Source organism: Drosophila guanche, unplaced genomic scaffold (genome assembly GCF_900245975.1).
Source record: "Drosophila guanche unplaced genomic scaffold, DGUA_6, whole genome shotgun sequence".
Taxonomy (NCBI): domain Eukaryota; kingdom Metazoa; phylum Arthropoda; class Insecta; order Diptera; family Drosophilidae; genus Drosophila; species Drosophila guanche.
In genome coordinates, this window is record NW_022995751.1 from 4,310,622 (window position 1) to 4,443,038 (window position 132,417).

Genomic DNA, 132,417 nt, shown 5'->3' on the forward strand with positions numbered 1-132,417 from the left:
GGAGGCAGCACTCGCCAAGAACGCCGCCGCTGCCAAGTGACTGGCCGAACCAGAGCTGAAGGCCTCGCACCTCTAAAAAAAACCACTCAGCGTCGCCTCGTTGCCCCTACTCTAAACACTTATCTACTATACATATACACAAATGTGCATGTCTTAGGCTTACTTTGCTGTGTCCTCGATGCACATTTCAATGTTCATTGTCTCTGCGAGACCTCATCCGCATTCAATATTCCCCCTTAACGTCTAACGAAAAAAGGAAATTTCAAATAAATGTATTTTTATACCGCTACAAGAGGCGCCCCCCGAGAGAGGTCTTTAACCCGGCCGCTAGACCCACCCACATAGGGCAGAGCATGGCACGTTATGTGTTGGTCCACTTGTTAGGCTTCACCCAAACCTTATTGGATTTGGCAGCACACTGGACCAGCACAGTCTTGTGTCGGCACTTGGCCAGTCATCATTGATACAGACGAGGAGCAGCAGCGCGCGATGGTGGCACAAACTGTCGCCTATGGCTACTTGCTGGCCTATGTGCTGACATTGATCTGCTACCCAGGCGACGCCTATCCAGCCAGCGCCAGCTACCGAGATTTGGATATTTGCAATCACTGGGATGGCAGGCGGCACTTCCTGGAGCTGGGCAGCCCTGCGGGGGAGCTGCATGCCCGCAATGTGACCAACACGGCGTATAGAGTGAGTGCCAAAGGCTAGCTCCAAGATCCATTCAGTTCAACATCCACTTCGTAGAGCTCTCCGCTGGGCTTCAAGAGCGATGCTGTGGCAGGGGATGTGTGGTACCAGTGCAACCTGGAGCTGGTCACCTGCGCCGAGTGCGTCATTCGCGTGACCTTTACCCACGCGAACTTCTCCAAGAGCTGCGGCAACACGGGCGGCAAGTCCAGCATGTGTCCCTGCGAGCATATTCAGTTCTCGGAGCCTCCCTACGATTCCACCATCTCCGGGCAGGAGTTCTGTGGCGATGGGAAGGTATTTCGCAGCAAGACACGAACCTTGCAGCTGAAGTTCTTCTACAGAGCCACCAATGCCCATGTCTTCTCACTGCAATACTTTTCCGAGCGTAAGTGGAGGATGGGAATTCCATATACTGGGAGTTGATTCACTCTTGGACTTTCCCTAGGCAACGTGAGAATTGTGAGTGGTTCGCCCAGGCAGTCGATCGTGGGCAATGGGAATTCGAAGTACCAGCCGCAAGTCATATCCACACCGTACTTTCCCATGCCGTATCCCAGGGATTATGGCATCGAGCATATACTCACCTGCGAGGCGGACAACTGTCAGGTGCGGCTGGACTTTACCGACTTTCAGCTGGGTCTCTCCTCCACCCTGGAGATCTTTGACTCCAATGGCCAGATGCTGGACTCGTACACGGGCGAACACTTTCGTCCGCCCATCACCATCAGCATTGGCAAGTCCCTGCTGCTGCAGTTTCGTGGCAATGCTGCCACTGGCGTGGGCTTTCGTGCCGAAGTGAGCTTCGTTTCATCCAAGCAGATCAAAGAGGAGCGCCTAGTGCCCTACACAGGTGAGTGTGGGATAATTGCTGGATTAGTTGTGCACTTGAAGGTCTGCAGGCAATTGTCATATTGATTTTCGGTCACACGGAATGGGGTTGGGTTTTTGTGTTCTATTTGTGGGGGGACGAATATCAATGTCAATGCAAAGCGTTTAAGTGGAAACTAGGTGAGACTCTCGCTTGTTGGGTAACACAATCGATTCTAGGTCTTTGTGTTGGGTGGTTCTCCCCCCCTCTAAGAACTGTTACCTAAATAGTTTTATAACCCGTTCCACAGATTGTGGTGGCATGGTCACGGGACCTGGTGGCGCCATCACCATGATGAACATGATTGAGAATGCCACAGATGTGCGGCTATTCGATTGCATTTGGATCATCAGGCCGGGCAACAATTACATGATGATGAAGACTCACATCTCGCTGCGCGTGGACGACTTCTATGGCATGGCAGCGCGCTCTGAGCTCACCATACGCCAGGGCACCACCTCCGACGGTGTGGAGATTGAGACTGTCATGTGGCCCAACAATGGACTGAGCAAGGAGAATCACATTGCACCCATACTCACGGGCTACTACATACGCCTGCGTGGGGTCTTTGGGATGCCCTCCAAGCTGGCCATTGTCTACAGCGTTTTCAACTATTTGAGTGAGTGCCGCAAGGGATCCTTTCACATCTACTATCTTCAATGTTTCCTGTGTCTTAGATTGCTATATTGGTTCGGAATTTCTGTGCGGGAATAACCATTGCATCTCCATACGTCTGCACTGCGATGGATTCGATCATTGCGGCGATGGCAGCGATGAGCCGGACACCTGTGAGGAGGATTGGGCCCATCTGCATCACGATCGTCGCTGGTACTCCCACAAGCCAAACTATTACTTCCCCAAGATGGATCAGTATCCGGATCTGAAGACAGCCACTGGCATCTTCATCGTCAGCACTTTGGGCATCTTTGGCGTACTCTCCGGCTGGATGGTGATCCTGTATCGAATGGGTGTGAGAGCGCGGCATCAGCGGGAGCTTCAGAGCCACTTGCAGACCATCAGCGAACTGCTGGATCGCCAGGATGAGGATCGTACACCGGATGAGCCGCCCAGCTACGAGGCACCGCCCGACTATGAGGAGGTGATCAAGATTGGAATGCAGCAGGAGCTGCGGGAGCCACGGCGCCAGCGTCGTGCCCGTCGCCAGCCAAGGGATCGCAGCTGCACTCGCGCTCCCAGCAACTGCACCGTGCAGTCCATGCTGCCGTTGCAGCACAGCTGCAGCCTGGACAGGGATCAGGATCAGCCGAGCACCTCAGCGGCAGCCATGACCCATGCTGTGGCCGCCACGGACACCACGCAGGATGCAGAACAGAGCCAGCAAATGGCCCAGCGGATGCTTTTGGCCACGGCCATCTGTGGTAGGTGAAACCCAGACGATTCCCAGATGATTCCCTCCCATTGCGGTGGCTAATTTACCCACAGAATCCAAATTGCAGGCACTGCAGGCACGTCTGGCCAGGCAGCAGCAGCGAACCAATCAGCCACGCGCCAATCCGTGGGGGTTTCAACGAGCCCGCCACCGTTATCCGCTGGGCGTGAACTACCCACAGCCGGTGGGTGCGGAGCGGAGGCGCAGCCAACGACGCCCAACAGTGCGGCGGACGATGGCACCGACGGTGCTTTCCGAGATGGAGGTGACTCTCTCAACATATCACTCACTCTAGGCTTGCCCTCCACCACGCTGGGCAGTCCACTCACCTCTGCCCAGCAGCAGCATAATCCCAATCCGCAGCAGGAACAGTCCCAGTCCCAGAGCAACTGCACGGAGCACACGTACCTGAAGCGCTCCTGGCTGCTGGTGCATCAGCCGCCGCATGGTCCGAGCTATCGGGTGCAGCGACTGCGGCACACCTTCTCCTCCCCGGAGGCGTTCACGCCGGCCCACGAGCTGCATCTGCCGTATCCGGACTTTCTCAGCTACGGCACCAATATGCCTCACGAGCGCAGCAGCAGCAACTTTGGCTCCGAACTCTCCCGTGATCCCTCCAGCTACAGCATTGGGAAGCGGGCACGACTTGGCGCCGCTGGAGATCAAAGCGAATCACAGACGGTGACGCCCGAAGTGGATTGCTCCAATGAAACGCTGCAGTCACCCATGACGGAGGAAACGTTGCCCCACATGCAGAGCGAGAGCGAGAGTGAGGCGGAGCAGCAAGTGTCCTGCTTTGGAACTGTTTCCCAGCGACCCAAGCGTCGACGTGGACATGTGAGAAGTCGATCTTTTAGCAATACTCGTGGTGCCGGCAGACGTCGCCTCATACAGCGCAGCTCCTCGGCCGATTTGCTGATGAATTATGCCACCATGGCGGTGTCCACACCGCAGAAACGAGGGGAAGGCTTGCAGCGTTTATTTTTCATATAAAAGAGGTTTGGAAAGGGAGTGGAAGTGGGATGGGAACGTTAGTATTATATAAGATCTGGGTGGGTCCTACTGGAGTGGGGAAGTCTCTATATTATATAATCCACTTGTGGAATAAAGCAAAACCCCCATTTAGTTAGCATTTTAGTTGATATTTTATTTATTTTATATATTTAGCGTTAGACGTGTAGCTTCAGCCAGTGCTTGTCAAACTGTGAGTTTGATATTCTCTGGGCTTAGTCGTGGGTATTGGGTGTGGGCGGGCTGCCTTAAAGGTGCAAAACAATCATACAAATCGTAGTAGAAACTAACAAAAATTCACACTTTCTATGCATTGTATATGTGGAGTACTATTTATGGTATGTTATGTACTATATATTATGCACTATATAGACGTAGTATATGATAAATAATACCAAAGCGTGCAGTCAATGCTGTGGGAGGCGCCTGCTAGCCAGGTTGCACGTTCCACGTTCCGATTTCTTCTACTGCTGCAGCTGTTGCTTGAGATTCTCGGCCAGCGATTTGCCCGTCTCCAGCGGCGCCACAATATTCCTCAGGCTGTCGATGCTGTTGCGCAACTTGGTGGCCTGAAATTTGCTGGGCAACTTGGGCGAGCCACCCACGGAGGCAAATGCAAAAGTTTTGTACTCCTGAACGCAGCCAGAATCATAAGAATTAATCGATTAAATATACATACAATATAGTGGGAGGGTTTTATTTGCAGCAGCAAAAATATCAATACTATTAATAAGAACAAAACAAAAGGTTTATAAACTGAAACAGCAGGCAGGTAGATGGGGGGTCAATGCTTCGATATAGTCAACAAATGGATTACCATATGGCTAGGATACAAAATAAGATTCTTCAAGGGGTATGCGTGTGGTGTGCGTGTCATGGGATGTGTGCCATAAATTAAACATGAAATAATTCCTCTGAGAGATAAATACCCAGTGGAAAAACTTAAATATACAAAATTATACATTTGAAAACTGGTGGACGCTCCAGCGTTAGTCCTGTCATGGATGGATGGGGATATCCCTATGTTACCTGATTGCCGCTGGGCGAACTGGCCTCGCTGAGAGTCGTTGGTGGCTGGCCCATGTATGACTGGAATGTGGGCGTGGGTCCGCCACTGCCATTGTCACGATTTCCGCTCCGTGTTGTCACCTTCTCCTGCAGCGTATTAAAGGTCTTGGAGAGCCACGGCTGCCAGCTGTTGCGATTGGTCTGCAGCTCGCTGAGTGTGTTATTGAGCTGATGGTTTAGATCTTGGTTCTTGCACTCGGCCTCCACCTGCGCCAGCTTGGCCTGGGCCAGCTCCAGCTCGAGTTCGCGTATGCGCTGCGAGGCGGCATTCAGTGGATCCAATGGCCCTAGTGGCGCCTCATTTGCATTTCGCATGGCATCCGTTTGTTGGATGGAGCGCCCTTCGCCGGACCGTGAGTTATCGTTGCCAAATTCATTGACTTGCCGCAGGCAATGCTGGCACTGGCAAACCGTTTTCTGGATGGAAAGGGAAACCATTAATCAGGTCTGATATCAGTCAGATGTCTGGAGACTCACCATCACTTGGCTCAACGTCTCACTGAGCGTGTTCATGTCCTGCTCCTGTCGCTGAATGATCTGCTTGTATTCCTGTATGATGCCGGTGTGCTTCTTCTCCTTATCCACAGCCCGCTCATTGGCCACGGCCAGCTGTTGTGTCACCGATTCGATCTCCGCCTGCAGCTTGCGTCGCTCTTCGCCGAAACGATTCTCATATATCTGCGCCTCCTTCTCCAGGCGCTCCTTGTGCTGCTTCTTCAGCAGGAACTCCTCCTCGTACTGCTTCAGTTTCTTTATCTTCCGCTCGCACGCCTGCTTCATCACTTTGCGCGCCTGGCTGGAGCTGCGGCACTTCTTGGGCAGCGTTACCCTGAAGTACTTCAGAATGCCCTCGAAATCGAGCTGCCGCAGGTCAGACTCACAGATTGACAGCAGTGTCACAGCCACCTGGAAGAGCACAGGCAAACCGTCCAGTAGGAATACGTCCAGCACGTGGAACACAAAGCAGAGCGGAAAGCGGGCCGTGTAGAGAGTGAGGAACCATTGGGAGGCGTACATGTGAGTCTCAATGCCGCAGGCCGTGAAATGTTCATGCAGCTTCGGCAGCTGATCCTTGATGAGCCGCTCCAGTTGATACAGCCGCAGATACAGCACTTCAAAGCCTGCCTTGTAGAGATCGCGTAGCCCGTAGTCATACATGAGGGCCACCAAGACACAGAAGGCATCTTCCTCGGGCATCTGGAGGTGACATTTATTATCGATTGCCATTCCAGAAATACTCAGAAATTACTCACATGCAGCAGCAGACTGGCTGCTATGAAGCTGAGGCCCTGGCAATAGCCAACCTCGCTGTCATGCACCGCATACGCCTTGGACACCTTGAAGAGCGCATCCTGGCCGGAGCCACCCGTCTCCTTGAAGCATTTGTGCGCCGGAAAAGTGCGATGGATGTCCCGCTGGATGACTGTCTCGCATTTGGTTTCCTGCAAAAGTTTCACAATGGAATTTACAGCGCAAAAAATTTAGAGAGCAACTCACTTTGGTGATGAGAATCTTGTACATGTCGTTCATCTCCACTTTGCCCTCGACGCTAGCCAGCTTCTGCCAGATCTTCTCACGCAATGCCTCTGGTACACCGAGCCGCACGAGCGGAGCCAGATTCTTGGGCCTCTTCTCGCTGTCCCACTCGCGCAGTATGGGATCCCATTCATCGAGCGTATCCTGCGAGCAGTCCTTAGATACCTCGCCAGTGCCGCTAAGGAGCGGCTCATCGCCATCACTGCTGTAGTCTGTGGGGCAATCATCCTCAATGGAGGCAATGGACGTGCTGCGCACAATGCGCGAAAGATTATTCATGCCCATCTTCAGCAGGGACGAGGAGGCTGCATGTGGGCCCGGATGATCCGTGATCTCCTCGGAGGGATCTATGCTGTTCACCTTCCAATTGAGCTCATCGGTGCGCTTGAGATGCAAGTAGAAGCGCAGCGTCATTGGGCGCTTGGACATGAAGTGATCCATGATGCGCATCTCGCTGGCCGACTGTATGGTCACTGGGGTTTCAATCACGAACCGAACGGGCTCCTGGATGCCACGCATCACAATGTCCACGGCCACGGTGAGATTGGTTTTGGACGTCTCTAGATTCAACTGCTCGAAGGCCTTCTCCTGTGCCTTCCACTCGGCTCGGATGGCATACGGCAGGCAAGCATTTAGCGCCAGATTATTCTCGGACTCTGCCGTTGCTCCACCACCACCAGCGGATGCTGCTGCTGCTCCTGCTCCTCCAGCTGCTGGTGCTCCTGGCGCTGTCACATAGCCCATGTTGAGCAGATCAATCAGATGCATATCCTTCTGGACAACCAGTTTGCCTGGGGCTACGAGCACCCCAAAACAGCGTTCAATGTACAGCGGCTGGAGCACATTCGAAGGCGTTTGCTTCACGGTAATGCACACTTCCTTATCCGTATTTGCGCGCAGCTTGAAGCAGCCCCGATCCCGGGGTACGGCTGCATACGAGTTCTTGGCCACCTTCTCGCGTATCTCCAGCGAGACGATGAACTCGTAGCCAGCCGTGTTGAGTGGATTTCCGCTCACATCCGATGTCACAGAGTTGGCCATGTCCACGGCCGAAGTGAGGCTGCAGCTCATGCTGGGCGGATACGTTTGGAATGCTTTCTGGAAGCAGGCTAAACAAAGGAATGCAAAACACAGCGAATGAGATCATGCTAGACCCCGCAAGATGCTGCTGACTCACCGCTCACTTGGTTAACCGCTTCGGGTATATGGCACCGAAACACATGGCACTGGAACAGAGCATCTCCGTGCAGCCATGTGAAGGCAAAGCAACCGTTCTCCGCCGTATCCACAGGACCGCGATAGTATAAAATAATGCTGGAAATCTCGTAGGTCGCTATAATCGTATTGCTCTCCGCGTCATGCAGCCTGCAAAGGGGATGCTTACATAAGTTGCCTGGATGAATCACACAAGAACCAATGGCGGGAGGGATAGCGAATTATCTACTCACACGACCAGACCATCAGAGCAGATGGGAATGCTGACTGTAATCTTAAGTCCCACAGACTTTGAGCCACTGTTCAGCTCGGTCATAATGCGATAGACATCTGTCTCCGATTTGGGTGCATTGATGTTTGCGGCACCCAGGTAGGTGACGCCCGAGAAAATGGTACAGCCCTGATCGATCTCTGAAACTGAAACAAAGGATTATTATTACGCAGACTAAAGCATTGTTTACTACCCACCCTCCTCGTCGGTCGTATCGCCTTTCTCTGGCTTCATGGCATCCTGCTTCTCCTCCACACAGGCAGGACTCGCATCAATGCAGTCATAGAACACCGAATGGCCCACGCGATTGTGTGCATCCGAGTGGGAGGCATCGTCCACAGCCTCCTCGCTCTTGGGCGTAAATATGTTGCAAGGAAAACGCATCTCGGCGTCTGTTCCTGTGCCAGTTAATGGCAGGGTCAGAGACTTTTGCTGTTGATTCGTTACACGCTGTGTCGCCTTATCGCCGGCAGCTGCAAAATTCACAAATTCAAAATGTTAATTGACAATTACGAGGAAAGTGCGCAACTCGAATAATAATAATTGAACTGAATTTATTGAAAGTTCTGTCTGCTGCCTGCCGCACGGGTGGGGGTTTACTCAACGTTTGTTTGTTATTTGTTGCCATGACACCGACTGCCATAGGGGGAGACCGCAGCTTTGCTAGATAAGATTGCAGCTGGATGGCTTTACTTACTATCGACGACTCGCTTACATTTCCAATTATTTGGAGCGCGCTCAGCTGGCGAGTGTACACAGTTGGCGCAGCGCACAGTGTCTGGCAGACGACTGAGCGCCCCAAATTGTAGGTACGTGGAATTTCTTTGCTTTCAGTTCTTGCTGTACTCACCTACACCACGCTCCAGCTCCAAGTCCCGCAGGGCGTCCGTCATCTCGTGCTGAATGTCGCTCAAGTTGCGATTGTGTGCCATGTCCAGCGTCGGGGATCGATCACCGCCTCCCTCGGGCGAGGACAGCGCCAGGGCACTCAGCGAAGTGGGCGGCTTGCTGGCGCCTATTGCCTTCGGCTCCTGGGCCAAAGCTCGCTTTGACTGATCCGTGGGACTGGCGACATTGCTGTCGGTGACTATTTCGTACTCCCCGCTGGTCGTTATCGAGGACTCCGATGACTTTGTGCTGAGATTATCATCCATTGTGGTCGCTCAAGTTTGCCTTAGGGCCGAGAGGGTTTACTTCGCTTTCCTTTTTCTCTCTCCCTCGCTGGGTGTTTGTGTGTGTGCGTGTGTGTGTGGAGTCTTCGTTTCGCTTTTTTGCAGTTCTGCAGCTCAACTTATGAAATGCGCATTTTCGAGCAGGTACACAAATCAATTTCTATTTCTGCATCAAGGGCAACATTCCAATCACTTTCGTTCGGTATCAATTAGGTTTGTTTTATTTTCAGCGGAGTAACGTCCAATCCATTGTGTCGCTTGTGCCACCGCGTAAATCGATGACGAATCGGGACGGTTTGGGGGCGTTGATTGCGTTGCATATATATGCGCATGTATGTGCCACAAGACCTACTTCTCTGTGTGTTCGTGGGGTGGCGCCTGGCGGGGTCAACAGTTTGCTACCGTCGCGCGGATGTGATCGGATAGGCACCCTTTGCAAATAGATTTTTCGTTAGCCGACACCAGACTCCTCTACACTCCACTAAACAGACAACTTTCGGTAGTTTCACCTGTGCGAAAGACACTGCAGCTTCAGTGTATCCCTCACACCCTCAGTTAATAGTTTTTTGGGTGGATTTTAATGATTTTTCTGCAATTTTCCCCAACTGTTTTGTTTACATATTTCCCACCTAGTGCTGTAAAACTTGCACATAATCAGAGGTGCATGTCGATACGCATCAGCTGTTGCGCGTTTCACAGTACTGCTCGTCAATTTGTGAATCGCTAGCCAGCACTAACAGCCTAACAACACTACCGCGCGTGGAGGAAAAAACGTGCGTGATTTAGATTACATTACACTAAGATTTTCCAAATTATTAATAAGTTCCCCTGTGTTTGTCTGACTTAAATAACTAAAACGCGATGTGGCCACGATTCGGCATCAAGATTGGCAACAGCACCCTCTGCATTGCTTACGTAAAGGCCGATGGCAAGGCTGAAGTCATCGCGAACAAGCAGGGCGATCGTGTCTCGCAAGCGTGTTTGCTGTGGGATGGCGACTCCGAGATCGAGTGCGGTCTGACGGCCAAACAGAAGATGGCCACACGGCCCAAGCAGGCGGTGGCACACAGCTTTCAGCTGCTACAGCCCAAAGAGCACTTGACCGAGCAGATTTTTGGCAATGCCCTAAAAGATATTCCCTGCGAATTTGACAAGGAGGAGCTCGTGTTCCGCATGGAGCACGCGGTGCCCTCCGATAAGGAGGACCAAGATGACAAAATTGTGACCAAAGAGCTGAGTGCCTACCAGGTCACGATGGAGCTGCTGCGCGCCGAACTGGAGCTGGCCCATCAATATCATACCGATGCGGATCAGGCTCCCATTGCCGTGCTCTCCATACCCAGCTACTATCCCGCCGAGGCCTTCAAGCTGCTTTCAGACGCTGCCGAAACTGCCGGCTTCCACGTGGCTCAGATCATAGCCGAGCCCACGGCGGCCGTTCTGGGCTATAACATTGGCGAGGATGAGCTGGCGACGCGCCAGCATGTGCTGACCATTAAGTGCGGTGGCCTGTATAGCGATTTCGCGCTGTATGCCGTGCAGAATGGTTTCTTCATTGAGCTGGCCACTTTCGGTCCGTTCGCCATCGGTGGCCGCCAGTTCACCGAGGCCTTGGTGCAGTTCATCTGTGACGAGTTCAAAAGGAAGTACAAACTGGATCCGCACGAGTCGCGTCGCTCGCTGGCCAAAATCCGCACAGCAGCTGCCAACTGCAAGCACACCCTGACGACGATGCCCTCCACCCAGCTGTACATCGACTCCCTGATGGATGGCGTGGACTTCAATGCCCAGATGTCGCGTGCTCGCTTCGAGAGCCTCATCCAGCCGGTGATCAACAGCCTGATGCAGCAGCTGGGCGAATGCATCGAACAGGCGCAGCAGCAGCGCCCGGAGCTGAAGCGCGTCGACCACATTGTTCTGCTCGGGGCCACCATGCAGATTCCCAAGCTTCAGGCGGCAGTGGCTTCGCGCTTCCCCGATGCCAAGCTGCACAACAGCCACTCGGCGGACGAGGTGGTGGCCATTGGTTGTGCCCGTCAGGCTGTCTGCCTACTCGATCCCCTTGAGCAGCAGCTGCAGAAGGCCGACGACTGTGTGCTCGTCGAGGATGATTTGTACATTTGGCACGGCGACGATGAGGCAAATGCCACACTGGTCCTGGGCAAAGGCAGCGTATTGCCACAGAAAATCAGAATAACACTTCCACAGTCGGGCGAGGCTGGCGGCGATGGTCCGAATGAGTCATCCCTGTTTAAGATACGAGCTGGCGATAAGGAGATACTCGCCAGCCTGCCTGGCACAGCGGCCGCAGAGAATGGACTGTTTCAACTGGAGGTTGAGGTCAACTGTAACGACAAGGACGGCAATGTGGTGCCGCAGGTGCGGCTGAGTTGTATGTGAGAGTCGGAGAGTGAGCTCACGGGCAATCGTTTAGTCTATTTATTGTTGGTAGCCTAATCATAATAATACATAAATAAAAGTAACATCAAAAGCCGCAATTCCTTCCGATCTATCTCTTTAGAACTGCAAGGCGTTGGTGCGTTCCTTGTTGCTGCGTTCCAGCTTGCGCAGGAACTCCTCAAACACGACGACGCCCTTGAACATGCTCGTCTTCTTGTGATCCTTAATGCGACTCTTGTCCTCGGCGGCCTCCATGTAGCTCTTGGTCTTGTCATCAAAAGCATTGATTTCGTGCAGCAGCTGCGTGATGGTGGGCACCGTGGTGGGATCGAATTTGGCAACAGCGTTGACGCTGAATGGCACACAGACCTTGCCCGTGGCTGGATGTATGCAGAATGGAGATTTGAGCAAGTGATTGAATCCCCTGGTCACGTTGATGTCCAGACGGGGATAGAGCAGGCACAGCTGCACCTCCTGGACAATGTTTTTCAGCTTGCGACTCCACACATTGGCCGCCGATGTGCGCATAGAATTGGAATACTTAACGAAGCTCTCCCAAATCAATCTGGAATGAGCACCATCTTCGTGGCTCTTCTGCAGATAGCCCTCGAACTCTGTGCGTGCTCCGTCATCGTGGATCATGTGCAGCAGCTTATTGACACCCTTGGGCGTGCCAAAGAGATTCTGATCTTCCAGTATGATCTCTTCGAACATGGGTTCGATGATTTTCGAGGCACGCCTCAAGCTGTGATGTGGACGTTCTCCCATCTGACATCGCGGCGAGTTGCTGCCCATAAAGTTGATGTAGCTTATAATATTCAAGTACTCGGCCACGGCATAGCGTCCGCGGCCATCCAAGTGACGCGCCTGATGGTCACACACCCAGCAATGGATGCCACGACGCCCGGAGAACACCCAGAGTATGTGCTCGAAGCCAAAGTCCTCGCGCAATGCGGGATCCAAGACACGTGCAGCTAGTACCATGAATTTCCAGCACTTGAGGCACACTTCGGCACCCGAGCAACAGGTTCGCACCTCGTCATAGTCCGTCATATCAATATCGAAGACCAGTTCACGTTGCACCGGGGACAGACCGCCGGGGACAATGCGAAAGTTCTTGGGCCTGGTGTGCATCACGGGTCCAATGTCGATTTTGAACGGATTACGCGAGCAAATCTCCTTCTCCAGCTCCGCCTGTGTGTCAAAGCAGAGGTAGCGAATGTAGATGTCATCGTGCAAGGTGAAGGATATCTCGCGGTTGCAAAAGACGCCATCCTCATCTATAGAAAAGAGAGGATTAGGGTATAGGTTTACGTAGAGGAAGAAGTGTATCCACTTACATAGTCCGTAGGAGAGCCAGCGGTAGAAGGGCTGATGCGGAAATAAACGCCTGTAGTAAACGGGCAGCATGTCCGGCAGAATCTTGGGATCATATTCAGGCACTACCTTCTGCTGTGGCACAGCTACTGTTTCCTGTTCTGTGGCTTGTTCTGGCATGCTAAACGACTGCTGGAATTAAGAGCCGATCGGGGATTATAATAGTAGAAAAAGAAAAGGCCATCAGATGTCTTGTCGAAACCTTATAATAATTATATATATTATGTATATTTTTTTGTCGATTTTTGTTTGTTTCTTTTTTAAAGAGAAATACATGGGTTTGAGCTTAAAAGTATTGAAATATTTATAACGACATGCAATTTGTTAAAAGTACGAGGCTACTTAATTGTCAGTTAATGCGTCGCGTCGCGTCCCGTCTCGTCCGAATTGAAACGATTAAACACAATGGAATACCGCAGAATGAACGTAGTCAGAGATGATGAGTCGTCTGATGAGTTTCGCTTAGCCTACAATAGAAATTCTATATATAATATTTATATATATATATATATATGCATGTATCTACGTTATGCCTAGGGTTAGATCATTGTTGTAGCTTATAGATTAAAACACAAGACACGATAAGACGATCATTCCTTCCTTCACATTCACACAAAAGCATCATAGAGCCCGCATCCACATAGCAGCTACAGACCTGTACTGGGGCCCATCTGTACTATACTCTAGGCCACTGTCAGGCGAATGTCCTGCATTTTGTGCTGCTGCCAGGTGTGGGCGGGCTGCCGGGGCGGCGCTGTGTTGTAGAGCGTCACAGAGGCAATATGATTGTTGGGCATCACTTCGAAGATAAGATCCTGATAGCCATAGCAGAAGGTGGATCCAAAGGGATTTGCGGTGTTCGTTGAGCTGGCACGATGCAACACCACTGGCCGCTCCGACGTGGAGAGGGAGCCGCTGATCTCGTCCCATTTGGTGTAGGCAGATATATTCACATAGTCTTGCTTTGAGGGCGTCATCAGATCGAGGTTATCACTGTGCTGGTGGTCCGTCAGCAGCTGGAACTGGAACTCGCAGCGATGGTACATGTTGAAATTGAAGTGGCCCGGATAGTTGGTGTGCAGAATGAACTTCTTGCAGGTCTGTGTGCGAGCGTCGAAGAGAACATCGATGCCCAACGTGAAGTAGTTGAAGAATATGTCGCTGCGCTTGCTCTGCGCCTGCCTATTCACGCTCGAGCTGTGTATCTTCATCTTGTCCTCGCTCTTGAAGAATATGCGATTGGGCGCACCCAGATTGGTGGCCACATCCTCGCAGCTGTCGCCAAAGAGCAGCTCGCGCGTGAAGCACTGCCGACGTGGCTCCAGGGCACGACCCGAACCCTCCGTAAAGAGATTAAGCTTCAGGCCCTTGGTGTGGCCATAGGAGGAGCGCAGAACTGTGGCCGATTCGAGATACATTTGTCTGTGGTAGCAGCCCAGGGGCAGTGCAGGAGCTCGATTCTCCGCGACATTGCTGCCAGCGTAGAGCGACATCTTGGACACGACCGGCGAGGCACCGTTCAGAAAGACCAAGGAGCCAAGACCGTGGCCGTAGCCAGAGTGCAGTTTGCTATCGACGGGGAAGTAGAAGCTGAGGCCTCTGAAGTGCAGGGCAAAGAGTTGCTTGGCCGCATCGTACACGCCCGGATGGGTGGCACCGAACGAGTGCTCGATCTGTTCTATGCTGGGCAACACCTCGGGCGAGTTGAAGTAGACGCCGCCGTATTTCAGCTTCACCAGCTTCATGTTGAACACCTCTATTGTCTTCAGACGCTGCACAACGGGGTCGAAGATCAGGCGCACACCATCCTGTGGCAGATTGATAATTATGTCCACGCCCAGTGGATTTGTGTCCGAATATAGCACCTGGACACCTTTGATGATCCCCACCTGCGACTGTATGATGGAGATGGCCTGCGAGAAGTGCATGCCCAGGACAAACTCCCAGGCATCGCAGCTCATCGAGTTCTCGGGCACAATCTCAAGTTCGAGCATTCTGCTAGAGACAAATTGGACGAACGAATTGTTCAATATTACGCATTGTTTTTGTTTGCGAATCGCCACCTTACTGACCTTGATATGTGAAATCAGCTGCTGTTGCTGCTGCCCCACGAATATATATGCAATTTGTTGCTGGCTGGGGTCCGCGTCGCAAAGTATTTTGTGATGTTTGCCCACTGTCTCGGTTTCGTTTTGGATTTTCAATTTAATTGTTTGCTCTTGAAATTTGCTTGTTTTCGGGGGTGACGCCTTGGAATTCTTGCCCGCAATTACGCAATGTGTACCGAAATTAATAGTTTTTAGATACTTGGGTTTGGCTGACCAACTTAAGTGTATGTTTAGGCGTAATGTTTTCTTCTAAAAACGGACAAAGGCGAAGTGCGCAGCAGAAAAAATGAGATAATAACAAAGTGCTGGCGTTGCCGGATCGCCATGGGCAGCTGTTTTTGACCAATCGCAAAACAACATATTGCGACTCCAATTAATTTTAAGCTTATGAATAACTAACAACTTGCTAATCTTAAAAGCTAACTTTCAAGTGGATTCAATGGGTGAAATAATTTAAGACAATTATTTGCAGTCGTGTTTTTTGTTTGGTGGCAACGCAAGCCCCGAACGCAACAGCTGTTTAGTTTTTTCGCGCGCTTTTTACGTAGTCCGCAACGCGCTAGTTCTTACCTTTTTATTAAGTTTTGATGAAAGTTTTGTATTGACAAGCAGATTTCCCTGGTTCAGTACACTCCCGGGTTTCGTTTAAAACTATTCGAATGTTTATAGAAGTTCTTAATTGGATGAAATTCGGTGTTTAGTTTCCGCAACTCGGTACTCGTGCGCAACAATATAAATTTTTTTGTGTAACTACCAACACTGTTTGTCTGAAATTTACCAATACTGTCTAAATATTTGGCGGAATGGTAAATATATTTTGTATTTGTTGTTTACAGCCCATTATTCGCTTAATTACTAGTATAAAATCTTTACAAAACCATTGCATGCAAATTATACTCAACATTTACACACTTTGCACACCATCCTTGGGACATGTAACACCACAAATGGTGCAGCAGAAGCTGGCATCAGTTAAAACATTCGCGCTTAAACAATAATAACAATAAATATGACCACAGCCCATGTGATGGGGAAGGGTGGGACGTTCACCGCAATAGGTGCACGTTGTGCCCACCATCATCTTTGGTGCTAAAATCTCCTTGGTGTCCATCTCCCGTCGCTTGCCGCTAAAATGCTGGCCCGAAGTCCAAGATTTCAGCAGCCTTTGAAGTTTACGGAAGTTAATGATGGGTAGAACGAGCCCCAGGATTTCCTAAAAGAACATTTCCAAGTTACGTTACCATATTTCTTGAAAGGGCAGAAATACTCACCATAAATCCACCCCAGAGCAGCTCGCGAGTCAGGTACTTGTATCCAATATCGCGTCGCTGATTATTGCGCAGACTGATGTAGTCCAGTCCCAGAAAGTAGTCGATTAACGTGGGCTTCCGTCCGGTCTTTAGGAAGCGAAAGTAGTTCAGAATGTTCAGCACCAGGGCGCTGTTCTCAGCCCATGTTATGGCCTGGCTAAACCACTCGACGCGCCGTGAAAGTCTTCGCTCCTCCCAGCTCTTCACATAGCCGGGCAGCACGGTCAGGGCAAAGTGGAGGACCAGCCTGGAAACAGTAAGCTTCTCTGCATCGTAGGCTAGGACAAGTAGTTGCTGGCCAAAGGTTGAGCATCGCTTGCCAACGGATCCGAACCAAATCGCAGATTGTATGAGCAAATCGAGTTCTGGTTGGAATTTGATGAATAGCACGGGCTAGGGGAGATTGAGAGTTTTGAATTTGTTGCACGGATTATGTTTACATTTGTTTGCACCCACCGATATGGCCTGAAGGTTCTCCAGCAGATTATCTCGAATCAGTCGGGCAATATCTTTGTTGAGTGAAATTGCGTCTATCTGAAAGGGAATGGTGTTGGTTTGTTGGCTCCTTAAGCTGTTTGTATGATTTACCTGGTTGACCCGCGGCACGTACTTATTTTTCTCCAGCATTTTGTTTATTTTGCGGTGTTTTGGCTACGTTTTCATTGATATATTTTCTTTTTGGCCCCGTACTCTGCCCTTTTCTTATCACATTAACGCGAACTGGCTTATCGATATAAACACCAGTTGGGGAAAACGAATCGGAGCGCGCAATTTGAATAAATATATCGAAAAATACTTTCTCGTTTTTAAAATATACTGTAAAACATAAATAGTTGTCCTTGATTTTGATGTTCTATTTAATATTAATAGCAAGCGAAGACTTTAGGAACTGAAACTATAGTTGTATCCAATTGATAAGGTTAAATTCCCTACGTATAGGAGAGAATATCCCCCAAAGAGAAACGTGGAACTGAAGTCAGTTCTTTATTGATATATATTTAGTAGTGCTGGGTAATGAATATGAGCGCCAAATTTGAAAACATTTTGGTTGAAATGATCATTTCCATGTAAACCAGCTAATTAATTGTTCAATTTCGAGTTTATGTATTGTTGCCAGTCATAAATATCGCCAACTCCTGGTTTTTGGACATTTAGGAAGCATTTTAATACCACTCTTCAATTGCAGCTTATATAATTTTAATCAAAACAAAACGCACAACTCGTTTTGCGATCCGGAAAATATGTCTAACGATGTCTGGTAATAGTTTTTATTGCTGCAAACGCATAAACCAGTTGGCCAAGATGCAGACATTTGGTCATTCAATCCAAGACTGGCGTGGCTATTCCGACAAGACCCCAAGTTCAATGATTGCCCCCGGCGCTTAAAGTTATGGCCAGTAGTCGGGTGGGTTTGTTTTTTTGTTTGATTTTATAAAAAGTACATAATTCACACTTTATTACACAATTTACAATACATTCATTTGATCTCTGTAACAGATTTAACAAGAAGACATACAAATAGATTATAGATACAGATTGATAAATTCGTCTGAGCAGGAGTGACTAAGGATCAGTTGAAAGCGGAAGATATACGTAGAAATTATTATTCGCTATCACAGAATAAAATACAAATATATATGAGTACAAATGATTATGAAGTAGGGGGGCGGAGGCATGACCACAAGGGAAGAGATTGGGCATCCCCTTTTGCCATTTGGGGCTTGTGGCATGTGGCATGTGGCATGTGGCATGTGTGTGTGCGCTGATGTTTCCTAATTACGAGATATGAAGCTGATTTCACGTTCGATCGTTCTGGATGTCTGTTCTGTTCTGTTTGGCTGATGAGGCTGAATTTGGCTAACTCTAGTGCAAAGTTAAACGTAGTCTACGGGCCTGTCCTTTGCGGGTCTCGTCGCGTCTCGTCTAGTAGTGATGCTGCTCGTGCAGCTCCTCATGATGGTGCACGGGTGCAGTCTTGTGGACGACGGCATTGAAGCCATTGTGCTTGTCGGCAGTGTAGTCCACGGTGCGAATGGAACCATCGGGCTCCACCAGCGAGTACTGGCCCTTGACGGTGTCGCCATCGCGCGTCTCATGCTGTGACTTGACATCGCCAGTGTGGAAGTCATTGACACCATACTTGAAGGCATACTTGGGAGGTGCCTATAAAACATGCAAGAGACAACCATTAGCTACCCAGTGTATCCTCGTCCACTCACATAATAATCCACATGCTCGTCCTCGTGCTCATGCTCGTGGGTCTCATAGTGGGCCTGCTCGTGGTGTCCATGCTCCTCGCCCAGCGAGATGCGCTCAATCTGATGATGCTGTCCATACTCATGTATCGGCTCTGGCTCGTGGTGGGCCAAGTGCTCGTAGCCGTGGCTCTCGTCGTAGTACTGATGCTGATGCTCCAGCGGATAGGCCAGGCTCAGGCACAGCGCCGAGGCAAAGATCAGGTACTGCAATGCAAGCGCATAATTAACAACTAAACGAAGATCTTGGCTAATTGTTTTCGTTCACAACCCAACATTAGCATCAGCATTTGCAGCTGTTGCAATTAGTGGGGGGCGGTCTGTTGCCTGTCACTGGCCTGTCCATGTAATGGCTGCATTTACCAGTAATGCACATAATTGAGCTCTTTTTTTATTACTTTTTTGTCTTGTGGTTAGTGCCTTAATGAAGTGTTTGCTGTGGCCTGACTTGAGCTATTGTTTGACTACGTATTTACTGTGGCTCTTTTCTTTGTGGTTTCGTTGGGGTCTTTGCTGTCTACAATGCTGTACAAACTCTTGAGACGTGTGGCAGTTTCGGGGGAGTGGGTCTAAGTGTGATACGTTATAAAATCTAAAAGAATTCCCTCACAGCAGGAGATTACTATTCCCTGTAAAGTCTGTTATATTCTCTTTAAAAATGTGTTTAAGAAACAGTCTTGATTGGTACGAATTAATTATATATTCCCTTCCAAGGACTGCTTTAATACAGTTTATTTGAGAGATTCTTCCCAAATTGTATACCCAATGAATCTTTAATTTTTCACACCACCACTTCATATAAATGTTGAACCCAATATCCTTTCTTTATATAGCCACATGCACTGCTTCTGTTCACTTCTTTCACTTGATCGTTGCGATCTCTTTTTGGCACATAGTATATCCTTTATCAGTTCTTTGTGCACACTTTGAATATCCTTAATCCTTTGGCTGCCGCTGCTCACCTTGAATGCCATTTTAATTTGGGGTTTTTGTCGAGTTCGCTTATCGTTCGAGATCACAAAGGAACACACAAAATGTAACTGGAGACTTTGGGGGACTTTGTTGAGATGCCACGAGCTGCACGCAACGACTTTCCACAACTGAATAATGTGCTTGCAACGAAAATTCGCCGCTTTTATATGGTTACGAAGAAAGTGAATCGACAGCAGCAGCAGCAATGGTAGTGGCAGTGGCAGCAGCGGCAGCAGCAGCAGCAGCAGCAGCGACTTAGGCCGCAGCGCCAGGTGAGCGAGCAGCGGTGGGGCGCCTCAAATGTAAAACAGTTCAGTTTTTTCCTTATTTTTTCTTCTCTTTCGCTTTGTTTGCCATTGTTTGGAATTGCAAGTTGTGTGTTTGTTGGACTGTTGCACTGTGGTGCAGGACTCTTTGTGTGTCATTAGTGACGCATTCGCTGGCAGTGGCAGCACTTCGATGGCGTTGATAAGTCGTCACTGTATACGGGATATGGATTGGGGGGGGGAGGAACTTGCAACATCGCTGACAGCCAGCCAGGCTGACGTTTGAAATGGTTTGTTAATAATATTTTTTGGTTAACTCTCCGCTTATTTGCATTGCTGGCAACCCGCCGAATGATTTTTCGAACGCAGTTTGACCCAAATAATCGGTTAGATGATTTTTCGTGGCTGCTGCTGGGCAACTTTTATCGGGCATTTGGTTGGCGGGGGGAGCTGCGGGGGCAACCTTCTATTACGTACAGCCTCCGGTTGATCATTCACTTTTAAACGTAATTCGTAAGTGGTAAACTGAATTGAATTGGCTCTGCAGGCGCTTCAGCTTGGCCTGCCCCAATTTTGTAACATTTAATTGTCGGACATAAAAAGAAGTGTTTTTCTCTCAGCTCTTTTCTGGGTCTTACATTGCACGCCACGGACTGTACTACGGATCAAAGTTAAGTGCCACAATTGCAGTGGGAAATTAACCAATTGGTTGGCTCTTTCGTCAATCTTCTACTTCGCTCAAAGCTAATTATGCATCGAAGCGTGCATTTTGTGTCGCTTTTTGGGTCTCCGATTTCAAGGCCTCCAGTTCGAGTGTTGTTCAGACATTTGTTGTCGTTTTGTTGAATGAAATAATTATTTGTAGAGCCAACAGCAGCAGTTTTTCCTACCCACCTAAACCAATTCCCATCAACCCTCTCTTTGAGCAACTTGTTGGCCAATATGTTAAGGAAATATTTGGGTTTCATGTCTTGGACTTTAACTAACCACTTTGCATAGCATCCATCCATCCGTCCTGCATCTGCACTTCGATACGTATCGATGCACAGCAAGCGAAATGAATCGCAACGAGTGACATTAGGTTGATGTACTCTTGAAGACAGACACAGTTTTAATTGCTATATTATGGTCGGACAACGTTGGACAACGTTGCGAGAGACATGAGAAGCGAAAACTGAAAACGTGAAGCGACGCCGCGGGACGGGACGGGACGGGGATGGGTATGGATAAAAAGAAACATTTTTCATGATGATTACCAATCCGCTTCCAATCCGCCAGTACGTGTAAATCCCGAAAGCAGCACAAGAAATATGGCAAATAAAATAAATGCTTAATTATGGCCCACGATTTGGGGTCTACGTCTCCTGTTTTTTCTGTGTATTTGTGTGTTTAGTTTACTTGTTGGTTTTTTTGTGTACAGCGTTGCCGTTGCAGCAGGTGGAAAATATAACGCAAGTCAACATGCCACACTCGAGTCGACTCGCAGCAGAGTTGAAGTCGTCGTCGTCGTCGTCGTCGTCATGGCATACCAAAGGCGCACAAGGAGGCATTTGGCAATTCGTCGAAGCGCAATGCTGATACAATTTTAAGGCTGCTTCAGCTGGAGGATTTTAGATTTTTACCATACACTTTTTGGCAGCGGGGTATATGGGTTGAAGGTATGTGGCTTTAAGCACTAAAAATGGATAGTTAAATTTTTCTATGTTGAAATTTATTTTGCAGTGCATCAAAAATTCGTTTATCCTCTTTTTTGGTTCACTTTTTCGCTGTCAGTTATCGCCTCAAAAATTTCTAATATTTGTTGTGCTTAGTTTTTGCTTTTTTTCATTTTGTTTGCTCATTGAAGCTTTGTCTTTGCCTCCACTCCGGTCGGGGCAGGTGTTAATTTCTTTGGTTAGTTATAGTTTAGATATAGTTGGTGGTGCTGGTGGTGGGTAACTTTTACCCAGAGCCACTCAATCAATTGCATTCCCATTCCCATTCCCATAACCATACCCCGTTACCCACTCACAAAAGTGAAAAGTCAAAATGCGAGTGGCGGCTGTTATGTGCCTGGGCCTGTGCGCCTGTTCGTCGTTCGTAACAGCTGTTGTTAAGCAGGGGCCAAGCAATTACCTAGTAACTCATATTTACCGTCGGACATTTAGTACATGCATTAACTTGGCCGACTGAACTGCTCCTGCTGCTGCTGTCTGAGATTTCTGCCATACATTTGCGACATCGTCCAAACAAACCCAAACAAAAACGAAATTTAAAAAAAGAAAGGCTGCTTTTGCGTAGACCGAAGCATTAGATACTCTTGAGGATTGATTGCTGCGCTGATTGCTTTATGGGAGTGGATATTTGCACCTATTTCTGGCTCATTCTTCCCATGATTCCTGATGATTTAGCAGACAGTTCTATGCCTGACTTGCTCCCTCGCCAAAGTACTAAATCCCTCATCGAAAATTCCTTCTGTGTAGCACCACAAACCTCTGCCATAAAGTATAATGCCCTGCTAAAGACTTTGGCCTGCCTTAAGTGATTGTTGGCAAACATTGTACCAGCAGCAACAATGGCACACAAACAGCAGCAAACTTTGACTTTTGTCTCATTGTTTCATATTTATTAGAGCCGCCGCAGTCTGGGGGGCAAGCAAAAGGAAAACCTTGCAACTTAACAAGCCAGCGGACGCGTGCATCTTTGCCAAAATAGTTGTGGGAATTGCTTCTCTCAGATGTTGCTCTTTTAATGGTTATCCTTTTATGCAGCTTGCAACTTACGCAACAGCAGTAGCAGCAGCGATTGTTGTATGCTCAAATGTTAGTTTTTCTGCTGCTGCTGCTGCTGCTGCTGCTGTAATTGAAAATTACATACATTTGTGGGAGCTTCTTGTATTTATTCGATTGCTTGCAATTTATATTCATTTATTTGAAGCCAAAAAGCGAATGGCCGGTTTTCAACTGAAAAATATACATATATGCAGGCAAGTGTTTGTGTGGCCAAGAGGAAAATGGCAAAAATATTCCACTAATTGCCAGCGCACATTGAACTTAAAAACGCAACGGAAACATCAGTCCGTAGCAGCAACAAGTTAATGCCGCTAAAATCAGTCCGTGATGCGTGATGGCGTGTGACGGCGCTTTACCGCTGATTGATCAAATATCGATCGTCATTGGAGGATCATTGGAGGCAATCAGCATTTAATCTTTTAATTAGTCAGCAAAGTAAATTATGACTGTCTTCTGTCTTAGCCCTGCCAGCTTCCATTTGCCATTCTGCATTCTGCATTCTGCATTCAATCACTCGACCACAACTCCCGCGCTCATCCGCACTCCCAGCATCATCATCATCATCATTATCAGGCATGGATTATGCAGTGCACGTGACATAACCTGCCTGCTGGCTGCTCGCAGCATAATCTGAAAAGCCTTTCAACGGTAACAAATAATATTCAGTTGGATTTTTTTTCTGTTGGTGCGGTAACACCCAAGGCGCCAAGGCAATTGCTACCCTCACCCAAGGGGCTACTCCGCCCGCGAAAAGTCTAAGCAGCTTGGCAGTTGCACTGCCGACTGCCGTCGTCTGCCGTTGACATAATAAATAGCTGATGAAATTTAATTAAATGCAAATTGCCAAATCACATAATCATATCATGTGGCAGTTGAGACAGTCGAGCGACACTCTCCAGCCTCTCTCTGTGTCAACACACGCGGAAAAGCCAACTCCAGCGAGATATGTGTCTCATTTGCCCAATCAAAATATGTACGTTTTGCATTCGCAGATGCATTGCCCATCCCTCCCTCGAGTAATTGTTAATCATTTTAATTTGACAGCTTTTCACACTTCCCACTGGGTGGGCAGGAGCGGCTGGTCAAGGAAATTGTTCGAGTTTTTCCCATGAAGCAAGTGTCGGCTGTGTGTGTGTGATTGTGGCTCATTAATTAGGCGGCAATTGGAAATGTCTGTGCTTCTGTGCTGCTTCCTACATCGAAAAACAGGCAGGAGAGGAGCAGCCAGCAGCCAGCAGGAGGACCTGGCAAAGTAGGTTAAATACTTTTACCTTATTCCACGCTGCTCGCTAATTGCTGTCATTTTTGGCGGTCTACTCCGGCGCTGAGTTTTGTTTTTCCTGCTGTCTGCAGACTGCCACGTTGCCGCCTTAGATGCAACACAAAGTAACAACTTTTCAAGCGCGCTCTAACCGGATATTATGAAATTTACCAGTTTCAACCAAATCGAGATTATAAAATTGTTAAATTTTATGCAACCGCCTTTGGACAGGAGCTGGAGTTGCTCCTGGTGTTGCTGCTGCTGCTGCTGCAACTTCTCAGCGTCGACATATTTTTGTGTCTGGCCAAAAAATTATGTTTCGTTTGGCAGAGAGTTGCAGGGACAACGCCCGTCCGTTTGTCCGCTTGCTGACTCGCTCGCTCAATGTTAAGTTGAAGTGCAAGTTGCCAGTTGCCAGTTGGCGACCACCCAGACAACTCGTTGGGCCCACTGTGCGTATACGTAATGGAATGTGTAATAGAGATTCGCGTACGTTACCGTACCCTGGAACTGCAAGAAACACTTTCACAGAGCAGCGATCACTCCCCTCTCATTGGTTTCGCAAGCCTGATTACCGCAGCGCCCTGCCAGCAATTAGTTAATGTCCAAATATGTATGCCTCAGCGCTAAGAAACGAATAGAAAGAAAGAGCAAGCCAGACAGGCGGACGAAACGCAACGTAATGAATTGGTTTGGTTTGGTTTGGAATGGAATGGAATGGAATGGAATGAACGTGGCAGCAATTTAATTAACATACAATAAAACACTCGAATGCATATGAAAGTTTTGGCAGAGCTGGAGTAGGGCGGCGACTGCATGCCAGGCAGCACATAATTAGTAAGAAAAGACTACAAAGAAAATGCAGAAAAGAAGACGGGAGAAAGAGGTGTGCAGGAGAACTGAAGTAGTAGCAGCAAGAGCAGATAAAGAACAGCTGCTTAAGGCTTGCCCACTGCTTCCCGCGGCATCAAAAGTGAATGTAAAAAATGCCAGAATACACAGCCAAAAATGTGGAAAAGTATCAAGTTTTAGTTGGCTTTTCAGTGCCTTTTGGCAGCACACACATTGCACAATGATCGAACAACACTGTGTGCGTGCCACAAATTAAAAATCGCTGCAATAATGGAATAATAAATCAGCATAAATATGTGCAACGCAGAGTGGAGATAGGAGATAGGAGAGAGGCGTGTGGCGTAGAGGAAAGCAAACATTGGAAATGCAATTCGCATTTCCTTCCGTTTTGTCGTTTTCTTTTTACGTTTTGGCAAACGCATTTGGAAATTTGGAGCAATTAAATGGAAAAGCCATTTACACTTGACTGGAACGTGATATCGATGATTGTCTTCCTGTAGCAGGGAAATCACCAGCTACAGTTTTATATATGTATACACAGATATGTGATTACACCCACCAGCTGTGTCGCCCACAAGTTTAACCTACAAAATGCTTCAAAGTTGCCTCATCGATGGCAAAAGCACTTCAAAGGCGGCGGCAGGCGAACGAAGCCGCTGGTGGCAAGCCATTTAGATTGGGATCAAGTCTCAGCTCTGCTCCAATTTGCCACCCGGAAGATATTTCAAATATGCTGCCAACACTTCGATCGTTTTTGGTCTCACTTTTATTGCCAGCTTCAATTACGTTGTGTGTTGGCATTCTTTTGTTGTTTTCTTTTTTCTGCGTGTTTTTTTTTTTGTTTCCATTGAAAAGTGAAAGAAGCTTACCTAATAGCCAGCAGAAGGCTGATCTCTAACTAATGCTAGTGGGGGATGTCTCTAGGTTAGGTCTCTAGCTGCACATTTTCAGGCCTTTAGTTTGCTTAAGTTTGGTAGATTGTTGAGGAATTCACGACGATTTGCATCAATGATCCGCTGATACCAATTTGCATCGCTGGCAGCCTCATTGACCAATGGCCTGGGGGGTGGCAGCAGTTCCGACTCGGGCGCCTCCACTTGCGGCGCCTTCTCCGCATTGTTGGTCTTCGCTCGGTTGTACTTTGTATTAAAGTTTCCCTTGGGCTGTGGTTCCTCGCTGGTGGCCTTGATGGGCTCCGTGTCCGTGGGCAGCATAAAGGGAACGATGGGAAAACGATTGGGTATCACATTTTGAACCGGTTGGAAGGGAGTTCCATCTCTAGTCTGATTCTTGAGCGGAGCCCTGCCGTGCAGCACATCGAACACCGCTGGCTGTAGGACATCTTTGTTCACATCGATGTGATTCAGGTCGAGGCCGTGCTGCTCCTTCAGCTGCTTGGCCACATCGTCGGCCACATGGGAGACGCTCACATTGAGATGACTCTTGGGATCCCATGTGACATTCGCCGGCGACTGCACCTGGTGTCTGTCCACAATTATGTCTGGTCGCTGGGTGGGCCACACCGTCTTCGCCTGCTCATCGCCCGGCTGGAAGCTCTGCGTCTGTGCCAAGAAGCCACCATTCTCATCGGCCCGGTACTTGGTGACCTCGATGAGGCCATCGGGTCGCACATACCCGTAGCTACCCTCGACGCTGCCATTCACAAAGCGTCGCTCATCGCGGAACTGCACATTCTGCGTCTGCGGATCATCGATCTCATAGCCAAAGGCGTATGTATTGGTGCCTGAAATGCATCAAAATGAATGAAAAGTTTGTTAAAGTTTTCGTGTGCATAGCCTACCGTATGGCTCGTGCAGAAAATAGTTGGTTACTTTCGCTTTTTTGCTGGCATTTCCCGCTGCTGTCTTTGAATAGGCTTCACTTTCGGCAGCCAATGGGCTTGCCAACGTGGCGTATACTTTTATGATTAGTACGAATAGCTGTGGGATAGAGAAATGAATTATTTGGTAGCATATATTTGGGAGATTCCAAGCTTTGGATGGAGTAGGGAGTGGAGCTTAAAGAGCGGATTTTCTGCTGCTGAAGATATTTGGCAAATATCAAACTTAAACTCTGGTGTAAGCTCCGAAAGTGCTTCAGTTTTACAAGGACTTAAAGAGGGTTTAAACGGAAGAAAATGCTCTGATTACTATTATGTGATGTTAAGCAATTTATTCACAGTCTTTTCTTATACATTCGCAAACAATTTTGCAGCTCACAACCTTAACTTTTTCTCCCTACTTTAAAATCTTTTCAAGTCTTGCCAGGCTTATCCTCTTAAATAGCACAATCAATAGCACATTTTGCTCTCTTCAAACCGCACCACATGAATTCTTGTCTCAAATGTATTTTCCAATTGTTTTCGCCACTCCAACGCACACTTACAATGAACCACAACAAACTGCTCAAAGATCCCATGCTGAATATTAATGATCTGCGCATATTGATATTTCCATAAATTTTGGTATAAATTTCACATTTATTTCGGTGTTTTGGGCTAGCTCTGGACTTGCGCGTTCTTTCAATGGCAGCCGATGATAGACTGAGGAGTCGAGAACCCACAGCAGAATGGATTCGAGAGGCCTTCCATCGAGCTCGAGTGCGAATCCCCTGCCTCATTCGAAATACTTCACCAGAATGTTAAGTGTTTCCTCTTGTTCAGTTCTCATTTGCCCAGTCTTATAAATGTAATAATTATGGCCCATCCATGCTAATCTTCATGACCTTCGTAGGTAAGAAAGAAAAGAGTCGAAGTTTTTTTTAAATATGAGTTTTATTTTATATTTTTTTTTCGCTTTTTTCTATACATTTGAAAATGTTCCATAAAAACGTTGGTTTGCATTTTTGTTCGCTGCTTGTTGCCGTTTGCACACACAAATGCTTATGCTTATGTGGGGGGAATATATAGTACATAAGTGTAAGGCCCAAATGAACCATTTGAGAGACATTTGAGAGACATGTGAGAGTTGGTTGGTTGTTTTTGTTCGGGTTGTTTTTTAGTTCGTAGGCCTACAAATTGAGTACAAAGATCGATTCCTTTTTTTGTGTGGATTTTCTTCTATGTTTTTTCGTTTGTTTAAAATTAAGCTGCATAATTGTTTATAAATACACAATAAATGTGACAAAATACTAAATGCAAAAAATGAAACTAGATACAAAAGATGTCAGACTGAGTGAGAGAGTGAGACAGACAGAGAGACAGTTAGAGAGAGGAATAGACGCTGAGAGAGAGAGAGCGCGTGAAGAAGGTGAGAGAGTGAGAGAGTGAGAGATGGTTGAGGCGGCGTCAGTGAGAGTGAGTGAGTCAGTGAGAGAGTTGAGATTGAGAAGAAATAGAAACAGAATGAGTTTGCATGGATAACAATTATTAAACAGTTATTTTGGGGAGAGGGGCAGGGCAGTACTAGCTACTAATGCACATTTACCGGCCCATCTGGGAGCGTCATGTCTCCACTATTTGATTCACACAAAATGCATACCGAATGAACTGAGGCTGTCAAACTGTGTCCCCCTCTGCATCCCGCAATGGCACAAGGTTCTCTGAGGGGAGAGCACGCCCCAAGGCATATGTTAACTGTTTGGGGAAACAGTTGGGGTCCACAGTTTCACGAGCACTGCAAAGGCTTGAAGAGCAAACAGAAATGGAGATAGTATTAGAGAGAGAAAGAGAGTGAGTGAGAGAGTGGGGTAAAGGAGAGTAGAGCGCACAGCACACATAAATATATTACAAAAGTGAGAGCTTTGAAAAATAAATAGAACTCGAGTAGATAAATAAAGTTCTATGTACAGATCAGGAGAGAGATTCTAGCTGCCAGCAGAGGCCTTTGCATCGTTCAGTTCGGGTGGGCTCTGTGCAAAAGTTCTGCTACGGGAAGAAGTATAAGAAGTTATATACGATCGATCCTCCACTGCCGTTCCACTTGCAAACATTGTTATCCATCGAATCCATCGTTTCTCTTCTGTGATCTTCGATCTGCGATCAAGTCGGGTTTTTGCCCCTCTTCTGGGTCTTGCTTTTGCTTTTGCGTTTTTTTCTTATCGTTTGTTTTCCTTCGTCCATGCCATGCCAGGATCAGCCGGGTGCCGGAAACGCCCTCGAAGGCGTTCCCGTGTTCTACTAAAACTCTTAGCTACAACTTACTTTTTACATTTTTTGTGTGATTTGTTTTGTTTTTGTTTGTATTTTTTTTTTTTGTGATTTTTCTTTACGTTTTCTTGTGGTTCCTATGATTCTGCTGTGGTTGCTGCTGCGCTTTTTGTGTGTGTTTTGTTTTTGAGATATGGAGCACCTGTGCGTCGTTGTCCAGCTGATCTGCGCTTAGTAGTGGTGCAGCAGGGGGGCGTGCGACAGGATGGGGGCGTGCACTACGGGCGCATGGTGCAGGATCTTGGGTGCGGTCTTGTGGACGACGGCATTGAAGCCATTGTGATCGTCGGCAGTGTAGTCGACAGTGCGCACCGAGCCATCGGGCTCAACCAGAGAGTACTGGCCTGCAAGGGGAAGAATTAACACAATTTATGTACTAAGTTTCCAAGTTTGTGTCCTCAGTCTTTGGTTTTGTGCTCACCCTTCACCACGTCACCATCACGCTCCTCGGCCTGCGACTTGATGTCGCCAGTGTGGGGATCCTTGATGCCATAATTGAAGCTGTATTTGGGATAGGCCACAGGCTCGGCGTGGACAGCATGAACGGCGTGGGTCAGCACGGGCGCATGATGCACCAGCGCGGGTCCATAGTGGCCCAGCTCAATGGGCACGGCCTGGGCGGCGGCAAACAGCAGAGCGATGGCAATGAAGTACTGTATGAGGGGGAGAGAATCAGGATCAGGGTGGGTTCGTCACACTTGAGGCTGGGGGGAGGGCAGACACACACCTTCATGTTGGGGGGTTCGAGCACAAAAGAAAACGACAGAAGCAAACACGAACGACGCGAACACGTAGGCTGACGAGAGGATAAAGGACTTGGCGCTGTTGATTCCTTGTGAACGGACACTGTGACTGGCAGGACTCTTTCTGTGTGAGTGGAGGACCGTGAATAGCACGAATTCGTAAGCTGAACTGATGTCTGCAACGATGACCAAAAGTATTTATATACGCGTCGGACGCCGAATGCAACACGAATTGGCCAACGAAAACGACAGCGACGACGACGACAGCAGCAGCAGCAGCAGCAGCAAGAGATCGGAGCAGCGGCAGCCAGAGATCGTTGCTGCAGCTGCCACGGATCGAGCCGGGTGGGGGAGGAGACTCAGTCAGCCAGCCATCAGCTGCAGTTGCAGTTGCAGCCTCTACGAGCTGCTGCTGTGCCGTGTCATACTCGTACCACGCATGTGCAGCACCACAACAATGATGCCCAACAGCTCCACCGATAGGTGCGGCATTTGTTTTGTGAAGGCGTTTTGCTTGACTTTGTTTTTTCTATCCATAGGGTACTCCCTCTGGAGGGTGGGGTGTGGAACAGGTGACACTTTTGCATTGCTTCTAATGATCTAAGCTCTTTATTTATTGATTTGCCGACATCATTTCGATCGGTTTTAGTCTTTTTGGCTTTGGCTGCTTTCTGGTTTTTGCCAAAGAAAAAAAGCCTCAAAAATATTATTACCATATCTGTGGCAATCAAACGGGGCGTCGTTATAATTACCACCACGCCAAACACCAGCAACAACAACATTGAGCCACAACTTGCGTATTTTTCATGCCACGCAATTTGTTGACTGACATTCTTGTGCCCGACTTCGGTTTATTACTGCCACAATCTGGAGAACTTTGCCCGCAGAGAGCTCCGTGTGTGTGTGTGTCGGCGGAATTTCGCGGTGTTGCCAAATAATTTGACTCGAATCAAATGCTGCTCAATCAATATTCTCTCTCTCTGTCTTGCTCTGTGGCATGCGACAAATTAGTAATCGTGGAATGAAAGGCAAATGATAAATCTTGAAGGAATTTTGTTGATGGAAGATAAGATATGATCTGTCACAGAGCTACGCTCTAAATATAAATATGAACTGCCTGGAGATTAGCTCTTATCATGGTGAAAGATTGGTTAGAAATAATCATAAATATGTGCCATAAATTCCACTGAGATTTCTCCAACCCCGGGGGCGGTTTCTCCTGATCAAACTGCCCCATAAAATCTTAACCAACTCTTAGCAGTCTTAGCGTTGACACTTCATCTTGGCTAAACTTTGCGGCAACACCCACGACGAGCTGTAAAAAACAGCAGCAGCAGCAGCAGCAGCAAAAAACCCAAAACAAACAATTCTTGGCATGACATATCAGAAAATTATGATTGTATCTTATAAAACACACACAAGTGGCCATTAAATGGTGAGGCACATACTCAGCACATAGTCGGCAGTCAGCAGAAAAACTATGGGAAAAAAAGAAGTGGATGCCTGTCGCCGGCAGTGGAGGTGCAGAAACAGAAACAGAAACACAAATGAAAATGAAAATGAAAACGAAACATGCCAAAAGTGGCCACAAATCGCACTATAAAAGAGCCAAGATCTCTGTGTCTGGGCCTGGCCATTAGCATGTGGCATGGAGGAGAGGCAATGGCAAAGGCGACGGCGACGGCGAAGACAAAGACACAGAATCGACTTACATAAAATGGCTTTAAAGGCGACACATTTACACGACTGGCCGAAAATCGCTCGCAAAACACAATTGTGGCCGAAAATGCCGAAGGAAACACAGTCAGAGGCAACAGCTAAAAACTTAGACGCAGACTCCAACAGAGAGGTGGAGAGGCGGCAGCAGCAGGGCAGGCTGGGAAACAAGTTGGCCACGTCACGATCGCACTTTGACAGAGAGCTAGAGTCACAGTCAGAGCTGGCGCTAGGAGTTGGAGGAGCCACAGCTCCCCCTTGGAAGCTGAGTTTAGTTGGTTAGTTGGTTAGTTGGTCACTGGACAGGACAGTTGGAAAAGCGAAATGACTTCAACAAGCGCCAAGCTTTGTGTCTTTGTCTTTGTCGTTCGTCTGGGATCTGCTGGGGTCTGCTTTTCCGATCGATGATTGCGCAATGCCGCGAGTATCTCTCCCTCCAAGCGACATTTTGGTTGATCGATGGCGGGAATACTCGCAATCGTCGTTTTGCATGCGTTAATTGCACTTGTCCACGCATGCCGCCCCCCCCTTTGGGGGGGTACTGAGCTTAACTGGAGATTTATTACATTTATGGCTGTGACTGTCGATAAGTAGAACAAAGTTTTTATCTTGATTTACGAGTGGTGTACGAGCCCGCAAATGTGGCAGTTTGTTTGCCTATGTTTGGACAATGGTTTGTCGTGGGCGGACGGAGGGGGCAGGCACTTTGATTGAACATTTAAACGCACTTTGCATGGACATTGCCCTGCAGTCCATGGGGTATATGCGGTCTAGCAGCCACTGGGTTGCCTCTACTCCTGCTAGTCATTTGGCTAGTCGTTTCCCCCCTTTGCGGACCCATTCCGCCCTGCTAAATGTTTTACCATTGGCTTAAATGACTTGACAGTTATAGATTTGTGCCTTGATTTATGCACTGGCCGGTAAAGCAATTTTTGTTTGCTGTTTTTTTTTGGGTTTTTTGTTCATGATTGAGACCTCAAGGCCTTGCGTTGGGTTGCTTAGGCTGGACAATGGCCTGGCCTGGGGCGGGGTGTCCATTAGAAAGTCACTGCGGCGAATGCATGCAGTTGGCATGTGGCATGTAATTCAAAGCGTTGCTCAACGCTGCGTATGCGTAACGGGCCATATCCGGTAGGGGAGGATTATGCAAGAGATTCACTTCCGAAAGGTGATGCGAAACCCTTGGGGCAGGTCTCCAATTACTGTACAGCCAAGCACTCGCTCTGTCTCTCGTTTTCAACTAATTAAAACATTTCGAGTGCGAAATTCTTGCACGTTCAGGACGCACGCTTCAACGGTCGTCGGTCTTCAGTTGCCAGTCTTTGATTTTTGTTTATGGTGTTTCATTCTATGCCACAGAGCGGCGGCGGCGGGGGTTTGCTGTCAATTAGCTCGATCCGACGGCGTCCGGCGTCCGGCGTCCGGCGTCTCTGTCTGCGTTTTCGATGGCGGCTGCCAACCCAATTTTGTGAGATTACCGACTCCATTTGGCCAGCATCAGGCATTGCAGCATTATTACCGCATCGCTTGGCAACAAAAACCAGACGTCGTTTGATCCACTTTCCACCACGAACCCACTCTAAGATGTGTGCTCCAGTCTGCACCACTTAACTCCTCTCTCCTGCTGCTGCTTTTGAGTTTTCGCACATTTAATGGGATTTTGCGCATTTGCGCGTTGGAAATTAAGCGAGTGACGAAATGGCACCACCAGAGCCACACGCACCACAACTGGAGCGTACAGGCAGCAGCGTTGCAAGTACATTTCAGCTGGATTTCAGCTGAGGCTTGCACCAAAGTGGCATGTCCATCGGAACGGACTGACAGTCGCTGCGCTCAGCTCGCTGCTCTCTGCTTGATTGAGTCCATGCGAAAATGAAATCGAAATTTGATCAAAATCCTACTACAAATCCAAGCTGGAGCTGGCAGCTGTAGCTGGGAGCGCACGCTTCACTTGGCTTCGTCCGATGTCCACTGACGTTGATGTGGCGCTTGCTGGCGGTTACGCAAAGGCATGCCGCACTCTCCATCTCCTCTGTCCATGGCTCCATGTCTGGATAATTCAATTAGTGGAGTTCATGCCAAGCTCTAGCGGGTCAGAGTTTGATGTGGGATTTGATTATGCAAAAGGAACCCCAACCCCCCCACTCGGTATCTGCCATTTTGTGTGAGTATTTTGTTGGTTTTATTTCTGGTTTATCACAAAATAATAGTAGTTAGCATACTGCAGACTTATAGCTAGGGGCGCATGGGCATCCCTTTTAATACTCTTCGCTGCTCTCCTGCTGCTCCGCCTGACTGTGAGCATCGGCCTCGTCGTAGCCCTCCTCGCTGCTGCCCTCGTACTCCTGATGATCGCCGCCACCCTCCTCATGGTCTTCATCTCCCTCTTTGTGCTTCTCCTCTCCATCGTCATCGTCATCGCTCTCGTCGTAGTCTTCGTGCACTTTGTAGTAGGCTTTGCCTTGATCTACTTGATCTCCTTCTTCATCTTCTGCCTCCGTTTCGGCAGGGGTCTCATGCCTTACCTGTTCATCCACCGATGCACCACCATTGCCAGGTGCTCCAGGTGCTCCTCCATCATCGCCTCCATGGCCGTGCAGCGTTTTCACACCATTCGTGATAACCTCCGCCTGGAAGCCATTGGCATCGTCTGCGGTGTATTTGACCACACGCAGGGTGCCATCAGGATCGACTACGCTGCGTGGATGTCGTGACATTAGTGAACGCTGACAACTTGTTGTTGTTCCCCCCGTGTTACCCCTCTGTTTACACCTACCTGTAGACTCCGCGCACCTCGTCCCCGTTGCGCGTCTCTTTGCGATTCTGCAGCACACGCGTCTTGCCATCTTCGACGCCATAGGCGAAGCTGTACTCGGGCCGTGCCACATAGTCGGTGCGTCCATTGTGGACCGTCACCAGATGCTCTGGCCCCGCCACTGGACCCTCGAAGCGCGTATACGAGTAGCCAACGGCCGAGCACACGCCGATCATGCCGAGTCCCACAATTAGCCCCAACAGGCGCGTGTGGCAGGCGCGTGCCATCTTCCACGATGCAACACGGAAGCCACCGAAACGAGTTCCCACTGCCACCAACTCGATTACGCGTCGCCTCTTCATCTTCGTCGCTGCTGGATAAATGTTGCTGCTGGATTTTGTGTGTGTTCGCGTGGAGTTCAATCCGCGTTCGATTCTTGCATACTAAGCGTGAAATGTGGCACTTGTTCAATATTTATATACCCAAATGGATAGCCAGGGAAATGTCCCTCCCAATGTGGCCGGCCACAAACTAAATATTTCCGTGAAATTATGCGCTTCATCAGTCAAGTGGAACTGCGCCACGGATGCGGTCACTGGTCAGCTAGTGACGTCTTGTGGCCCCTCGAGCCACACAAATTGCATAAGCCCTTGCCCACGACGTCATTGGGTTTACAGAGGGAATACAGAGAGGAGAGTTGAGGCTTGAGCTGGGGTTTCGTTCGTGTTTAAATGCCATGGATCCTCCCTGGCTGCTCAATTTGTTACAGCTTGAAAATCGCTTTAAGTGCGTTCAGTTTTTAGAGAAAAATCGAAACATGGAAACACTGCTGGCTGCTGCGACTGCTGATGGCCAAGATAAGCCACCTCCACAGCAGACGCCGCAGCTGCATTCGAGTTGCAGCTTTGACCTTTTTTTTCGAGGGTTTTTGACAGGCAACTCGGCAAAAAGGCAAGCAAAATATGGCTATTATTTCGGCTACTTCTAATTTATAAGCAACGCGCACTGGCTGCCGCAGCCACAGAGGCATTGTTGGCTGCCGCAGTTGGCCGGCTGCTTGGAGTTCGACTTCGACTCTGCTGCTTTGCGGCATGAAAAATGCATATATCATTGGCCTTTGGTACTTGGCGGCAGTTTGTTGTTGCCCCTTAAACAGTAGTCAATGGAGGAGCCGCTGGAGAGTACCAACTGGCTATCGTGGGAAAGCCCCAATGTCTGTCTATGTGTGTGCGGAAAGCGTCGCTTAATTACCCAGATTACACAAATGCTGCTGCTGGTTATGGCCATGTCTATGAATGCCTGGCTGCCTGGCTGCCTGGATGGTAGCTGCTGACTGCTGTGGCAACAAGAATCGCACATGGATCGCTGGTTATTGCTCATTGCGAATCTCTTTGGCTTTTTGGCTGCCATTAACGTAATTAAGACGCAGTTTGGTTGCCCTTTACGGGGTACTGCAACAAAAATGTGTCATTATGACTCCATGCCACACTCCGCTCCAGTCCAGTGTTGCAATGCAAATGTTTGTCTTTTAGATGGCAGGTCTATTAGGAGCACATGCCACCGAATCATGTGTTGCCTCTCACTCTCGCCCCCAGATCTCTGGCCAGATAAATTGCACATGGTGTTCATGCTGCCTACCCCTCTAACCCTCCCTCCCTGCTCTTACATTTCTATGGTGCATTATATAAGGCCACAGCCACAGCCACAGCTTCTGCTGCCCCTCGGCTAGACCCATTTTTAGACTGGAACTGAGACTGGAACTGGAACTGGAACTGGCCTGCAACTGGACTGCCTGCCGGCGCTGCTCTGGTTAAACTAGCTTTGGTTTTCTTTTCATTTTCATTTTCATTTTCATTTGCACTGCTTATTGCAACAGCACACACACTCTCACACACACGTAATGAAAATGAAAATGGAAAATGAAAATGGAAAATGGATAATGGCAAAAGCGAAGTGAGTAAAAGTTGATTCAATCACAGCAGTCAGTGGAATTTTTCATTCAGTCATTAGGTTGTGGCTCGCAAGCAGAGCTCCCCAAATTTTGAGGGAGGAGGAAAAGCAGCAGGAAAAGGGAGGGAACATCTCTGACTCGTTTTCTTTTGCAGCGCACTCTGAGATCCCTTGCCCATCTGGAGGCATTCCATGCCCCCTTGTCTAAGATGTATAGCTTCGAGCCTAGCGTTTCCGCCGGGAATTAAATATCACGCTGCTAGAGAAAAAGTTGTTTGCTTCCATTTTTGGTTTGTTTTTCCGATTGATGATGGCCTGATTGATGTCTCCAACAGCTGGTCTCTGGTCTCTGGTCTGCTCTAGCCGATTCCATTGATGATTGGCAATTAAAATTGCATCTGATGCATGGATTAGCTCACGTCTGCTACGTGCTCCACTCGGCTAGCCATTGCGCCGCGCTCTGACCCATATCTATCGATGGTGCTGCCGCAGAGCCGGTTGCCTTGCCGCATATGTTGGTCAGTGGTGCGATTGCCAGACACCGGGTTTGCTGCTGCCTGCCTCCTGCTGCCATGACAAATGGCAAATGGCTACCGGTTGGCCCATTTCTGGCGCTGCTTTTCTCCACTTCTGGCTGGGTTTTCTCTATTTTGGCTCCATTTTTCGCTGCAGGCAAATTAGTCAAGTGGCAAACAATTATATAATAATCTAGTTATATTTTAGGCGAGTGTCCCAGCCAAGAAGTGGGCGTTGCATGTGGCTTGCCTTTCACTTTTGCGTCTCCTGGAGAGCTACAACAGCTGCCAACACTGCCAGGATATATATCAAAGCAGCAGCAAACAGATTATACAATGGACCGAAACAGCCAAACAGCCGCATGTAATTCTTGGCCAAGTCTGCCCAAAACAACTTCAAACAATTGTGAGGCCAGTGTGTGCTCCGCGATCTCTCAGCTTTTCAATTGAGACATTATTCAATTTGTGACAATCGCGAGAATAAGCGAAAAACGAAAAACGAAACTGCAATACCAAAGACCAAAAACCAAACAATTAACAGCATTTTCTGCGGTTTCCCAAAGCAATGTTCTAATTTTCGTGTACTGAAAATGCCTTCTTGCTGGTCTCTCCTTTGTCCAAAAGGGGTTCCAAAAGTTGTGAACTGAAGCGAACATTTAATGAGCACCAAAATCGTAAATTTAATTTATATCGTTTTCTAGCCTTTTTGTCAGACGACAAATTTCGTAATTTTTTGTTTGTTTTTTTTCTTCTGCTGCTGCCTGTTGATTCGTGTAAACTATGCCGACGCAGCATGGAGGCTGCTTGCAGCATGGCCCGCGGGGCCCCAGTTGCATGTCAAAGGCGCATGAAACGCGCCAGCCGCTGCCACAAGAATCAAATGACACTGCGGCCTGGCCTGGTCCCAAAACTCGATATCCATGCGGAGAGTGTGTGTGTAGCCTTAATTGGCACCTCGACACTTGGCCAGGAGTCGCTGTTGCAGTCGCCTGCTGGCTGGCTGGCTGGCTGGCTGTGTAGGTGCACTTGATGGTGTCCCCTGTCTCTTGAGTCTTTGAAGTTTGTGTGAAATTTATGTTCTGCTCGGCTTTATTTCCACCAACATAACACACTGTCCGCCGATAGAAAACGCAAACCCGCGTTTTCGCACATTCAAACAGCAACCAGCAAACGTCTCGTGGCTTGGACGCTGGCAATCGGCGATCAGCGATCAGCGATGGCTGGCGGTAGCACTTTATGATTAAGTATCCCAGGCAATGGTCACGCAATAAATATTGACATGACTTACGCATGTTACGCATAAGAGTTGGTGGCAAGAGCAGATCAAAAAGAACATCTAAAAGATGCCACACCTCCCGTTCCCACATTGCCCCACAAATGTCGAATGATTATCCAAGAATTTCAAGGCTGCACCCTATCCAATAGCACCAAAAGCAAGCCATTTCGAGCCATTTAATCGTGTTTGAAGAGCCAGCAAGAGTCCGCCCACCGGCAAACGATATGCAAAAACATTGGGAAACCAATTTCCAATTTTCAATTTCAATGCTCAAAAAGTCAATTAAAAATGCGCATTCAGAGTGCAGTTCCACGGCCAGACTCGTACTCGTACAAGTCTCAACATCTGTTAACCGATTGATTGTAATTACTTGTCCCAAAGATCATAATTATCAGTGGCAAAGCAACCGCAGGCAGGCAGGCAGGCAGCAGTAGCAGTAGCAATAAAACGTACGAGTAAATCGTTAATTAAACACACAATCAGCGGTGCGGAGTGCAGGAGAACCCACAATAATTGGCGTTTATTAAGAAACGGGCGATAAGGCCAATGGTAATTGACATTTAAGGCAATTCATTAAGGCGGCAAACACATCTGCGTGGCACTGCGGGCATTGCTGACCAAAAACCAATGGAAAAAACTATGGATAATCCATGCACCAGATTGCATGCCCGACTTCAAATGTTGTCTTGTGGTCTGCTCTTGCCATTTTTTTTGGCTACGAATTTGCATACGCGACAACGGCAATGGCGCCAAAAGTTTGGCCACAATTCTTTCCACTTGCCGTTCCCAGACCCACTGACGGGGGTCTCGAATTGTGCTAGCAGCAATGCAATCACTGGTACATGCATATAAATCAGCTTAATTGCTGTATTTAAATTCTAAATTTGGATTTTTAGCAGAGTGCGTGGACGTTCTTGTTGTGGATTTTGGTTCAAGTTGTAATTAATGCATGCATTTACTTGTTCTGTCAGCCATTGGGTGGTGTTTGACTTTGCTATCTATGTAAATTTGTGATTGTAGAAAATCTTGTTCATATCAATTGGAATTTTTAAGTCATTTTCAAACTTATCAGTGCTGCTTCAGATCATAATCGAACTCATGTAATTTTATAGCACTGAAGAGTAACGTAAAGATCTTACGTTTTCGATACATTTTGGTATATTTCTGAAGAATTGGCGGTATATTTGATTGATAAAACCGCGGTCACACTTGTAAATTGTAAACAAAGCGGAGCTATGTGAATTATTTTCATAAATTTATATAAATTGTTGTAATTTAAGCGCCATTATGTCCACAACTGAAGGTGTAACTTTGCCTGTGAGTGGAGAGGTAACCAAGTTTGTGAAAGATGCCCAAGACGCGGCTAATGTGAGAGACACTTCACTGGATGATATTGCCGATAGTACGCGGGACATCGAAAGCAAATTGAAGATAATTGAGGCATCCAAGGAGTCAGGCATTAAACACGAGAACACTGACAGTGTGGAAACTGTCCTATTTAATTGTAACGACAGAAACTCCGACAGTGTGGATACTGTGCTGTTTAATCCAGACTATATAAACACAGACAGCGTGGACACTGTAATATTTAATCCAAACAAATCGAAAGACGCCTCCAAGAAGAGCGACGCTGCAGCTGAAAAGGCGGACAAGGAAACGCCGGAGATGATGGATGTCGATGGCGCTTCATCGGACTCAACCACAAATGAGCGCATGAATGCAACCACAGAGAAGCGGAGGAAGAAAATGAAGAAATCGAAGGAGGGGACATCGAAGGCGCTGCCAGCTCAGAAGATGGACTGGCGACGGAATCTGCGTACGCACATTTCCAATATGTACATGAAGTCGGAGAGCCGTCTGCCGGGTGCATGTGTGCCCAGGTGTCTGCAGAATACGAGAGAATGCGAGGACAAACATCGCACTGCCATGCTGCCGGATGTGCCCAACTTTATGATGGCTGAGGATCTGAAGAAAACGCTGAGTGGCCACCACTACGACACGTTTCTGGACATGCTGGAGATGATGGCGCTGCAGTGTGTGTATCCGGGAGATGGTGTCCTCGACAGGCTCGTGGACATGGCCATGGTAAGGAGAATGCGCTACCCTGAACTGAGGGAAATAATGTCCCACGGATGTCCCTTTCCGTTTCCAGATTCTGTTGGCCAAAGAGATGAGTGTCAAGGAGCTGGCGGCCATCTATGCCAAGGTGATACGCACCTTCTTTCTACTAGTCGATGCCTTTCCGCCCTGCTGGACATGCTTGCGGCCATATTACTTGAATTTCCTACGCGTGCCCAATCCGGCAGTTCGTAGCGAGCGCTCCCCCAATGCGCCGCAAAAGGTAAAATTCTATTTGGATCTCTTGGAGGAGCTCTTGCCGCAATGCAGCGATAAGGATATCCGCGAGTACACAAAGTCCTACGAGGAGCACGTGTACAACTACACGGAGGAGGAAGAAATGGACATGTCACAGGACACCGCATTTCTGCAGCATGTGCAGGAGTACGACTGGGTGAGTGGCAAACTCTGTCTGGATGACTTCAAGGTTCTGTCGCCGGGCGCGCGCCTGTCACGGCTCTGCGATGTGCTGAACATGCTCTGCTGGGTGCTGGAAATGGAGTTCCTCTCCTGGCTGGACCACAACCGTCTGCGCCAGTCCGAAACGGAGATGTTCAACGAGGAGACAAAGCCCTTTGCCATCCATGTCTTTGGAATGTCGGCAACAGTGCGGCTCACGGATACAGTGCGCCAGGTTATGCGATTGTTCGGCTTGGCTGCGGGAAAGTCCATGTACCCTGATCGACTGCGCATTCTGCAGGTGAGTCTATAATTTATATGGGATCCTACATGTTCCTCTTTAATCTTGTTAATTGTTTTACCAGCGCCTCATCTCACTTCTTGTGGAAGTCAGCAACACGGCTGAGCTCAAGTATGTGGATAACGCTGTGACCTACCCGAATCTGGGACCGCAGACCCGCCTGTTAATTGCCGAGTTTTTCAAGATATTCAAGTCACAGAATCCCACGCACATCAGCACTTACGTCAAGAGCATTCCGCTGCTGGAGCAGCCGTATCTTCGCTTCGAGTTCACGGATCACTTTCTGCAGCTCTTTTACTTCCCCAGAAATGTGCCATTCGGGCCAAAGAAGGTTTGTGATGAGTTCAACGACAGGCAGTGGATGAAATATAAGCCAAGGAGCGAGATCGAAGACGAAGACGATGAGCAGTTGTCGCGGGAGGATTATCTGAGCATATTACTGAACGCCCTCAAGGACTACGACAAGTGGATGAATCTGGAGGGATTTTGGAAGTTTATGAAGGGCAAGGAACAGGTGCAGCCACTACAGACGAGAACCAGCAGCCCACTGGCCACTCCGGTGGGCATTGTAACTGGCGAAACTTTCAAGGTCTTCGAGCTGAACGAAATGGAAAAGGAAGTGCACACTTGGAAGAAGCGCCTCAACACGAAGGTGATTTTGGGCAGGCCCAAGGTTAATTTGCCAGTGGCCAAAATCAACTTGCCCGAGATGTGCGTTCGCTACAGCAACGATGTGCGTTACATACGCTACCTGCGCCGAGTGCTCGTTAAGGAAGTGCAGTCGGAAATCGATGTGGACGATTGGTTGTCCTATCTCAATGGATTCCTGTGCGACGATGAGCCACCATCACCACCGGGAACGCCGCGATCATCGCCAGTCGCGGAGTCCGATAAAGCCTAGAGAGGTGTGTTCCAAGTATGTTTTAAGCCAAACCAAAAGTGGAAATTGTGAAGTTATTAATTGTAAGTTAAGCTGAAAGGAAGCGCTGGGCGGTGATCAATAATGAAGTATATATATAAAAAATAATGCACTTAAGTTCATTTGCCATTTCATTTCATAGTTTTTCGATTCTGTATTTCTCCTTTGCAAATATATATATTTATATATATATTGTTGCTGTAACTAAATACACATTTACGCACACATTTACATATAAATACAGCTACTACGCATTTATAAATATACATATACACGTACTATGTGTGTGTGTGTATATGCAGGTGTATAGTTATACAATATTATCGCGTTTTGTTTTTTAAGCATTTTGCTTTGCTTTTTGTTTTGTTTTGCAGATCTCCTTCTCCCCTTCGTTTCGTTCGTCTTTGTTCATTTAATGTCTAAATTCTTTGCAGTTTTACATTTTACACACTCAACTAACCATAAGTTGGGCTCTTAAATGCTAATCTCACTACGTCACTTATTTATTTATAAAATATACTTCGTACGTACGCGTGGGAGATGAAGATGGTGGTGAGTGGTGTGAGGAAGGGAAGCAGGAAGGGGTGATCTCTGATCTCTGACATTTATTCGATGCACTCCACATACTACCATCAGCCTTCCATCGGGCTGCTGAGAGACGCAAGTGTGAGTGGCACGACCTTAAGCGTTATTTAGAATATTACTCTGCTAGGTTTTCAGTTGCGGTGTGTGTGGGGGGATGGGTTTAGTTATTCTCTTGCTGGTTTCGTTTCAATTCGTTAACACTACACATTTATCAACATTTATTTAGTATTTATTCAATATATTCTAGGGGGTTTTGTCTAGTGTAGCTCCTTCACCCGGTTTGCATTTGATTTCGTATACATTTTAGTTTTTGTTTTCGTTTTGTTGCGCTTTGAAATCTATAGGAACTTGCATGACGCAGGGATCGCAGGGCTTGACCCGTGCAGCAGTTTTTAAAATTATCGCGAACGATGCGAATACACAACAAGTGTCAGTCGGGGGGCTGTTGGGAGGAAGGAAGAGCTAAAAGCAAGGCTCGACGAACATCAAATAAAATAATAGTCGCCAAATTATATTTTTAGAAAATATTATTTTCGCTTTAAAAAATGTTTGTTGATTGATTTACAATTGATTTTTGGGTAAATTCTCTCCTTACCACCGCGGCGCTGTGCTGCTCGATTTATACATACAAAAAATTGGAGTTGGGCTTTGTACAGAACTTGCTTCGCTTCTCCTATCGCATAATCATATCATTATCATAGCATTAGCATTAGTTTGTGGTTTACTTCAGTAGCGTAACTAATATTTAGACGAAGGCTAGCGCGACTTGCTCTTCTTTTCCAAGTTTTGCCAATTATGTAAAATTATAACTATTACAACTAATCAATTAATATTAACAAAACGTTTCATTACAAACTATGGCTCTCTGCACTTCGACCACTTAAAAACTATAAGAATTGTTTTTTTTCGTTAGCGGTTTTATCCCTTTATCGGTTGTTCTCCTCTAAGATTATAAATTAAATAATTATGCTAGGAATTGAATAAAACAAATTGAATTTGTGTCAACCCAGACGACCGAAGTACACCCGCATAAATCGTTACCCAAGCGGTTGGTTTCTGCTGAATGAAAGTACATAAAAAAAAATAGATAAACCACTGGAAACTCTGACTAAGTCAGGTCTGTACAAGTTCCCTTCAATGTTAAATGCTAATTTAAACAATCTGAAAGTGGTTATTACAATTTTAAAAGTGTTTGCACTTTGTGAAGCTATTTTCCTGTCCTTTTCATTTAGTTTACGCTTTGCCTATTTCACATTTTATCAACTTAACGCAATGACTTTTCCCTTAATAGTGTTTTTAGTACTTTTAGTTTTCTTTCTAGCTCTGCTCCTAGCTACGCTTTACGATTAGGTTTTGTTTTATGTGAATAGGAAGTGGGGTTAAACTATTGCCTCGTTGGGGGTTTGGGTTGGGCTGGGGCTGGGGCTGGGGCTGCCGCTGCCGCTGCCACACAGCAGCACTTCTTCAAGGATCTGGGGTTGCTTTCTTCTGGTTCATTTTTAGTTACTGTTCTGTTTTCGTGTTTGGGGGATTTTTCAGGTTTTCAGGGGGAGCGCTGTGTGCTGCTGCTGTGGTGTTGGCGGTCTGCCGGTTAGCTACTTTTGAAGCGTTTTGCTATACATTCATCTTGGTAAGTTTCTTAGTCACACATTTAAACCTTAACAACAACAACAATGCTCGCTACAATTAAACAACTAACAACAACGTATGCGTACACACCAAACATGGCTCACTTCTTGCTCGATCGCTGCTCCTCCTTCTCCTGCTCGGCCTTGAGCATACACTCGAGGAGCAGCTGATCGACTCATCACTCGCGCTGCGTTGACGACGCCGCTGACGTCGGCACAGTGGTCACACCATTCGATGGTGACTCGACCTTAATCACTCCGAGCTGCTGCAGCTCTTCGCGCGTGTGCTGAATGCGGCCCACCACCACTCCATTCATGGTGACAAAGTTCCCATCCGCAGTGACAGCTCCCAGCTGCATGGCGCTGGACAAGTCACCCAACGAGGCCACATTGAAATGGTGGGGCGAACTGCCATTGCCATGGTGCAGGAGCTGTTGCTGCTGTTGCTGCTGTTGCTGGTGTTGCGCCACAGACGTGGTGGAGGGCAGAGTGGTAATGGTTATTCCTCGCTGATGATCGATGTGGTGGGCATGGGCATGGGGAGGCGTATGATGCGGATGCGGCGGCTGTTGGTGGTGCGGATGTTGTTGCTGTTGCTGCGGCAGATGATGGTGCTGCTGATGCTGCTGCTGCTGATGATGCCCCGCCAACGCCATCCGTCCTAGTCACCCCTCCTCCTCCTCCGTTTTGATCTTGACAGGAACGTAGACCTTGTCCATGACATGGATCTTTATGTGGTTGTTGAGCGTGCTGGACTGCCGGAATTGCTTTTTGCATATGACGCACTCGAACGGCTTTTCACCTGCAAATGAGGTATGGGATTAGTTTGGGAAGGGTTCCAGGGACAGCCATAGCTGGTTGGTCGCTCACCCGTGTGGATCTTGACATGATTCGCCAGAGTGCTCAGCTGACGGAAATGCTTGGGACAGTAGTTGCAGTTGTAGGGCTTTTCCCCCGTATGGATCTTCAGGTGGTTCGTCAGCGTGGACGATTGACGGAAGGTCTTATCACAAACGTTGCATTTGTAGGGCTTCTCGCCAGTGTGGATCTTGACATGATTGGTCAGTGTGCTCAGCTGCCGGAAGCGTCGATCGCAAACGGTGCAGTGGAAGGGCTTTTCCTGATCTCTCGCGCCACTGCCGCCGCCACCGCTACCGCCCGAGTTTCCATTACTGCCAGCGCTCTCGCCTTGGTGCTCACCATGGCCATTGGCCATATAGTGATCATTCGACATGGTCGGACTGTGCGTGGACAGATGCACCAGATGCGGTGGAGGCGCCGGCGGTTGCTGATCGGCCGCCGCTGCCTGAGCTGCTGCGGCCTGAGCAGCCGCCATGGCTGCAGCTTGAGCGGCACTATGCGCCTCCGCCGATATCCCAGTCAGATGCATTTGGAAGGGTAAGGCGGCAAGTTCCGCTGGTGCTGGTGGCGCTGAGGGTGGCCCAGAGGACTGCTGTTGCTGTTGTTGTTGCTGCTGAGCCTGTTGCTGTTGCGCCTGCTGCTGTTGGTGATGCTGCTGCGCCTGTTGCTGCTGCTGTTGCTGTTGGACCGCCGCTGACACATGACCGGGATGAGTGGCCTGTGTGACCGTATCATTGTTGTTGTTGTTGGCAATTGTCGTCTGCGGCTGAGAGGCCACAATAACAATGTCACAGTTGCTGCTCATCGCCGTGGCAGCGGCGTGGGCATGAGCATGGGGCAAACTCTTGATATGCATCATGGGCAGCTACCAGTGCACTGGATCGGGGGAGTGCGTGAAGGAGTTGGATTAGGCTCTGGATGGGGTGGGAGAAACGGGGGATGAGGTGTAGTTCTCTGACAGACGGAATCGGAATCGTAGGCGCGGACTGGGCTCGCACTTCTTGAACAGAAAGTTGGCGAACAAACTAAGATCGATTGATGCTCAAAAGCGCCACGACAGATTCATCTTGGTTGCTTCTGCTGGGTGGTGATTGGTGTTGGTTTGTTGGTGCTGGTTAGTGCCTGAAAATGAAGAGCGGAGAGGAGAGAGGGATTAGTAAGTTGTTGGGCTAGTGGCTCGGCGGCGGCTTCATCAGTCGATGTTGCCCACCGCTTTGGTATGCAAAAATATGTGAGGAATTCCCCCATACACAAATACACGACACGAAATACCTAACTGCGAAATTATAAATCTAAATTATTCAATGGCTGACACACTTCCCGAACCGAGAGCAGAGCCCTTCCCATTCCAGTCCATTATTCCACCATCCCACCATCCTATCCTCTAAAGAGTTCTATTCAGACTGCCTTTAAAATGTGTTTTTCTCTTTTCGTATAAATTATAAAACACGACGATTATGCATTTTTAAACAAAATAAATACGCGCGCGCGCCCAAATGCATGTAACTTTCAGAGCTCTGGTTTTTACGTCCCCATCGCTCGGACAGGTTCCCTACCGCCCCCTGCCCCTGCCATCACACCACCTTCCCCAACAAAAAACCTCTCTCGCAACACACACACACACACAGGCATGCACACACATGCAGCATACTCACGTACGATCTCTCAGGTATCTTTTTGGTTGAATTGACAGCGTGTTACTTTCTCGCCAATTACATGTGTTTCCCAAATAAATATAAATATATAATGGCCAATATCGTAATCCAATTAGAGAAAGTTTCGCATAGCGAGTGTCCTGGCAGTGGGCAGTGGGGGACTTCCTTGTGGGGCGGGACTATTTTTGGGCGGGCTTTTGTGGTGAAAAATTTTCCCTTTTTTCAAAAGCAGTTTTTCCACTAACACGTTGCCTTTGCCCCCTCGTTGCGGCCCATAAGCGACAACCACTTTCAGTCGCTCGCACAGCACACACGAACGCACATACCTTCACACACATGGACACACACACACTGGCATTGACTGTAAAAGCTCGTTTGAGGTTAGGAGGCAGACATCTCTATTTTGGAGCTCGTTGTTTAATGTTCATTGTTGTTCTAATGCCTAAAACACTCTGCTTTTGGCCAGACAATTGTGCCATGCAGTTGGCAGTCTTGGATTTTTCACACTGGTATATATAATTGTGGCGCCCACACATTGACCTACCTTTCCATTTTGTGCCTCTGCTGTTGTGTGGGGCCTTTCAGGTTTAGATTTCCCCCCGTTTTACATCATTTTCCGCATTCGAGTGTGTTGTGTTGGGTCTCGGCAGGGGAAGAGAGTGCACGCGTTCCGCTATCAGTTGCTTAAAGCTAGGCTTTCGAGCATTATTTGTTGCTGTGTGTTCATTTATAAAAAGGAGTAAAAATGTTAGAAAAATAGTACAAATATTTCTTTTCTTTTTTTACGCGTACAGTGTGACCGCGGATTTTTCGCTTAAATGAGCCGTCTGACCATCAGAAATATACCGCAATATACCAAAAGCTTAATGAAATAGACTAAGTTCTTTTCGTATATGCCACTCAGTCAACCTTCATATATTCCAACAGGCGAACAGCTAAGACTGTGTTTTAAAATTCTTATTGGGATCAAGATTTCTATCAACTGGTCGACAATGGGTTAATCTCGTGTCAACTGTCAATTCGGCAAACTGTTGATATTCGTGACTGACCAGAGTACGTGCACACTGAGCTGGAAAAGCATCGATGTATCGATAGCCGATAGTTTGTGAAGAAGAGCTGCAGAAATTGTTAATGCAAATTGTTTGCTTTATTTTCGTTAAATTGTACTTTATAATCAAATGCAATTGCTTAGAAAAGTGTTGTGGGTGGTAGTGCAAGTTTTATAAAATCGTGCAAACACGTGACGCCTGCTGCTCGCCATGCCCGTTGCTTAAACTCAGCTCGCTGTTGACTTTGTTTTTGTTGTGGTGCGACGCTGCTGCCGGCGGAGGCGGTCGCGTCTCATCTGAAATCAAAGGCAAACAAAGTTTTCAGGTAAATACACACACACATATATAATTTCAGACAGAAATAACTGCAATTTCTTACCCTGAATATCGACGGCCCTTTCGTTGCGACATGAGAGCCGCACGTTATCCAGAAACTGCTGAACGAAGCCCTTTGTTTCCTCCTCCGTTTTGTGCGCAACCGCATGGACATGTGAGTTCGCTTGCATTTCCATTGCTCGCAAATCCTCTTGCATGGCCTTCTTGCTGCGCTCCACAACGGCATCGAGGGGATCGTCATACGGATTACTCGGCTCAAAGGGCGTGCTCTCCTCGAAGTGCGCTCGATTCCCATTCCCCGCAGAGTTGTGGTTAGAGTTCACAGAAGCCGTCGTGCGTTCATCCTCCTCGCCAGAGCCCACGGTCGTGTTTGTCTTGGGGCCGCCATCCTTCGAGGAAATATCCATTTCCTCATCGTCGCCACGTGGCGTGGACACTGGCGTGGTGTGCGGATCTGCTTCGCGGGCTGCCTTGATCTGAAACAGCGATGAGATGTTCTCCTTGGCGCCAAGCACCTCGGTGGAGATCTTGTTGGTCACCGAATCCATGGCCCTGCCCATGGAGTCCTTCGTTTCGGAGGCTGCTTTCGCTGCACTGCTTCCCGCCTGCTCCATGGCGTGCATTGCATCGTTGGCCATCCGCTGGGCACCCTTGCCCGCCGCCCCGACTGCATCGCCCACAGCATCCACTGCGCCGCGAGCGCCTGTGGCCATGCGTTCCCCTGCCGCCTCCATGGATTTCTTTGCTCCCTGAGCGGCGTTCTTCACCGCCGTTTGGATCGAGTCTCGCCTGGACTCCAGGCCTTCCCTGACCTCCTCTGTGGCCCTCACTGCCTCGTCTTTGTGCTCGGCGACTGTCTTCTCCACGCGCTCTTCCACCTGTTGCAGCATCTGCTCGGCATCCGACTCTAGCTCCTCCGTCGAGTCCTCTAGGGATGTGTCCGGCATTTGCTCCTCCACCTTGGCCGTGACATCCACCCCGTTGTTGATGAATCGAATCTCGTTGACCACCTTGCTGCCGTCCCGCGAGTCCTTCGTTGTGGTTATCTCCACCGCCAGCTGCTCATCCTCCTCTGTGGGCGGCGTGGGCGTGGACACTTGGATGGTGGCTGGGGCAGAGACCTCTTCCACCGTCTCCAGGCTATCCACCAGCTCGGGCGACGTTCTCTCCAGATGGTCATGATCCATGGCCGCCTCGTACGAGAAGTTCCTTATGGGCGTCTTTTTCACGGTCTGTGGAGTGCTGCCATTGCTGCTGTCTGGATATGGTGTGCGTGGACGCAGCGTTTGCTTCTCCTGGCTGCCCTCCTCCAGTTTCTGCGGAGGCTGCACAAAGCGTGCAGACTGCAGCGAACCAATCGAATCTGTCGGCGATTTGGGTGGTGGTGTGGGCGTATGCGTGGGTGGACTTGGTAGCTTATCCATTGAGTCCATCTGCTTAATGGGGGATTCTGTAGGTTTTTGAGGGCTTTCCATGGATTTATTGGGGCTTTCCATGTGTTTCTTAGGACTTTCCATGGGCTTCTTAGGGCTCTCCATGGGTGCCGATGGCTCCATTTGTTTGTGGTCTTCGCTTTGAGGTTTTGTTGGTTGCTGCTCCTCCTCCTGGCTGCCAGAGATTGGCTCCTCTTCGTTGCCATTCACCTCGGCCTGCACTTCCCTCGCTTCCTCCTTTGCCTGCACTTCATTCTTGCTGTCTTTTTCTGCCTCTTCTGGCTCATTTCCATTTGTTAAATGCTTCACAGCCTCCATGGCTGCCGCTGTGCCAACTGCAGTGCCCACTCCCGCAGCAACGCCCGCACCCATGGCTGTGGATGTGGCCCGCTCCTCCACCTCCTCCGCCACCTGTTTCTGCTTGGTGAGGCTGCGGCCGCTGCTGTTTCTGCCCTGCTCCAGCACGTTTCCATTGTCATCCTTGGGCTGCAGCACGAAGCTGTTGCTCACACCCACCGAGGCGGAGGCCATCGATGATCTGGGTATGCCCTGCACCAGAATGTGCTGATCCCCCACGGCAATGTCCAGCAGGCGGAGATTCTTGAACTTGGAGATCTCGCGAAAGGTCTTCAGGTGGTGGCCGCTCTCCGAGAAGGTCGTGAAGAACTTGTTGGCCTTGCTGAGGGCCGCGTAAAAGGAGAATCCCTTCAGGAGCTTCCAAATGGGGCCATTCTCCTCGCTGTCGTAGTCGTAGAAGCGCTGGAAGACCAGGCTCTTGTTCCGCACCGACTCGAAGCTGCGGTAGATGTTGCCCACATTGCTCACGATGTAAATCTCGCTGGCCTTCGATATGTGCATGAAGATAATCTGCTCCGTGGGCGAGAGGTTCTTCTGCAGCTCCGTGAACTTGGGAAAAACAAACTCGTTGAGGTGCCCCGTGAGGAAGAGACTGCCGCTGGCCGTCAGCACCAGCGTGGACTCTGGACCGCAGGCAAATTGCTGCACAGTGGCATCCAACTTAATCTCCACGGGATGGCCATCGTAGTCGGCCTCCAGCTCGCCCAGCTGCTGCTGGCCATTCGAACCGCAGCCAATCAGGCGGCCAGTGGCTGTCGAGAGAGCAAACTCCCATTCAGAGAGGGATAATCCTGTAATTAATTGGCTTTACTCACTGGTCAGCACGGCAAAGTGCTCGTTGCCCGCCTGCACGGACAAGAAGTTGTCCGTTTCCTCGCTCTTGGACAGATAGTCATCGAACTCCTCCAACCGAAAGGGTTTCCGTATGATGGCACACTGCTGCTGCTCCACCTGTGCGCTGATAAAATGCTGTGCCACATGCGTATCCTCCGGAAAGATGTTGCGACCCGTAAAGAAGATTTCATTCGAGTCTATTTTGGTAGATAAATAATGTAAAGAAATGTTCCACCTGCCGCCCGCTCCCTTGTTTACTCACGTGTTAGCATCACGGACCAATTGTTGCCAAAGGCTGCATCGCAGATCTTCAATCCGAGACTTTTCAAGGCCTTTACACATGTGGGCTTTGTGATTATATCTCCATTGGTGGTTGAGTTGCCTCTTTTGGCGCTGGCTGTGGTGCCACTGTGGCCGCCAATTCCCAGCTGTCCAAAGTGATTCTCGCCCCAAACAAATAGTCGGCCAGATTCTGTAATTGAGATAAGAAACGGTGGCAGGTGGCAGCCGGTGGAGGTATGACATTTGCTATGGCTTTTAGCTGTTGCTTTTTTCTATTGTTTTATTATACGATTAGGGGTAGGGGGCAGGGACAGGGACAGGGTGTGGTGTGGTTCCCATTTCTTGACTTTTATTGATTGTGAGTCGGAGTGTTTCGTTTCATTTCGTTTCGGGACAGCCCCAAATCCCTTTTGACTGTTCGACTTCACGCTTCAATTACGACTTGGACTTGGACTGCTTTCGTTGGTGGCGGGTTTCTCCTCAGTTCTCAGTTCTCAGCTCTCAATTCTCAGTTTTTCGGTTCGTGAGTTTGCTCCATATTTCAGGTATTTTTTAACGTTGCGCCTGACCCCATTAGGATACCAAAATAATGTACAGGATTATAGTGTGTGTGCTGCCGTGATTGGGAGTGCTTCGGAGTACCTGCTGGCTGGCCAGAAGTCTCTCTCTCTCTCTCTCTCTGGTTAAGCTTATGTAATGTGGGTCAAATGTGGGACAAATTTGGTACTAAATTGGGTAAAACTCATCGCAGATGATAGTACTACCTAATCCTTGGTCACCAATTTGTCCAAAGTGGTGGGAGGCTATAATTTAGCCATTCAATAGCCGGGGCTAGAGCCCACTCCTGTCCCTCAAGACTGGGCCAACAGGAAAGTGAAAGTGAAGTGAAGTGCCCGTGCGGGGGTGCTATGGTGGGCTGTGTGCTGGTGGTACCTTATGATTATTTAAAGAAAATTGCAGTAAACATGCAATGCAGAGGCAGGCAGCCAGACACGAAGAACCACCGTCAATCCACTTTGACTTGAACCACTTGACCACAGTCTGAACTGCGGAGAACCCCAATGAATGGACAGCCCGACAGGCAAGACAGGAAGTGGCTACTAAAAGAAGGAATTTGGGTCTTGGGGTCACACTCTTCTGACCGAATACTCGTTGTAGTTACCGCATATGACTGCACTTTGGTGTGGACCCGATATCAGACGCTTCACAGGATCATTTTTAATGTAGAAATAACTTTGGGTGTTCTCCGCCAAATGGGATTTGCCCAGTGTGAATATGGCACCAGTGCTGGGTATATCCATGTCGTTTACTCTTTATTTTTCGGCTATTATATTAGAGTACACTTTTTAGATTTGGTCTCCGTTTTTATTGATTTGCCAGAGCGAGAGGTTTTTGCATATTATTTTTTGCCGGCTGCAGTTGCAGTTGCTCCTCATATATGTCTATCGTTTTGTATACACAATAATGCCATTTGGAGTTGCGTGCGCCGCACTGACCGAACGACCGGCCACAGGAAGTAGGGGGACAGACGGTAGTTATAAGCGGAGTTCAGGCTTTGCGGCTTCTGACCCGGACCCGGCACTTCTGGTCAGTTGAACGTTTCAGCGCGTACTGGTCGTGTCGGGTCTGTTCTGGTCAGTCAGGACTAGCCAGGAGTTAGGTCTAGCCTCTAGCCTCTAGCCACACAAACATACACAGACACACACTAATACTCCCACAAGAGCTGCCATCAATATTGGGCCATTTGCGCCCGTATAAGTATGCTATGAAAAAAGGCTTGCTGCTTGCCTGGTCGTTGGCTCGCTTTGTGCAGGAGGGGGTGTGCGCCAGGGTGGAGGCCTGTCCTGCCAGTGAGTCACCCCAACCCCAGGCAACATTTTAGTCAAGTTAAGTTATTCCACTCTACCGGAGGGAGAGCTCCAGTGGGGGATTTCCTTTCCTCTCTCTTTCTCAAATATTTATGGCATTTGTGAGTAATGTTTGCAAATCTCTCAGAATACAACAGCGAGCGAGGGGGTAAAGGTAATCTTAAGAATAGCATTAATATATATTGTATGTGCAGGTGAATGCAAATTGGGGCTGGACAGCGCCCCCCTAGCCGTCCACTTGACCTGTTGACATTTGCATAAAGGTAAAAGTGTGCCACGAAAATTCGCGACACATTTCTCAACAGAAAAGAAACCTAATTAATTCGTTCTTTGGGGCGTTCTTCCTGTGAAGTTGTTGAAGTAGTTCTGTTTTCGTTTTTATGGCCTAATCGTCATTAAAAATGGGGCAAAAGGCAGGGGAGATCCTCTGGCCAGCTCTTCGGGCTACGACTCCTCACATTTGCAGACTTTCGCAGACAATTTGCGTCAATTAATTGATTTTATTGTGGGAGTTCTAAGAAGGTTACATTGCAATTACGATATATGACTTATGCAAGAGAATGAAATGTTAAAGGTGTTTCCGAAGCAAAAGGATAACAGCAGAAGGCCAGAGCTAGAGTTCTAGTTCTTCTAACCATTTGGCAGGCTTCTTTGACTCGGCTTTAGCCTCAATTGGGAAAACTAAACTTTCTATATGTAGATGTATACACTTATACTATATGCATGTAAAACTCCTGCAGCACTTTGGCGAAACATGAACGCCCCACGAGTGCGACGGGGTCTACTCGAATGTCTATGTAATTTATGAATCCTCTAACAAAGTTGTTTGCCTTGCAAAATGCAATAGCTGCTGGCTACTGTTGGCTTCTGTTGGAGCTGCAGTTTGGTTCGCTCTCTCTCTCTCTCTCTCTCTCTCTGTTGCATGCCATTAGAACACCCCCCCAGCCCACATGCCGGCCAATGTGCCAGTTATCCGTGCTGCCCCTCCTCCTGCCATACGCCTCCTCGTGCTCCGTTCATCCGCTGAGTTGGCAAAAAGCAAATCTTATGCGTTCCGTTCCATTTTGAGGTGCATGCAAATGTTGCCCTTTGCTGAGCGTTGAACTCTGTTCAGTTCGGTTCTGTTGTGTTGTGTTTTGGTTCGGTTCGTGAGTGTTTTCCTTCTGCCTATTTTTAGTGATGGGCGTAAAGTCGTGACAATTAGCCAAAGTACATTGAACTCTCTTCGATTGGGCCACTAAAGAGATGCCATGTTTGTGACTGATGACGTAAATGGGAAAAGGAAAGGCGCCCCAAGTCAGCTGTCGCAGGTCTCAGGTAATGCCTGGCACTGTGTCGAATCGTTTGACGAATCTATTTGGGCTTCTCGAGTCAAGTAGTCCTCTGGTCAAAAGGTTGATTGAACCTCCCAATCGATTGGAGGAACAGGCAGCTCTACCCCCTCACCCCTACACCACTTTCCCTCTCTCTCAAATTAGTCGGCTTGACCTTCAGTAGGGGTGGAGCGGATGGCAGCCTGTGCTCCTGTTTTCTTACCTTTTTTTTTTTTTGTTTTTTGTGGCATTGGGATGGGCTTTGGGATTTGAGTTGGTCTTTTCTTGAAGCTCCCCACGATTGTGGCGTGCGCTTTTCATTTCGTTTTATTACCCGACTCAATGCTTGACACACACACACACTGCACACACAAAAGTGCCGCATCGCTGCCACCACTGGAGTCCGAGTGGAAGGTGAAAATGGCAATCATTGTGTAAATTGTTTACCAGCTAGGTAAAGGAAGAGGAAAGGAAAGGCAAACTTGTTATTTGCCGTGTTGGTCTTCTTGGAATGTGCGCCCATCCCACACCCTGAAACACACGCTTTCCCACACTTTTTCCCACACACTTTTCTTTTCCTTCAATGTCAAGCGATATGAGCACGTTCCACGTACCTGCAATTTGCTTCTCTGTTGTTTCACGTGGCCCCGGAGCGGCCGCCCCTGATTATTTGTTTAAGCAAGCAACAAAAACCAAGAGAAAAAAGGAAAAATATATATATGAAATTAGCTGGGAATTAGACGATTGTCACGCCCACGCGGCAGAAAGGAAAACAGCAGCAGGAAATGCCACAAAGGAAGCAACTAAATGTAGTCTACTTTTCGGCTTGCGTTAATTACAGAACACAAAATGAGCGACGCAGAAGGGAAGGAGAAGCCGGCGGAGGTGATGCCCGAAACGGAACTTGTAACTAAGGAAGGCGACATCGGAGCAGAGGATGAGAGAATGCCACCAACACTCACACCTACACCTTTACCTACACCCACCATTCTAACCCCAGACGCGAATGCTAACGATGAAGAGGCGCTCAAGGAGGGGGCCGCAGCAGAGTGTGAAACCAAAGCTGATAATGACGATGAAAGCCAACCCCAGGTAGATAATGCAGCAGCCAAGAAGCCGATTGAAAGCTTACGCCAGGTAAAGGATGCAGCAGACAAGATGGAGAAGGATGAAAGCGAAGCCCAGGCAGAGGTTGAAGCAGCCAAGAAGAAGGAAAATGAAAGCCAAAGCCAGGCAGCGGATGAAGCAGACTCAAAGAAGGAGAATGAAAGCCAACCCAAGGTGAAAGCTGCAGCAGCCAAAAAGGAAGAGGAAACCCAACCGCATCAGGATTTTGCCGCCTACGCTGAACACGTGACTTATGCGGAGAATGGCGATGCCATCTACACGGATCCCAGCACCAAGCAGGAGTACAAATGGTGCAACATTAAAAACAGTTGGCTACCGCAGGGTGGCAATGGGGAGGACCCGTACGAGAACGAGTTCTACAAGTGGTGCGACGAGACGAAGCAGTGGCTGCCCAAGACGCAGACAGAGACGGAGCACTACAAGTGGGATGAGAATCAGCATACGTGGGTGCTCAAGCAGCAGCAGCCGGAGCAGGATGCCGTCTACAAGCTGGATGAGCAAGGGGAACGCACCTACACGGACAAGGATGGCACCGTCTACTTGTGGGATGCTGAAAAGTCAGCCTGGTTCCCGAAGATCGATGACGACTTCATGGCGCAGTATCAAATGAATTACGGATTCATAGACAACACGAGTGCCGGCGAGAAGGAGAAGGCCGACAAAGAGGCAGCCGAGGTGAAGCGCAAAGAGGAGGAACTCAAGCGCATGACGGCCGAGGCAGAGGCAGCCATGGCCAGAGAGGAATCTGGAGCAGCAGCAGCAGCGCTGGGCAAGCGAAAGGCACCAGAGCCACCAAGTAAGTTGTGAGGCAAACCTGTAAGCTTCTTTTAATATGAGTTTCCCCTGCAGAATGGTTCGAAATGGATCCGTCACAGAACACCAAAGTATACGTATCCAATCTCCCGCTGGACATCACCAAGGAGGAGTTTGCTGAGCTAATGGGCAAGTGTGGCATGGTTATGCGCGACCCAAAGACGCAGCAGCCCAAGCTGAAGCTCTACACGGAGGCTGATGGTCAGATTAAGGGCGATGGCCTCTGCGACTACATCAAGGTGAGGAGTTATTCTTTCAAACTTTATTCTTTATTTCACTTTATTTGCTGTGGCTTAAACTGTAGATTTAATCTTGCATAAATATTATATGGTAATATTAGAATATGTTTATCCATTCGATTTCATATTTCCGATTGCTGATTTCTGATGCCGATCCTTGACTTAAGTTTCGCTGACTATTCATGTAGATTCGCTTTCATTTTTCTTTCTTTACTCTTCGGTGTTGTGTTTTATATTTATTTATTATATATAGTAGGTAATAATAATATTTAAAATTGGTTAGTGTACTATTAAAATGCATTTTACTTGGCTATAAAATTGCTTCGGCTTTTGCTTTTGCTTCGTTTCTAGCTTCATTCTTTTCATTTTAAACAAAATAAAATGTTAGAAAGATACTTTTCGCGCTTCCATCCACTTTTTGAGGTATTAAAAAATACATTAAAAATTTACATTTAAACATACTTTAATCATTATATTATAACCTAAATAGTTAGTACATGGGATACTTGTATTATCAAAAGGGGTTTCCTTAGTAAATTATTGCTTCTACGTTGCCTTCTCCTCAAGGCCGCACATTTCGAGGATACATTTTGCATTGGGTTCAAACGAGGAATCGATCTTCCAGCCATTCCCATTCTTGTCTATAGTTTTATGATATATTTCCATACATATTTTCTGTGTGTGCTCTCTAGTTGTTAAAATTCTGTGTGATGGGCTCTAAAATTGCTCAATATTCTATATAGTTGATGGTTATACTTCGTGTGGGTGGTTGTGGCTGTGGCTGTGGGTGTGCTGTGTATGCCATTGTGGGTGTGTGTCTATCCTAGACCTATAGATATTATATATATCATATATATGGTATATATGTTTACTGTACAGTACTACATAGAGCTAGCGCGAAGTTCCCATAGAGATTAAAGTGGTTTCCGGAACACTCTCGAAACGATTTCCGAAATTTTCCATCGCTCTTCTGCGGATCAAATGCAAAATCAAACTGGGGTTTCTCTTCCGTAACGTTTCCCTTCCCTTCCCTTCATCTCCTTTGTAAATAATACTTTTGCGTGTTTTTCTTTTGTTTTTCTTCCATTAAAAGCAACAAATGAAAAAGCAATTAAAATAAAGAGGGAATCGGCCCAGTGGTTGTGCTGTGAACCAATTCTCCGAACGATATGTCTCGGTTAGTAGCGGGGATTAGTGCGACGTTCTGTAAAGGAGATTGGAAGAGATATGTTTAGGAGGCGTTGTGGGATCTGCGAGTGTGTCGCCTCTACTCGGCATCGTTCAATCGCATGGCCTGCTGTATCCGCTTGAGTTTCTTCTCGTTCTGCTCGCGCAGCTTTTGCTCTTTGAGCTGCTTGCGCCGCTTGCGCATTTCGATGAACTTCTTCTGGTCCTCGGGACTCAGGGCCGAGATGCGTGAGGTGTACTCGCGACGCTTCTCCTCGAGCGTGGCCTGGACCAAGGCATCGGCGGCCTTCTTGGCTGCCTCCAGCTTGCGATTTTGCTCGGCTGCCTTGGCCTCCTTCTCCTGACGTTCGGCATCCTCCTTGGCCTTGCGCGCCTCCTCTGCCTCGCGCATCTCCTTCTCCAGCGGGAGTTTCAGTGCACGCTCCTCCTCCTGCATCTCCTTGCGCAGACGCTCCTCCTCCTGCTCTAGCCTCTTCTCGTTGGCCTCACGCTCGGCAATCTCTGCCTCGCGGGCACGCTGCAGCTCCTCCCGCCGCTTGTTCTCCTCGTGCAGTCGCTCCAGTTCGCGCTGTTCGAAGATGCGCGTCTCCTCGAGGCGCTTCAACTGCAGGCGCTTCTCCTCCTCCTCCTGCTCGCGGCGGATCTGCTCCTGGCGCTGACGTTCCTGCTCCTGCAGCTGCTCCTTCAGGGCCTGCTCCTCGCGCCGCTTGTTCTCGCGGGCCTCGGCCAGCTGCTTCTCCTGCTCAGAGTTGGCCTCGGCAATGCGCTTCTCGTGCTCCTCCCGCAGTCGCTTCTCCTCTGCCAACCGTTCGGCGGCATTTCGGCGATCGATCTCCTCCTGCTCCTCCCGCTGCTTGCGCATCTCCTCCTCGCGTGCACGACGCTGCTCAGCCTCACGCTCTCGCTGTTTTTGGATGCGTTCCAGGCGCAGTTTCTCGGCCTCATCGTCGGCCGTGCGACGACGCTCCTCCTCCGCCTGCCGCTGCTTCAGCTGCTCCAGTTCGCGTTCGCGCAGTCGCTGCTGATACTCGCGCTCCTGCTGGTCACGCTGCTGTTTGTCCTTGAGCTCCCGCAGCTGCTTCTCCTTCTGCTGCCGCTCCTGCTCCTCCTGCTGCAGCTGCTCCTCCTTCAGCTGCTTCTCCTGTTGCTCCTTCTGTTCATGGTTGGCCGCTCGCACGCGCAGTTCCTGCACTTCGGGCTGTGGCTGTTCCTGCTGCACCTGCTCCCGCTCCCGCTGCAATCGCAGCTGCTCCTCACGCTGCTTGCGCTGGCGCTCGCGACGCAGCTGGCGGTTCTGCTCCTGGCGCTCCTTCTTGCGCTGCTGGCGGCGTCTCTCCTTCTGACGCTGGCGCTGCAGCTTGCGATCGTACTGGGTCATCTGCTGGGGCGTAGGCGAGGCGGGCAGCACATCATTGTTGTGGCTGTTGGACAGGGCACCGGGTGCTAGCTCGGATGTGGGAGCAACAGTGGTGGTCGAGACACGTGGACGCTGCTTGCGTGGACGCTGCTGCTGGGGATGCGGCTCCCTCTGGTGTGAGTTGACATCGTTGGGGTGCAGTGGCGACTGCTGCTGCGGCTGCTGACGGTTGCGTGGCTGATTGCGACGATTGTTCTTGCGGCGACCGGGAATAATCATTTCCTCATCGCTGCCCTCGGCCTTTACACGACGATGATATCTGCAAGACGGAAGAATAATTATTAATTGATGTATGTCTCGTTGCAGGTGGAATCTGTTCATTTGGCACTGAAGATCTTGGATGATTATGATCTGAGGGGACGCAAGATACGCGTGCAGCGTGCCCAGTTCCAGATGCGAGGCGAATATAATCCCGCTCTGAAACCCAAACGCAAGAAGAAGGACAAGGAGAAGATGCAAAAAATGAAGGAAAAGTGAGTAGTCCTCCCACTAGAAGAAGATATTCTATAAAGTATTCCCTATTCGTTGACAGATTATTCGATTGGCGACCGGACAAGATGCGCGGCGAACGCTCAAAGCATGAGAAGACCGTCATCCTGAAGAATCTATTTACGCCAGAGCTCTTTGAAAAGGAAGTGGAACTCATTCTGGAATACCAAAACAACCTGCGGGAGGAGTGCAGCAAGTGCGGCGTGGTCCGCAAAGTTGTCATCTACGATGTGAGTTTGGCAAAAGAAAAACTCAGAGAAAGAATCACTCTTTACCCTTCTGCATTTCACTTTTCAGCGTCATCCAGAGGGCATTGCACAGGTCAACATGTCATCACCAGAGGAGGCCGATATGGTAATACAAATGATGCAGGGACGTTTCTTTGGACAGCGCCAGCTGAGCGCTGATCACTGGGATGGCCAGACCAAATACAAGTGAGTGGAAAAGCAACCAAAACAGAAACGGAAGCTAATTGTCAACCCCTTTTCAGAATCGATGAATCAGCGGTGGAGGCACACCAGCGCCTGTCCAAATGGGATGAGTACTTGGCAGCCGAGGAGGCGGATAAGCAGGATAAACAGAACGCAGAAGGGGAGAGTGTCAGTGCTTAGGGGCTAGCGATGAACGCGTGGCCATACCTGCGATCCTTGTCGTTGCGATCGATGATCTCCAGCACAACCTCATTGGCCCGCTCATTCGGATAGGTGGCATTCCAGCGATTGTAGATCTTGTAGCGGTTGGCCTCGCTCACCTTTGGCATCTTGTGCTGGCAGATGAAACGCAGCTTGTCCGGGCAGGAGCGTGCCGACCAGCGGTACTTGAGACTCGGATCGTAGACGGCGCAGTTGTTGTCGTTGGGCTCGCTGTTGGAGATAAGTTGCACATAGCTAGAATTGTTGCTTAAGCGTTAAATCAACGGAAATAAAGAAGGAAAGGACAGAGCATCTTAAGGAGCGATTGACTTACGTGGGATCCATTTCGCTGAACGAATCGTAGGTCAAATTCCGGCCACTCATGCTCCACTGCCAGAGATGATTGCGGTGATCGAAGGTGGCTCCAATCCACACCGGTTCGTGATCTAAACATACAAGTTGTTATCATCTGCTAATTGTTTGTGAACTGCCCCGCACTCACCTCCTGTGTGGGCATCCTCCTTCTGCAGGAATGCCCTCAGCTTGCGGTCAGCGTACTTCAGGGGCTCGGCCAGATTGGCGTTCTTGTCCTTGCAGAAGAAGTGCGCCTCCAGCCAGCTGCTGCGCTGGCTCACCAGCGAGTAGCAGTCGGTGCCCACGCGCTGGAACTGCGGCGGACACATGGCGTACATGCGGCGTCTGTTGGGTCTCGGTGTTGGAGCGAGTGCACCCAGAGGCGGCACCGGCGAGGGGCCATCGAAGCTGACCGCAGCGCTGGCTCCGCTTGCATGGAACTCCGCCCGGATTGTGTGTGCAACTGCGTGAGATAACGAGATGCTCAATAAATCATGCCCCATGCCCCATGCCGCATGCCGCATGTGCAGCGAATTACTCACATAAAACTAAGATAAATACTTGACAGCACAACATTCTATGGCTGCCACTCATCGTGATTCCTGCTCGTTGATGGTCTTTTTTTTCTCCCGTTGATGGCACTGCGTTTCGTGGAAGAATCTCTGGTGGATGATGGCTGGTGGTTGGTTGGTTGGTTGGTGGTTTGGCTTGGCTTGGCTTCTCCTTGCTGGTTGCTCTTTACATCGCACAACCGGATGAGGGGCTGAAAGATGGAAACAAGCAAAATGGGCATTCGTTAATCTCTCAACTCGTCTGCTTATCATAACTTCTTGTGGTTGTTGCTCTTAGATTATGCAAATATTTATCAGAGAGGCCTCTTAACAAGTGTTTCCGCTGATGGATGGGCGACCTGCGAACGCCTCCACACTTCTTGCCAAGAAGACAAATTGAGCAAAGCGATATAATATATTTGAACAGATTTATTTTATTTATTGGTCATCTCGACTTCGTTTTCATTTCATTCATACGCCAGAAACTGGTCAAGCGTCGGCTTCGTCGCTTCGCTGCCTTGTCAGTGGCTCATTTGCTTTGGCTTTTGTGTAGAATTTCAATTAGCACTTTCATAACTTTAACCACCTTGTCAGGTGAGTGAGAGATCCGTCCGTCTGCCACTGCCACTGATGCCTCTCGTTGTTGCATTCTATTTTCAATTTGTTGACACACTGCCCACAAGAGTGTGCTACTGTCTGCCCAGTGTGTGTGCATTGCAGTGACCCACTTTGGCCCAACAAATGACTTCGAGTGGCGTGGGTTAATCCGCAAAACTGTTTTTACTCTCGGAGGTTGTCTGGGGGGGGTTTATGGGTTGGGAAGTGGGTTATTCTTAGCTGCATTGACACTAAATGTACACAAACTCTGTTGTTTTGCCATTCATTCGATTATATAAATTGTTATCTTTTCAAGCACACTTTATCATTGCATTTACGTTTATTGTAGCCATGTAGAAAACAGTCACAAGGAAGCACAACGTGTGTGCGCTGTGTGGGAGGGCAGTCGAGAAAGGATAAAGGATTTCCCAGGTCGCAACTTGGGAATGACATCGGATGCAGAATTTACACAAGTTTAAATCAGAGCTGTGCAACAATTAAGAGTCTAGCAATCCGTTGTGGCATTTTGCAGAGACTTTTCCCAGCGTTAAGTGAAAGTATAATTGATACATGCATTTATCTGAAGATAATCCATAATTTATGCCGACATTTTGCCCCTTAAACTTAAACTGAAATTCATGAAAAATGCATGACAAAAGGCAGTCAGCACGTGCACTTAACAAACAAACTGGTCTCTGGACAAACTCGTTGTATGTGTTGGCTTGATTGTGTCATTTTAATTGAGCCATTAGAGCGCGTGGCTCCCAACTCAACCCATCCACAGATAGACACACGTATGCCCGCGACTAATCATATATAATTTCTGTAAAAATAATGCAGGCACCGCAAAGACAAAACAAATTAAAAGACGGGAGAGGGAACAGGGGGGAGAACTCTTTGGAGTTAAAGAAGTAAACACAAGCCGGCTGTTTGCTGCGGGCCACCACGACAGCAACTCGCTTGACGGCTTTACCAGACACGCTGGCTTTAGCCGGGTCGATTCGGGTGGGGCTTGCTGGCTGGCTTGTGCCTTTGGGCTGCTCTTGGCCGACAACAACAGACAACAAATTCCTCAACGATGACGTCTTGACATTCATTATGGGCTGCTGTTGCTGCTGCTGCTACCGATCTTGGCAAGGCCCAATAGTTGTAATTGTCGTCTCCCCCGTCTGTCTTAGTGTTTGATTGTTTGTTTGCTTATTTGTTTACTTGCTCGCTCGCTCTGGCAGCCTGGCTGTGTTAGCTCTAACCCCGCCGTACTGGTGATGATGACGGGAACTCGTCAAGCGATAGACCTTCATCGGCGGCGCCGACGTTCGTCCATTACAACTTGACATTTGTTTGAGTGGCTAATAAAAACGAGAAAAAAAATGAAAGAGAGAGACGCCACATCACCCCCACACGCACACTAAAAAGGGGCAAGGGGTGTGGGCGATATTTGACTGATTTATGGCCCACTTTGGATGCAGTTCTCTGTGGGAGAGCGAGCAGACGACGACATTCAAATGGCATTTGTGACACAATCATGCATGGACCATGAGACGACTTGTGAATGGAACACACGCACACAGCTGGCTGACTGGCCTTGATCTTGAACTTGGAACTGATGCTGGGGTTGGGCCTGCTATCTGCGTCCGACTCTGAGTCTGGCTTTGGCTCTCTATTACAGCATCCACGCAACGTTTGCAGTTTAGAATTTGTTTTTAATTGGATTTCTCAACAAGTTCCAGAGAAACTTGAAAAAGCCACACACACTGACACGCGGCAAATCAATCAAATGGGAACCCAAAAAAAAAAAGAACCAAGAGGCTTAATGCCAAAAGAGGTAACAACTTTTTTTTAAAGCTGAAGCTCTGGCAATCAGGCAATCTCACAGAATGGCAGGCAGGCGCCCAGAACCTTTTTTTTTGTATCATAACCTTGCCCAAAACAGTTGGAGGTTAAAGCTAAGACCATCAAAGCAGCGACACATCGGGGCACGGATGGGAAAACGCACGTGTGACCCGCTTCAAAAATGTTTTGATAAACGTTGCCTGGGGAGTCTGCCAGGGACGGGGGGATTTCCTCCTCAATGGGGGAGCTCAATTTACATTTATTAGCTGCTATTTGTGTGCTGCCTGCCTGGGAAGAAACATAAATTATGGAGCACCCAGAAGTGTTTATGTGATATATGATGTGTAATTATCAGCCAAGAACGAGGAAACTTCCTCCCTAATTGAGATCTCTTCAGCAGATCATCAGCCACACACAACACCCACACACACCCACACACACACACAAATCAATCGTTCATTCAACGACCAAGTATAGTCATGGATCCATCAATCAAATGCCCCCAATCGAACACGAGTTAAAAGCAAAAGTTGAATGGCTTCCAACAATGGCAAACATCTTTTGGACTTAACCTCTTCACATTTGGGTTCAATGCAAACCAGCTGCCAAACCTAGTAGAATCTCCATTCGGGAAGTGGACAAATTGTGGGCATTAATCTTGACAGAGTTCTGTGCGTTTGTTGGGGGAGTTGCTGTACGCAAATCAATTATGAGGAACTCGCCGTAGAAAATTAACCCGTTCTTGGCATAATTAAGTTGCCAGCAAAACAAATAGGAATTTGCATAATTTCAAATAAACCAACGGGCCAAATCGATGGCACAAATTGTTGACTAAATACCAGTTTCTGTGCTTTAATTAAAGGTAAACGTATGACGTATCTGTACATCCATTTGTGTGCATGTTTATGGATGAAGCTCGAGGAAGTTGAAACATTTATAGAGACAACATACTTGGCCTGTTTTTTCGCCTAATTAATTTATGCGCATTTCATTGATTTACGAGCATTATATGCAGTCGCAGCCCGAACCAAAATGAAATAGTTTAAGAGCAAAAAACACACACAAGAGCCAGGGTAAGAGCAGAAGCTGTAGCCGTAGCCCCACAAATGGCGGCTATAAATTGCACTTTCGCGCATTTCATGTGGCAAATCACAGAGTGTGGCAATATAATTTATACGCAACTTTGTACCAAGATTCCCGGCGGCAATCAGTCAGCCAATTGCTACTCGACTTCTCCTGCATCTCCTTGGAGCATTTCAAAGTGGCCGAGAAACGTTTTTACAGCTGGCTCAATGGCAGCTCTCCTTCTCCTTCCAATTGGTTGCACTTTCATGGTTCACCTGTGCGGAATCTTGCCAAGAAGAGCCAGCCGCCAACACGTAGCTATCATCGCATCTATCATGCCTTTTGACTGGAGTTTTCTTGATATGCCGCGCACTGCTCCTTCCTGCCTTTCTTCCTTTCAATTCATTCATTCTTGGACTTGCCACACACACACACACACTATCCTGTGATATGCTGCCAGTCTTGCTTCCTGCTCGTCGCAGGTGGAAAAGTGAAAGTCATTTAGCTGCGGACAAGTCATGGCGGTGAGTGGATAGTGGAGTGTGTGCCCCATGAGACGCATGGCGTATGCGAAATATCAAGTATACGCATGGCGAAGCCATGAGGCAGCAGTTTTTAATTGAATTCGAGTGCATTTAAAGTTTCAAAAGTTGAAATTCATTTACAGTTTCGTCCGAAAACTTTTTTAATGAGTTTAGATGATTTTTAAATGGTTTTTGCTGCTCTCTCTCTCCTGCGACTGAGCCTGAGACTGTAGATTGTTGATTAGTTCTTTTGGGTGTGGCATTGAAAACGGGCCATATAAAGTGACCGCACTAAAAATTAAGCACATCCCACCCCGAGGCACAAAGCATTCTCCAAAGCGCTTTTGCTCTGCCAAAAAAAAGTGCCATAAATTCGGTTCGGGATTATGTGATTCATGGAAGAGCAGCCACTGGCAATTCATCAGAACTCATGCCGCAGGCATCACAAATCACAAATCAACTCAACTGCAATTTGGATACCTCAAAAATCACACATCAATCACTTCTACCTGCTCAGCTGAGGAGGCACAGACACAGGCACTGGCACTGTGTCTCCGTCTCAGTCCTACCCCAAAAGTTATGACATAACCCGTCCCACTCCATTCACATTCGTATGAGCAAGGGTACGGGTACGGGTACGGGTTCGGGGTATCTGCTGCAGCCATCACTTGAGGCTCAGGCCTGACTTTGAAACGCAGCACGTACCCCGGCTCCAAGCTATCTACCAAATGTCTGTCTGTCTGTCTGTCTCTGTGCATTTTCAAACTGTATGAGACAACGACAACGTCATCGACCAAATAAACTGTCGGGGGATTTGCCTTTTGTATGCGAAACGAGGCTGATTTTGCACTGGGCGCAGGCGCCTGCGGCTACGTCAGCATCTATAACACGTACAAACATTACTTGAGACCCATCAGCTAGCAGCCACCACAACTGGAACTGTGACTGTGACTGTGACTGAATGAAGTGAAGTGATGTCATGCAGCTTAAATTTATGCCGCACTATTTGCTCTAGGGGCGCCTCAGTCGATCTATCAGTATCAGTCGTCGCATTACACTGGAAAAAAAGCACGTGACTGGCGAGAGTTTACATAAAATATTTGAGAAAAGAAATAATGAATAAATATCAGTATAATCTCCATTTTATATGCCAGAAAATGCTGGAAATATATTTGAGACAGTCATTAATTTTCTTCGAGTGTTTGTGTGTGTTTCCCAGCGATGATGTAAACTCTGTCAGCGCGATCTTCGCATTCCCTTTGCCATCTATGTAAATAGTTCGGTATTTTTTGTTGTTTTCTATATTCATTTTTTGCCGAGTTAAATATAGCAATATATCTGTCTGACCGTCTGACTTTTGTGTGTCGTTTTCATTGACATAAAACTGTCACATGAATTAAATTTTTGTGTTGCGTTTCCAGCCACGGAAATATTTTCTATTCACTTTTTTTTTCAAGTTCAAAACTTGCACAACTACCACAAAAGCAACAAAAAAGCAAATATTTGTGAAAATTAAGCGTGAAAAAGCAAACAAATTGTGCGATACTTTGTTTTTCGTATTGCTGGTCTCATGTTTTCTGAGGGACGAGACGGGCAGGGATACAAATTGTTTTGGCCAAGGCAAGTTGACCATTTTGCTGGCCATTGTTTGCCTGGAGGAGCATCTCGTCCAGCATCTCTCACTGTCATTTGGGGTGCTGCTGCTGGGTGCTCTGAGGCTGAAGTTGAGCGGGCGCTGGACATTTAATGTTTGTTTGCAGTTTCTGCGCTGGACCACAAATTTGTCGGCGCGTGTCGGCGACACACACTTGACCATGGGACCAGGGACCAGGGACCATGGATGTTGCTCGACACACAGTGCTCTTTGTTCCTGGCTAATTTGCTTGAAGTGCAGGCGCCTTTCAGGCTTCCATTATCGACGCACCGCACGCATTTGTGTACGAAATTTTGGGCTCTGCTCCTGTTTTGTGGCCCCCTTGTTCCATTCCTTGTTCTTTCTATTCTCGTTGTTCGTGTCAACGATAAATCAAAAGTTTTTATCTTGTTTGTTGACCGCACTCTGCCGTGCCGTACCCTCCCCTCCCTACATGACTTGGCTCCGAAATCATTTACAGGCTGAAAATTTGTTGCTTCGTCTCGGGGTTTTTGTGCTTGTGCTGCAAAATATGTTTGGGGGGAGTGCGCATAATCGCATTATGAAATGAAATATTCTTAGTCCGGAGTCCGGAAAATATTCAACACATCACGTATACGCAGAACTGACAATGGCAGGACAGGACAGGACAGGACATCTCTCCTCTTACTGCTGCTGCAATGTTGAATATCCGCTTCAGATTCCACAGACACAAACAAAACATTTTCATTCACAATTGGCTGCCGTTTGTTCCCCTACACCTCCAGCGCTGGGCATTCCTGATTTGGTGCATTGAACCTACGCGCTACAGGACATGCATGGAAAATGATTTCCGTTCGTATGTAATTTATAGCCAACGGACAAGGGACTGACACTCCAGCCTCGACTCTCACTCCCACTCGGTGCAGACCACACCAGCTGCTGTGGCTGCTGCTGCTGTTCCCTCACTCCTTTTATCCTACGATTTGTTGACTTTACGGCTATGCAAAGTCTGGCATTTAGTACGTGGTGTGGTCGTGGCATTAGTGCCTACTAATGGGAATGCTGCTGATTCTCAACACTCTCCGCGAGTGCCGCATTTGGCAATTTTTAATCTATATTTAAATTTTCCACCACCAAATGTCAAGGCAAACAAAATCACAAATCAAAGCCGATATCCCTCAAATCAAATGAAGTTCCTCGCCAATCCAAAAAAATCCACAAATCCACAAATGGTCAAAAACAACTCAAAATCTGTGACAGAACAAATGACATGCAAATTGGCAACGATCTGCGATGAAATAAGACGCGAAAATCTACCGTGACTAAGTCGTGACGCTCAGAGATGCCACTGAATCATCTGGCAAGCGAATGTAGCGGTCTACTCCATTGACTCATTCAATTAGCCATGCAGCCAAGTGCAGTCAAGACTTACTGAGAATTACCAAAATCTCCCCTGCCGCTCGACACACATACATTTATCTGTTGGTAAGTGACTGCGTTGAAACAAATTGTTCAAATATTGGCCAACTATCAACATTTGTATCGGACATTAAGCAAATTGTGGCGTTAAGGCCATCCCCTGACGCCTGAAATTTATTACGCATTCGCCACGTGTAGCCTGGTCGCAGTCCCAGTCCCCCAGTCCCAGTGTTTATTCAGTTATTCATTTATATGCCACACCATTCCCAGGAAAAATGTCCACTTTGGCATAGTCACCTTATCGCTTCACTTATAGCAGTGACTGTGGCTGGCAGTGCAATAAAAAATGCACACGGACGATAATGCCACAAAAGAATGGACATAAATACCCGCTTGGGTTTTGGGCTAAGCGCTTTCCCAAGGCGTCGCGAAGGTAGTGGTGCAAAGTGAGGAAATAAATATAAATAAGTGTAAATGAAAACCGTACACGAGGCAACGGAAAGACGGGAGAAGCGAGCTGGAGTTGGAGACGGAAACCTAAAAGATGAAAACCAAAATCGCCGCTTGGCATTGCGCAAAATGTGCGGCAAATATTGACAAGCCACAAAGCCAAGGGCTGTGGGGACTGTGACTGCCAGTGGCAGCCACAATTGTGTGGCTGTTGGTTCCGGCAGCTGTGCCTCTGCCCTGCCCTGCCCTGCCGCTCAAATTGCATTAGCAAAATGAACTGCAGCAACGAAATGCAGCCGATAACGTTGCGAAATTTATGCACACTTTTATTACAGTATTTTATTATATTTTTTAAGTGGAAATTTATTCCGAGAAAAGTCTGGAAAAACCCGAAAGTAATAATTGACAAGGCAATGGATTGGATTGGTTATACCTCACAGCAATGGCGGCGCATTTGCATATTTTAATGCGGATTTACTTACCTATTTGAAAGATGCCTTCGAGTGTCCGTTAACAAGTTGAAATTTGAGTAGAAAGAACTGCAAAAGAAAAAATAGGCAAAAATCATTGAATTATTAGCATTAGAAAGGAACACGCATTTTCCAAAGCATTTTTATGGTCTGGCCATCAACATTGTATTTAATTGGTGCACAAAGAGCAAACCCATTTCAATTTCCATTCGCGGAAAAAAGCATTTTGACATATTGAAAGGCGAATAAAAATTGCAGCAAAGTAGCTCTAGACGGCGTCAGCGAAATGCGGCCCATATTCAGTAAGAATAATAATAATAATAATGGCTCGACTGCACTTGAGAATGTCCATCCCCAGTTCTCCATCCCTTTGATCTGTCGAATCTTTCATAATTCCAGCCTCGCTCCCCCTGCCAGAAGCTGCATTTTGTGTTCCTTTGTTTTGTTTGGATGTCTGTCAGCTGGAAATGTTTATTTGTGAAGATATACGAGCACGAGATGGCCAACTGAGGGGCAGACTCTTCCCCCTCTATCCCCTAGCGAGTTTTACCTAAATATTTGTTGATGCTGTGGCTCCTCGGCTAGTGTTTCAGCCTTGTTGTTTCTGCTTATGCAAACTGAAAGTCCATAATTATGTTCTGCCGAGAAGGTCTTTTTCTTTTTTTAGCACAAATTTAGCATTTTTTCAGAGCCATGCCAGGGGGAACAGAGGAAGTCTAGAGCCCGATATAGTCGTAGGTCTGTACGAAAATATTGCATAAATTTGCCGCCAGCTTTGAAAAGTTGATTTGAATTTAAATTTGAATCGAAATGGAAATCGAAATCGGAGCAGACTCACGTTGCTCTCTCCTCTCGGATGGGTGACGGATGACGATGGATGCTCGCCGTCGTGAAGCAAACAAAAATTGAATTAATAAATGTGCCACCGATTGCCACCCTGCCCCATCCCGTACCCCCCAATGAAGCCGTGGGTCCACCTCTTCCTGCTTTTAATTTCGAGTTTTGCGTTTAATTGCCATTTTGCATATGAGTGAATAAAACGAAGCGAACGATAGAACGCTGCTGCTCCCCGCGTTCAATTGATAATTTATTAAATTCCGCTCAACTTTTTGGCAATAAATTTCAATTCGTTCAACCCAAAATGGTAGTCTGTACGAAAGATACAAAAAAAACAGAGAGTGGAACAATCAAATGTAGGCGCAGTCTCATAATTTGTGTCAATTGGGACTAATCAAGACGATGGCGATTGCTATCTTGTTGCTATTTTGTTCCCCTTTAGATATGGAGTCAGTCACCTGAGCTATGATTAGATAGGCGGAGTCAAACATGACGTCGCCGTATACTGAACACTCAACAAACTGCAAATAGAAAGTGAGTCTACTCGCAATTTTGTTACCCAATTCGCTGTCTTTTGTCAACTCCATAAAGGACAATCTAAATTGCAACTTTGTCTGTTTGCAATCTCTTTCAGTCGATTTGCATAACGGTCAGGGTACAAAACAAAAAGGAGCTTTTATCCCCACTTTGCTCGATAGTAAAACAAAGCAACAATTGCGTAAAGGTGAGTGAAAAACTTCATCGCACAAATGTCAAAGTGCAAGGCAGTTACAGCAAAACTTTCAAAGTGCAAATGCTCTCAAAAGATCTAAAAATAAGCAAGAAACAAATGCATTACATTGCCCGGGAGCGGGGCTGCAGGCTGCAGCATTCAAACAGTTAGCAGAAGGCGGGATAAAACAGTGTTGTGCAAGGAAAAGCAGGATCCAAACAACAGAACAGTGTTCGTTAAGGCGCGATGACAATCGATGAGTGAAAATCTGACACAGCAACCTGACACTGCCTGCCATTTAGTTTGTGAAAAGCTTTGGTGCGACAAACCAATTGATGTTCAGTTCATAAATTCCCGAAAATTAGGTGATATTTTATCTGCAAAAGATTCTATTTATCATGTAAGTGCAATTTCTAACTAATTTCCGTGCATTAAATATAAATACATGCAGGGGCAATTTTCTTTTTGTAAATTAACTACACAAAAATCTGCAAGCTGGACCAAAAGACCACTAAAAGACAATTTTTGTATTTGCCCCCAGTGCAGATAATAATAATATAATAATAAATACAAATAAGAGCGGGCTTACAAATAAAATGTTTACATATTAGAGCTCGTAAATGATGGTCAAACAATTTTGTTCATGCTGTCTTCTCTCGAAAAAGACAGAGATAAACGCTGAAGTCTGTCTCGCTCACTCTCAGAACAGAACAGAACACATACATATATTTGTTGCTCTCGTGTTTTGTGTTAAGCGCTGAGAGATGATGGAAACACGTGCAGCTCTCTTCGGCGCTCAGCCACTGTCTTTTTGTTGTAGTTGCTTTCATTTTTTTTTGTTTCAATTATATGTATGTCGTCTATGCAGGCAAAGCACTATGGGAAATGATTGACCACTTCTTCTGGTCAAAGCTCATTTTTCTATTTAATTATAGTTTTCAACTATTTCCTATATAATATTGCATTGCTTCCTTTCACTAATATGAACTAATATCAAAAAACGAAATAAAAATATTGTTTTGTTTGGAAGTTATTCATTTTTGCCACAAAAATTGCCACAAATTCCCCATAGTGCAAAGAGGTAGACACACACACACAAACACTTGCAAACGAACGCAAGAAGCGAGCGACAGAATTCTCTTGTTGTTCTCGTCTTTTTCAGACCGTTTCAGACCGAGATCTTCGAATAAGTAAGAGCGGGCCTACAAATAACATAAGTGAACATAATCTAATTTCTCTGTGACTTCGATTCCAAATTATGACGTCACATCTCAGGTGGTCGGCATGCTGTGCGTTTGTGTGCGTGTACGGCAGCCAAAACGGAGCTTTGGTGTTGGTGCCAGCTACTGCAATACACGCTTAAGTGTGAGCGACAGCGCGGCAGCTCAGCCAGCAGCTGCAGCGACTTTTGCCTATACACAACTAAGGGCCATGCATGTTGATGTAGATGTATGTACACATGTATGTTTGCATGTTTATGTACAAATGTAGATGTACTCATGTATGTATGTACAACTGGAGACGAATGTTTCTATCATTACCTCACTCAGATGCCGCAGTTTGTGGCCAAGTAAACTTGTTTTCTTTTAACAATAATAACTTACAATAATTGCTATTGTTATTGTTATTGTTGTTGGCATTTTACACAATTTGACAGATTGACAAACGTACGAATTGGCTTCCGCGCGACCATTGACCATCTGGCGGCTCTTGTCTCTGCTCTGCTCTGCTCCTCGGGGCCTCTAATTACGCAAGTTTGCATTGATTGTGCCATTAGCCATTTGCAGTGACCGGAGATCGATCACTTGACGCCGTTTAACTGGCCAGCAACAACGACAAAAAGTCGTGCAGACTTTGATTTTGATTGCTTTGGCTGGCTGCAGGAGATTTGTAATGAGGCCTTAACTACATGATCATTATCCAAAAAAAAAACTGATCAACGATTCGATTCAAGAATCTTTCACTTCATCGTTAGCCTCTCCAGCCTCCCTCCAGTGACCTTTTGTGCGCAGAGTTCATGTGGCTCCGTTAGCTGGAGAACGTGGCTCTCCTCAACCTGTTCGCCAGTTCCGGCACCAAACAGCCTGTCATAACCATTATGCCGCCCTCCATCAACAGATGGGCTTCCAGAGAACACCAGAACCCCAACCCAGATCGTGCCACAGACACTCCGAGACTCTGAGAAGCAGCGTTCAGCTGGCGTGTGGGGGGCTTAACGGTCCAGCGATTGCCTCCAGCGACTGCAGTCTCGAGTCGAGTGGAGTCGAGTCAAGTCTCGATATCTCAATAGATTTATCTGGGCTCCTCGGAAACTGGAACAATTTGTTGTGCTTTGTGCCTGTCCAGCCGACGGGGCAATTTGCTGTGGGGGGAACTTGGGAGAGTCAGCGACTTCTATGGCAATCGGCTGCTCAATCAATTTGCTGCAGGTTTGTCCAACTGTCGTCTGTCGCTCTGTTTGCCGATTTCAGCTGCAAGCTTATCGAATTAATCGTCTGAATTAGCCCGTTTTGGTGCCGGGTGGAGGGAGGCAACAGCTCTGGACAAGTCAATTTGCACTGGTGGCAAGGCTGCATCGCTGCACTGTCCTCTGCCAAGAGTGACCACGAGATCGCTCTGTGGAAATTGCGGCAATTATTTTGTTTGTCATCGGAGCAAAAACAACTTGTGAAGTGCAGAGAGAGGATGCTCCCATCCTCACTTGTTAATTATGAATGAAATTTATGCGACAATGGGATGGGTGTAACCGCAAATGCAACCGCACAAATTTGCATGGCACGGGCAGGGCAAGAGATGTGTACATGACCGAACAGAGCCTTAAACGGTAGCGCTTAAAGGCAGACAGCAGATCGGGCAGATATGGGCGAGTTCTTTGCACAAATGTCAGCCATGAACGCCCACAAAGCACGACCGTTCCTCATAAAACATACACATCATCATCATCATTATTATTATCATCATCATGATCGTAAAAACCATGAAGAGAGAGAGAGAGGGTTAGAGGGTGGGTGGGAGCTTGGAGCAAGGCAATTTGTTCAATTGCAGCAGCCTCTGGGGCGTCATACAAATGCGAATCTCTGGCAGATCTACTCGCAGCCGTCTGGCATCTAAAGTGCTCAGAGACTGTACAACTCCTACTCCTAGTTTTCCCTTGCGGTGTGACACAGTAACCTCGTGGCTGGGAACCTCCCCTCCACTCTCCCCCCCCCCCCCCACTGTATGACTGATTATGCTTCACGTTTCGGCCAATCCATGACACAGAGTCGGAGGAAATTTGTCATTGCACAGACAATAGCCAAACATTTACGAGTAAAACAGGCAGCCTCCACTTGAAAGCCATCGTCTGTCTGTCTGGCGGGGTTCTGTCTTTGGTTTCTTGGAAATTCATTCAACTGCAAATATTTGCATAACTCATTAGGAAAGATGTACGAGATACGAGCTATTATTATGGGTGAAAAAAACTAAGGGGGAAAATTGTTTAGGCTGTTGGCAGTTTGTCGCGATCGCAAAAGGCGAAAATATTTTAATTAGTTTTCGGGGTGTGGCGGAGACATTTTCAAATCGGTAGCCAAACAATCCAAGCGAGGCATCTCTTTTGTGTGCAGCATAACGGAAAGATTTGGCCAAAGATTTAATGACAGAGAGGAGGAGGTACTAGAGGAAAAATTAAAGAAAGAAAAGCCATCACGTAGAGAAGAAGAAAATACTAAAAAGGGCAGAGCTAATGACAAGTACAGTGCCGTCCGGGGCACACTTTACAACACTAGCACTGCCAGCGCATTTAACTACCCTTTTGTCCGCTGCTTTACAGCACTACTCAACTTTATTACAACACTTTAATGACAGCCCCGAGCTTGACAGCTTAAATTTTCACTGCTTCTACAGTTCTTTTGATTTGTGTGCAGCAATTACGGAGTTCTACATAATGGGTATCTACGAGGACACCTTAGTGAAAGTAGTGGAGCATATGCTGGACCAGAAAAACATCGAGGTGCAGGACGAGTCGGTGAAACGCTGGATGGCTCGCCAAATGGGCGACAGTAAGTACCGTGGGGAGCTTCGCTGTAACCCAATCTTTACGCAGTTTTCCCCTTTAGAATTGTCGCAAATTGGCACAATGACTAGTATTTGGGCAAGTCACGCTGGCCGCTCCCAGCCGGGATATTTCGATGTGGAGCGCACCTTTAAGAGCATGAACATCACGGCCGGGGATCTCGCCGCCGAGGTCAAGGCTAATGAGGGCAAGCCCATGCCCAAGATCGACTTTCCCGTACCGGAGACTCGGGTGCATCACACGCCAGCCAAACCATTGCTGGGTGCCACTTCGGCAAAGGAAATGGTCAAGCATCCAAATGTTCCCAGTTTCCTGCCGCCTTTTCCCGGGCCACACACCTACAAGAGTACACCGATGGTGCCAAACAACAAAATCGATTACGTGGAGTCGCGCGAGAAGATGGCACTGAAGCGACGGCAAGAGAAGGATAACCTCAACCATCTATACAAGCGCATGAAGCAAACTGTGTCCTTGTTCAGCGAGCCAACCGGTCGATTTGATTTGCTCGACTTGGAGCCGCCCAAGAGACCTGCCTACATGGACGCCCTAATGCCACGCGATCAGACATACGAAATTGATATCTACGGCGATAATGATCCGATCCCCGAGCAAGGTAACTACTCCACTGCCTACATCCGCTTGAAGTACTTTTCCATAATCTCTACTTTGTGACAGCGCCCAAGAACCCATTTTTGATGCCACCAAAACCACCTGGCACCCCGAAGACGCCCTTTCCCATCGACTTGGGTTTGATCTATAACGAATATAAGGGTCCACTGACCACTGGCATGATGATTGAATCTACAGATTCCCCCAAGACGTCAGAGTCAGCTGAAGGTATTCGTGGGTTTTTGATGGTTTTTCAAATGATTCACTTTATGTTTAGCCCTTACAGATCTATCAAAAGCTGAGGAAATCGTAGTGCAAATAAACGAGCATACGAATATCAAAGAGCAGAAGCCCGAAGCAGAGTTTGAGCAGGCTTCCACTTCTGGCTCCGAAGAAAAGGTCCTTAAGATATCTAAGAAGAATAAGAAGCAGAAGAAAGCCAAAGAGTCGAAGGCTGACTTGTTGTGGAGTGCAACCTCTGAAGGTTTGGCCATTGTAGATCTAAATAACATAGAGCCAGTGCCTGTGCTAAAGGTGGAGGAAACTCAGGAGAAAGAGAACATAGGAGAGCAGCAGCTTGAAGCGGAGTTTGAGCAGGCTTCCACTTGTGGCTCCGAAGAAAAGGTCCTCAAGAGATCTAAGAAGAATAAGAAGCAGAAGAAAGCCAAAGAGTCGAAGGCTGACTTGTTGTGGAGTGCAACCTCTGAAGGTATTGTGATATTTTGTTTAAGTTTCCCTTCAACGTTTTCTCTTTCTGTTTGGCCATTGTAGATCTAAATAACATAGAGCCAGAGCATGTGCTAAAGGTGGAGGAAACTCAGGAGAAAGAGATTATAGCAGAGCAGCAGCTTGAAGCAGAGTTTGAGCAGGCTTCCACTTCTGGCTCCGAAGAAAAGGTCCTTAAGATATCTAAGAAGAATAAGAAGCAGAAGAAAGCCAAAGAGTCGAAGGCTGACTTGTTGTGGAGTGCAACCTCTGAAGGTATTGTGATTTTTCATTTAAGTTTCCCTTCAACGACTTTTCTTTCTGTTTGGCCATTGCAGATCTAAATAACTTAGAGCCAGAGCCTGTGGATGTGGAGGAAACTCAGGAGAAAGAGAACATAGCAGAGCAGCAGCTTGAAGCGGAGTTTGAGCAGGCTTCCACTTGTGGCTCCGAAGAAAAGGTCTTTAAGAGATCTAAGAAGAATAAGAAGCAGAAGAAAGCCAAAGAGTTGAAGGCTGACTTGTTGTGGAGTGCAACCTCTGAAGGTATTTGTGATTTTTCATTTAAGTTTCCCTTCAACGACTTTTCTTTCTGTTTGGCCATTGCAGATCTAAATAACTTAGAGCCAGAGCCTGTGGATGTGGAGGAAACTCAGGAGAAAGAGAACATAGCAGAGCAGCAGCTTGAAGCGGAGTTTGAGCAGGCTTCCACTTGTGGCTCCGAAGAAAAGGTCTTTAAGAGATCTAAGAAGAATAAGAAGCAGAAGAAAGCCAAAGAGTTGAAGGCTGACTTGTTGTGGAGTGCAACCTCTGAAGGTATTTGTGATTTTTCATTTAAGTTTCCCTTCAACGACTTTTCTTTCTGTTTGGCCATTGCAGATCTAAATAACTTAGAGCCAGAGCCTGTGGATGTGGAGGAAACTCAGGAGAAAGAGAACATAGCAGAGCAGCAGCTTGAAGCGGAGTTTGAGCAGGCTTCCACTTGTGGCTCCGAAGAAAAGGTCTTTAAGAGATCTAAGAAGAATAAGAAGCAGAAGAAAGCCAAAGAGTTGAAGGCTGACTTGTTGTGGAGTGCGACCTCTGAAGGTATTTCTAAAATATTTTATTTAAGTTTCCCTTCAACGATTTTTCTTTCTGTTTGGCCATTGTAGATCTAAATAACTTGGAGCCAGAGCATGTGCTAAAGGTGGAGGAAACTCAGGAGAAAGAGATTATAGCAGAGCAGCAGCTTGAAGCGGAGTTTGAGCAGGCTTCCACTTGTGGCTCCGAAGAAAAGGTCCTTAAGAGATCTAAGAAGAATAAGAAGCAGAAGAAAGCCAAAGAGTCGAAGGCTGACTTGTTGTGGAGTGCAACCTCTGAAGGTATTGTGATTTTTCATTTAAGTTTCCCTTCAACGACTTTTCTTTCTGTTTGGCCATTGCAGATCTAAATAACTTAGAGCCAGAGCCTGTGGATGTGGAGGAAACTCAGGAGAAAGAGAACATAGCAGAGCAGCAGCTTGAAGCGGAGTTTGAGCAGGCTTCCACTTGTGGCTCCGAAGAAAAGGTCTTTAAGAGATCTAAGAAGAATAAGAAGCAGAAGAAAGCCAAAGAGTTGAAGGCTGACTTGTTGTGGAGTGCAACCTCTGAAGGTATTTGTGATTTTTCATTTAAGTTTCCCTTCAACGTTTTCTCTTTCTGTTTGGCCATTGTAGATCTAAATAACTTAGAGCCAGAGCCAGAGCCTGTGGAAGTGGAGGAAACTCAGGAGAAAGAGAACATAGCAGAGCAGCAGCTTGAAGCGGAGTTTGAGCAGGCTTCCACTTCTGGCTCCGAAGAAAAGGTCCTTAAGATATCTAAGAAGAATAAGAAGCAGAAGAAAGCCAAAGAGTCGAAGGCTGACTTGTTGTGGAGTGCAACCTCTGAAGGTATTGTGATATTTAATTTAAGTTTCCCTTCAACGACTTTTCTTTCTGTTTGGCCATTGCAGATCTAAATAACGTAGAGCCAGAGCATGTGCTAAAGGTGGAGGAAACTCAGGAGAAAGAGATTATAGCAGAGCAGCAGCTTGAAGCGGAGTTCGAGCACGCTTCCACTTGTGGCTCCGAAGAAAAGGTCCTTAAGAGATCTAAGAAGAATAAGAAGCAGAAGAAAGCCAAAGAGTCGAAGGCTGACTTGTTGTGGAGTGCGACCTCTGAAGGTATTTGTGATATTTTATTTAAATTTCCCCTCAACGTTTTCTCTTTCTGTTTGGCCATTGTAGACCTAAATAACTTAGAGCCAGAGCCAGAGCCTGTGGAAGTGGAGGAAACTCAGGAGAAAGAGAACATAGCAGAGCAGCAGCTTGAAGCGGAGTTTGAGCAGGCTTCCACTTGTGGCTCCAAAGAAAAGGTCCTCAAGAGATCTAAGAAGAATAAGAAGCAGAAGAAAGCCAAAGAGTCAAAAGCTGACTTGTTGTGGAGTGCAACCTATGAAGGTATTTCTGATATTTTATTTAAGTTTCCCTTCAACGACTTTTCTTTCTGTTTGGCCATTGCAGATCTAAATAACTTGGAGCCAGAGCCTATGGATGTGGAGGAAACTCAGGAGAAAGAGATTATAGCAGAGCAGCAGCTTGAAGCGGAGTTTGAGCAGGCTTCCACTTGTGGCTCCGAAGAAAAGGTCCTTAAGATATCTAAGAAGAATAAGAAGCAGAAGAAAGCCAAAGAGTCGAAGGCTGACTTGTTGTGGAGTGCGACCTCTGAAGGTATTGTGATATTTCATTTAAGTTTCCCTTCAACGTTTTCTCTTTCTGTTTGGCCATTGTAGATCTAAATAACATAGAGCCAGTGCCTGTGCTAAAGGTGGAGGAAACTCAGGAGAGAGAGAACATAGCAGAGCAGCAGAAGAAGAATAAGAAGCAGAAGAAAGCCAAAGAGTCGAAGGCTGATTTGTTGTGGAGTGCAACCTCTGAAGGTATTGTGATATTTCATTTAAGTTTCCCTTCAACGACTTTTCTTTCTGTTTGGCCATTGTAGATCTAAACAACTTAGAGCCAGAGCATGTGCTAAAGGTGGAGGAAACTCAGGAGAAAGAGATTATAGCAGAGCAGCAGCTTGAAGCAGAGTTTGAGCAGGCTTCCACCTCTGGCTTCGGAGAGAATCTTCCTCAGAGCTCTCACAGCAAGAAGAGGCGTTTTATGGAGGACAAGAAGCGGGACAAAAGAGAGAAAAAGTCGAGGGCTGAGATGTTTGCCCGTTTGGCCAATGAAGGTATTTGTGACTTTATTTCAATTTCCTTTTATCGTTTTCACAGGATTAACTTTCTGTTATTCCATTACAGTCTCGAAAGATGTGGAAAATAAGGAAAACGTGCCGATATCCGTGAACAAACCTCTCCGCGAAGGGAAGAAGTCCAAAAGGAATGCATAACTGTGTAAATTAAACTCTGAATTAAAGTGCAAGCTGGGGCAGAGAGTTTGGAATATAACCATTTGAGTGCCAGGCGCTGCACTCGGCGAAAGAGTGCGAGAAAAATTAATTTATTTCAATTACATTTCATTAAGAGCTGCCAACACGTTGCCGTTGCCTTTACTCTGATGGAGTTGCTGTCTGGTGCTTGGGGAAGGGAGTGGTACGGGGCTGCCTGCCACCTGCCACCTGCTGCAGAACAAATGAGGCAAAGGGCACAGGGACCAGAGGCCAGAGTTCAAAGCGACCAAGAGCAGATGCTGGCTGGCTACCTGGCTACCTGGCTACCTGGCTGGATGGATGCTTCACTGATTCCTGCTGGCACAGCAAGGCACATCACGGTGTCTATCACTCTCCATCGTGGCAGAGCCACCGGCAAACGGTAACGATTCCCAAAGTATTAAATAACTTTGTAATTTAATTAACTTTGCCGTCTGCGTTGCGCCGCTTAACTTTGATTAACGTTTTGCAATTTTTCAACAAGTTTCTCCAGAACTTCAGCCGCACATTCAGGCAGCGACACTCCCAGAGAGTGTCAGCCGGGGAGTGTGGCAAAGTGCCAGAAAATGTAGCCAGACTGTAGCCAAAAGGATTGTGACCGTGATTTCTTTGGCAAGCTCAGATTACAAGGGATTTTCAGTCAGTAAAAGTTCTCCCTACCCTGCCATTTCCCTCTCAAATATTGAGCTGCCAGACGGGGGTAAATTAATGCAATTAGGATTGGGATATACAAGGATGTCGGGGTTTAGGTTGAGACTGTGTAAGCCAATATATATTCAGTTTGGATGGGTTACGCCTGAGGATCCATATGCTGAAGATTGCTTGCTGTATTTGGGGCATTAAATTGAATCAATAAATAACTCTAATGATATGGAAACATGACAAACAAGCATGCCCCTGTCTGCTGTGCTTTTCCTCATCATTTAGTCATCAGCTTTGAATTGGTTACAACATTTCCCGCCGTTGATGATTCTATTTGGGCCAAGAGAGAGAGAGAGACAGAGAGAGCGAGCGGGCTAACAACAGAATTTTACACACAATTTGACTTTGATATTGTGCCAGGGTCGGGGTGGGGCAGCAGATGGTTGAGGCGGGCCACTGCCCGGCAGAGCAGAAGCCAAAGATCAGACGTCTGGGGCAAAGAGGAGAAGGCGAATGGGCGCCGGCTGCTTGCAGGCCAAAATTCTGTTGCCAAATTGTTCCTTCTTCGAGCCATTAAAATGCATAAACACAAACGAGCAACGGGGCAAACGAATTTGTAAAAATACCAATAAAAATGAAATTACAACTTTTGTGGCGAAATGTGCAATAACAAAAGACGGAGACGGACACAGAAAGAGATGGAAGAGAGTGAGAGAGAGAGAAGGAGAGAGGTGATGAGCAGTGCGGAGACGTCGGCAGAGAGGGCGAAGAAAGGCCAACAAATGTTGTAACTGAAAAATGTGTTGTTTAGAGACATTTCCCGATGCCAATTTCGTTTTGTCATTTTAACCCAGTTTTAACTCATTGCTGGGCGATCTCTCTCTCTGTGTGTGTGTGTGTATTTATGCCATGTTTATTGTTGTTTTGGCTTTGGCATTTCTTTGTTGTATTTATTCAGATAAAATTCAATTGAAAATGAAAACGAGTCTGAAAATTACGGCAGCTTTGATTATTTATTTCGTTACAGCTACGCTCTTCTGGGGTTTCTATTCATTTTATATGCCCTATAAAATTGAGAGGCAGCAGGTTGCCAGGCTCCTTTATCTGATTTGTATGCCACGCCTCGACCCTTGCGAATATTCCTTTCATTTCTTTTTTGTTGGCCCACAAAGAGGTCAGCGTATGAGTGGGCGTAGCATGACCTGAGGCCATATAGTTTTTGATTTATATATTTTATTTGATAAACATACAGCCGCATCGTTGGTGGGCCAGCAACAAAAAAAAAAGATATGGAATAAAAACCAACGGAAATCCAAACGAACAGCAGGAGCCGGCAGCGGGATGGGCTGAGACAAAAAAAAAATATATACATATAAGAGAGAGAGAGAGAGAGAAGTCGAGAGTTCTGTCATAAAGTTTACATTTTCATTTCCGTTCACAGGGACATGCATGTGTAAGTGTGTGTGTTTCGGCCATGTTATCTTGTTGTACTTGCGAAGCCCCTCGACGCAGCGCAGCGCAATTTTTCATAAATCTTTTGCAGGCTACCGCATCACTCCCCAGCAGGCTGCAGGCACCCCTTTTGGGGCCAGCTGCATTTAACCTTTTTCACTTGACATTCAGTTTAAATTTGATTTGCCATAAAAAAGTTCCTTGTGCCCACCTCCCCCGCGATGCTCATAATTATGACGTTTTTATGGTTAACAAGAGGGGATTGTGGATGTGGAGTGGTTAGGGGGCAACTCTCTTAAGCAAATCAATTCAAGTTCCACGCTTCTTATTTATTTATGTGCGAAGAGGCGATATTTCCTTTTCTGTTTTTTTCTTTTTGCGGCGCGTGTGTGAAATTTCACTTTCTTTTCTTCTGTGTTTGCGGCTGGCTTCTCCCTCCATGGGAGGTGCGTTGGGTTCGCCCTTGGTTTATTTGGTTTTTATTATCCAGCGGCTTGGGCTACAAAAGAAAAAGCACAGAGGAAAAACCAAGCGCATGTTTGGCATCTTGTTCCTCGCTGCGGCTCATGTTATTTATGTTGTCTGCCACACAGTGGCACACACACACCACACACACATTTTCCTGAGAGGCAGAAAATAAAGAAAAAGTGCCAGTAAATCGTTCTCTTTTCGTGTTTAGCATGAGAATTTCCCCAAGCTTCAGACTCATTGGGGAATTACAAATTTCCACAGAACAACAACAACAACAAAAACTCCACTCTACGAGGGACATTCCGGGAAACTGTAACAACAGAGATGTGTGTATGTGTGTGTGAATATGATTGGTGGATAAAATGAAGTCATTTCTACTACATTTTGTGCGAATTTTGTTGGCCTGAGCAAATAGTTTGGGTAACTGCCATCCCTTTTGGGCCATTTTGTACGTGTTCTTGTCACGTTCGCCTGTTCGCCCGTTCGCCTGCTTTATGGCCGCTTGATTATGCAGCCAGGGACTATCCTAAGAACAAGAAAACCCTAAGCCAACAGCAGCAGCAGCGTTAGAGTAGAGTAGCGTAGCGTAGAGCTTTCTCCGTGCCGTTTGTTACTCGATATTATGTTGGCTATATAAAGACAAGTGTAGCCTCGTACAACATTATATTTTTAGCATCCCCGCTACGTGCGTAACGTGTTAAAAATAAAACACAAACACACACACACACACACAGACAGACAAGCCTCTGGCATATTGCGTATCCGCCACTGGGGGGAGCTCTGAAAACGCCCCAACGATGAGGGCCCCGCCCCCTTGGCGGCTTAATTAAATTGATTGAATTTGATTGCCATCAGTGTGGCATAGAACGAAACGGCAGTTTACGGCAGTATTCCCAGCAATTTGGCGCACTTTTGCCGCATGCAACATGGCCAGACAGACAAAGACAGAGAGAGAGAGAGAGAGAGTGAGCGGGAGACCTGGCAGGGGGAGGAAGCAATTACAATTTCCCTTGGCTCACCTGTCGGTGGAGGCTTTTCCCCCTTCTATCTATACATACAACTCTCTGACAACACTCAATTATGCAAATTTTTAGCTGCACTCCGGGACACACCAGCAAAAGGCTGCAATTTCGGCGAAAATACATTTCCAATTGAATTAATAAACCTCCTCTTTGCTCTTCCCGATGGCTTTCTCCCTTTGCTCTCTCTCTCTCTGCCTGCTGCTTCCAAATGAAAATATTTTGCTGAATACTTAATGTGTTTATAATGCCAGGCAGCGTGGCAGGCAGCTCGTGAAGATATGCCACAGCATGTCAGAGTAACAACAGCGACAGTAACTGCAGCAGCAGCAGCAGCCTTGGCTTGGCTTGGCTTGGCTTTGCTTCCGTCAGTCAGTCAGGAGAAGCCAAGCCATCTCATTAGCTCGTCTCATTGCCAATTTATGCATTCTAAGTGTGTGTTTTGCTAGTTCTAAGAGACAGATGACAATGGCATAGAGTGGAGAGTGTAGAAGTCAGCTCATTTGCCAGTTTAAATCCTCATTCTATGGGTTTTTCATTTCATAGTCCCAGCCACAGAGAAAGGCAACAGAACAATGGTTTTGTCATGAATGTGGCAAGGGCAGCGCAGGCGCAGCAGCTGTGGCAGCAACAGCAGCAGCATCTCAGGTTCCACTCACTCCATCTTTTAATTGTGTAGCCACCAATCATTATAAACCATAACGGCAAGCGAGTTACTTGAAATACACTAAGAGATCTAAGGTTACAGAATTTGGATAGAATTTTGATTGAGTTTCACTTCCTTTCCGGCATTTCAAACGCCTGCTTACATTCGCCATATCCCCCGATAGAGTGAGAGTATCTAAAAAGATGTATGACCAAAAAGAGCAGCGGCAGCAGCAGCGGCGACCATTTGGCTACGTCTCTAATGCGCCCGATGGATGGTATCTCAAATGCTTATCTCAGACGATGCTCTACTCTCCCTCTCTAATCAATTTCAAATGGTTTTTCGGGGAGTTCGTGCCTGCCGCATTCGCCGGCTTATCAGCGTTTGGCAATCTTTTTGAAATACTTTTCCATATGGCTGGCTGGCTGGCCGATTCATCTTGTGGAGATTAGAGCGCAGAGCTCCCCACAAACGGCCACAACGAGGCCTGTCATCGCCAGCAGCAGGCAACATCCCAGCAACCCAGCAACATGTTGCTTTGCCTATATGCATGTGTCTGTGGCGGTTGTCAAGAGCGCATCCATAAAGCTTGTATTGCCGCAGGTCATGAGGCAGCCCATAAATATGAAATATTGAAAAATATTTCAGAGAAAGTGCGGGGGGGATTGTATAGGGAAAAGTGTGTTCGCTTTACAAGTGGAAAATGCATTTGGCTTAAGCACAAAAATGTTGATTCCCATAAATGTATTTGTGCATCTTTGCGTGTAGCGGGGGGGACAGCTGTGGGATGTTGCAGCGACCGAAATCGGAATCGGAATCGGCATCTGTGTCTGTGCTTTGAGGTTCTGTTTATTCTATGAAATGGATGGACTCTTAAGTTCCCTGTGGTTTGTCGATTCACACAATTTTCATGTATTTTTCGTTCTCTACAAAGTTGCACTGAATATTCCCTAGATTCCCCTTCAGCACGTTTACCAATTTGAATTCAATTTGCGGTGCACTCCAAAGGGGACACGGACTCCGAACAGCTCCCTTGACCTTACCTTTTCCCCTTCTAGCTTAGAGACAATCTCGTTGGCATGAACTTGAAAATGCATTCCCTCCCATCCCCCAATGTCTGGGCACTAAATGTAGTCGTATTTTTGTACATTATTTATTTATATGCCACACACAATCCGATATTTATGCATCTTGACATCTGTCCTTGAACAGTGGGGAAGGGGAGTGAGCGTATTTATAGCCCTGCTAATTGCGCTCGACCTTTTGTTGTGGCAGGTTCTTGTGCATTTTTCATGAGCCGTTCCCAATTCCATGTGGCCGGCCTCGAGTGTCACACGGGTCAGTGCTGAATTTTGTATGCACTTTAATTGAATTTATTTTATTCGGTTAATGGGGGCTAATGGGTGCGAGAAGTCCATTAAAACTGCATCGATCCGGCAGAAGGAAAATGTCATCAATATTGCAGTCATTAAATGCAGGATAATCGAATTTGATGTGGCAAAAATGTGGTTAATCATTGAAATTATGCATCCAAAATAATTTCATTCAATTGTGGGAAATTCTCTGCATTCTCAGAGCGGAAAACTGCTGCGGAGTGCCCTGCACTCAATCATTCAGTGGGAAATGCTGCATGGCATTTGCATGTCGAGCTGCGAGGTAGGACCTTAATCACGGAGTAGAGACCTGGCCCAAAACCAAATGGCCAATTTATAGTCCCAACGTCTAGGACCCTAGCACATGCAGCTGACATGTTTTTCCAACTGATTTGACAGCTGCCCGAATGTGCTTTTGTGTGTGACATTTTATACATTTTCCATTTTATGCTGCCCCGCCACCACCCACTCGGACGGAGCGGACTCTCTCAGGTGTCGTATAATTTCGAAATAAATATCTATAATAAAAGTGAAGAATTGATTTACGCACACATGATGCCAAATGCATTTGGCAGTTGTTATGGCCTGTGAGGGACAGGCTCTGGCTCTCATTTCGTGACCATTTCAACAGTCGCTCAAGCATCAACATCAATGGAAAATATATAAGGTTTAACCCAAATATCGAATGGCAAAGAAAATACCAGAAAAACCAAAAATCCCTGTTCTGACAATGTTGCAAATAAATCATTAAAAATGTGATGGATATTCGTACAATATTTATATACTCTTATTTCTGAAAGAAAACAAAGCCACGTGACATAAACGAAGGCCTAAATGATTGCTGGTGGCCATAAATTTTCAAAGAATTTTTAAAGCCTACCAAAGTTCCTCGGAAAAACCAAAAACAATTAATTGTCAATTAGAATGGCGTGGGGGAGGAAGTGTTTGCCCTTCTGTATATATAGATATATATTTTGTTTCTTTTTAATGGAAAACCATCCGAGTTTTGCGTGCCGTTCCGTACGCTTTTGCTCTCTTGGATGACTAATTTCGTGCACAAAAATAGCTGCTAGGAAAATTGCCAAGAAAATTGGCACGCTTCTTGTTTCACACACCCCAAAACGGAAAGCATGGGGGGAACTGCCAAGCTACTGCCAAACAACAATCGAGGAAAAGAAAAGTGTGAACCAATTAGCTAGCTAAATTATGGTGAAAAAGCCGCAAGATTATCTGCAATAACCCCCAAAGATCTACATAGCATATAGACCCGTATAGTTGTGGCAAACTCTTTGTGGCTTGTGCTGTGGCGAGTGCCAAAAACATAGATGTTGCATCAACTATTTCGCTGTTCAATGCTGGTGTGCGAGAGCGAAAACCCATTAAAGTGGCAACCGAAATAGAAACAAGAAATACTTGATACAATATTTAAAATAAAATACAATATGTGCACATTATCACTTCATCCAACGTCACATCACGCGTTGGATATAAATTAGAGACGTTCTGCAAATGTATTCGGACTTGTTTTATTGTCAGCAAAGACCTCAACGAATGGCGAATTTCGCATGTTATTTGCATCATTTTTATGCTGGTCTTTTCATAAAAAACATTCCATGAGCTTTAATCGAAAATTGCCAGAAATTACGAGTGTTCAATGGCAGTGGCCATTTTCCTAAGTGAAGCCCGGGGGCACGTAAGTAAAAGAAGTTTTGTGGCCAGCCTTTGGCTGATTTTATGATCATCCATGGCCCCATGCCCCCAACATCATTCTCTGCCGTCATTCCCAAGTCCAGGAGTGAGCGACTGACATGCGAACTTCCGTTTGGAATGGTTTGGGGAAATGCAAATAAACAAAAGACCAACGTCAGAGACGCTCCCCCTAGTGGTACGGTACTTCCGCCCTGCAAATGTGTAGGGGAATTGATTTTTATGGGCCGTAAGTTTTGGATATTTATGCAGCCACAGCCCACGGGCCTACCCAGCATTATAATCCACACACAGACACACACACACGAATGTAGCAGGAAGCAGGAAGAGCACTCGAGATTTGTTTATGGCACATGGCATTGCCAACTAGCGCCGGGCAGAGGCACCAAGTAGTCCTAGTAGTGGTAGCACAATCTGTGGGGCTGCGTGAGAAGTTTGTGGCATCTTTAATGGCACATTAACATCTGCAGACAGCAGCGGCCAACAGCAGCACCTCAAGCAGCAGCAAGAAAAAAAATTAAAACTTAAGCAGCGGCGGCTTGATTATGCCGCCCGGCCCGGCCCGGCCCGGTCCAGCCCTGATGATGGCAACACAAGAAAGAGGCCAACAAATTGGCCACTGGACCGGACCATGGCCGAAGGGGCCGAGCCCGCCTCTCCACACAGAAGCAGAGGCTCACATTTTTTTCTTTATGGGAATAATTTTCTTTCTTTTTTTTGCTTTGCTCTTCGGGTGCTGCCTTTTTGTGTGTTTTAATGCGCGAGCATTAACAGCCCAAGAGTTTGGCTTTTCTTATTGCTCATTTGCACAATCGTCCGATGTCCGATGTCCGATGTCCACTGTCCCCCTGCTGGAGTGGATCCTGCTGCTGTCGAGGGAACAACATTATATTTATTTGACTCGCAAAGCGGAAAACCCCTGGAACAACCCCAGACAATGACAATGCTGGGAGGGAACTTCTTCAGCAAAAAAAAAAACCCTATGCATCCATCGGGGATGCAGGATCCTTCCTGTGCCCGCTGTGCCCATATAAATCTCTTAATTTCACTTTCTGTTCAGGGTACATTTCGTGTCGCTTATCCCGCATTCATTTGTGGCACCCTCTTTGAGAAGGCCTTCCGCTCTTGTAGGCGCAAAAGTTCATGAAAATTCAATAAGTTTTTCTCTTCAACTGAAGTTGGTTTTCCCTCACTCATATTTGCCTTTGGCTTTGCCCCTTTTTCTGGTGAATTTCCTTACTTTGTGCAAACCGTTTTCCTTTTTTGTCGTGGTGTGGAGTGAAGTGTGGCGGCTTTTCACAAGTTTTAATTAGCCGCATTTTATGCAAACGCATTTAAATCAACAAAAGTAATGGGAGTGAGAGAAGCGGTAGGGGCAGTGGCAGGGGCAGATGGTGGACCTATCGTTAAGGCTACTCGGATATTTTCGCATAGAAATCGCTTTGGGTGTGGTGTGAGAGAATCAATTAGCCCGCTGCTCCTAATGGACAATATGTGTGCAGGGCGGGCATCCCGCTTCCCGCTTTCCGTGTCTGCATCTGCATCTGCACTGCACTGCGCTTCCGTTCTTGCTGTTCTTCGTCGCTTGTTTCCGGCTTCCTGTCTGCTCGCTCCCTTTCGATTAACCCGCCGCCACGAGCCCGTTCATTCGTTTCTGATGACTTTTGTCCTTGTTCGCCTTCGCCTTTGGGCGCAAATATTGAAACAACTGATTAGTTTGAGTGGAACACGATGACTGCTGCTGAATGTCCTGCATGCACCTCCCAGCTCTGTGTGTGTGTACTCCCTTGTGCCCGCGGTGTATCCATTACGACAATGCCTCAATTTGCGAATAATTAGATCGAGAAATATTCGAACGGGCCCAAAATGGAAATTGAATTGAAATATTCATGGACAGGCGGCAACAAAAATCGATCCATGAAAAATTCATTCGCCCAAACTGGGGGGGAGCTTGTTACGTGTTGGAAAATTGCATTTTCTATTTCCTAGTAATTATATTTGCCATGCAAATGTTTTTTTTTTTGTATATTGTTGTTGGCTCCCAAAATGGCTCTGCAGTTGGGTTCGTCCTGCTCCAGGCATTTGGCATCTGGGAATAGCTAACTTCCCAGCCAACAAAATACTTAAATGACATTTGAGTTGCAGACTTTGCCCTAATGGAATCACAATTTCCCGCCCACACACACACATACATACATCGGGGACTGCCGTCACACGGCACGGAACCAAGGAGAACCAAACCCATCAGGGTCCCTCGCAAAAGTTGAGCGAGAATAAATTCTTGTTGTCCTATTTAACTGCAAAGTTGAGCGCAAATAAACCGATCTCCCCGGGTGGGCGTGGCAGTAAAACGTCGCACAAATTGAACTTAATCAAATTGCCAAAATGTTGACAACCCAAAAAGGAAGGAAAACCAGAGAAAAAGAATAAGCATTCTTCCACGATTCGCTTTAGTCCTTGGAACATTGAAATGTCTTTACGTCTTGCTAGTTATCAACAGCTTTTGTTCTTTGTTGTTCGAGACCTTTTCGAACTTTGATGAAGCAGAAAATATGTGCAAGTATTTCCCTTTCCCCATACCCGAGGCATAACTTAATTAAAAGCCAAGCCGATTAGCCAAAACCAATTGAGGGTCGATCGGAGGGCGGGGTGGCCTGAAGTGGCCAAGATAAACACCGAAGGACCATTGGCATTGCCATGGTGAAAGTTTAGTGCCCAAGGAAAAACCCTTAACCAAATGCATTTCAGCAGTTTGGAAAATCCTCTAGCATTTACATTCAACTGCAATTTATTGTTGTCGAGGCTTTTGTCCTGACCCACAAATTATGCAGAATGTCTAAACTCTGCAGGGAACTTGCTCTCTCTCGCTCTCTCTCTCTCTCCTGCAAGCTAATTGAGTTGCTGCAGGTGGACACTGGACACTGGACACTGGACACAGAGACACAGGCAACATCCAACAGGCAAACAGCAATGAAAGTCAATTAAGTGGCTAAACCTGGCAGAGAAACATCTTCATTATGGTGCTGCAGCCCAAAGAGTCCAGCGATTTGAATAAGCGCTGAAAAATTCATTCGAAGCGACCCAATTAACAGAGCGGCAGGAGCAGCAGCACTCTTCGAGAGAGCAGCGGCAACAATCGCATTAAACGTTTAATTACAATGTCCCTGGCACAATGGCGGCAGACAATGGCCGCCGCCGCCGCCGCTCTCTCTTTTTCTGTCTGCTTCCATCTTTGTCTTATCTGGGTGCCACTTCCGCTGCTAACAAGCATATCCTTTCCGGCCAGCTTTCAGAGTACCCAGTTCGCAGTTCGCAGTTCGCAGTTCACAGTCCCCAGCCCTTTGGCGCCTCAAAGTCTGAATGCTGCTGTGCGGGGCCTCAAAAGGGATTTCAGCAATTTGCGTTTTCCTTCTCTTTATTTTGTAGACATCTTTTTTCTGCCCCACTCTTTTTTGTTCTGCTGGTTTGTTTGTGCTCATCGACGGCTCTCGCACTGTGTTTTTGTGGATTGAGTGGCACTCCATTGTTGACCTCCTTCAACAACAGAAGCCCAGCTAGCCAGCAGCACCCACCTAGAGGCACTCAACTGGGTCAGCTCCACACATGGATAGAGATATGGGAATGGGAATGAAAATGGAAAGGAGAGTGGAAATGGCAAAGGCAAAGTCAATCTCTGAAGATCAGGCCACAAACAAGTTGCACCAGAGATCATGACAAAAGATAAACAAAAGCTGAAGGCTTTAATGGAATAATTTTGATGAGAAATTAAGTAATTACGGATGGACGGGAGGCACTCCCTTAGCACTCCCCTTGCAGCCGCAAGTCTGCATTGAAATCTGCATTGTAAATGACCCCAAAGCGTCTGATTAGCTATGCGACATGTGGCCCGTGCAGTCAGCTCCCCCGTGCAGCCAAAGCAAACCAAATTGATGAGCCTAATTGGCTTTGACCAAAACTGCAGTCGGTTGTGCGTACGTCCACAAAGCTGCCATATAGCCATGCAGCCGCATACCCAAATAAACATACAAATACGCGTATATCGCCGCTATGTCTATACGCGTGGGTTTGCCAACTGTAAGGCAGGCAAACAGCGCGAAAACACAACAACTTCATTAGCGAGCGGACTGGGCCCGACAGGCAAAAAGTGAAACAGCAACGTTCCCATTTTTCCGGCTGATTGACTGATTATGGTCAAGTGTTTGACTGCGTGACACCACCGCACGCCCCCCGCCAGTCACAGCCACTGCAACACCCCGCCTACTCCCCCATGGATTGTTTATTAATTATCGAGCAAATTTGAAATGTATTTATTATGCACACGCCGTCGTTGAATTGAGGATATTTTATGCTTCGAGTTAATTTTTATTTTAGTTTTATTTTTTTGGCATTTTGGCTTTTGGGTATTTCAGTGTTTCGGCATTTTGGCATTTATTTATTTTTATGTACGCTTCGCGATCGCATTTTGTTTTGCTTAATTGCGCGTGGCGTGGCGTGGCGTGCACGCGGCGTATGCGTTATGTATGGCACCGCGCACAAACGCACTGCCAGACGGGTGGACAGACGGACAGACGGGACAGACGGGGTGCAAAATCAACAAGCGAGAAGAGAAGCGAGAAATAAAATTGCTGAAAATATCTTTCTGCCAAACGAACACAAAATTGCTGCCGCTGTTTGTATATCGAATGTGGAAATGCATTTTTTTGTTGTATTTTTAGTTTAAGGAATAGAAAATGTTGCAGAATGGAGTTCAAATATTTACCAAAGGCATTTAGAGCATAAGCAGCTTACCTGCAATGAAAAGAGCAAGAAATGTGGCTAAGCAAATAGTCTAAAAATCATAAATGATATAATTTAGTAAGAGAAAAAACTCAACCCAGGCTGAGGCTTGGCTCTCCATTAGCTCGCACTCCCCCTAAGACTTCACACTCCATGTGGGGCTGGGCTCTCAATCTTCGCTAAAGACTTCACTCCATCAGCATCATGCTGTTGCGTGGCAATTTTTTTGCTGTCACATTTCCGCTAAACAAATTCAAATTAAGCGTCAAAAGAAGCTTCAGCGAAGAAGCCTGCTCCGTGCTGAAGATCTTTGCGTGTTCCCCTCATTCTGGTTCTCACTTTGCCACTGCAACAAATGGCTTGTTGTCAGCCAGACAATGCTCGGCAAAAATCTATGGCAGCGGGAACTTTTCTTTGCACTGGATTTGCAGTGTCGAGCAGCTAAACAAACAAGCGGAGGGTCAGGGCAGACGGCAGCTGTGCTCAAAGAAAATGAAAACTAACAGAAAATAAATGCACAACAAAAGCGACAAATGGAGAGGGGAGTGGAGTGGAGTGTGTACACATTTTTTTCGCTTTCTCCGTGCACATTTTTCAATCTTTTTTGTTGTTGCCTTTGCCTCCCTCTTGGTTGCCCGTGCAACATTTTAGCATTTCCTTTTTCTGCCACGCCTCTACTTGAGAATGTTTCGTGAACTTTTTCCACACATGCACGTGCACAGGGGTAGGGCAAAGGGGTAAGGAGTGGCGCGCTGTTGCAAGTGAAATTGCATTAAAAATGCCAATGCAGCCGCTGGCATTTGATGCAACCTTCTGTTGCCCCAACCACCTGCACCTGCACCTGCACCTGCCTGCCTGCAGCTGTATGCTGATTAAATAAGCTTTGCACGCTCGCAAATTTCCACCGGTTAGAAAATAAATAAAATATATCATAAATATGTACGAATTAGACGACAATCAATTTACCATTAAAATCCACAACAAATCATTGCACAAAATTCTAATTGGAACACACACAAAAAAGGCGGCACAACAAAGAGGCCACAAAAATATGAATTCCATTTGCCATACTCGAGGGGAAATGAGGATCCTTGGATTGTTTGGCAATTTGCATAAACAGCGGACAGCTTTTTGTGGCTGCCACCGCCACAGGCGTTGGGGATGGGGGGTAAAGACTGGTAAAGATTTATGCCTGAAATTTTTCGCCACACTTATGGTATTTTCATTTGAAATTGAAAACATATTAAATGCACATTAATTTCGCATGTCAAGAGGAGCGAGAGAGGCAGCCCCCAATTCTGGGAGTTGCTGGCGGCTGTGTATTTGATTTTAAATGTGTGCTAAAAATAGGAGCAGGAATTTCGCATAAATTCTCAGGCATATCTGCCACGTCAGCCATTTCCAGGTAATTAAATTGAGCCCCAATTTTGAGCTTAAAGTTTCCCTTCTGATAAACTAATTTCACCCGCTTTAGCCACGAAAGATAAGATCTATATCTTGAGAGCACTTGAGGCTATCTTATCGGCAGTCGGAAATGAGAGCGCTACTTGGAACTTTATCTCTGGCAACAGTTCAACTGAGGTAGGTCCATTGTGTTATGTTCTTTCGGGTCCTATCAGCATCTCTGCATCATCGAGAGCGTGTCAGCACCATCTTTGCCATCATTTTAGCATATTTACGACCGTGTTCATTTGCTGACGCAATTGAATTTATAATGAGCGGCCCCAGCCCACCCCGGACGAAGCCCAATCCTAATGTATTACGTCATTAATTCTGGTCGTGGGTGGGTGGGTCGTGCACAAAATTCATCAAGTGGCCAACATTAAATAAGCAAAGTTGATTAATTTTGTTCAGGTTTAAGACCGACTTTATGGCCACTTCCCAGCCACCAGTTTGGGTTAATTAGAAAAATAGTTTGACACCTCGTGGGGCAAACGTGCTTGTTGTGTGATTAAATCAATGCGAAGCCTACCTAAAAATGATATGCTACCTCGGCAAGACTCAAAGAATGAAGGAGAGTGGGATGTAGGGGGTGATGGAGAGGCCCAGACAGCCGCTGAATGAGCGGAAGACAAGCTGCCGCACTGGCGACAACTTTTTGGTCAACTTTTCTGGGGCTCGGCTCTGTGGACCCCCGAAATTAATCCAACATTAAAGCCCATAAGGCAACAATGTGTTCTTGGGGCTCTGTTTTCTTCAAGTTTTATCGCTTTTTATCGTTCGTTTGGCCTGACCACATAATTTATTTGATTTCTTGAGCGCGATCGCTTATGATAAGGGACGGGAGGGAGGTTCATTGGTTGGGTTCGCGTTACAGTTCTGCTTGTTCTGGCTGATGACATGATCTGGCATATTTCGCATTCCGTACGCATAAATAAACTTGAAAGTTTTTTTTAGTTTTTTTTGTATGGATTTTTCGACAGTTTTTTGTGGCACTTGAGATGAGCTTGGCGTCCCAGCCTACTTGGCATTTTGAGCGTGTCTGCGTCTGTCTCTCTCCTTCTCTTTCTCCCTGTGGTTACTTTTCCCCTCTCCCTGCTGGCGTCAACGCACCCAAAACATATTTTATATGGCTTCTCCGTATTGTTCTTGACAAAAATTTGTGCATGTCGAGGCGAGGCGACGCTTTCTTTTCGGCTTGTGTCTGCGCAATTATCATGCTGCCATATCTGCGGGCGGGGTGTGGGGGGGAAGCCATAAAAACAGATTTTATGTTCGCAATTTGAAAGTTTTTCAATTTGTTATGGGCCGACTGACTGACTGACTGTATTTTAATGCTCTTTGAAGGTTTGCGAACGAGCCGATTATGATGTAATTCACACCTGAGCCTCCGATAATGCCAAGTTATGCAAATTTCTGTACGAAATGTGGGCAGGAATGAATTCTTAGGGCTATGGTCATCGATTCGGGTAAGCTACAAGCAACTTCAGGCAGTTCCAGCTGGGAACCCATTGTTTCTCTCTGTGTAGCTATGCCCTGAAATTGGTTATGGAACAGTTCTTGAAAAATTACACAAATCATGCAAGCAAACGCCATTCTGCCTGTTACAATATATTTTCACAACTTTGGACTTTGCTCCGCCCTTGCTGTAAAAGTGATAAAAAAAAAATATAAAAATATAAAAAAAGAGCAAGAGAAAGACAGAGACAGAGACAGCGACAGAGACAGAGAAGACTTCCCAGAATGACACTTCAGTTTAATGAACCGCCAATTCGCGACAGTCTGAACATAACCGAACTGAACCCGCGCTGAAAGGCAAACGCGTCGCAAAATCAAATGTCAAAGTCAGCGAAATCCAAGAACCAAACGGCCAAACAAGCGAACAAACCAGCAAAAATGAAGATGAAATATTGTATGTTGAGTGCCAAAAAGCGTGGTAATTCCCGGGGTGGCATGTGCGGCCACCTAACTGCCGCATAATTAAGACTAAAGACCGCAGAAAAGAAAACAAGTTCCCGCCCGATGGAAATTGTCAAGCGGTGCAGAGAGTGGAGAGTGTTCTGAGGTCAGTTTGGTGCTGCGGTTAGCAGAGTTTTCCCAGCTCAACTGTGCGGGATGTACGTGTTTGCATTAAAGAGAATCCGCTTTGAATCACAGGACCCCATAGAGCCCCCCCAGCCAAGCCCCAAAATCGGTAGGGGCCCATCCAAAAGCGCAGCTGGAAAGCCAAACATCGACTTAATTAGGGGTATGCTTCGGCTGCAGCTTCAAAAGGAAAATATTTAATAGAATAATAAAAAGGAAAACTCATGCTGCTGCTGCTGCTACTGCTGCCTGTGTTTGAACAAAGTCTGGGGCAACGGGGCGTATGCGCATTGGGGGCTGCCGCCTGCGTCCTCCTACACAAAACGCTGAAAGAGTGAAACTTTATCGCTGCCGCGCCTTAGAATAGGCCTTGGGTCAAGGACGCTATCTAACCCGTGCCCTTTCGCTCGTATTAAAAATACAGGAAATAAAGTTGCAGCCCTGTTGGGGCAGGCCAAATGCCACAAGCAAATCGATTAGATTGTTAGCGATTTATAAAAGTGCAAAAACAACACACAGAAATGGCATATGGAATGTGGAATATGTGTAGAACATGCTGATAAATCGCTGCTCTGCTTCGATGCTGTTCAATCAACGAAATTAAAGCTATTCCCCCGCTAATGTCAACAATTTATAATGCATCGACCTGACAGGCAGCGTCGGCGGCGGCTCTGGCTCTGGCTCAAGCTACGACAAGCGCCAGTGTCTCTACTCATCGCCTCATCATCTGGCCAAGCCAAGCCAAGCCAAGCCACACCAAAGCCCAATCCCCAATCAACACAAAACTGTGAGCTTATTGCAATCGTAATGGCTGGCCGTTTGTTTTCAAATTGATTTTTATTACAATATATGGCCTATAATTTGCCACACAAAATAAATATTCAAATTCGAGAGCCTCGCATGTGATGGCGCTCATTAAAAATTCATAATACATGAATGATCATCAAGTGAGATAAATGAAGATAACGATTTGCTTACACGAAAGCGGAAGCTGTGTCGAGAATCGATACAACGCAGTCGCCATAAAACTAGTTTTATTTTCGATCAGCTAAATCGCAAATTCACACACAATTAGAGAGCTTTTCGAATTTAATGATATCGACATTTAAAATGCCTGAAATACCAGACTAAAGTTTAGAGTGTCAAGCCACATCGGAATCGTTTTAGTCTGTGGTTATGGAATCGAACCTAAAGTTTGCTCCACAAACAAACAAAAAAAACTAATTATAGAAAATACTCTGAGCGAATCAGTTGATTTCCCAAAATACTTTATTTTGCCCGGGCTGAAGTCAAGTGGAAAGCATAAAAATGCGCAAATTCCAGGCAATTTCGAGAGAGATGAGAGATTCCTTTTAGCCATAACAATCTCATAAGTGGGGCACTGGTGTAGGGCTGTGCTGGGAAGACTATGTTTTTGATGGCTAACCGTTGACCGCTAATCTAATCGGGTCTTATCTGTTTGCACCAGACTGTAGAATGTAGAATGTAGAATGTACATTGTGCGGGAATGTGGCTCAACTTGGTTGGAAAATAAGTTTTAAAACGATCTCCGAGTGCGGTACGGGGGAGGTACGACTCTCATGCAATTAGCGGAAATTGCAAATTAATAATCATGTCTCGTGTGGCTTACAAGGACAAAAGCTAACACGACACACGACACCCACTGCATGGAGGGAGTTAAGGGTAAGGCACAGGTGCGCAGAGAGTAGCCGCTGGCGAGTGGGTGGTTTGGGCGGCCAGTGTGGGTGATTTGCGGTACAAAAACCATAACAATGTCTCAGCGTATGAAAAATGTATGCGGGGCAAACTTTAAATTCATTACACACACGCAAACAGAGGGCCACACAGGGATGGAGGGAGATAAAATGTGAAAGGGCGAGCTAGATGGAGGAGAAAGTTAGCAAGAGAGAGAGAGAGAGAGAGTGGGAGGCAGGTAGTGCTGATGGTGATGGCGTGGTGACAACTTTTCCTTACGGCAAACACGAGCGCTGGACCCTACCCTACCTCACGCACCCACTGGTGTGTGTGTGTGGGTTGGCATGCGTGCCCATTCGCACTTTCAATAGAATCTCCTTCTTCTCAGATAAAGAGAGAGAGATACGACACTGCGACTTTGCCCCGCTTCAGTTGGTAATTTCGAAAAGAATTCTCGTGCCTCGCTTCCACATACTACATGTAGTATTTACGCTTTTATCTTTGTGGCACATTTAACCATCCCACCCACCCATCACCCCTCTTAAATGCTGCTTCTTTTTTATACAATTTGTATTTCTTCATTTCTTCTACGAGTATTTGGTGCTCCCCTTCTTCATTACGATTCTGCGCGTGTGTTTGTGTTCGTGTCTTGTGTTAACCTTGGGCAAAAGCATTAAAACCGTGCCAAGTGTCGAGGAAAGCCGACTCCTTCTGGCAGCAGAGGCAACGAATACGAATGGTGGCTGGACAACTGGACATTTATTGGGGTGCCGTCTGCTTTTGCCCTCGCTCGCTCTCCCTTCCCCCACACCTCATCTGCCACCTTCTGATTCATTTGAAATTCGGCAAGTTATCCAAGTGTGAGAGTGCCTTCTGTGTGTGTGTGTGTGTGTCTGCAAGTCTACTCAAAGTGCAAGGTGTTTGAAAAATAAGGTAAGGCAGCAGCAGCTGAGAGAGAGCAAAAGGGCAGTGCAGGAACTTCGGCAGATCATGCAAGCCACACCTTATGGGTATAAGTACACCCTGCTGAAATGTAAGCTAGTTAGTGCTTAGTGCTCTAATGTAGTCATTCGTTTTCTTCCTCTCTCTCTCTCTCTCTGACAATTTCTTCTGCTGATTCTTAAACCTTATGTATCTTAATCAGCTTCTAATTTAGCTTCTGATGCTACTCCTGTTACTTCCTCCATTCTGTACTCCTGCTTCCACCTTCACTTCTGCCGTCTGCTTCACCTTTTTTCTGTCCCATCTGCCTCGGCATTCTCGCAACATCTTCTTGCTTATCTCACAGAAACTGTTGCATTTTTTATGCCATTTTATTTCATTTTTTTGTATGCTTTTGCCAAAATGCTTTTTTCCCTTCCCTTTTGTCATTTTCTGCCGTTGTTTCTTTTTGGCTTTCTGTCTCGCATTCTCACATCCCCTCCCTCCTCATACACACAAACACATTTAGAAGTTTATCATTTTGTCTTTCTGCCTCTTTCTTCATTTGTTTTTATGCTCACGAAAAGAGCATTATGCGCCTCCCAGGAGGCTTGGCAGATCTTTGCCGCAGCGGAGAGCAGCAGTCCCCAAGCAGATATATTTGCATACGAAATGTTTAATTAATTTTGCAGATATTTTTTCGAAAGTTCAGATAAGATAACGAAATCTCCAACTTTGGTTTTTATTGCTCGTAAATTTACTTTAATAGATCTAACATCAAAACCAGTTTTATTTTGATATTACAGGGTAGCTGGCAGTGCGACTAATCTACTCAATGAACTCCACGCCTTCTCGTGGCTGCCACAGAATCTGCTTTGGTGCTCTGGCTAATGTATATTTTCTTGTATTTCGGTTTCGGTTTCGTTTTCTGCATTTCGGCATTTTTATGATATTTCTCCTGAATGCAGGGCCCTTTCTCTTCCCTTCCCTGCCCTGTTCAGCCCTTTTCTGCTTTGTTTTCCTCTTTTTTACCATGGTATATGATTTTTTTTGGGTTGGGACACAAGTATCTTTTCCTTTTTGCTGAATAAAGAAATGTATTTTTAGTGGTTTCTGCTAAATGTCTAAAAATATGCGCCATGTCGAGCACCTGAATGGAGTGGCTACGAACCGGAGGGTGGATAAGAGTGGACAGATTCAGGGTCCATTTGGTTTGCCTTTTGGATACCCTTAGTCGAAGTACTTGCATTTTCAAAAGAAGGAAGTGAAGGGCATCTTTTGAATGGGAAATATCAGTGAGAGAAACTTGTAATCGTGGGATAAAGCCAACGAAACTTGAACTAAATTCTATAAACATCACTAGAACTTTCTATATATATTTTAAGGGTATCAACACCTGCGGTCCTCCATAGGCAACATTCCTATCGTGTTTATTTATGACCCTCGAAAAAGCGCTTCGTGCATTTGGCTAAAATCTCTCGCTCCGCCGCGGAGGAGCCTGCCTGCCTCTGTTGAAGGTCACTTCGAGACTTGGAACCGACCCACCGCTGCTCCCACTATCCATCCTCCACTCCACTGCCCTCCCCCGAGCAACAACAAATCGATTTCAGCGATTATACTTTTCTGTCTTGGATGTTGTCGGCTTAGTCACACTCATTCAGTCACTCATTCAGAGTGGCGCGGCTTATGAATATGAAATGCATTCGCACGGCCGGCGAATGTTTAAAAAAAAGAGCGCGACTTGTGATTGACAAAAGTGTGGCAAGGACATTTAGCGAGGCACCCCAGCCACACAACCGGCGACGCTGGCACATTAACGTTAATTGATGGCCGAAAGCGTAAGCCTCCTCCTCCTTCAGTCCGGTTGTTGTGTCATCAGGCGGAAGCTTCTCATCTTCCATCGCATATGCTTTGCCTACCCCCACTGACAGCACATTAATAATCGGATTTGGCCCTATGAAGAGCATGTCCCCATGTCCTTTGGCACTGCCCTTTGTGTTGACGAGCTAATCTACAACATAAATCTACAGTTTTGTTAACAATCCCAACAAAAAACAGGAGCAACAAAGGCAATAAAAAACATCAGAGCAGAGCAGAGCACAGAGACAGCAGCAACCAAGTGGCAATCAAGGGTCACCATTGATAGGGTAAAGGGCATGGGCATGCGGCTTGAGGGTTTGGCAACATCATTGGGGCAGGTCTCAGCACTTAATTAGAATTCTGTCTGCCGAATGGAACGGAATGGAATGGAGTACAACGCGAACTCGAGCTCTGGACCCAAAAATGGAATAATTTATGCACCAATAGTAAATGAACAAACAAAAAGTAGATTTCCACTTCACCAGAGCAGATTTTAGGGATATTTAGAGAACGGAAAAGTGTACAAACACTAAAGGGATCTTGGCCCTAGGAAAAGCTCAAAGAATGTCCAAAGATCGCTGAAGAATTGAACAAGAAGGTTAAGAATGCTTTAAGTTTTAAACTTATTTAAAGTTCACAGATCACCAACAAATATTATTTATCACGTTTAATGTCACAAACTTTTAGTAATCACAAAAACAAACTCCAATTAAAATGAGTTAAATATTTAAACCACTTAAAACAATAGCAAATTGTAAATTAATTGTGCCAACGTATTTGGTATCCTGCTAATGTTTGTCTGGCTTTCACTTGGGCACACACACTCGAAAATTAAACACATTTATTATGCAAGTGGGGAGAGTGGCAGTGGCAGGGCACACTCTCAGTTTGCAAAGATTTCGCATATGGCAAACTTCTCCTAAACTCACCTTAGATGATTCGTCGGCTCCCAAGTTCTCAAGTGTGCAAACAATTTCAAATGCAAATATGCAGAATGCTCCGCTCCGCACCGCACCGTCTTTGCTCGTCTTTTTCTTTCTCTTTGCGCCTCTGCTGCTGCTCACTGCTTGCACATCCACACTCAAAATCCAAAGACCTCAATAGACCGCTGGCCGACTGACTGACTGACTGACTGACAGTTTTTTGACTAACTTCTAGGCGAGACAATTCGCGGGCCCACGGCAAATATTGAAACTTGATATTTATTTTGGCCAAAATCAAGCCAATTAGCGCGGATTGACTGCGAGCGGGGGGAAATTGGCTTCCTCAAGGCGGGAAGGTAGCCGGCACGAGTGAAATTTTCACCTGCACTTTTGCCAAGACACACACCAACAGTGACTGGCTGAGGGCACAATGGAGGATGGGAGGGAGAGTGCACTTGTTGTTCGGTTTGTTTGGTTAGTGGAAGATGTTTTCGTTTTTGGCCAATTGTATTTCTAACGGAAATTCGGCGAGGAGTTGTCTTTAGTTCTGTTATTATTCGTTTGGAAACGCGCGCGTTCTCCACAAGGGTAAAATCGCGACTAACCTAAACTTGCAAGCAGGCAAGCAAGCGCCAAAGCGCCAAGCGGCCGGCACAACGTGGAGAGACGCTCTGTCTCTCTCTCCCTCATGCTCTTTCTGTGGGTGTGTGTGATGATGATGATGATGCTGCCGGAAAGAGAGCGTAAACTTGTGTCTTATTCTCCCTCTCTTTGTGCAAATTGCCGGCTCGAGAGTCAGTCACATGTGTCCGGCGCTTATGTTGCCGCAACATGTTCCCTTGTTTGGCGCGTGTTTGAAACAGTTCTTCCAATTTGGAGTTTTTCCTCGCCAATTTTCAGTTTTAATTGGCTAATTTATTGACTTTGTTTTGTTTTAGTTTTTTTTTGCTCTGCTATGCTCTGCGCTGATTATTTATAAACACATTTAAATTTATGGCCACTGATTTTTTTTGCATGAGATCAGAGATCGGGTCTCTCTGGCCTACTTAATTTATGGCACCCCCAACGGGTGCGGGTGCGCCCTGTCTCCTCGTCGCGTCTTCTACTAAAAATTTATGTTTCAAATAACAAATTTTCAGGCCACAAAGATAATCTTTCCATGTGTTGAGGTTCGTTTGCTGTGTGTGTGTTGCTCAACACAGAATATGTTGCCAGCAGATTTGTTTACTTTTTGCGGCTTAGTCAACGAAAAATGGTCCAAAGAAAGCACCAGAAAAGCAACAAAAAATCAACAGAATATCTTGACCACATTCAATGCAAACAAATTACGTAATCTGCAACGTCTGCTGGCCATATTTATAAACAATTACGTGGAAAAGAAGAGCACACAGCCACTAAACAAATGGTATAGTATTGGTGAGTGACACAGCCCACATAGATTAATCACCCCGTTCGTAGTGATTTCTTTGATATATTTAGCTAATGTATCAGTATTTTTCCCACAAATTCTGTTTGAATATTATCGAAGTTCAAGAGTGACCGAAATGCGCGAAAGTTTGCAGCATTACTTTTACTGTAACTGTAAATCGAAGAGCTTTCAAGCTTTGAGAAACTTGTTGCTCGAGGGCGATGCGATAAATGTAACAAGAGCCAGTGCAGGCAGCAACAAAAGCAAAGCAAAGCAACAACAAAGCAAACAACAAAACACCGAAATTTCATTGCTTGTGCGCGCCTTACCCATTTAACCCCCCCACCTACCCCTGCCCTACCGCTACCCACAATCCGATTTATTGACACAGACATTGAAGTGGCCGAAGGCATCGTCGTGTGCGTCGAGTGCTTTTAGCAGTTTAATATTTAATATGTTGCACTTTTTCAGCGGCATAAACAAATGCGAATGTTGTTTACACTGCTGGAGCGAGCGAGCATACAATGTGTATAATGAGATTCGGGAATAAATTGAGGCTGGCTATGTGCGGGGCATTCCATAAACAAATTGTAAACAAAGGCGAATGATTATACAGCAACTATTTAAATGGATTGGCCAATCATTTACACTTGCAGATATGCTGCAAATTTTAAGTTAATCCAATGAAAATGTATTGGAATTTATGAAACAGGGTAGAGGCTGGGCTAAAAATAAAGATGACATCCAAATGGAAATAGAATCCGAAAGCCCACAGCACCACACACACACCCCCACACATCCAGTGGCCGGTGGCACCACCATCTGCTCTGGACATTGGCATTGAGTGGGTGGCGCCTCACTGCCAACATCTGGGGCAGTGCCTGATCACGCGGCTACTTTTTCTTTGCATAAACATCAGCATTACATGAGTTCTTCCACAGGGCCAGAGACAGTTAACACCCTAAAACATACGAATCAAAATGATATTCCTCAATGGCAGAAGGTCAATCGTTTCGTTCTGGCAATGATTTATGCTACAGCTCAAACAATATCAAAAGGGCAGACCCATTAGTTCCACAAATTCTTCTACAATCCCACTCGGCACTTGACTCTGGTGCGAGTTTGCGCAACATTGTGGGCAGCCGCATCAAACTTATACATGGTAATGCCTCGAATTCTTGTAATTTATGGCAATTTAAAGATTTGTTCAGCTGCAGGGAATCCCGACATTGACCCAGCAGCAAGAGGGCAAGCCCTTAGGCACGTGGATATTGTTTTAAAATAACTTAAATTTGGGGGTGATATCAGCCAATAGAAAGCGGATAGATATCGCTGTAAGATCAAGGGCTGTTGAGTGATTAATTGCTGGCCTCTTTCAGCTGGGAAAAACTATTATAATTCGACTTAAACTTTCGACAAGTTTGAAACAAATGATGCCTCAGCCTCTGTCTCAGTCTCTGTTACTTACACTTGCCACATGTGGCCAAATGCTATCCATTTTTCGCACATTCTAGCTATTCACGAAGCGCAACATGTGTCAGTGGTGGCCGACTGCGTCTGGCTATGCCCCACTAATAAGCACACAAATTTGTATCAAAAATGGGTTGCTATATTTCTGTACAAAAGGAAACAGCCCTTCCCCCCGAAAACGAACATAAAATGTATAAATACACGAATAAACATGTTGGAATACACGAAATGGAATACGGGCAGGGCCAACTTGCACTTGTGGCCGGAGAATGTTTAGCGAGTGCGTGTTGATTGGCCGAAATAGTTGAGGACCGGCTGGGGGGCTCGTTTACCAGCAATTGAAGGCCACCATTACTCCAGCTGAGTCACACGACTTGCAGTTGCATTACTCACTATGCAAATCAGACAGAGAGAGAGAGGAGCGAGGAGCGAGTAGGTATGATGAATACCCCTACCGACAGCCAGTCATCTAACGTGTTTGCAATTATGCAAATATCCTGACAACAGACTGGGAGGCAGCTCCAACCGTTGATAACCAAGTTTGGAATACTTTCAATAATAAATTTCAATTAAAAAATATTTGATAAGCCTTGGCAAGAACGAGCAAAGCCACCCAGCTAGCTGGTGGCATGGTATCCGAGCCTCCTCGAGCATCGAACGTCACTTAATTGCTTTTCGTTGTTGTGCCGCGATTGGCGCTAATTGAAGACAACTTGTTGAGTGTTTTTGGCCAGAAGTGATGGTGGTGGTCAGTACAGAGACTGTGCAACCTGCCACTGGCGGTGCAGAAACTTTGTCATTGATGCGTAGTCCGTGCTCTGCCACCGCCTAAGGCCACCCAATCAAGAATTATGCGTTCGCCTCTTGGCCAACAGTTAAGCGATGATGCGGCTCTGGCAGTGTCACTTCCATTTTGTGCACTTTCCTGTTCCACTCCACACACTAATCGATTTTCAATAACTTTATGCTCGAACGGCAAACAAATTGTTTCTGGCCACTGGCCGTTGCTTTTCGATGGTCTCATGAATATTCATATTTTAAATACTTATTACCCAATAGCCATTGATAAATTGTATTTAAAATGCTCATACACAGCCCCAAAGTGCTGTTCGTTCATGCGATTAATTAATTGTTCACGCTTTATTCACTTGTATTTTGCATTCCGAAATAAATTTGTAGCCAGAAAATGTTATAAATTGACCCAAATATTCAGGCACGAAATTGAGATACTCCAATTGCTGTCACTTAACATCAAGTTCAAGTTCAATTAGGCAGCAACATTTGTAGAGAATCCCACCAAAAATGACAACTTCTCTGACTCAATATCAAAGTGAGAAATCACTTCAGCCAGCTGAATCATCGTATGACCTTTAAGCAGCATTCTCCTTATCGATGTGCACATACCGTACCGTACTCATAATCTATTCTCTCATTGCTGATTCACCTGCGATCTCATTTTCAATCTCATCCATTAGCCATGACTAATCCGGCATGTGTTTTCATCTCTTCATTTATAGCGCTGGAAACTATCACTCGCCCATAATTCGTGTACAATTTGCAAAGCCATCGACAGATATGGGGCCATAAACCCATCCGCAGGCATCTAATCCATGCATTCATCCAACGGATATCCATTCAAATGATAAATGAATATTCCGCTTGCTTTGGCTAATTAATCAATTTTCGTCTAATTCGCAAAAGCGTGGCCAACTCTCTCTCTCTCGCTCTCTCAATGGTAATTTCATAGAAATTGATCAAACATTTTTCGCTTTACGAATTTGCAAATAACACGTATACGCGTTGCACATACAAAGACACAGTGCACAAAACCCTCCACCATGTTCAGCAAAGAGTGAAATTCAATTTGTCATTTCACAGCTACATTTTATTTGGCTTTAAGCGAGGCTTTGATTGGTAGCAACTGCACACACGAAACATTTACCACACTGCCAGAGCCCCTCTTGTACTTTCATTTCCATTTTGGGACATCATAAAAGCAGATACTTCCCTTTCATAAGCCTATTCCTCACGACGTTTCTGTATGTGCAAAGACAACTGAGACATGACGGCATTACGGAGCTGAGTGTCGATGGCGGAGCGTCTTTTCGGGATGCTATTGGGTAGAGGTACGAAGTATATTTAGCTCTGCTCAGAATGTTCCACATTCAAGGTTCACCTGCTCTCGGACTTGCCAAAGTTCTGATGTTTGTGTGGTATGCAAGTCTGCTTTGGCACTGCCTTCAGTTCCAGGCCAAACTCGCTCTCAGAGGGGTACAAGTCCAAGGCGTCGTTGGTCACTTTGCCGTTGGAACACATTTTAGTTGCTTGCAGTATAATTTGTATACTTTTTATAATTTTCAAGGAAATTTCTGCTCCCGCAACACAGAATCGAAAATGGAATTGTGACAGAAAACGCAGTGCCAACTGACATTTAAATGAACATTTTACTGCTCCCCTCCCTCTGCCACTCTCTTTTTGCTTCCCTGCCAATACAAAGAGTGAAATTTAATTTGTGCAAAAAATACTTGCAATACTTGCTTTAATGTTATGCAAAACGCATTTGAGCTGCAGACACGAACCACGACGAGACCATCCATGTCAATGACAACAAACAGAGACATTGCTGCACCAGTGCCTTCGCCTTCTTTGTGGCAACAAAATTACAACCGCAAGAAATGAAGCGGAATTCGGTCAGTGCAACCTCGAGCTCTTCTCAGCTCCAGCTCCACCTGAGAGACTGTTGCAAGCGGCAGCGCCAATTTCCTATGCATATTTCACTTTACGAGCATGAGATTTTGCCTGCAAATGTTTGCTTTATGGAAATGTGAGGAGATTTTGCCAAAAACAAACAACTTTGGCATTTTTGGTCCATCTTGGGGCACTTTTTGAACTGTGAATATGCCCAATATATATATTTTATGCAAATTATGCCGAGCACCAGACACTGCCAGAGAGAAATGTGAGAGAGAGAGAGAGTCGAGCAGCGATCAAGTCAGAGAAGAATTCATCTTCTGGGGACAAAGTTCAATTGTCGCAAATTGGAGCGCAGAAACAAAAGCAAAAGGAGCGTACAAAAAAGAAACAAAAAACTTGCCAACATAAATAAAATAAGAATTTGCAGAAGGAGATTGGGTAGGGTTTCCCTGCCATCAATCATAACCATCAATCGGAAGCGAGCAACTTTGAAGTTGGCGGCATGCGGGCATGCGGCAAGCACAATTTTGTGGTCCATTTCAATTAGAACACAACAGCTACAAACAAGCCACAAACTGTGGCAAACGTTGCACATACTCATATGTACACAGATGAGGTCGAACGGAGAACTTTTGGCTTTGAAGTAAACATTTCTAACACGAAATTGAACCCATTTCCCCTGGTGATTAACAAGAGCTGATCTCATGCAAAAAATGCCCTCAAATTCTATTGCTAAGTATGATAGATCCACAACAACTGATGTCACTGGGCCACTTTCGTGCTAAATGGTCATAAGTGTATTAATAAAGTGCAGCTGCAATGGGTGCAAAAACGCATAAACCAACACACAAAACATTCAAGTGCAACAGAATGCCAAGCGGAAGTGTGAGGCGATTCATTATTTTGATTGAATGATTTAATTTTGTGCCCAATTATGCAAATTAATGCATAGAAATTACAGCACAACAATAATAAATTAGTGTATAAATATTACAGATTAGAATACGTTGAGAGAGACCTTCATCTAAGAACTTTTCACTTTTGAACTTTTTTATTGAATTTCCTCGGCTAAAGTATCTACGGGAATGACTCTGCATCTTCAACTTATCCCTTTCTATGACCTACAAGCATAATTTAATAAATTATCCAACTAAATAGTTCATTTCCAACAATATCGCCGCATCCCAAAACCAAATTCTGCCTCAGCCCATTTTGAATTCCGTGCCAAAAATTCGCGTCTAAAGACTCGTTAACGAGCAGACAAACAGACTTAGACATGCTTGAAGGAAACTTGCAGCTATTTTTGAAAGCAGACAGACCAGAAACCAGAAGACTGAGTGGCGGAACCACAAAAGTTCACATCAAAATGGCTCCAAAGAGTTTTTGGGCAGCAAAGTCATAGATGATACTCTCATCAGTCAGCGAATTTCTGCGTTTATAAATTGACTGCAAGATGATACATGTGCACATGTGTATGCTGTCCGAAAATTGAGCATCAATTTCACGACAAATTTCACACGTACTTAGAAGCTGTCAGAATGTGTCAGAGCCGCGTCATTTGTCTCATTAAGCCATTATTTCCGCCTGCCGCAGCAGCAGCAGCAGCAGCAGCAAACACCAAACAAACACAAACTCTCACTTGACACTGTTCTCCAGCGCCACGCGAATCGTGGCAGCGTTTGGCAAGTGCCATTCAGCATTCAATCGCTCGTGAATGACATCATGGGATCGCCGCACATTGTGCATATGTAGCGCCGGATCCCGTTCAATGACGCTGCCACCATTAATCACAATCGTAGACAGAGGGAGACGCACTCGTATCATCATCAATTGCATTCCACCCACACACAGAGGCACTCGATTGAAGAGCCTAGCAATGACACATGTACGAGCAAGACTTTCCATTTTATATAATACATTTGGCATTTTCTTATTGTCTGATGAGCGACTGAGTGACGTGGGGGCGAAAAAGTCAATCAGTGTGCCAGACGCAAGTGCTGACCATCGATACGAAGAATATCGAAGAATATGTCTATAAATACAGCAACATAATCCTTGTGCTTGAGCAACCTAAAGCCTAGCTGCTTTTGAGATGTTTCGAGCCTTAATCCTCTTGCAAATAGGCTTTATACTGGAGCTACACATTCCAGCTACTAACCCATGGAGCAGCCTCGCATCTACAAATAAATTGTACTTCTGACTTCCACCGAATGTTGTGATAGTTTTTGTTATTTGTGGCACACTTTTGGGGCTCCCTTTGTGTAGCTTTTGTGTAAAATGCATGTAGAATAGCCGGGCAAAAACGTTTTTAACAGGAAAAATATATATTTGTACAATGAGAATGAGGTTTTGCAGAAGACAAAAACTCGTACAATTTGGAATCGAATGCATTGTGAGGCGGCAGTTTTCATGTAGCTACAATGCGGATTGTTTCTAGCTTGAAAGTTCCCTAAACACATCAAATTTTAGCATCAAAAATAAGTAAATTCGCTACTCAATCTTCACCCTAACGGTGAGTAAGTGCTTGCCCCGCTGTGTGATGCGTCGAACCAAGTTGTATTGCATGACCAGTGTGGAAGGACTCTGGAAAATGCTGGGCATATCCTGTGGCGCACGCATATCGTAGACCGGTGTGGTACGCACCATCAGGCTGTCGGCCATGTCGGCGCACGTGGCCTCCACGGAGAGTGTGGCCCTTACATGGGCATTCGTGGGCTTATAGCTGCAAATCCAAATGAGCAAACACTGCGTCGCTTCATCCTCCAGGGCGGCAGCATCCTTGGTGCTGATCTTGTCAGGAAACACATCACAGTAATGGCTGCGGGCAGTCATGACGAGCACGGGCAGCATGTCGCCTCGAGAGTCGATGAACAGATCCTTGACAAAGTAAACCATGTGGCACATGGGCTGACTCTTCGTGAGTCTCAGATCCAGCAGGAAGGTCTTTGTCTGCCCCACTTTGATGCGCTCCAACATAACATTTTGATGATCGCGCTGCACGTGAGTGTTGAAGTCCGAGACAAAGCAGCGTTGCTGGCACTCTCCATCAATGGGACAGACTATGGGCTTCCTGCAGATCTGCAGCAACTGTGGAGGATTCTCTTTGGGACACTCCCTTAAATCTTTGTCCGATTCCTGATCCTCATCCTTCCGTCTGCGTTGATCCCCAACTCGTGGCCTTATGGCCTGCAGCAGAATATTGGCCTCTGCCTCGATTCTGGTGTCCCTTTGCTCCGTGGACCACTTGCCGAAAACCCGCTCCAAGTTCTCGCGCTGCCACCACGAACCGCCGCGCACCAAACCGCCTGCAGCCACGCGTTTTCGTCGCGACTTTCGCTCCGCCGTTGCCTCCTGCTGCTGCTTGTCCTCCAGCTCCACCATTTCGGACTTCAGCTTGTTGGATTTCGCTTCAATGTGACGCATTATGCTGGACAATTCCTCGAGCCGCTTTCGGTTCTCCTTCATTTTGCGCTGCTGTCGCGGCCCTCTTGCGCTGAAGTGTCCCACGCCGCTGATCTTCAGCGTGGAGCTGGGACGATCTCTATTATGTGGATTCGGTTGTCGCCGATACAGCACATTTACGCTGCGAGAACTAACACAATCGGTCTCCGAGTGCTGCACATCGCCTATGACCGGTGTGACCCCCGAATCGGTTTCACTCACTTCCGTGGAGGAATCTTCTTCCTCTGTCTCTTCAACCTGCGGCACAGCAGTAGCTCGAGTTCTCAGATCCGCAGAGGATGATTCTTGTGCATCTTGATGCAGCTGACCAGCCGTCTCACGGAATATTTCCGAAAGTTTTGACTGCACTTCTGTGTCCTGCGGAGTGAACTTTTAAGAGTGTTTCTCCCCTCAAGTGTTTGCCTCACCAGCGTCGGCGGCAGCCTGCCCAAATTTTCTGCCGCAAAACAAAGAATATTCCATGCCAATGAGCCGCGCGAAGGGCCCTCAAAGTCCTGTGGATTCACAAAAAAGGTAACCCGCTGGCAATTCTTGCAATAGTTGGATAGACCATAGATTTCCATCTCATTGGTGTTTGCCCTAAGGCGTCGAAGCTCAAACTCCGGCTGAGTGTTCAGCACACTCTTCCTGTGGTCGCAAATGGTGCAGCCAAACATACTGAATATCGGTTTATAAATCAAACAAAAGTGTAGCCAACAAATAATGAAATTCTGGCAGGAATTGGCAGTGCGTGAACGTTTATCGTTTGAGTTTTTTCACCACGAAAACTAGATGAAAGCAAAATGCACTCCGGACTTCCCTTAGTAACAAAGCAAACTGGATTTCCCTGAATCCCCCGTCCCTTCAGGCCTGACATCTTCTTCAGTTGCTGCTGTTGCTATTGACCGTGAAATCCACCAGCTAAAAGTGTGCAAAAGAGACTTCAAATGGGAACCTTGGGCTGAAGCCATGCTCCAGTTTATACGCCTCGAGAGCCGAACCAATCTGAAGCGCAATTCAGATTGTCAAACGCCCCGTCAAGTGGCACCTGTCTGCGGCACACACAAACACACACACACACAGCGGCTTAAGCTGAGTCCAATTGAAGCATCACTTTGGCTCGGCTTGGATCGGATGGGATTGGTTTTGCTTTTTGCCTGGCTTGGCGGTCATTCCATCAATGATTCGACGAATTCGAATGTTTGTTTGTTGGTTTGTTTGCTGGGTAATTGTTGTTTGTTATAAGATGCGCGAAATTCGACGACAAATTCAACGATCGAATAGGTAAATAACGGAACCAGACTTTTAGCCAAATATTTGAAGTAAAACGAAGGTCTCCAACGGGCAGCGGTATATATAGCTATAGTTCCACCTGCTCCAACCATCAGACGCTAGACAACCAACAAGATGGTAAGTAAAGGAACGAATGGGAGTCCACAATTGGACATATAATAATTATGATGTTCCACAGAGCTCCCTCAGCCTGACCCTCGCCCTGTGCCTGTGCCTGGCCTGCCTGGCCGCCGCGGATGTCTCCCATTTGCCCAGCAGCTATCTGCCGCCACCAAAGCCCGAGCATGCCGTCTCCATGAGCATTGAGCAGCAGGAGCTGCGTGAGCTGCCCGAACAGGTGGAGTACATGCGGGAGAACGAGCAGGGCGTGATGGAGGCCATGCCCAGCAGTCTGCTGACACCGCCCGCACCCTTGGAGACCGAGCAAATGGATGCCATGCTCTCCTCGCGCTATCTGCCACCAGCACCACAAATGGAGCAGCGCTCAGAGCCGGAAATGCAGCAGCAGCAGCCACAGATGGAGATGGAGCCAGAGCAGCCACAGATGGCCATGCGTTACCTGCCACCTCCAGCAGCCACATCAGAGGAGCAGCTCACCTATCAGCAGTACCAGGAGCAGATGCAGATGCAGCAGCAGCAGCAGCAGCAGGAACAGATGCCACACCAGGAGGAGCAGATGCCCTACTACATGGATGTACAGCAGCCAATGGCACCCACGGATGTCGAGGCAGAGCCAGTGCCCGCCCACGAGCTCCGCTCCGATGGCTACCACTACAAACAGGCCAAGGAGCAGCTGCGTCTGAGGCATTAGGTCATGGCTCAGTGACTCAATCGTGGTATGACGGCATCGTGTGGATTGCGTCATTCGCTTGTTGTTTAAATGTTTAGCATAGTTCTTAAATATTCGATTAAATTTCGACTTGGAAGTGAATGTGGGAATGTGTGTTGGTTGCTGGCCAAAAAGTGAAGGGAACAGTTGGGAATTTGACACCCAAAAGGGATACATTTGCGCACAAATATTTGCCGTTTCTCATAATTTAATGGTTAGACTTCTAAGCAAAAAGATACAGCCCCCCTAGCCACCCTCTTCTTCCTCCTCATTATCGATGGTGGCACCCTCGCGCAGCATCTCCACCTTGTGAATGGTAAAGTCAATGTTGTAGAAGGGCACATTCAGCGTCACAACAATGCAGTAGAGCAGCACCTGGAGATGGCGAGTGCGCAGCATGTAGGCAGCGCCCTGCTGCTTGGGGAACAGCGGGTGATCCTTCTCCTGGCAATCGTACATAAAGTAACCACCGTCGTGGCCCGGACAAAAGCCAATGGCCAGGGCACGCTTGCGCACCATCACAATGCCGTATTGGTAGTGGCTGAAGAAGTAGATCAGCGCCTCGGCGAGATTCATGCGATTGAAGGTGGGCACGCGGTACAGTTTGCCATAGCAGACGTGCTCGATGTGCACCACAAAGTTAATGGCATCCATGGCGCAGTCAATGTTGAGATTCTCCAGCGAGAACTCGTAATCCTCCTTGCTGATCTGCTCCACGCTTTCCTTGAAGTACGTGGTGCCGCTCACAACGATATTGTCCAGCATGTGGGGACTCCAGTCCATCAATCGATAGACGCTGGCCGCACAGCAGGCCATCACATAGCAGGCCAGGTACTGGCGTCCACGCAGCTCATCCTCGAACACGGGCGCCTCCGGATGCAGGTTGCCCCACAGCGACCACAGACGACCCTCGATCTCCACGTCGAACTTCTTGAGTTTGCTGACCGGCAGATTGCGATATTTGCCGGCAGTGTTGCGGCGATTCAGGCGGCTCCACACGGGCAGGCAGTTCTCAAGCTCCAGCCAGCCGAGCGACTCATTCGTCGCACAAATCTCGTACTCCGGACTGCCGTAGTGCTTGTTCGAGCAGCTCATCGGTATGGAGAGATCCGTCAGCAGCTGCAGAATGCGCGCATTGGGTGCAGCCTTCTTGTGCGACAGAATGTCCACCACATAGAACTTGTACATGCACTTCTCCTTCCACTCCTTCACGCTGCAACGCTCATCGATGTACTGGATGAGTTCCTCCGTGTCGCCGAACAGCACCCAGGAGGCGGTGTTGCGCTCTGGATAGCGCTTCGGTCCCTTGGGGCACTTTTTCTTCTTGCCACCCTCCTCCTCGTTGTCCTGCTCCTCCTCCTCCTCGCCTCCGCCTGCCTTCTCCATGCTGCCATACGGATCGAACAGATGAAAGAACTCATCGTGGTACAGCGCATAGCTGCCGTTCGGCGTGAACATCAGCAGATACTTCCGCTGGTGCAGCGTTTTGTTCAGTTTCCGCTTCAAAATTTCATTGGCCATGCCCGAGGGATGCTGCTTTTCGGTCGGTGTGCTCATGCCCGGCGCCTCAAAGCCGCGTATCCAAATGTCAAACTCGTAATCATCCACCGTCACATGACGCACGACACGCTCGAAGACCGACTCCAGTTCGCACACCGTGCCAGCTATCGCCTTGGCATTTGTTATCACACGATCGACTCGGTAGGAGTTCCAGCGATTCAGTGGACGCATTGAGCAGCTGAGTATGGCCAGCGCCGAGGCGAAATAGCAGGGTTTGATCTCCTTGAAGCTGCCCTCGTCGCGGCCCTCGAGTGCGGTGCTGCCTTGGATCTTGAAGCGGCAATCCTTCTCCCGCATGCGATAGCCGTAGAGGATGGGCCGCGGCTGGTACGCGCGCGACAGCTCCTTGGGTAGTTGCTTGCCCGGCAGGTGCTTCAGTTCAATCTCCTCCTCGCCCTCTTCCTCCAGCTCCATGCCCATCTCCTCGTACTCCCTGTACTCCTCGCCTTCGCCCTCGTCCTCGTCAATGCCAGTGTCACGATAAGCGGGGCTGCCTGTGGGTGTAGAATCTTCTTTAGAATTATCCAATAAAGTGACAGCAAAGTCCCGGAATACTTACGCTTCCTCCTCTTGCGATCCTGATGCTGCTGCTTGGCCCTGAGGAACTTCTGTATGCGATCATTCTCCCTCTTCAGCTCCTCATCGATGAATCGCATCTTCTCCAGTCGCGCGTCGCGCAGCCTCTTCTGCCGCGCCGACAACTGCTTGTACTCGGCATCCTCATCGGCCTTGGGCCAGCGTCGGAAGCGTCCCTCCAGATGGTTGTCCACCACCTTGATGCCCGCCACAATAAAGTTCATTACCGAACAGCCCAGCGGATTGCAGCCAAACTCGATGCGTTTGATGAGCGCATCCAGCTCGAGGAAGCGCAGTAGACAGGCCGGACCGGAGCCGCCCTTGCGGTAGCCCACGGCGCTGCAGGGGAATCCAATGAACATGTAGAGGAAATTGTAACGCTTGAAGATCACACAGGAGAAGCGCTGGCAGACGAGCAGCAGGCGGGTTTGGCTGGCCAGCAGATCGACGAGCACCTGCCGCAGCGGCACTGTGATCGATGACTTGACCACCTTGGGCACCTCCAGGCTGAAGCTGCTCTCCCCGATGGCAATGTCCGGCAGCTTCTTGGCCAGCAGGCAGGCCAGAATGTACTCGTAATTCTGGTAATCCTCGCCAAAGCTGTTGGCCGACTCCAGCGCGAATTCGATGAGATCCGCGTTCCACGTGGACAGCTTGTACTTGGCGGACACCGCCACGGCCACCACGGCGGACAGCAGACCGCCCAGCTTGGCCATTTCCTCATCCAGATGCGGCAGCTGCGTGGAGCCCATGATGATCCAAGCGCCGTCCGGCAGTGCCTGAAAGTTGCTCCTCAGCGCCACCTCCTCCTCGAGTGTGGGCACGCGCTTCTCCTCCTCCTCGTCCTCAGCGTCCAGCTCATAGCCCCGCTTGATCTTCAGTCGCAGCGCGCGCAGATTCTCCATGTCCGTGCGCAGCAGCACCTTCTGCGCCTGCGGATAGAGATGCGGCCGCTGCAGCGCAGGATCTGGCAGATCCTGGATGATTTCATTGATAATTCCATTGATTAGATCCTCGATCCATTCCTTCTCCTCCTTCACAGGTATGCGCTCCTCGTCGGGTATGCTCTCAATGCTCTTCTTCTGCTTCAGCTCCGGCTCCGGCGGCTCATCCGTGAACGTTGGCAGACCCATCTGCAGCGCCTGGAACTTGTTTGTCTTCTGTGTCATCACCTGCAGCGGCCGAATGCAGCCGGTGCGTATGCCGTGTATGAAGAACTTGCCACCGCGACGCATCTTCAGCGCATTCATGTACAGCACGCGGCAGAAGGAGTCAAAGGTGGCGTGCATCTGGAGCATGGCCAATCCCTTGATGCGATAATCATCCGGATCCACCACCATGCCGCTGCGATTACGCCTAAATGGATCGAAGACGTAGAAGAACTCCCTGTCCCGCCAGATGCCCAGCACCGAGTTGTCGATCTGCAGCAGTGCCGCCGGCCATTGTGGCATGTTAAAGAGCTGCTGCAGCGCCATTGTCAGCTGCGAGTCCAGATAGCTCTTGCAGTCGGCCACATGGCCATTGATCAGGAATGGCTGCTTGCGCACGGTGGCCTTGAAGGCGCCCATGAGGAACATCTCCGGCAGATCGACGACATTCAGATGGGGCTTCTTGTTCTTCCAACGCTTGCCATCCAGCCGGAACTTCTTGCGCAGCGTCTTGTAGTAGGCCATGCCATAGCGGATGATGTCATCGATGGTCATTGGCCGCCACAGCTTCGCCAGCTCAAACTCCGCATAGATGAGAGCTATCAGCGAGACGACCAGCGAGCCGTTCTTCTCATTGCCCGATATGGGCTGATGTATGCCACCATCCCCCGCAGGCTTCACCGCAAAATGTTCATTGACCACCGCCCACAGCTTGTGCACCTCCATGTTGTTGTTATCCTTCTTCAGTGGCTCACCCTTCAGCTTGCCATACTGCTTGAGGGATATCTCATAGATGCTGAACTCATCCTGCGGCTGCAGCTCACTGAATTTCGTTATCAAATGCACCAAATGCTCCGTGTAGCGGGTGGCCATCAGCGAGCATTTGCCCTCCGTAAAGTCACGCAGACACATGTCATTCCGTCCATTGGGATCGAAGACGTAGTACGAGTTGAGGCAGCGCTTCCAGATGAGCAGAAACAGCTCGCGGGACACAAAGATGCAAGCATTGTATTTGGTAAAGAACAGCGAGAGGGCCTTGAACATGTTCGGCTCATTCCGGAGCAGCCCAGAGAAATGGATCTTAATCTGCACCTCAGCCTCGCGCTCCTTCACCTGCGGTATAATGTCAAAGTCTGTCCCATCGGGCGCCTTGTAGTTCAGGGCGATGCTCTTTTTGGTCAGGCTAACGCCACGTTTCAGTATGCCATCCATGGTGCTGCCTGTCCAGAAGTCCGGATTCAGTCGGAAACTCTCCACGTAGGCCACAATAATGCAGGCAATTTCACTCGGCCGATAATAGTATCTAATGGGTAGGTTGACAGGGATTATAAATCACACAAAAACTCTCCGCTGTCTCACCTCGTGCGACCCCCTTCCTTTTCCTTCTCTGGAAAGACATTTCGATTGCCAAAAACAATCTCCGCCTTGAAGGTGGTATCCAGTTCGGTGGGTATATTATAGAAGATGAGTTCTCCGTCGTTTTCTGCGGGCAACTAATCGAATGAGAGGAAATTACAACCTGCTGGCTGTTGTACACACCATATTGTGGCAAGGAGGCGGTAATAAACTCCTGATCCAACTCCTCTTCACGCTTCTGATAGCCCGTGTTCCATGTCCATAGATCTTGCGGACTGCAGCCCTCAATCAGATCGAAAGTCTTTAAGTTCTCGCCCTCGAGACCCTCTTGAATGATGCGTGGATTGTACGAGGGAAATGGCAACTCCTCCAGCGGACCCACTTGTGTTTCGTTCAGGTAAATGCGACTCTTGGGACGCTTAAGTTCCAGCTAAGGGGCAGGAGGGTGAACGATGGCAGCAGTGAGTAAAGGAGTTGGTCGTTAAAGGATAATAATTGCTGACATCTGGGCTGGCTAATGCCACTCCATAGGCACTCTCTTTCTCTGTGTTTCTTCCTAGCTTTTGGTGGCTAGTGGCCTCAAATAGCACGCATACGCCACCGATGCCAGTCCCTATGTATACATAGATATAATAGAGAGTGGGCGGGCTGTAAGCGGCATAAGGTAAGGCACGAAATGCCAACTAGACTGGCCATAACGACTCGTGTATGATGTGGCTTGGCGCTCGTCAAACGTTTTACGTGCGAGTGTGTCTGTGAGGCACCTCTATGGCTCGCTGGCCACTGCTGGCTGACTGCTGACGGCCACAAGCAGCCAGCCGGCCCGCGTACAAATTGCACAGAGCAGCAGTAAACAACGAACAGCGCTTAGTGCCACATCACGGAATCTTATCGCTCTCATTCGGTACGGTTCGGGTTCAGTTCCAAAACCAAAACCAAACCCCCAGACACAAAACCGAAACCGCAACACGAGTCCCACACACACACACACACCCACAGACACGAAGCTTGTCGTGCCAACTCGTGGAATCCGCCCGAAGAACAAGTCATCTAGCTGTAGTAGCCCCTCCACCCGTACTCGCATTCGTACTCGCACTCGTAGCAACAGCAAACACACAGCATAGGCAGCAAAGTGAGGCCATAGCAGACCATAGACCATAGCCATAGCCATAGCCACATTCAGCGACGCAGTATCGTCGCACAGTTATAGCATACGACCACGTCAATACGAGCGCACAAATGCCAACATCATTGGCACAGACACACACACACACAGAATCATACGACTACAAGCCACTTAGTAGTTGCTGCTGCTGCTGCTGCTGCTCTTGCTCTATGCCCAACAACAAGTTGGCCTAAAAGCAAACCCCAGAGACAGAGCCAAAACAAGAGCCAAGAGACGCAACGAACACAACCCTCTCCAGACGGAGCAGACCTACGCTCAAGCTCTGCGTGTTGCCGCTCTCTGTTTGGGCCAAATGTCAAACCGGGTACGTAATAAACATACATACATACATAGCCTTAAGGGGTAAGCGGTAAGGAGGGTGGTAAAGATCGGGCACACATAACAGCGCAGGTGTTTGGTATCCCGTCCAGCACAGCTGTGTGGTGGGGCTGCCCTGCCATAATCGAAGAGAGTCAATGAAAGTCCGTTTTTAAAATCAATAAAAATAATAAAACCAATGGCCAGGCGAATGCAAGGCCAGCGCACGTGTATCCAGAGGGTTTCAGTACGTTGGCACTTGCTGAAATATAATTCTAATTCAGCCAGGAATCGGGGCGAATGGATGTAGAAGTTACCTTATAGTTGCTGAGGCTGCAAACGAAAGGGCAACACAGCAGATGGCTTGAAATTGTTGGCCAGTTGCAGGTGCAAACAGCAACCAGCAGTCGCATCTTACGAAGCTGCCAACAAGGCGGCCATAACCAGCACAAGCGCACACACACACACACACACACACACACATAGCCATAGACAGACAATGCTGACGGCGCCACTCTGACGCAGAGAAGTACTTGGGCGCGCTGTAAAGTGCATTGAAGGGAGAAGCAGTGGCGTAGGACCATGTTGTTGAAAAGGGGTTTGCGAACTCCACTCCACCTGCAGATGATTTACACTGGGTTAGTACCCAATAGTTTGATAAGGCTCATTCAATGGAACGCCCATAAAACATTAAATCGTATATTATCTATACCAATATCAATCGAATTGTTTCATACGCGCGTCTGGAGAGAGCTCACACCAACACACAAAGACATAGTCATTGTTTGCCAGTGGCCTTATCTACGGCGGAAAGTTAATTAGCTTAGTAAGTGCTCGACGGACTAAAGGTGTACGCGATTGAAGAGCTCTGCAGATATAAACACTATGTACACTTTCACTGTTTGTACATTTAGGGTACTGTGTACTGTGATTTTTAAACACGCGGGAAGGATGCATTTTCCACCCTGCAAGCGGATTTATGTTATGGATCAGCATCCGTCTGTCTGCTTATTTTTATGTCTGCGCTGAACCCTCAATTTCTATTCCAAGGAAACTAAATCACACTTGTGGCATCACTATATCAAATATGCAGTTGTCATGGCAACGATCGCTTAAAAATAAAACTTAAATAAATAAACATTGAAACTGTTGGTTGCAGCAAATAAGATAAAATTCGAATGTGAATAGTCACATCATCATCAACCAATGGGAGCAAAAGCTCCCGTAACCCTAAGCTATCCTTTCTTTCTCGCTTTTAATGCTATATAATTAATGTTAAATTAAGCACGTACGCATATCCTTCTCCCACCACTAATCACCACCCTATAAGTATGACCCCCGCTCGCATCACTAGCCCATAGAAAACAATCGAACATAACAAACAGGCGGAAAAACGCAAAAGAAACGAAAAATTCAGCAACAGCGACGACGTCAGCGTTGACAGCGGCGCACACTGCATATACACACAAATGCATATGCAATATGCCCAGTACGAACCAAAAACAACAACAGTAACAGCTGCAAATGTAGCTGCATGCATACATATAAAGGTGTGTGAGTGAGACACCCAAAACGCTGCCTGCCTATCGTTCCTCTTTTGCCGCATTTCTGACGTCCGTTGCTACAACAACAGCAAACAGCCAGCCAGCAGCAGAAGCGAAGCAACAAAGCGACAGGGACAAGACTCTCGTGTCGTGGCTGTGGGCATAGCGAACCGTTTTTATTTCATATGGAGAGAGGAGAGCCAGCAGAACGTGCAAACGAAAACGCAAACACAGGCACGGCTCGGCAGGGCAGGCAGACAGACTGAAAGCTGAAACCGTAAAAAAAACAGGGGCACAAGTGTTATTACTCAGTAATTGTAAAAATGTCAGCGCACAAACAACAATAGGCTAATAGAAGCAGATCTACGTGTCGCGGCGCATTCGCTGAGAAACAAACACAACAAATAAAAGTGACTAACAATGCTCTGGCATTGGGATGGAACAAATAAATAATTCTTTTATTTCTCTTTGCAGCCGTAAAAGGAAAGGAGAAGTACTCTCTGGTTGTCTCTTTTGCACATTCTCTGCCTCTCGTTTGCGTTCGAGAGGGACGGCAATAGGCAGCGCAGTTGGCTTTTTGCTTTTGCTGCTGCGCAGTTAAGGAATAAGCGGTAAAAGAAAACCAGTGTTCAGACTGTGCAGAGGAAAGGCAGGAACAGAAATACAATTTATTGCAATTGCAATTGAAATGGCAGCCATGGCACCAGCAACAGTCAATAACCACAAAGGGGTAAGTCTGAGGCTTCGTCTGCTTTAACTTGGCCTTTAAGCCGCTCCGAGGGTTGGTTTCCGGGGCATTTGCTTATGACACACGCGGTCGCCAGACCAGACAAATACGCGACCGTGTGTTTGTGTATGTGTATTATTTGCACACACTCATATGTTATGGCGCGGCACAGTGGGATGTTTAGAATCTGGGAGTGCGTAAATCGTTCGAAATGCTGACTCAACTTTCAATGTCTTTCTCCACAGCCCAAATCGCGTCGCAATGAGCGCAATATTTTGACCTTTTACGAGAAGATGGCCGTCATACGCTACTACGATGAGACAAACATTTCGAGAAACAGTCTGGCCAAGATGTTCCATTGCTGTGCCACACAGATACGTCGCATACTGGAAAAGAAGCAGGAGCTGCTGCAGCAGTTGGCCACGCTTAGCGAGGCAGATGCCTCCACCATCATTGAGGAGATGACGCGTAAGCGTCGCAAGTTCGAGATGAGCGCCATCAGCTTTCTGCTCCACGAGTGGGTGAAGCGCTGCCGTCAGCTGCGTCTTGGCATCAGCATTCGCAACCAGAAGCTAAAGGATACGTCCATGAAGATGGCAGCCGTGCTGAACTTGCCCAGCTTTCGTCCATCCTATCGCTGGCTGAACCGCTTCCGCGGCAAGTACAAGTACGACGAGGACGACCTGGGCTATCAGGGAAGCGACAGTGTGACACAGGAGCTGCCTGTCGAGGAGATCATTGTGGAGTTCAAGCATTCGCTGCCCAATTTTATGCAAAGGGAGCTGCAGGAGACCGATGGGGATACCAGCAAGGAATTGGTAAACCTGTCAAGTGAGAACAGCCTGATGTCCGACACTGGGCCAGAGCGTTTCGATGAGGACGATGTGGAACAGGTCACCTGTGAACCCAGTGTACTGCTCTCTCCGGCTACCTCGCCTGAGGCTATGGATCAGCCACATCAGGTCGCACCAGAGGAGGATCCCTCGAACAGTGCACAAATTAACGCCGGCACCACAACTCTACTCAACGGCGTATTCCCCCACTTGGCCATCATTCACCAATTTGCTTTGATGAACTCTGACATACAGGCCCTGGAGCTGATCTCACAGTTGGGCGTGCACATGCAGCAGCAGGCCACAAGTGGTGCCTATCGCACACTCTCGCTGGCCACAGGCACTGAAGGAGGCGCTGCTGAGGAGTTCAACTCCATGCCGGAGCTACCGCCAGGCAGTATCTACGCGGACATTGATGACATAGAGTTGATCGAATAGGAATCCAAAAACTAATCTTAAATCTACTTTAAAGCCATGATACAAATAAAAGTATTGATATAGATTTAGCTCACCATTCGCCTATCCGGTATGATGATCATGTTCGAGCTGCACTCGGGAGAGGCCAGTTGTGGCTTCACCTCTCCCTCTTCCTCCTCGCCTTCTTCGGGCTGTGCTTCCTCCTCGCCCAGGTTCATGGGGCTGTTGAGGACGACAAGATCGTTGGGGCAGGTTCTGCGAGTCCGCGCATCGTGCTCGACCAGTCCAAAGTCCCTGCGGGCCAACAGCAAGTGCTCCCGCATCTCGGCATGGGTTCTCAGCTCTGCCGGCGTGCGCTGCGGCATCACGCACATAGGGAACTCGTCATAAGGGGCGCAGGTTTTCTTGGCGGGACGCGCGAAACGTGACGCCTCCGCCTTTTGATGGATGCGACGAATTTCATCCTCGATGGTAAGAACCTGGGATATTGTGGAGTTTGGAGGCTTCTTTGGACACACGCGATCGCGAGGGAGACAAGTCTCAGTGTTCCATTCGAGCGCCGGGGCCTCGTTGCCCATGTAAGTGCGCACTTCGTACGGATTGGCCGAGGGGCTCTCCTCCGCATTCACTTCGACGAACTTCTTGAGCATTTTTGCAATTACACAGACAATTTGGTAAATAAAACAAAAATTATTATTCACTTAAAATTTTGTAGCACGGCGCGATTTTATTTAGTTTCGTTTCACATAAACACACACGAGTGATGAAAGGTTAAGTTTGACTTTAACCGTTATGTACTCACAAAACACATGAAAACACGCGCCAACTTTGCAAACATCGATAGGAACTGTAGGGGTATTCGTGTGCTCAACTGTTTGTCGGACTGAGTGGTTGTTTTCATTTACTGTTCCAATGTACTATTTGTAATAAAAATTAGATTAAAGCCCTTGCCTAAGATTTGCGCGTGTGAAATAAAATAATTAATTTGTGTTTCCTGTTGCTTTAATATATTCACAATCAATTTCATGAATCCCCAAAGCGAGTGTCATACATCGATAGTGAAAATATTCTACGTATCGATGGTACACACACATCGATAGGTCTTGCAGGTCTACACGGCCATACACAACAACAACAAAATCAACGAATGCAGTATTAAACAAAGACGAAATTTTGTTTTTCCAACTGTGCTAGCCCTCAAACAGGCTAAACAAGAGCAAGATGTGGATTGAGCCGAAGGAGTTGCTGTTGCCCTCGACGTTTTGGTGAGTGTTTCAATGCCCTTTCTGTTCTCTGCGTGCTGTGGGGGGTGGTGCGACTAGATGCCGATGCTTAATTTAAACACCAACTAGAGTACTGGTGTGTGTGCGTGTGTATGCAGTGTTATGTTTATGGAAGGTGTATCATGAAAACGCTTATTCGCGAAGCACATCATGAGGAATGGTGCATTGGAGCACGTACTAAGGCCGCGCATAAACGAGTCAACTATTTGTTTAATTGTATTGGCGCTCTTTGTTGATAACTAATTGAGAGGGTTCAAGTCTCCAGGGCGGCTCAGCGGCCTGCCTCTTCGATTCTGCTCCGATTTCACAACGCAATTTCCTGCGGAAAAACAGCTGTGCCCACACACACGGCGGCCAGTGCAGAGAGTCGGTAGCTTGAAAATTGATTGCCAACTGTGTTTCGTGCTGCGTAGAAAAAACCACCCAACCCACCCGAAGAACACACGCTCACACACATACACACGCACTCCCATGCACATGCACCATGAATGCTGTATGACCCCCTTTCCCTTTGAATTGCTTCTCGTTTCTGACTCCCGTTATTCTGCCTTCCCTCACTCCACAGGATTGCCGAAATGTACTCCAGGTACTTCGTGCTGCAGAAACGTCGCGGCCATGGCGAGTCGCGCGGGTTTGGCTCCATGCTGGTGGGCACCTACGACAGTGTGTGGAACACCAAGCCGGCTCCGTATCGCATTGTACACCGGACACCGTCCTCGGAAGTTTCTTACGGTAGGTTCAAGTGCATTTTGGGAATGGATTCTGGGGCCCACCTTATCAGTGCCTTGCCATGTGCGGCAGTGGCTGGCATGTGAGTCATGGCCTGGCTGTGATTTCTGTGATTTTTATGGGTGTATTGTACACAGCCAGAGGCCCACATTCAAGTCATTGTTTTTTTCGCCTACGGCTCCAAGATTGATTCTCTTATGCAATGTGAAACAATTGAGATTACACAGATTTTTGAAATGAAATTCTTACCCCGCAGAAATTGCCATTGGCATAACACAGGATGAGATTGCACAGGACTGGGAATGGCTGCAGGCGAATCTCTTCAATGTGCTCAACGAAATGGAGAACGAGGACGAAGTTACTAACTTTACCATATGCAAAATCAAATCGCTCTATACACAAAATAACCAAGATGAAACTGGGGAGACGGCCGACTTCAAGGTGATGACCTCACAGTTCCGAAAAACCTTCAAAATGCCGGAGGAAGAACGTCTGGTCAACTCCTACTCGGCCACGTAAGGCTTGCTGGCATAATGTGGATGCATTAACAGCATCTAAATTGATTGTTTTTCCATTCCCAGATATGTTAAGAACAAGATACCGCGACAGGGTCAGCTGTACATCTCGTTGAATCACGTTTGCTTCTACTCGTATATGCTGGGACATGAGATCAAGCGGATAATACGCTTTGCCGAGCTGGAGGACATCAGTCGGAATGCAAACACGATTTACTTGAAAACCACCAATAATATGACGTATAATTTCACGCTGATCTTCAATGCCGGCGAGGCGCATCTGCTGATCGAGCAGCTCAACAAAATGGCCATACAACAGTTGATTCAGGATCCAGAAAGTCCCGTGGTCGATCATGATCCCTCGAACTTTGCCCGTCTGGGCACCAAGACATCCAAGAAACCGGTGCTGCTCAGAGACCTGACAGCACGCCAAAAGTCCGAAGAGTTTCGCATTTACTTCCGCTTGCCACAAACGGAGATAATCGATGGCAAGATCAAGGCAAACATTTGGACACCCTACTCGAAGCGCTTCAATGCTGGCTACATTTATCTGTCGCCCAATTTCTTTTGCTTTCGCAGCGATGTGAAGGATTTGGTCAGTGTGGTTATACCCATGAAAACGATTAAGGTAAGGGGGAGAATCGGCCTCTGACTGAAGTTTCATTTCATTGTTTGTTTTCCTTTGCAGAGTGTGGAAAAGAAGGATGATGGGCAGCAGCGTTTTGACAATCAAATTGTCATCATTACGTCGGAGAATGTGCCTTTTATGTTTGCCCAAATCGTGGCTAGAGAGGTGCTCATATCAAAAATCACAGATCTTCTCTCCCGCATTCATGTGTAAGTCTCATCGGAGCCCATTTGTATACAAATAATGCACCATTTCATGTTCTGTTTATCTCTTGCAGCCCCGTGAGTCGTGAACGTGCCAAGTATGACATCTCGTGGAGCAAGCAGACAGCCCTGATGAACACATTCAAGACACAGTTTAGTGCAGAAATCATTCGAAATCAGGAGGAGAAGATGGTGCGTTGGGAGGCGCATTTCCGTGACTTTGGACGCGGCATTGGCATGTTTCGTACCACCGATGTCATAAATCTTATTGTGGAGGGCATACCGGACCAGTTGCGTCAGGAGATTTGGTTGATCTTCTCGGGTGCCATTCACGACAAGGAAATGAATCCCGGCTTGTACGAGGATCTGGTGGAGAAGGCTGCCTGCATTAAGGATTGCTTTGCACACGATGAAATCGACAGAGATCTGCCACGCTCGCTGCCCGAGCATCCGGCATTCCAGAGCACTGACGGCATTGGTGCATTGAGGCGCGTGCTGCAGGCCTATGCCCTGCGCAATCCGCAGGTGGGTTACTGCCAGGCCATGAACATTGTATCGTCGGTATTTCTGCTGTTCTGCGACGAGGAGAATGCCTTCTGGATGTTGGCCAGCCTGTGCGAGAATCTCTTGCCGGACTACTACAAGGACAAGGTGGTGGGCGCCCAGATAGACCAGGGCGTGCTCAATGAACTGGTGGAAACACATCTGGCCGATCTGCACGAGCATCTGGAACAGCTGGGCGTCATCAAAATGATCTCCATATCATGGTTCCTCACCATCTTCATGAGTGTCATCAGCTACGAGAGCTCGCTGCACATCCTCGACTGTTTCTTCTACGAGGGTGCCAAGATTATCTTTATGGTGGCACTGCAGATCATCGAATGGAATCGCGACAAGCTGCTTAAGTGTCAGGACGATGGCGAGGCCATGCTGGTGCTGCAAAACTATCTGGAGGGCATTTACAATCCCGACTATCAAGTGCCACCCTCGACGGACAAGCGCAAGATGGAGCGCTCACAGACGCAAACAGTGCAAACGCTCATCCACGAGGCGTACACAAAGTTTGGCGAGGAACTCACACAGCAGCGTATCGAGGAGCTGCGCAACAAGCATCGCCGCCTAACCATGCGTCAGTTTGACGTTGACAACGAGAAGACCATCGTGAAGGCCTATCTACAGAATCCCTATTTCGATCGAAATGAGCTGCACATGCTGCTCACCATTATCAGAGAGGAAAAGCATGCCCTCAAGTCCATGCAGCAGCAGCAGAAGACACAGTGTTCGCTGTCGGAGACGCCACAGCTGCTGATGCATCAGTCGCCCACTAAGGTGCCGAATGAACCCATTCCTTGCGGTGGCGGCAATGGCAGGCATGAGGCCTACTGCGTCAACTATGAGGTGTTCCACACGCTCTTCACAGAGCTAACACCCTGGCGGAAGTGTGTCAGCGTGGACATTGGCGAAAAGTTGTTCAGGGTAAGCGGAAGGATTGTGGAGAAACTGCAGGCAGATTTATAGTTTATTTTCTTTGCGTGTTTTTGCAGCTGACAGACAAGAAGGGCACGGGCTATCTGGATTTTGGACAGCTCATCAACGCCTTGGGCTTGGTGTGCTCCGGCAAGAGCATGGAGAAACTGAAATTGCTTTTTGTTTTGCATTTGCCGCCGCTCTTGTCCAAGGCGGAAATCGAAAGATCTCGTCGTCCACGTCCACGCACCAAAGACGATGCCGAGGAGGCCTTCGAGGCTGAAGATTTCTTCGAGTGAGTGGAAATTGATATTCCTAAGCTACACAGAAATCTGAAACTTATTTATTCCTTTGTAGCGACGATGCTTCAGAGTCCATGGAGGCCTTGCCCTCGCCCTCGGATCATCAGTTCGATGCGGATGATTATGCTCTGATCAGCGCCACACAGCATCTGCATAATCTGGCTGGAATATCGGGCAATACATTCATGGATCTATCGCGCAATACGCCGAATCTATCGCTGAATTCCAACACCTCCTCGCTGGCGCAGCGAAATTCAACATTTTATGTGGATCTGCCGACAGGAGCATTCCCGGGTACTACTACTGCAACACGCTCCGATGCTGGGCGGGATGACGACGGCCAAGAGATCGGCCTACGCCAGCAGGGACGTTACGAATCGATTGACACATTTTCGGATATTTCAGATTTGGGAGCGGCACGAATGACGCCGCCGCTGGGAGCGACAGCTGGAGCAGCCTCAGCTACCGCTGCTGCTGCTGCCGCTGCTGCAGCCGATAAAATGCTTCTGAATGTCGAGACTATATCGAATTTCTCACAGATCAGTGACCTGGTTGCTGCCACGCGACTCGATCGCGCCGACTCAAATGCCACGGACTCCAGAAGCCTGGGCAGCCTTGGCTATCTGCTGGATCAGCCCGATGAGGGCGCCTCGGGCTCACGTCAGACCATTCCGCATTTGCGCAAAGAGAACTTCCAGCTGCTGTGGCGCAGCATCATCGAGATCATGGGCTGTGTGCAGGACGAAGAGATGCGAATGGCATGTAAGTGATGGGCAGAAAAAACTCTCCTATTGGTTGCATTTTAAGCCGCTTTTTCTTTATAGATGACAACCTTTTGGAGCTGGGAAACAGCAACATAAAAAAGGAGCCCAGTCTGGAGAGCTTCACCCAACTGAATTTGGGCGGCAGCGGCGATGAGGTGAGCCTTAAACCTAGCCAAACTATTGCAGAATAATCCTCTAATTCTGTTCCATAGCAACCGGATAGCAATGGCAATCCCACAACACCGGCAGCAGAGCACAGCAGCACCACCCGTCTGTTTGTGGCACTCGAGGAGGAGCTGCGTGAAGCGAGTGGGAAGGCCACCAATAGCAGCCGGGATAGCAGCAGCAGCACAAACACCTCCGAGGCCTGGCACATATCCATAAATCAATTTATAGCCACCGTGCTCACGGTCAACAGCATTGTCGAAGGTTTCCAAACACCCATCCAAATAACCGAACAGATTGAGCAGCTGCAAAAGAAGCGACGCAAGTGTCTGTCCACCAACTACTGAATGAATATCCCCCAGCTCCTGCCATCAGCCCCAGTCCAGTACAATAATCTCCAACCCCCCAACCAAATCCTAGCCCGAAATCTGTATTAGCTCTCCTCTCCCCTGGATCGATCGATCTTCGTGCAATGGAGCATCGGTAAGCTTTTAATCGTATCCCATGTTCAATGTATGTATATTGTGGTATTGCCTTCTACCTTAAGTTAAGACAATTGTTTGTGAATATAATTCTATTATTCCTATTATAAAACGAGGTGTCTACACACTACATATCCATGGCTACCTGCTGTTGCTGTTCGATTCTCCTATTTACCGCCGCCTGTTCACGCTCATTCTCCGCCGTACGCACCAGGCACTCCTCGTACGTCCACTTGGGGAAGACTCGCTTGTACAGGTACATAAAGGCCGTGTCGTAGGAGCGTAGCTGGCCATCGAAATAGCACTTCATGTGGCCATGCGTGCCCAGCGACTCCTTGATGTGGCCCAAACGACCGCACTTGGTCCTTAGTTTGACGGGCTTAAAGTACTCCACGTCCTCCTTGTAGAAGAACATGTAGCGTATCGTGGCCGATTTGCGATTGATGCGCATGGGATGGCCACTGAGTACGACGCGCTTCAGCACAATGCGATCTGGATTGCACGAGATGAGGCGTCCGCGTGCCACCAAAGCCAGCGTCGAGTCTGGATTCACTTTGAAGGCCAGCACAGCGGATGGAGGGAACTGAATGGGTGCATAAAACGTGGCGCAAACTGTCTCATACGGACGGAAGTAGCGTTCAAACTGGAAAAGAAAACAAGCATATTAGCATTAGGGATTCAAAGGGAAGATCAGAGAGTTGTCAATCCTCACCTTGTGCTTATCTCCGTTGGTGTGTTGACTGTAGATGGGATTAACCACAAAGCGGCGATAGCCACACTGCACAATCAGCTCCTCCTTGGACTTGAGCGGCACCTCAGAGTCGGGCATGCGCTGCAGAACGACATTCATGACGCACATTTGATGTTCGTGCGGCAGCATGCCATAAACAATGATGTTGTCCGTGAGGTGGGCGGATTTGAAGGCGGTCCAACGACTTCCGGGAACATTGATCACATGCAGCGTGATGTGGAGACCAGGCTGCAAAAAAAAGAGAAGCGAAATTAGAAGCGACTCCACAGTGGAATTTGAGATTAAAAATCTCACCTGAACACCCTCGAAATCCTTGGCTTCGGTGAGAACCCTCCTCTTGGTGCGATCGAAATTCTTGAATTGATAAATGCGAGAATAATCGCTGGGCAGATTCTCCTTGGCATCCCATGGCGATGTCCGGAAGGATTCGAGTCCGCGATATTTCTGGAAACGCTCGTGGGCGGGCACATCCAGTGGTGTGTCTATCTCGTCGGGCCAGAGCTGATCTGTGCGTGCCTGCTGCAGTTTCTGCATGGTTTCACGCTCCTCCTGGAAGTCCATCTGCTGATCGTATTTTTCGTCATTGACTGCCGCCTCCGAGGACACTGAGACGCTGTCCTGGAACTCCTCCGTGTCAGAGTCGCGTTTCTCGTATTCATCCTCGAAGGATTTGTTGTCGCACGACATGAAGTCCTCATCCTCCTCATCATCATCGCTCATGTCATCGTCATCGTCTTCGTTCTTGTCTGCATCCTCCACCTCCTCGATGTCGGGTATCCAGGCCGCCTGGTAATCGCTGAAGCCCTTGGGCACACGCTTGACCAGCTTCATCTTTTTGGTTTCCTTCTGGGAGGCCTCGATCTCCTCCTCGGTGGGCCATGTCTGCTCTGCGTCCATGGGATCGGGTATGTTCTCGCTCTGCAGCGACGTTCGCTTCAGTGGATCACTGCGTGCAAGCACTTGCGCTGCCGCATTGCCATTCCGTGACTTGTCGAGCATGTACGGATCGGGCTGTGCAATCACCTGACCCACCTGAAAGTCACCGAGCCCGGGAATGTGCACCAATCCATTGACATTCAGCGACTGTCCACGCAGGAAGCCAGTCACCTCGAGCGTGCCCAAATCGTCGCTTGGCTCGCCACTGGGCTTAAACTCCACAATGTCACCGAAGAGATGCGGCCGATTCTCCACGTTGTGCAGGATTCGTTTCTTCTGCCCACCGATGCGACGCATCACGTTCAGTCCCTCGGCGGCGGTGTCCAACTGCATCAGCTTCTCCTCGGGCAGCAGCTTGGAGATGAATTTCTGTGCCGCCTGCTTGGCGGCAGGACGACGCTTCGGGTTCAGTGACTCCAGATCCATGAGGGTCACCACTGGCGTGGGTATACCCTGGGCGGAGATCATATTGAACATGCGCTCGCCCCACCGATCGAAGATCTCGTCATCGCCAAAGGCTGCAGATGTCAGCAGCACCGTTGTGTCGCACACCTTGAGGTAGTCCAGCACAATCAGCTCATTGCCGCGTCCCACGGGCGGTGTGACGAAGGCGAAACGCTGCTTGAAGCGCGGCAGATTCATGTAGGTAATCCCGCTGGGGGAGCTCTCCACTACCAGCTCGCTGTCACAGCCCTCGAGAATGGCCAGCGCTGACTTGGGATCGATCTGCTCGTGCATGGGCAGCAGACACACCAGAAACGGCGCCGTGGTCTGGCCGCCAAGCTTCCGCTTCTGCTCCAGCACCTCGTCGCGTTTGTTCTTTCGCAGTTGGTTCTGCTGGTTGCGTCGCTGCTCACGGCGCTGCTGCTGCTTGTGCCGGTGCGAGATGGCCTTAAGACCGATTTTGCCTGCATTAAGGATAATATTTATGATTTTGGATTCCTACTTCACACTTGTGGCGCCCGCTTACCTTTCGTTGCATTCTCGATGGCTCCCTTGGAGCGATGACGTCCCGTTTTGTGCGCCTTGTTTGTTTGCTTTAGCGGCCCCGGTCGATGGAAATCGTGATCCGCCATGGTTGCAGGTATTTTTACCAAAGATTCAGTAAATTTACGCTGTTTTGGTTTTTTGCACGTGTTTTGAAAGAGCAGACAAACAGTGTGGCCGTGGGCTTATCAACAAAAATATACCGGAGGAATCCTTAGCATTTCTTAAATATACCAAATCTAGGAAATTCGCTACGGAAAATGGTCACACAATAACACTGCGCTCAACAGCACATTGTGAGTTGTGCGCCACCCAAACCAATTTAAATTTGAAATTAAAACGCTCCACCTTATTGTTTTCTGTTTAAACCACATTCAATGTAAATATGTATTTGTTGTTTATGGTATAGACATTCGTCTGCTTGGATATAACGCTGTTTAGCTGCTAGTTTGTACGCCTCCCGCATATGATATATTTGCAGTGTGCACGCATCTCGTTGCGTTTTGCCGCTGCGCTCTCTCTGTTGTTGCGGGGGGCGTGGAGATTAAAGTTATAACTTTGATTATTTGTAACACTCCTCCTGCTATGACTTGGTTTATGTTGCGGCAGATGTGGCAGATGGGGCTTAATTAGAGAGCTTTAACTAACTCAATTGCAAGGGGTATTCATTAGTGTTTTTTCCGCGTGTAAATAATTTTCAAAGTTCAAACCAACATTCTTGTGGCTGGTTTTTCGGTGTGGATTTAAAAACTTAACGATAGGCCATAACAATTAAGTTGTTTAACAATAGAGAACCAAAAAAATGTTTGGTAATTAGGTATAATAATAATTGGGTTTTAGTTGTTTTTTGTTTATAGTTTTTATAGGTAAATTGAGTGATTGTATTTTTGTTGACTAGGATTTGGTTCCCTTCATCCTTCCATGGGTCCTGCTCCTGCTGTTCCTTGCGCCCAAGGACGTGCTGGACAAATCTCAATGTTGCATGATTTTGCTGCGATTTACGTTCACGATTTCCAATTCCTAATCCGTTTTGGAGTGAGTTCTGCTGTTGCTTCTTCTCTGCTTAGTTGAGGTTTCGCCTCGTTTTAATAAAGTACATTTATGCATTTGTTTTTTGTTTTTTGTTTTTTGTTTTGTATATGGATATATCATATATATGATTCTATATACTCTATATATATATTGTTCAATATTTTATGCACTCGTGGCACGCCTTAAAGTACATATCTGACTGCACGCCCCCCAAACGTTAACCAAAAATTCCAATTTACATACAAAATGCTAACCATACCGCACATACCAACATGAGTACTTCCTCCTGCCCTGTTCCCACCCCCCGTACTATCCGCTAGGGTCTTAAAAAATTGTGTGTGTGTCCTGTCTGTATATCTGTGTGTATCTGTGGGTTGTCTTTGTGTGTGTGTGTGTGTGTGTTTTCTGTGTGTTTTTTATTAAATGCAGAAGTTCGACTTTTGCCCAGCTCCTGCCCATACCCATCGACGTTTTTTCCCTTTGATCTGTGTCTCTTTTCTCGCTCGCTTTGTCGGGACTTGTTCCTGTCAATCTTTTGTGCAAGGAATCGGGGTGGATGTGGGTGTAAAAAATTACATGTTCCGGCACTGGGCACAGACGGAGCGCGCCTTTGTATTGTCACGCACAAAATCATGCACATTGAATTTTCCATCATCGCCATGGTCGTAGCCGCGACTCTTCAGCTGCCTGCAGGGGACAACAAACAAATGAAAGCAGACTTCCCAGAAGCAACTTATGGCAGGACTTACCTAGCCACCGCTGTAAAGGCCAGCTCCACATTGAGTCCCGTCTTGGCTGATGTCTCCATGAATGGCACGTTGTGCTCTCTGCCCAGGCGCTCGCCATCCTCCCGCTTCACCTGTCGCTCACTGCCACTGCAATCGGCCTTGTTGCCTGGTGGTTGGCAGAGAACAAAAAGTGAATTTGATTCGCAAATTCGTAAGTGGATTAAAGCGTGTCGGCTAGTGGGGACGGCAAAAAGCTTTCATCCCACGCCAGGCCATGCTCCTCACCTATTAAAACGATGACCACGTCCTCCTGTGCGTACTCCCTGATCTCCCCCAGCCAGGCGCGTATGTTGTCGTAGGTGGTCTTGTTGGTCACATCGTACAGCAGCAGCAAAGCTTTTGGTTTTCGGTGTCCATGTCCATGTCCATGTCCATGTGGGTGTCCATGGCCGTGTTGATTGCCAGTTCGCATGCAGATTTCAGACAAATTGAATTAGCATCAAAGGGGGCCTGTGGATAATTACAAGAGGGATAGCGGTGCATGGGCATTGAGTGCTCACCGTGTGCATCCCGGTAGTAGGCGTGTGTAACGCTGCGGAAACGCTCCTGCCCGGCTGTGTCCCAGATTTGTAGCTTCACGCGTGTGCCATCGACGACGACCACTTTGTTCTGGATTGTGCAACACGATTTATA

At 47.4% G+C, this 132,417-nt stretch overlaps 25 protein-coding genes and 1 long non-coding RNA gene across 39 annotated transcripts in view; 10 read left to right on the plus strand and 16 right to left on the minus strand.

Moving 5' to 3' along the window:
• LOC117586815 (isocitrate dehydrogenase [NADP] cytoplasmic) overlaps positions 1-289 on the plus strand; it is a 3,841-nt gene extending 3,552 nt beyond the window's left edge. For all 4 annotated transcript variants that reach the window (XM_034277092.1, XM_034277088.1, XM_034277090.1 and 1 more), the window contains one exon: positions 1-289. This exon is cut by the window's left edge. In XM_034277092.1, coding sequence (XP_034132983.1) covers positions 1-40 — 40 coding nt within the window. In that variant the 3' untranslated portion in view covers positions 41-289.
• Positions 1-9,828, minus strand: part of LOC117586806 (rab GTPase-activating protein 1-like) — a 25,019-nt gene extending 15,191 nt beyond the window's left edge. The window contains exons 1-9 of one of the 2 annotated variants that reach the window (XM_034277076.1): positions 8,903-9,828; positions 8,250-8,525; positions 8,015-8,198; positions 7,744-7,931; positions 6,528-7,675; positions 6,284-6,472; positions 5,508-6,227; positions 4,992-5,447; positions 4,432-4,594 (exon numbers count right to left, since the gene is read on the minus strand). In XM_034277076.1, coding sequence (XP_034132967.1) covers positions 4,432-4,594; positions 4,992-5,447; positions 5,508-6,227; positions 6,284-6,472; positions 6,528-7,675; positions 7,744-7,931; positions 8,015-8,198; positions 8,250-8,525; positions 8,903-9,206 — 3,628 coding nt within the window. In that variant the 5' untranslated portion in view covers positions 9,207-9,828. Of the gene's footprint in view, positions 1-4,077; positions 4,595-4,991; positions 5,448-5,507; positions 6,228-6,283; positions 6,473-6,527; positions 7,676-7,743; positions 7,932-8,014; positions 8,199-8,249; positions 8,526-8,902 lie in introns of those variants that run through there. The other variant, XM_034277077.1, reaches the window with a different exon arrangement.
• On the plus strand, positions 413-4,088 carry LOC117586808. Of its 2 annotated transcripts, none has more exons than XM_034277080.1 (6): positions 413-693; positions 748-1,078; positions 1,139-1,543; positions 1,812-2,180; positions 2,239-2,940; positions 3,019-4,088. In XM_034277080.1, the coding sequence occupies exons 1-6, from the start codon at positions 490-492 to the stop codon at positions 3,942-3,944; spliced, it is 2,937 nt and encodes a 978-aa protein (XP_034132971.1). In that variant the 5' UTR covers positions 413-489; the 3' UTR covers positions 3,945-4,088. The 2 variants fall into 2 exon arrangements, with proteins under 2 accessions (XP_034132971.1, XP_034132972.1); XM_034277081.1 differs by having other exon boundaries at positions 3,005-3,387.
• A 121-nt stretch (positions 9,829-9,949) lies between the features above and the next one.
• LOC117586812 (heat shock 70 kDa protein 14) lies at positions 9,950-11,723 on the plus strand. The gene has a single exon (XM_034277086.1). The coding sequence runs from the start codon at positions 10,086-10,088 to the stop codon at positions 11,622-11,624; it is 1,539 nt and encodes a 512-aa protein (XP_034132977.1). The 5' UTR covers positions 9,950-10,085; the 3' UTR covers positions 11,625-11,723.
• Positions 11,636-15,817, minus strand: LOC117586816 (DNA primase small subunit). Of its 2 annotated transcripts, none has more exons than XM_034277093.1 (3): positions 15,680-15,817; positions 12,965-13,130; positions 11,636-12,904 (listed from the first exon to the last, which is right to left on the minus strand). In XM_034277093.1, the coding sequence occupies exons 2-3, from the start codon at positions 13,119-13,121 to the stop codon at positions 11,742-11,744; spliced, it is 1,320 nt and encodes a 439-aa protein (XP_034132984.1). In that variant the 5' UTR covers positions 13,122-13,130; positions 15,680-15,817; the 3' UTR covers positions 11,636-11,741. The 2 variants fall into 2 exon arrangements, with proteins under 2 accessions (XP_034132984.1, XP_034132985.1); XM_034277094.1 differs by having other exon boundaries at positions 12,965-13,133; positions 15,680-15,811.
• Positions 13,223-15,396, minus strand: LOC117586817 (UPF0183 protein CG7083). Of its 2 annotated transcripts, none has more exons than XM_034277095.1 (2): positions 15,074-15,396; positions 13,223-14,996 (listed from the first exon to the last, which is right to left on the minus strand). In XM_034277095.1, exon 2 carries the CDS (start codon positions 14,993-14,995, stop codon positions 13,685-13,687), a length of 1,311 nt encoding a protein of 436 aa, XP_034132986.1. In that variant the 5' UTR covers position 14,996; positions 15,074-15,396; the 3' UTR covers positions 13,223-13,684. The 2 variants fall into 2 exon arrangements, with proteins under 2 accessions (XP_034132986.1, XP_034132987.1); XM_034277096.1 differs by having other exon boundaries at positions 13,223-14,999.
• An 84-nt stretch (positions 15,818-15,901) lies between the features above and the next one.
• Positions 15,902-17,134, minus strand: LOC117586819 (peroxisome biogenesis factor 2). Its single transcript, XM_034277098.1, has 4 exons — positions 17,008-17,134; positions 16,876-16,953; positions 16,381-16,812; positions 15,902-16,322 (listed from the first exon to the last, which is right to left on the minus strand). The coding sequence occupies exons 1-4, from the start codon at positions 17,044-17,046 to the stop codon at positions 16,014-16,016; spliced, it is 858 nt and encodes a 285-aa protein (XP_034132989.1). The 5' UTR covers positions 17,047-17,134; the 3' UTR covers positions 15,902-16,013.
• Positions 17,135-17,963: 829 nt separating this feature from the next.
• On the minus strand, positions 17,964-19,764 carry LOC117586821 (adult-specific cuticular protein ACP-22). Its single transcript, XM_034277101.1, has 3 exons — positions 19,637-19,764; positions 18,639-18,881; positions 17,964-18,582 (listed from the first exon to the last, which is right to left on the minus strand). Exons 1-3 carry the CDS (start codon positions 19,646-19,648, stop codon positions 18,343-18,345), a joined length of 495 nt encoding a protein of 164 aa, XP_034132992.1. The 5' UTR covers positions 19,649-19,764; the 3' UTR covers positions 17,964-18,342.
• Positions 19,765-25,544: 5,780 nt separating this feature from the next.
• Positions 25,545-27,338, minus strand: LOC117586818. The gene is made up of 3 exons (XM_034277097.1): positions 27,182-27,338; positions 26,598-26,736; positions 25,545-26,540 (listed from the first exon to the last, which is right to left on the minus strand). The coding sequence occupies exons 1-3, from the start codon at positions 27,236-27,238 to the stop codon at positions 25,744-25,746; spliced, it is 993 nt and encodes a 330-aa protein (XP_034132988.1). The 5' UTR covers positions 27,239-27,338; the 3' UTR covers positions 25,545-25,743.
• Positions 27,339-29,008: 1,670 nt separating this feature from the next.
• On the minus strand, positions 29,009-29,838 carry LOC117586822 (cuticle protein 8). The gene is made up of 3 exons (XM_034277102.1): positions 29,671-29,838; positions 29,365-29,596; positions 29,009-29,287 (listed from the first exon to the last, which is right to left on the minus strand). Exons 1-3 carry the CDS (start codon positions 29,674-29,676, stop codon positions 29,115-29,117), a joined length of 411 nt encoding a protein of 136 aa, XP_034132993.1. The 5' UTR covers positions 29,677-29,838; the 3' UTR covers positions 29,009-29,114.
• Positions 29,839-33,651: 3,813 nt separating this feature from the next.
• Positions 33,652-34,579, minus strand: LOC117586820 (pheromone-processing carboxypeptidase KEX1). Its single transcript, XM_034277100.1, has 2 exons — positions 34,179-34,579; positions 33,652-34,099 (listed from the first exon to the last, which is right to left on the minus strand). The coding sequence occupies exons 1-2, from the start codon at positions 34,517-34,519 to the stop codon at positions 33,661-33,663; spliced, it is 780 nt and encodes a 259-aa protein (XP_034132991.1). The 5' UTR covers positions 34,520-34,579; the 3' UTR covers positions 33,652-33,660.
• A 4,541-nt stretch (positions 34,580-39,120) lies between these two features.
• LOC117586810 lies at positions 39,121-41,743 on the plus strand. The gene is made up of 3 exons (XM_034277084.1): positions 39,121-39,983; positions 40,051-40,716; positions 40,781-41,743. The coding sequence occupies exons 1-3, from the start codon at positions 39,186-39,188 to the stop codon at positions 41,615-41,617; spliced, it is 2,301 nt and encodes a 766-aa protein (XP_034132975.1). The 5' UTR covers positions 39,121-39,185; the 3' UTR covers positions 41,618-41,743.
• A 254-nt stretch (positions 41,744-41,997) lies between these two features.
• On the minus strand, positions 41,998-47,165 carry LOC117586814 (adult enhancer factor 1). Its single transcript, XM_034277087.1, is given in 3 exon segments — positions 41,998-44,650; positions 44,719-45,831; positions 46,909-47,165. Coding segments are annotated over 2 exon segments (1,473 nt in total). The 5' UTR covers positions 45,569-45,831; positions 46,909-47,165; the 3' UTR covers positions 41,998-44,027.
• Positions 47,166-47,550: 385 nt separating this feature from the next.
• Positions 47,551-51,958, minus strand: LOC117586807 (X-linked retinitis pigmentosa GTPase regulator). Its single transcript, XM_034277079.1, has 5 exons — positions 51,818-51,958; positions 50,636-50,845; positions 50,355-50,570; positions 47,793-50,291; positions 47,551-47,709 (listed from the first exon to the last, which is right to left on the minus strand). The coding sequence occupies exons 1-5, from the start codon at positions 51,954-51,956 to the stop codon at positions 47,585-47,587; spliced, it is 3,189 nt and encodes a 1,062-aa protein (XP_034132970.1). The 5' UTR covers positions 51,957-51,958; the 3' UTR covers positions 47,551-47,584.
• Positions 47,601-59,861, plus strand: LOC117586811 (HIV Tat-specific factor 1 homolog). The gene is made up of 7 exons (XM_034277085.1): positions 47,601-47,738; positions 54,678-55,760; positions 55,814-56,016; positions 58,928-59,094; positions 59,154-59,340; positions 59,408-59,544; positions 59,601-59,861. Exons 2-7 carry the CDS (start codon positions 54,686-54,688, stop codon positions 59,719-59,721), a joined length of 1,890 nt encoding a protein of 629 aa, XP_034132976.1. The 5' UTR covers positions 47,601-47,738; positions 54,678-54,685; the 3' UTR covers positions 59,722-59,861.
• Positions 56,462-100,584, minus strand: LOC117586809 (trichohyalin). 2 transcript variants are annotated; one of them, XM_034277083.1, is made up of 7 exons: positions 99,980-100,584; positions 68,633-68,689; positions 60,639-60,859; positions 60,245-60,559; positions 60,077-60,188; positions 59,749-59,973; positions 56,462-58,880 (listed from the first exon to the last, which is right to left on the minus strand). In XM_034277083.1, the coding sequence occupies exons 3-7, from the start codon at positions 60,688-60,690 to the stop codon at positions 57,284-57,286; spliced, it is 2,301 nt and encodes a 766-aa protein (XP_034132974.1). In that variant the 5' UTR covers positions 60,691-60,859; positions 68,633-68,689; positions 99,980-100,584; the 3' UTR covers positions 56,462-57,283. The 2 variants fall into 2 exon arrangements, with proteins under 2 accessions (XP_034132974.1, XP_034132973.1); XM_034277082.1 differs by having other exon boundaries at positions 59,749-59,997.
• LOC117587155 (titin) lies at positions 74,060-79,067 on the plus strand. Its single transcript, XM_034277660.1, has 17 exons — positions 74,060-74,209; positions 74,267-74,836; positions 74,899-75,060; positions 75,119-75,541; positions 75,604-75,813; positions 75,876-76,082; positions 76,146-76,177; positions 76,241-76,352; positions 76,688-76,897; positions 76,960-77,166; positions 77,230-77,442; positions 77,505-77,714; positions 77,778-77,990; positions 78,054-78,260; positions 78,323-78,469; positions 78,532-78,765; positions 78,836-79,067. The coding sequence occupies exons 1-17, from the start codon at positions 74,095-74,097 to the stop codon at positions 78,922-78,924; spliced, it is 3,561 nt and encodes a 1,186-aa protein (XP_034133551.1). The 5' UTR covers positions 74,060-74,094; the 3' UTR covers positions 78,925-79,067.
• LOC117586823 lies at positions 76,443-76,989 on the plus strand. The gene is made up of 3 exons (XR_004574018.1): positions 76,443-76,622; positions 76,688-76,897; positions 76,960-76,989. It is a non-coding gene; the product is annotated as an uncharacterized LOC117586823 (long non-coding RNA).
• A 4,130-nt stretch (positions 100,585-104,714) lies between the features above and the next one.
• LOC117587025 lies at positions 104,715-105,246 on the minus strand. Its single transcript, XM_034277446.1, has 2 exons — positions 105,028-105,246; positions 104,715-104,964 (listed from the first exon to the last, which is right to left on the minus strand). The coding sequence occupies exons 1-2, from the start codon at positions 105,165-105,167 to the stop codon at positions 104,871-104,873; spliced, it is 234 nt and encodes a 77-aa protein (XP_034133337.1). The 5' UTR covers positions 105,168-105,246; the 3' UTR covers positions 104,715-104,870.
• Positions 105,247-107,886: 2,640 nt separating this feature from the next.
• Positions 107,887-109,732, minus strand: LOC117586864. Its single transcript, XM_034277161.1, has 2 exons — positions 109,415-109,732; positions 107,887-109,364 (listed from the first exon to the last, which is right to left on the minus strand). Exons 1-2 carry the CDS (start codon positions 109,661-109,663, stop codon positions 108,036-108,038), a joined length of 1,578 nt encoding a protein of 525 aa, XP_034133052.1. The 5' UTR covers positions 109,664-109,732; the 3' UTR covers positions 107,887-108,035.
• Positions 109,733-110,329: 597 nt separating this feature from the next.
• LOC117586866 (mediator of RNA polymerase II transcription subunit 15) lies at positions 110,330-111,161 on the plus strand. Its single transcript, XM_034277163.1, has 2 exons — positions 110,330-110,396; positions 110,458-111,161. The coding sequence occupies exons 1-2, from the start codon at positions 110,394-110,396 to the stop codon at positions 111,088-111,090; spliced, it is 636 nt and encodes a 211-aa protein (XP_034133054.1). The 5' UTR covers positions 110,330-110,393; the 3' UTR covers positions 111,091-111,161.
• A 137-nt stretch (positions 111,162-111,298) lies between these two features.
• On the minus strand, positions 111,299-121,484 carry LOC117586863. The gene is made up of 5 exons (XM_034277160.1): positions 120,848-121,484; positions 115,932-116,178; positions 115,752-115,875; positions 113,228-115,695; positions 111,299-113,162 (listed from the first exon to the last, which is right to left on the minus strand). Exons 1-5 carry the CDS (start codon positions 121,400-121,402, stop codon positions 111,355-111,357), a joined length of 5,202 nt encoding a protein of 1,733 aa, XP_034133051.1. The 5' UTR covers positions 121,403-121,484; the 3' UTR covers positions 111,299-111,354.
• Positions 118,911-120,829, plus strand: LOC117586865. Its single transcript, XM_034277162.1, has 3 exons — positions 118,911-119,185; positions 119,250-119,505; positions 119,748-120,829. Exons 2-3 carry the CDS (start codon positions 119,464-119,466, stop codon positions 120,771-120,773), a joined length of 1,068 nt encoding a protein of 355 aa, XP_034133053.1. The 5' UTR covers positions 118,911-119,185; positions 119,250-119,463; the 3' UTR covers positions 120,774-120,829.
• Positions 121,485-121,863: 379 nt separating the features above from the next.
• LOC117587178 (TBC1 domain family member 9) overlaps positions 121,864-132,417 on the plus strand; it is a 23,841-nt gene continuing 13,287 nt past the window's right edge. Inside the window, exons 1-11 of one of the 3 annotated variants that reach the window (XM_034277696.1) lie at positions 121,864-122,017; positions 122,601-122,767; positions 123,021-123,279; positions 123,346-123,907; positions 123,968-124,116; positions 124,185-125,586; positions 125,655-125,872; positions 125,935-126,173; positions 126,285-126,641; positions 126,704-126,798; positions 126,856-127,402. In XM_034277696.1, coding sequence (XP_034133587.1) covers positions 121,974-122,017; positions 122,601-122,767; positions 123,021-123,279; positions 123,346-123,907; positions 123,968-124,116; positions 124,185-125,586; positions 125,655-125,872; positions 125,935-126,173; positions 126,285-126,641; positions 126,704-126,798; positions 126,856-127,155 — 3,792 coding nt within the window. In that variant the 5' untranslated portion in view covers positions 121,864-121,973 and the 3' untranslated portion in view covers positions 127,156-127,402. Of the gene's footprint in view, positions 122,018-122,600; positions 122,768-123,020; positions 123,280-123,345; positions 123,908-123,967; positions 124,117-124,184; positions 125,587-125,654; positions 125,873-125,934; positions 126,642-126,703; positions 126,799-126,855; positions 127,403-132,417 lie in introns of those variants that run through there. The other 2 variants (XM_034277695.1, XM_034277694.1) reach the window with 2 other exon arrangements.
• Positions 127,298-130,140, minus strand: LOC117587179 (pre-rRNA-processing protein TSR1 homolog). The gene is made up of 4 exons (XM_034277697.1): positions 129,948-130,140; positions 128,336-129,885; positions 128,003-128,269; positions 127,298-127,933 (listed from the first exon to the last, which is right to left on the minus strand). Exons 1-4 carry the CDS (start codon positions 130,051-130,053, stop codon positions 127,418-127,420), a joined length of 2,439 nt encoding a protein of 812 aa, XP_034133588.1. The 5' UTR covers positions 130,054-130,140; the 3' UTR covers positions 127,298-127,417.
• Positions 130,331-132,417, minus strand: part of LOC117587181 (ras-related protein Rab-26) — a 12,855-nt gene continuing 10,768 nt past the window's right edge. For 3 of the 4 annotated variants that reach the window (XM_034277701.1, XM_034277700.1, XM_034277698.1), the window contains 5 exons: positions 132,285-132,393; positions 132,010-132,120; positions 131,746-131,890; positions 131,197-131,683; positions 131,128-131,165 (listed from right to left, as the gene is read on the minus strand). In XM_034277701.1, the coding sequence (XP_034133592.1) occupies positions 131,569-131,683; positions 131,746-131,890; positions 132,010-132,120; positions 132,285-132,393 (480 nt within the window). In that variant the 3' untranslated portion in view covers positions 131,128-131,165; positions 131,197-131,568. Of the gene's footprint in view, positions 131,684-131,745; positions 131,891-132,009; positions 132,121-132,284; positions 132,394-132,417 lie in introns of all 4 variants that reach the window. The other variant, XM_034277699.1, reaches the window with a different exon arrangement.

Excerpts from the sequence above, each read along its gene's own strand:
- LOC117586808 (XM_034277080.1), top strand. The coding sequence starts at position 490 with ATGGTGGCACAAACTGTCGCCTATGGCTACTTGCTGGCCTATGTGCTG. Across the intron at positions 1,544-1,811 it reads GCGCCTAGTGCCCTACACAG|ATTGTGGTGGCATGGTCACG; the intron begins GTGAGTGTGGGA and ends CCCGTTCCACAG. Across the intron at positions 2,181-2,238 it reads CAGCGTTTTCAACTATTTGA|ATTGCTATATTGGTTCGGAA; the intron begins GTGAGTGCCGCA and ends CCTGTGTCTTAG.
- LOC117586812 (XM_034277086.1), top strand. The coding sequence starts at position 10,086 with ATGTGGCCACGATTCGGCATCAAGATTGGCAACAGCACCCTCTGCATT.
- LOC117586816 (XM_034277093.1), bottom strand. The coding sequence starts at position 13,121 with ATGCCAGAACAAGCCACAGAACAGGAAACAGTAGCTGTGCCACAGCAG. Across the intron at positions 12,905-12,964 it reads CTGGCTCTCCTACGGACTAT|ATGAGGATGGCGTCTTTTGC; the intron begins GTAAGTGGATAC and ends TCTTTTCTATAG.
- LOC117586817 (XM_034277095.1), bottom strand. The coding sequence starts at position 14,995 with ATGCTCGAACTTGAGATTGTGCCCGAGAACTCGATGAGCTGCGATGCC.
- LOC117586819 (XM_034277098.1), bottom strand. The coding sequence starts at position 17,046 with ATGCTGGAGAAAAATAAGTACGTGCCGCGGGTCAACCAG. Across the intron at positions 16,954-17,007 it reads ACGTGCCGCGGGTCAACCAG|ATAGACGCAATTTCACTCAA; the intron begins GTAAATCATACA and ends ATTCCCTTTCAG. Across the intron at positions 16,813-16,875 it reads AGAACCTTCAGGCCATATCG|CCCGTGCTATTCATCAAATT; the intron begins GTGGGTGCAAAC and ends AATCTCCCCTAG.
- LOC117586821 (XM_034277101.1), bottom strand. Across the intron at positions 18,583-18,638 it reads ACGAGCATGTGGATTATTAT|GCACCTCCCAAGTATGCCTT; the intron begins GTGAGTGGACGA and ends CATGTTTTATAG.
- LOC117586818 (XM_034277097.1), bottom strand. The coding sequence starts at position 27,238 with ATGCGCAGATCATTAATATTCAGCATGGGATCTTTGAGCAGTTTGTTG. Across the intron at positions 26,737-27,181 it reads GCAGTTTGTTGTGGTTCATT|CTATTCGTACTAATCATAAA; the intron begins GTAAGTGTGCGT and ends TCTATCCCACAG. Across the intron at positions 26,541-26,597 it reads TTTTCTGCACGAGCCATACG|GCACCAATACATACGCCTTT; the intron begins GTAGGCTATGCA and ends GATGCATTTCAG.
- LOC117586822 (XM_034277102.1), bottom strand. Across the intron at positions 29,288-29,364 it reads TGATGGTGACGTGGTGAAGG|GCCAGTACTCTCTGGTTGAG; the intron begins GTGAGCACAAAA and ends TTCCCCTTGCAG.
- LOC117586820 (XM_034277100.1), bottom strand. The coding sequence starts at position 34,519 with ATGAAGAGGCGACGCGTAATCGAGTTGGTGGCAGTGGGAACTCGTTTC. Across the intron at positions 34,100-34,178 it reads GAGGTGCGCGGAGTCTACAG|CGTAGTCGATCCTGATGGCA; the intron begins GTAGGTGTAAAC and ends ACATCCACGCAG.
- LOC117586810 (XM_034277084.1), top strand. The coding sequence starts at position 39,186 with ATGTCCACAACTGAAGGTGTAACTTTGCCTGTGAGTGGAGAGGTAACC. Across the intron at positions 39,984-40,050 it reads GGCTCGTGGACATGGCCATG|ATTCTGTTGGCCAAAGAGAT; the intron begins GTAAGGAGAATG and ends TTCCGTTTCCAG. Across the intron at positions 40,717-40,780 it reads ATCGACTGCGCATTCTGCAG|CGCCTCATCTCACTTCTTGT; the intron begins GTGAGTCTATAA and ends TTGTTTTACCAG.
- LOC117586807 (XM_034277079.1), bottom strand. The coding sequence starts at position 51,956 with ATGGATATACCCAGCACTGGTGCCATATTCACACTGGGCAAATCCCAT. Across the intron at positions 50,846-51,817 it reads CCAAAGTGCAGTCATATGCG|AATCTGGCCGACTATTTGTT; the intron begins GTAACTACAACG and ends TCTCAATTACAG. Across the intron at positions 47,710-47,792 it reads AAGGGCCGTCGATATTCAGG|ATGAGACGCGACCGCCTCCG; the intron begins GTAAGAAATTGC and ends CTTTGATTTCAG.
- LOC117586811 (XM_034277085.1), top strand. The coding sequence starts at position 54,686 with ATGAGCGACGCAGAAGGGAAGGAGAAGCCGGCGGAGGTGATGCCCGAA. Across the intron at positions 55,761-55,813 it reads AAAGGCACCAGAGCCACCAA|AATGGTTCGAAATGGATCCG; the intron begins GTAAGTTGTGAG and ends TTTCCCCTGCAG. Across the intron at positions 59,095-59,153 it reads ATGCAAAAAATGAAGGAAAA|ATTATTCGATTGGCGACCGG; the intron begins GTGAGTAGTCCT and ends ATTCGTTGACAG.
- LOC117586809 (XM_034277082.1), bottom strand. The coding sequence starts at position 60,690 with ATGAGTGGCAGCCATAGAATGTTGTGCTGTCAAGTATTTATCTTAGTT. Across the intron at positions 60,560-60,638 it reads AGTATTTATCTTAGTTTTAT|TTGCACACACAATCCGGGCG; the intron begins GTGAGTAATTCG and ends TATCTCACGCAG. Across the intron at positions 59,998-60,076 it reads TTCAGCGAAATGGATCCCAC|CTATGTGCAACTTATCTCCA; the intron begins GTAAGTCAATCG and ends CAACAATTCTAG.
- LOC117587155 (XM_034277660.1), top strand. The coding sequence starts at position 74,095 with ATGGGTATCTACGAGGACACCTTAGTGAAAGTAGTGGAGCATATGCTG. Across the intron at positions 74,210-74,266 it reads GGCTCGCCAAATGGGCGACA|AATTGTCGCAAATTGGCACA; the intron begins GTAAGTACCGTG and ends TTTCCCCTTTAG. Across the intron at positions 78,766-78,835 it reads TGCCCGTTTGGCCAATGAAG|TCTCGAAAGATGTGGAAAAT; the intron begins GTATTTGTGACT and ends ATTCCATTACAG.
- LOC117587025 (XM_034277446.1), bottom strand. The coding sequence starts at position 105,167 with ATGTGTTCCAACGGCAAAGTGACCAACGACGCCTTGGACTTGTACCCC. Across the intron at positions 104,965-105,027 it reads TTTGGCAAGTCCGAGAGCAG|CATCCCGAAAAGACGCTCCG; the intron begins GTGAACCTTGAA and ends TCTACCCAATAG.
- LOC117586864 (XM_034277161.1), bottom strand. The coding sequence starts at position 109,663 with ATGTTTGGCTGCACCATTTGCGACCACAGGAAGAGTGTGCTGAACACT. Across the intron at positions 109,365-109,414 it reads GCAGGCTGCCGCCGACGCTG|GACACAGAAGTGCAGTCAAA; the intron begins GTGAGGCAAACA and ends TTCACTCCGCAG.
- LOC117586865 (XM_034277162.1), top strand. The coding sequence starts at position 119,464 with ATGGCAGCCATGGCACCAGCAACAGTCAATAACCACAAAGGG. Across the intron at positions 119,506-119,747 it reads CAGTCAATAACCACAAAGGG|CCCAAATCGCGTCGCAATGA; the intron begins GTAAGTCTGAGG and ends CTTTCTCCACAG.
- LOC117586863 (XM_034277160.1), bottom strand. The coding sequence starts at position 121,402 with ATGCTCAAGAAGTTCGTCGAAGTGAATGCGGAGGAGAGCCCCTCGGCC. Across the intron at positions 116,179-120,847 it reads TCATACCGGATAGGCGAATG|CTGGAACTTAAGCGTCCCAA; the intron begins GTGAGCTAAATC and ends CCTGCCCCTTAG. Across the intron at positions 113,163-113,227 it reads GGATCGCAAGAGGAGGAAGC|GCAGCCCCGCTTATCGTGAC; the intron begins GTAAGTATTCCG and ends CTACACCCACAG.
- LOC117587179 (XM_034277697.1), bottom strand. The coding sequence starts at position 130,053 with ATGGCGGATCACGATTTCCATCGACCGGGGCCGCTAAAGCAAACAAAC. Across the intron at positions 129,886-129,947 it reads CATCGAGAATGCAACGAAAG|GCAAAATCGGTCTTAAGGCC; the intron begins GTAAGCGGGCGC and ends TCCTTAATGCAG. Across the intron at positions 127,934-128,002 it reads CCAACGGAGATAAGCACAAG|TTTGAACGCTACTTCCGTCC; the intron begins GTGAGGATTGAC and ends TTTCTTTTCCAG.